Here is a 144,179-nt window from a genome sequence, read left to right as displayed (position 1 = left end):
GCGGCTTTCTGATCTATCGCAAAATTGAGAAGACGCGGGCAGCTGCATTGGGAAGGCTGCCTATCATCACTGAAGGACTGTGCCGAGCTTTGAACGCTCAGACTCATGTGATAAACGAACTCAAGAGTACGACTCTTGAACGTTTACGCGAAATTGGATCGATCTTGGAGGATATTCGAACTCGGTTGGGAAGCTAAAATCTTGCCACAATTGGAGCAGCATTGGAGACCAGAGACACTCAAGGTCGACAGATAAAGCTGAAGCGCCTGAACGAAAACAAACCTAATCTACAATTTGGACTCCCAGACACCCAGTCGCCAAGGCTCAACTCTCCTGGATGTGAGTGTGAAATGAAGTCACTTAGCCTTCCTCCCCTCCTCCCACCCTCCCTCCCCGGACATTTTGGCCCACTGGAATTTCTCCAGCACCTTTCACTGCCTTTGCTGTGCACCTTACCTTGGTGAGCATGTATATCCTGCATACAATGGCAGTGGTCCTTAAAAGTTGCATTTCTCTTGTTTACACAGAGTCGGAGCATTTTCGAAAACTTCCACCATGGGAGTCATTCACAAAAAGTTGCATTTTCCGTAGCTCTGTGCATGGTTGCTGTGTAAATGGACACCTGAACGGTAAGAAGACTCTTCTATTTACATTTGAATACATTAGCGATGCTTTAAGCACTGAAAGGACAGTTTGTCCACCTGGTAGGACAATAAATCTGATAAAATCTTCCTGTCAGTCCAATAGCATTGCATTGACCTAATTCTGGATGAATGAGGGAAACTAAATAGTCACTTGGCACAAGTGGGGTGTAAAATCTTTCAGTACAAAGAAAAGAGCATCAGTTTCTTTAGCTCGGCTGCAGAGTTTAATGCTGATGGAGCAGTTATGCAAGGTATTTCCCCTTCATAGAGAATAATCTGGGATTCTTGATGGTTCAGCACCAACACAAGCAGAGATGGGCTTAATGCCGCCAATCACTTGACTGCGGGACAACCTGCTCCACCATCTTTGTGGAGTTGAACCCCACAGTGTCATTAGATTTGAACTGCAACTTAAAAGAAAAATCAGCAAGCAAATTACAGAAATCAAAACGATGAGAAATGTATTGAAAATAGTCCACATGAAGGTTTTTCTGTTAACCAAGGAATAACAGCCCTCGTGTTAGATTTCGTGACTGGAAAACTGCTTTTGTTGTTATTCAAGTATAGCATCATCATTACTATCTTTCATTAGTACCATTTCAAACGTGGAGGGAGTTGCCTTCTGCTCACAAGGCCAGTAGTTGGTTGTGTGTCCCTATGCTTCCTATTAGCCAGAAACTGAAACCCCAAGTTTCAGCCAATGGTGTCTTGCACATTATACACCAACCTTTGCAATCTGTATGCAACTCGTTAATTCATCCATTCATAAATACATTGATGAACAGACAACATAAAGCTTGCTATGAATGTAAAAGCCAACAGTTTGCTTGTACTTGCAAACTTTTCAAATCAACCTGACGGATGTATCTAAATCTGAATAGTTGTCGAGACAGTACGGGGCTCTTGTGTGTCCTTTTGGAAAAGGCAATTGTTATGACCGCAACCATATCTGTGTGTTTTTGGATTTATGTGTGTTGTGGGTATGTATGTGTGTTTTTCTGTGTCTTATGTGTGTGTGTGTGCTTCTCTGGTCAATACGGTATGTAAATGGTGCTGTGCCGACCCGAAGATGTAATTGGCCAAACCCAGGAAGTACACAATATATAAGGAGGAAGGATGCAGTCGCCAGGTGGCAGAGTGGTTCAGAGGGGAGTGGCCAACCTTCAATGTGTGTCAACCAAGCACTGTGAGTGTTGATTTGGAGCGAGCTGTGAATGAATGATTTTCACATGTTTATGTTAGATAGGGAGGTAAGACTTTGGATATATTTTACTCTTTTGTTTGTTTGATAAGTTGGACTCCTGACAGGTTAGTTAGGGTTATTTTTGAAGTAAAGCTAACTCTCGATTTGATTTATTATTAACCCCTGATTGCTTTGTCATGATCACATGAGCATTTTGTAAATAAATGTTCACTTTTACACTTAGAACCTGTTTTGAGTGGCGGCTAGAACAATTAAACAATGGCATTTTATGTTGCACTCCAGTAGCCCCAAGGCTGGGGCGTAACATAAATCAATTTCATAAGGCATTAATATCAGACTAACTGATCATGTCATGAAAACTCATGATTGAAGGGAAAAAAAAAATTAAGCACCAGTTGCACCAACGAGTTCACAAGTTGGAGGTTATTAGAAGACAGATGGAGAACCGATTGAAATTTATCGTCCTTCAAAAACAGTGAGGTCTGATTTTACTGTGGAATAAAAATGAAAAAAAAAACAACCCTTGCAGCATTACAAGGACTATCAAGGAAGGTACCATCAGGTTGATCGCGGTAAATCTTCCAAGTGTGTACTTTGGATTTACAGAACACTGTATATTACAAAAATGCAGCTTTACAGCACTTGAGCTGTGTAGCCTGTTAAAATAAAACCGCTCTCTTAGCAAGTTTCAGAAAATGGACAATCAGGATATAATACTGGCAGATCCCATTGCAGCTTGAGTGTTCTCGTACTGAAGGGCTGTGTATTAAGCGCTTTCGGTCTCAACTGCCAGGTTTAATTCCAGTCTTAGTGTTTAGAAGCAGAATACTACAAGCATTTGCCCCCCGAAAGATGTAAGCCTCGACGGTGAAGTGGGTGCATTTTAAGTATGACTAACAATCAAATCAGCATAAGAAAAGAGGGGGAAAAATGTGATTATGTATAATAGTTACGTTTGAAGTAATTATAGCAGCATGAAAGAACATTAAATGCAATTTAGCAAGTTTTGTTGCAAAAGTTTTAAAGATTTCAGAAGTCACATCCTCCTCCATTTCTATAGGAAGCAGTTGTTGCACGAGAGGAAACAATTTCATGTGTCACTTTGCGGTTAGAACCGTTCGGGAACAAATGTGAGTGAAAAGTAATTGATCTACAGGGTTTCAATTAACACTGCATGTTTTTGAATGTGGCGGCTTCAAGTTACAGTTGATTTGTTTTCACATGTTCTGGCAAATAAGCTCAGGCAAGGCGGGGGCCTGTTAAAGTTTAGACTGATGCAAAATGCACGGGTAAAGATGCTAACAGGATGTTGATCACACCATGAAAGCGTTTGATGAGTCTCCTGTAGATCTGGCATTTGTGTTACAGTGCTGTGATTCAACAGCTTGCAGCATGCCACTTTATATTATTTCTACAACTTTAAAAGCTTGTGTGGTAGAGAAAATAAGTAGTACGCACTGACCCAGGAACAAATCAAGTAAATGTTATTTCTATATCACCAAATACAACACAGGCATTTCAAGGCACGTTTACAGAGAAAAACCAACAATTCCACATGAGCTAACAGGGGAGACGGAGGTATGGAATGCAGAGAAATATCAAAATTTTTTAAATACGTGGTGGAAACATTCGCTATTCTCTCCTGCAGAGAATGCCGGAGGCTACGGAGTGCTCTTTCTGCACATGCTCATATCTCCTGCTTCCTCCCTGTTGAAAATAGTTCCTTCTGCTCATCTGCCTGTAACCAAACATGGCGGACCTGTGGTGGCATGATTTGTGGTCCATATTCTAGTTTTCTAGTCCATTTGAGTAGTGTTATAGTTGAGACTCACCCCTGACAGCATCTGATTAGTCATCAGTCCATACGGTTGTCAGGTTCTCTCAATTTTGTTCATGTTTATAGTGCATTAACCTATGCAGACAAGTCTGTGTGATTTCATTAGAGAAATAAGCAACAGCACCATCCCATGGCCCAGCATACTAACTACATTGTTGTCATTGTGTCCGCTGCTGCAGTGTAAACGCTACCCCCCCCCCCCCCCCCCCACCCCACCCCCCTTTTTTTTAACAGATTAGGTCTTGTGACATGAAACGTTGTCATGTAAATGGGGCCTAAATGATAATGTAACTGTTTTTAAGATGATAAAATGCATTTAAGGTAAAGCACATCTTTCAGATGGAAGAAAGAAAGATTTTAACCCCCATCCACAACAAGGTGTCTAACGTATTCTGTACTACATGGCGGACTGCTAAGTTTGAGTAGGATGGAGATAAAGCTAGAGACCATGTTCAGATGGTTTGCACATGTGCTGAGGTGGATTTATTGGATAAATTATGTTGGAGATGGAATTTTCTGGAAGGAGCAGCATGGTTAATGGATCTACTGACACTTAAAGGACACGTTCAGGTAGGAGCAGCATCCCTCTACTACCCGCGGCGCTACTATTGGGCCTGGGCCCACCTATTTTAAGTCCGGGCCCACCTATTTTGAGCATGCTTTTGACCTGGGCCTATAGTGAGTAGTGAGTGATATTCATTCTCACAGTTCATCCACTAAGCAACCTGAGGAAAGCCTTGAGTGAAAGCTTCTCAGCCAATCAGCGGCTTCCACCTCACATGTGGACCCCCTTGCGTAGTGACATCAAAATCGTCATCTGCCCCTTTATGCAGGGTCCGCTGCGGCCTTACTGAGTTTGACCACAGCCCAAAATTTGATACCACACAGCCTCTGTGATGCAAACTGCACATGGCTGCTTGTGTGAGGAGATCCTCTCTCCCCGTCTGAACAACCACAAATTAAAAGCAAATAAAGATAGACACATGGCTCAGAAGTGAAACCTAAACTATTTAAGGAAGGGTGGAGAATGCCAGGCAGCAGAAGTGGAGATATTTTCGGGATCATTACATTCCGTTATGGATCGCGCACAGAAGTGATCCCAGAGTGGAGCATGAATACAATCACGTGTGCACCCGCGACCTGCGCAATGTCTCCAGACGAGCCTTGCAGAGAGCATGTGAAGCCACACAGGTACGCTACTGAGTCGCTGTCCTCAGTGCCGCAGAAAAGCGTTGAAACAGAGATGAAGGGGAACCCTTTAGTTTTTTGGGGGGCTTATTTTAACTGGCCCATCCAGTTTTCTAGAGGCCCACTCATTATCAAAATCCTGGCACCGCGACTGCCCTCTACATTGTTTCACCAGTAGAAGTTATACTACACAGGCATCTACCCATGCATGTGCAGAACTATTTCAATGGTCCTGGTGCACATGTGCATTAGCAGCGTTTCAGGAAAGTTTAATTTTAATGGAGTGGGAGCCTTTTCAAATAGTTGTGTTTACCTGTTAACATTGGAGACAGCATTGGAGCATTTCTGAATAGTTTTCACATTGGAAGCTGTTAGTAAAATTCTATATTTTCAGTGGCTCGGAGGACCTTTATCGTGTCCACGGATACACAGCTAAAATTTTACTTGTTCACTTGAAAACGGAAACAAGGGCCTTAATGAGATGGGCTCTTCTCTGTGTTTCCTTTTTGTGTTCTTCCCTCCCTCTCTGATTACCCTTGATTGTTGTCTGGTGTGTCTCATCAAGCCCGGCCTCCCAGTGTGTGTCTGCCCTCGTGTCTTGTTTTCCCACCTTGTTGCTTTAAGTTGATCTCCGTGATTTTCCCTTTGTCTGTGGCCATGTTTACACATACCCGGGTATTTGAAAAAGTGGTGATATTTCTCTGCGTTTGGGCCACGTGTTTACACATAAACGCAGCTATGACTCACCACAAACGAGGATTCCTGAAAACTCTGGACACAGTAGAGAAATGGATAAAATCTGTGTCTCCAGTTGCAGCTAAAGGCGGGTAGGTGGATATTTACGTCACAATTCCTGACCTGGTGTTTTTTTTCCAAGATTCTGATTGGCTATCATGGCTTCTTGCTTCTCGCTACACTGCCCCCTACAGGTTTGGCATGCTCATACTAGCTCTGAACTAGCTGTATATGTGGGTACATGTAAATTAAGATTTTTTTTTTTTTTTTTAACTTAGAGAGGGAAATACCTGCTTTTGTAAAAACCCAGGTACGTGTCAATGTGGTCTGGAATAAACCTTACTTCTTGACACCAACAACAAACGAGCAGCATGACAAATAATGGCATCTGCTGAGCCGGTCTGATTTCAAAGAAAAACTGTATAGAAGTAATGTGTACTCTGCAAATTTTCACAAAGTTAAGTTAAGAGCTTCATTTACATTTGCCCCAAAATATGCACAAAATATTTTTAGATCACTTTTTAAAATGCATAATAAATAAGATAATTCTTATCTAGCAAAGATACAACAAATTATAAAATGTTTAAATGGTCTTTTGCACAATTCACCCACCCACTTTATACTCTTTTTATTTGTTGTTGATATTTCGTTATTGTTGTTGGGGCTGCTTGGAAGAAAGTGTTAAAACAAGTTTCTTCTGTCAGGAGTATTTTATTGGGTCCCAATGACACAGGATCATGCAGAGTGCAGTCAGCTGTCAACAGGATAGTGTGCGCAGTCACAAGTTGCGTCTGTGTGTCTTTACCAGTGAATAGGAGAAGGAGGGGTGGAAAGCGGGCACAATAGGACTGTTGAAGTTTCAGCAACAACAAGAAGTTCACCTTGAAGTTCAGAGTTCTTATACAGATGGAAGCAGGAAGAAGGAATAAGAAAAAGGAGAAAAGGAATCTTTGCTAGTTGAAAGCCAGCAGGAAAGGGAATGAGGAAGTCTGCTAGTTTGAAACCTGAGAAATAGAGTGGTTTGCAATAACAATTTACAATGTGGCCTTCATGAGACAGTTAGGTGCACAAGGTCCATTATGAGAATATATGCACAAAATATAATGAGTATAAGGCCAAAATATAATTTTACTTTTCAAGTAACATCAATTCCACCTCCTCCTATTATGAACATTTTTTGCCAAGTGTTGGAATACTTGTACATAAAGATCTTCTGCAAAATAAAAAAAAATAGACTGATTTGCAACTTTGAATGAATGAATAGCACATATCCAGGGCGTACTTGACAAGTAGAAGAGTCTGTTTGAGCTGGGCTAAAGAAGCAATGTTGATAATCACTGACAACTGGTAAAGAAACAAGGGCCCTTACATTTTCAAGTGTACTTAAAAAACGCTCTTCATTCATTGATTGGAGAGCAAATAATAAAGAGATGTCACAGTGTAGGTAGCTGCAGCGTTATAATAGGTTACAGTTTCTGAGCAAAAAGGCAGAAGAGCAAGGCCAGAGCGCAGTTCATTCTCATATTTTAGCTCTTCACAAATCCACCATGTATATTGTTGGATTGCCAGTGATGCATGGACTCTGTCTCCTTGAATAAAATAGTCCTGGCTTAGATATATTTGCTCAGTGCTGCTTCAATGGCATTTACTGCCCTCGTAGATGGCTGCTCTCCTATAGCCTCCAGGAACATAGTCAAGTCTGAGTCTCTTTTAACTGTAACCCAAAGAGTTGGCTATCCTTGTGTTAGTATTGCAAATATCTCAGGAAGTGCAGTGTATCTATTGCACTAACAATGGCAAATACAAACAAGTCTGGACCCTAAACACTTGAAATTTTGGGCTGAAAAGAAAATGGGTGTCAGTTTCAGTTCAGTCGGTGGATGCTTTCCTTAAGTCAATAAGAACTGAGCAGTTATTTTCAGCAGTTTGGTTGCAAGCCAGATCTCTATGCTTTGCTAAAACCAGTGGAATCAGGAAGCTCAATCAAGTAGCTGCTCTCCCATTTCTCCCCCACAAGAGAGATGATGATGAGACTAATCCATGGCCATCTGATCAATTCAAACTTCTCAGTCAAGCCATTCTTCAATGTCACATTTCTTTATGTTTGATCCATGAGGTGGACTTGTCCCATTGGCACGATCTATCATCATCAACTGGGGCTCTCAGGAGATGGATGCCTCTAAGGAACATCTGTCAATCAAATGTTGGTGCTGTGCTTTGCTGCATTTCCATCTTCAATCAACCACAGAGAAGCTCATGAATCTCACACGCTGAAATTCAAGACGAGTCCAGACGCTCACGAGCACATCGGTGTTGGGTGAATGCACGCAAGGAAAACAGTCACATGCTGTGCTTGCTTTTTTTTCTTTCCCTTTTCCTTGAAGCTCATGTCTCTGACATTCCAGTTATCCACATAAAGAGTTTCACCTGCCAGTCACAGATTTGACTCCCGTGCCAACTTTAACTCCACGTCAATGTGGGCAAATAATCCTCTTGGAGGCAGGTGTCTCAAAGCCTGGAATGTAGGTAGCATTTATTCTTGTCAGCATTGGCAGCTGTTTGTGTGTTTGTGTGCAGTGACTGAAGAAAGCAAACTTCTGAGATTATTAGCTGGAAGATGGAAGCTAAACAAGACTTTTTTTTTTTTTCCTAGACCTCTGGGAATCATTTTTGTGTGGCCTTGAAGTCTAATCAATGGCAGTCACCATCTAAATATAAAGAGCTTTGATTTAAGCAGCCCAATGAGCAGAAAATACCCAAACATCCCAATGCTGCTCACCTCGATGGACTGATGGAGTCCTTGAAATATCAATGCATCGAGCAGCTGCTGATGAAGTGCTGACAGACAGACCCTGGCGAGTGAGAGAGAAAATCCTGCGGCGGAAAGAAAGAAAGAGGGGGAAAAAAAGAAAAGAAGGGATGTGTAGCAGATTTTAGGATGTTTGTGGTCTCTGAAGGTCGTGCACTGTCCAGACATGCAAGATGACAGTGCTAATTGGGGTCACTCTTCCGGGACTCCGTGTCTCCTTTTCCCACAATTTCTGTAGGACGAGATGCCAACAGGACGAGAGCCCAAACTCCACAAATGGCCCGTATTTTTCTTCACAGGCTGAGCATCAAAGTGTGAAAACTGGGATCATTTCATCAAATCATATCTGTGTTTAGACACAATATGTAACAAGCCTTCTTTGCCAATAATAATAAGTACTCGTTGCCAAGATGCAAACACCATGTCATTAATCTGCTGTGAGCTACACTCAATTACTCCATTTTCTCCAAGGAACCAGGAACAGACTGTGGCCTTAACTGCGCATTTGCAATGTCTATAATTAGACAAACAATTATTCAATTCCTTGATAATCGCAGGCGCAACACTGTAACACACAAATTACACCCTGTTGTCGTGGCTTTCTCACTGTTCTTGCTCACCTTCAAGGTTCATCTGGGGCTAATGAACACAGCTCATAAGAGCTACATACTCCCTTATGAGTACGAAAGATATTTGCTGTTTATGTTCACCATATGGCCGGTGCAAATTTCAGTGGGGACTTGGGAATGGGGTTACCTTCAAAAGAAGCCTCAGTGCACCAATGTCCTGCTTCATGTTTGCATATGTTTTGGAAAGGTGCCCTGAATATTTTCCCCACTAGCCTTTGGGTAACTTTAGATGTGCTCTCACAAACTACCCCTGTGGTTTTGTTGAAACCTTACATACCTTTTTAAATCACATATACAGTAAGTGGGATGTTATATCTAATTGTAGGGGCTACAAACAAATCTAAATTCACCTACTGTGTCCACAAGGAAATGGACAAAAGCCATATGATTAAAGCCAACTGCTCAGTGTTGTCCAAGTACCCTTACCAAACCAGCTCTGACCAACCAAAAGACTTGTGATCATGCCATGTGGTCCTTTGAAAAGTCATTTGAGTCCTTGAGGTTGCCTGTGGAGCCTCTTTGCATCCAGCAGAGGCCACAGATGCTCTGTTGGACTAAAGTGTTGGTCATTATTTAGGCTTCGTCAAACTAATCCTGAATATTTGTTTCTGAATGAGCTTATTTAGCTTCAGCTGTAGCTGGACAGACGATACATGCCACAGTAAGGCCAACAAGAGGACCAACAACCAACAGTTCCAACAGTCTCGAGCTTTTCTGGGCATTGTCAGACTGAGAGATCAATGAGAAATGTCAATTGTGATGTATATTATTATACATTATATTATATACAATTTAAAAAAATGTTATGTAATGCTATGCTATAAAAGTCCTTACTTATCCTTGTCAATGCAAAGCTCTGTAACTTTTTAGGAGACCAGATTGTCAGGGAAATGTCACAAGTGGATGGATTCAAAATGGAAACAGTATCAAGATTATGTAATAGACTCTCTTTATTAATAGTTTTATTAACACTGGGTTGAATTTATGACTTAGCCCTGACCAGGAGGACTTGTTTTCCATGTGGCCCTTCAGGAATATGACTGGTCCACCCACATTCTACAATCTTCTTCTATGGTAGTACATCCTGCCGCTGTCTGTTCCCCAGTAAACATTGTGCATGAAGGCCTCTGCTGTTAAAAAAGAATTGAAGGATTGTTCACATCTACGTACTATCATCATCCCTTGGTCATGTTGATGCTGTTACATGATCATATTAGATTTTCCAGTGTGTACACTGTAACACCATTGAAATTTCATGAGTTTTGCTTTAACTAGACAATACTGTGGTGTTAAATGGCATCTCGTCATATACATTATCCCTTGCTCTCCACACTCATCAGACCTGCTTGGGCACCCATGACCAGGTCAGGAGATTAGATTTGCTTGGTATTTACCAACTGGGTACCACAAACAATTCACACGTCGCAGTTACGTCTTCCTACTTTCAACCCTTTTTACTTCCTCCAGTATGTCAAATTCAACAATAACTTTTCACTTACTGTCTGATATAACTCATTCTTTGACAGGTGCCACTGTAATGAGACACTCGATGTTATTCGCATCACCTGCCAGTAGTTTTGAATGCTCCGACCTTCCATCTCTTGTTAGGTTCTGACAGAGCCAACCATGTCCAGATGACTGCACAGTGCTCACATTTCTTTTTCCGTTTTGTTAAAAAAAAAAAAAAAAAAGAATAAGAGGGATGGGACTCAGGCAATATAGCTAACAAGCTTAGCTGTGCCTGCAAGATCTATGAATCTTAATGATGTTGAAGAAATTGGTTGTCTCAGTAATTGCATCTTTGAGGACAACTGCTTCACAGACAGCACAAATGCCAGTCCTTGGATTGGTAATTAAAAGTGTGCAGTTGGAGCTCAGGATGGGATGATTAAGGCAGTGGAGTCTCTCTGCTGACAGAAAAAAAAGAGTGAAAGATGTATTGATAACAGTGCAGAGGAGGCGTCAGTAGGGTCCCCTCACTGTGAGGGAGCAATATTTCATTTGTCCTCTTACAGTGCAGCTGCAAGGAGCCCAGCACAGACATATTTGACTTATTATGGCCTCTTAACAAACTCAGCAGACCACTAAATGTTAGCTACAATTTAAGGAACACCCATGCGCCAAATTAAGCAAATGACTCACTAAGACTTTCTATTAAATCACCTTTCACACAGCTGGTTAATTTGAATTGCAGAGGTGTCATTACAGAACCATTTTGGAGGTCCGTGCTGAACTGTGAGCAGAAACTGGAGAGGAAAACAGGAAGAAGGGCAATTAAATTTCATCTAAAAAGCTTCAGGTTGAGGAGAGAAGCAAATATGAGAGGGGGTACCCCCCCCCCCCATAAATGGATCCAATTATCCTGCTGCCGAAAGATTTCAGTGTTGAACACTGCCTGAAAAAAGTTAGAATAACAAGCAATCTGTGAGGAAGCTGCAGAAAACATGACGAACAAAGAAGAAAGCAGCACTTCTTTAACATTATCAATAACTTCACAATTTGCTAACCTACTTCGCCGATCTGTTTATCACAACTACTCAGGGAAACTCCAGCATATATTTTTCTCCTGCCACTTCAAAAGAAGAGCACAAATTATCTTTAAAAACTAGAGATACAATCCTATTGTGGCTGAAAATAAAATTCATTTTTGCTGTTAATAAAAAGCTGAACAGCACATATACACAATGGTCACAAAGATTAATCACAAGAAGTGTAATAGTGTTTTGGGATAGAGGTGAGGTTTTGATATTGTAATGCAAATTATGGAGTTCATAGATTGACTTGTGTTCCTGGCAAGTATAAACTGGACAAAGTGAAGCTCTACATCTGCCTGTCATCATGAACAGTTGGGTTTTACGCTTTTTGTGACAAGTAGCACAAGTGTGATTCTACACAATGGATTTAATTAAGTGTAGACACTCCTGGTAACCTGACCAAACCTTCCTGTCAAAGAAGTGAACAAATCCAGAATCCCACACAGAAGCATGGATGTTTTCTTTGTCATCCACAAGGCAGTGATTTTTTTTTTTATTTGCTCCTCGTGATCAGACAGTGATTGTTAACTCCTACTCTGAAGTTTCAAGTTGTCTCAAGTGGTCTTGCAAAACATTGGCTGGATAGTATTTGGTCAGAGACCATCTCATTCATCATCGATGAAGTCTGTCCAACCTCATCCTCCTCCTGGAGATGAAGTCCTCGTTGTCATCTTGGTGCAGTGGAGGAGATCGAGCATGCCGAGCGTGGCGGGGTTACTCTGACCTGTGTGTCACAGGACTGGTGGACAATTTCAAACAAAAGTAGATTTTTTTTCCATTCTTATTGTTGCGGTCATAGCACTTGTTCATCCCATAAACGCAGCCTCAGTCTCAGTGAAGTCACTTCTTGATGATTTCTTCAGTAAGTCAATACTTCCAATCAATTGTCTTGACGATGATGGGCTTTTGTTTAGTGTAATGATGTGTGTCCACAATCATCCAATTATCATTGTATACCATTCTATTTTCATTCCCTCCATTCATACATCTTCTCTCCCGGTTATACCCTGTTGAGGGACACTGGAGGCAATACCAGTTAATGACGGGCGACACGATGGACAGGCCGCTCATCCATCACATTCCATTTCATTTTTTGACAAGTGGTAAGTGCTTATATTTGAAAGGAAATTGTCCAAAACCCTATGAAGTATTGGTCTTGTATGCCTCTGTCTATATCATCCATAGACATGCACTCATTAGTGATAACGTTATGGCTTTTTATGTCCTCTATTACCTCTACTACTAACACATCTATGACCCATCAAGGCAGAGGCTTTACTGTGGAATCTCCATATGACCATGTGCGTCAATGAGCCACTGTAGTTCAAAGCCTTCTCATTGGTTCAATGCGTATTCTTCTTTGGACCAATTTGGAAGATACCAACCATTGCAGATCACTAAAGGTCCACAAGAGCTGCAGATTGGGAATTTCTGTGACCCAATAGGTTTAGCCGTCAGGGAGGAGAAGAACATTTTATTTATATTCAACCCAATGTGACGTGGTCAGAATATTATGGCTTTGAATATAGCATCATCAGACATTGCTTCACCGGACTGACATGCCCAACTGAAACTTTCATTTAAAAATTTGTAACTCAGTGGTGAGGTTCAAAACCAAAAGGAAATCCAGCTCAAGCAGGTGAAGGCGAAAAACCAGGCAGACAACAGAAAGGTGAGTTCACAAATCTCACTTGTGTTTGGATTAAAGCAAACTAATACAATTTCTGCATTAGTGGCATGTGATTGTGGTTACCATCTGGACCTTTGTGTGAATTAAACCAAGTGTATTGAAGAAGTACATCTTGGTATGCAAGCATACTCTCATGGAATATCACTGAAATCTGAACCCATCATTGCTTCCTAACTGCATCCTATCCTAATGGATCTGCATGATGTTAATATAGGTTTGTTGACAGTCTATAAAATGTGTTGTGTTGCATTTAGCTTAGCACACCATGCTTTGGGAGGAGCTACAATACGTTATAGATTTTTTTATAGATTGTTGTCGACTATATGTCACAACAGAAGCTGTCAAGCATGTGTTTAATTTACATTAGTCATTTCCAGCCAATCTATCAAATAATATCTACAAAACACTTATCTGCAAAAGAACAAGCATTGAACTTGAACCAAATAAAAGTGGGAACATGACTGGACTTTTTGAAAAGACAACATTTTCCATAACTGTGAGACAAAGTGTGGCCTTTTCGTTTTGTACAGATTTAAGAAGCTCACGAGAACTTCCGGGGTGAAACCATTTTCAATGAATATTATTTAAACACATTGAGATGAGTTTGTGCTGAGGTGCATTCAATATCTGTTGTCTTTTTCTAAAATCCATATTCAATTGATATTCAACGGTATGTTTTTTGAGATATACACATATTGCACTTCGTCCACATTTTTTCAAACACATGAGCTCTTTTGGTTCTTTAGTGAATTTACTGGTCAAATCAAGAGAGTGATTCATTTTAATACAGCAGTTCTCCAAATGTTTCAATGCTGAGGCAATGCAGATAACATTATCTTCTAACTCGGGCTTCCTTCCCCGATAAGTCTTTCAGTCATTGTTCTCTTTAAAATCATATTGGACTTCACAACGGTTGAAATACTCATTTGAGAAGATCCCAGAAAATTGAGGGCATGAAGTGCACTTCCTATATGCAACAATGAATCCTCAATGTGTTTTATGCCGCCTTCGATTATTCACAATTTTAAGCTCCAATATGAGCCGTTAAGCTTTTGACAAGTGTGAGACTTTACCCGGACACTGCTAATAGTTTATGTTATGAAGGACATTTTGACAGGCTTGCTACTATTGGTTAGTTAATTAGTCAGTTTGTTGGTCAGTCGCTTGGTTAGTCCACAAACATACTGTGCAATAGCAAGAGCCCAATCATGACGCAGCTTCGCCAGCAGACACCATGGTGGGGCTCCTGGGTTAATTCTGCTAGAAGTGGCCATCAACAGCATGACACTCTAATCTGAAAGGAGTGAACTTTTTCTTTTAGGTTCTGTAATGTGGGCCAGAGGTTTAATGACTCGCCAGTTTGCTGAAACTACCAAGTATCCACAAACCTGTTCACTGACATCTTTTGAAGGATTTTAGAGAGATTGCGTTGTGGGAAAGTCAGTGACAGCAACAGTGACAACTCGTGAATAAACCTGTCTGATATTTAGCTGATATTGATGGCTAGCCCTGTGTGGTTGACATTGTAGTGAGGTGAATAGTTGGTATAATGAATCTCATATAGCCATAAAATATATTTCATAACCTGAATGAGTCCTCTTAGATCTTTCATCCAGACACATGCACAAAAAGAAAGCTTTGTGTAGTTGTAGGGTTCATTTTTGAAATGTTACATGTTAAAATGGGCCCATTCATCTGGAATACCAAGCTTTAGCACTGAAATAAACAATGCAGTAAAAAGAAGAAAGAAGGTCATTTAACTCGTCTCCCACAAGTCTTCATCTTAACAGTGTATTCATACCACTTTCTTCATGTGTCTATTGCCAAACTGTCCTCATTCCCACCACAACTTCTTTGTGTTTTCCCTTGTGTTTTGGGGATTCTTGTATTTTGGACCATTTCTCTTGTTCTTTGGACCTGCCTCTGGATTTGCCCTTTTGATACCACTGATTTTGGATTTATTCAATAAACTCTTGTAGCTGTGGTCCTGTTGTGAGTCCGCTTTTTTTTTGGACCACAATTCATGAAGATTTTATGGGCAAATGTTTACAAAAATAAATAAATAAATAAATGGATTTTGTCGAACATGTTCATTTTTTGGTACATTTTCACACTAAACGAAAAATTTAAACAAAAATTCATGGCTTGTAATATTCATGAGTAAACATGTAGGCTTCTGGATTTGGAAAGTCCTAATCGTCTTACAAAGAGGCCTTTAGTTGTTCTTTGTTTTAACTTCATTCTGGGAAAAAAAACCCTTTCTCTGTTCCAAACTGTGTCTTGCTGCTTTTTGCTCGCTCGCTAATAGTCTTGACATTTTGAAGAACAAATAACATTTTCTTTGACAAACAACCTTTACTTACTTCTCTATCTTTGGCACCAAATTACCCCAGAAAATGACATAGTAACTTTAACAATCATCATTTAAAAAAAGATTTACTTCAGTTGCACATGTTCAACTAAACCATACATGAAGAGTGCTGTTAAAGCCACTTTACAGCACACCTGCAGAGCCTGCTGTTGTCTTATCACAGTGCATCATCACAGTAGTGTTTCTTCCTGTTTAAAGAGGAAATCAAATGTCCTATATGTTTGTGTTTATCAGCCAAGTGTCCATTGGAGATAGTATTATCGTATCCACACATTTCCAAGATATACCCCCTGGAATCCATTTGCACAAAAAGTATCCAAGCATCTATTGTGCTGCATGCTTCTCAACGTAGAGTGGGGACGTAGTTCGTGGTGCATTTAAAACTCCCGTGCAGGCAGAATGACATGCAGGCAACACACAATGGGAAATAAACTCGTGTTTTACTGATCAATAATTTACAGAGCTCTGATCAGCTCAGCAGCATGCAGATCCCAGGGGACCGCCAAGGTTAATGGCATACATACATTAATGGGCTTGAAATGCTGAAGGTCACTAATCACAGATAAGATGTTATTGTAGTGTGGGTGTGGTGAGCTGCAGACAAAGCGGTGGTTCTCAGGAGGCGGCCGAGGTCAAGGGAAGAGACAAAACCTTCACAAGAGGAACACACGTCAAGTCAACCCTTTTGGAGGAAATGGTGTTGAGAATCCACAGTAGGGAATGAATGATGGAGGGACGACTCGCTCTGCGAGGAACATACTTCCCAGGATTTCGGAAACAGTGGAGTCAAGATGTGCTGTACTATATGACAGCAGATTAGACGCAGAAGAATACATTACAAACTGGAGAATCATATCAGCAGTGTTGTTGTGTAAAGTAGGCCACATTCACAGGGCACGCCTTCAATACCGAGCCTGGAATTGCTGCTTATATCTGACTTCTTCTCTCTTTTTTTTTTTTTTTTTTTTTTATGTTTTCCTCATATCTATTCTAGGATGTAACCAATATGTGACACCGATGTGAACTGACAGGCACGCTGAAAAGACCTGTGTGAAAAGTGACAGTAACAAAAAATGTCACATTTCTGAGGCTCGTTTTGAACATGTTCTAGTTTTGGGTGTCTGCCCTCTATTTTTGACTTGAATTGTGTTTTTTTTCCTCAGATAGCAGTCATTTCCACTCCGTTGCAAAGTTTTTCCTGTAAACACTTTCTATGTTGTCTTCCGGGCCGGAGGAAAATTTGCAGAACTGATATTAAAAACAGTAGAAATTAACACTTGACTTTGTGTGTACGTTTGCATTCATTCTTCTCACCCATTCAAGAAGACTGATGAAATAAAGAAAATGTCAGTTCATTTGGACCTTAATTGCAAAATCTAACAAACACATTTGTAATTATTATGACTTTATATGCAGTGTTGTGAGCAACACTCTTTTTGGTACTGTATCACTGTAATGTCGCTACGGTTTGCAGCAGTCATGACCAATATGAAATTAATAGCCCAGTTTAAATTACTGAAGTTGAAGTGCTCTTATTTCTCGTGATGAGTTGAGTTAAGGACTTGGTTAGTTCAGTATGGTATCCATCCAGCCATCCAAAGGAAAACAAATATCAATTCACACATACACACGCCCTTTGTATGACAATCTATATAAATATCTATTTCTTTTGAAAATACACATACAAAACATGATTAAATCGATACCAATATACACACATGTATATCGGTACCAGTATTACAGCTGTGTTGAAGCAGGGAGACATGGGAAACATGCAGGCCGTTGGCCATCCAGGACCAGAGTTTTACACTCCTGCTCTAAAGTCTTGTTTTTGCTGCACAGAATTTGCCAGTATGGTACGGTTCTGGTTTTCATGCGTCCCCTCTGCGAAAGTTGTGGATGGCACCAAAAGAACGCTGCTAAAGGGTTAAAATTTTTCGTCACCCTTCCAGTAGGGTACCCAGCACTATGGAACGGGTCTGAGGAGGAGGAGGAGAAGGAGGAGCTACAGCGCAGCCGTCTGCTAATTGGTAGTGACGATCGTCACTCTGGACAAGCAGCAATATTTTAACAGCCCATTGTTCATATAAAACCTCCTGTTGTTTACATACTACACTTTGTACACACTGGTTGTTTCGTTAACTGGGTTTATTGAAATGTTGACGCTATACTGCACCTGTTACGTGTTGGTCCGACGATGACGTTACATGCCTGCGTCATTACATAGCTATTCATAACACTGCCTACATTTTAAATGTACTTTCTGCGGCGCGACCGCGCAGTAGAGTCGAGTCTGGGTCGCTTTGCCGTCCCGTACTGACACATAATGCATAGTGGGAAAGCGGCTTATGTTTACTTTAAGATGCCTTTACATTTTAAAATATTCAAACTATAACTCCACAAAATTAAACCATTTCATAACCAAATTCACCTTTTTCAGTGATTTTTCAACCTGATTTAATATGTCTAAATTAAGAACTTCAGCTTTCGAATAAATTATGGGTGAAATAATGCTTCTGTGTAGAAAAAAATCTGAAACAGAATGGTGGCTATTGTCTCAAACATTATTAGAAAAAAAAAAAACATTCTGAATGGTTGGTATGTTTTAGTTTATCCAGCTTTAATGACAGATTCCTCACTGTATTTGTATTTTTATGGAAACAATAAAACAGCCTCACAAACACAATTCTTTAACAAAATCATATTTAAACTTAAACCAGTAAATTAGGTATTTTTCTCTTCAGTTTTGAAAGCACAATTTCCGCATTTTGCGGGGCTATTGAATTCAATTTTGCTTTCATTTGCTTTGCCAGATATTATCTTTGACTATTTGTAAGTAAAGCAGCTTCCTATGATTGCATGATCTCATTTCACTGGAGCACAAAAAAAAGACAAAAACAATAAAAAAAATCCTGCAGATCACAGAAACTAATGCTGAGAAATAGGATAGCAACCCACACAGACAAAATAACAACCAGAACGCACAGAAAACACCCAATATATAGCGCCACCACCAGTTGCAGACAATCATACACAGGCACAGGCACTGAGCAGGGAGCAGCGATGAGACACATTGAGGGGAAGTCCAGGAGCTGAAATGAGAGACAGAGGCCAAGTTTACACGTACCCAGGTAATTAAAAAAAAACAAACAAACAAAAAACTCTGCATTTCGGCCACGCATTTACATAGAAACACAGCTACGATTCACCACATACAATGATTCTGACCACAGTGAAGATTTGGAAAAGTTCTGTGTATCTGGTTGCATCTAAAGGGAAGTAGGTGGACATTTCCATCACAATTCGAATGTAGGGTGCTTTCAAATAGTCACTTCTAACGCCTTTCCTATCCACTATTCCTTACCTGGATTATGTCACCGGGTTAAGGAAAGGTGCTAGGAGACTTCCTAAAGGAGTTTAGGATCACATTGTTTTTTGACAATCTGACCGCACTTCCACTTGTTGACATAATGATAACCCAATGGTGGTGAAGGTTAGTGACGTCTGCTATGGTGTAAAAACTACAAGTTTCAGAAAACGGACGACAAAAACCCCATTTCTAACGCTTTCCCCTGTGCCTCTAAACACTGATATAATCTCAAATATCACAAGGTTTGAATGGAAATCAAAGGAAAAAAGGAACTGAAGTGAAACTGCTGCCAGGTGAATAAAGAACCAATCAAACTGAGAATAGGCTGCACAAAAGCTTTACTTTACTGTGTTCGTTTTACAACATCCGCATAACATTCATAGTTTGGATCTGAGTTTTAGATTATTTAAAGTTGTTCAAGGCATATTATTGCTTTGTTAACTTAACATGATCTGCTTCTCTTTTTCAGTTATCATGAGTTTCCCTGAATGCTCAGATGAGCGAGTCCCTTTAAATGTTGTTGCCACAAAGAATTGTGGGCCAGCATGATCCCATTTGTTCTCTGCACACATGTGTGCTTTCATTACAAAAACAACCAATAGCGCCCACTCATGGCTTGGCATGCTAACTACATCATTTTAAGAAGTTTCTGCGGTTTGTCTAAAACTTGATTGATATTGATATTAAAATGTTTTGAAATGAAAAAGCAAAAATGATGCATTTTCACCTGAAAAGCTGCCGTGTAAAAGGGTGGGCCCCTGCTTGCAGTAAATAGATAATCAACAACACTTTTGTTTGAATTACTTCCAGTTCAAAATTTTCAATTTTTAGAATCACAAGCCTGTGTAAACACTGAAAACATTCAGCGGAATTAGTGTAAATGTTAGTTGCCAATTTTCTTGAGGCATGACCTAAAAATGTTTTGATTGTTCAGTGAGAAAAATGTGAGATTTGTTGTATTCAACTGGAAAAAAAAAAGTAAATCATAATACAATTCTGAGAATATTGCAGCCAATAGCTCAACCAATTGCTTCAGGAATTGTTGGATACCAAACAGAAGAGCCTGTTGTTTCATCATATCAGTTTATTGTGGTGAAAACATGTTTCTAAAGTGTCTCAGAATTCTGCTGCCTTCAAACACCGAACACAACAACATTGCAAAAAACATATACAGTCGAAGCCTGAGGTGACGTTAATTTGGAAAAGACACTAAAGGTGAACAGTGAAAACCCAAAGCAAAACTGTCCACTGTAATCATCCATCGCAGTTTACAAAGCAGCTTCATGTGTAACTTTGATCCCCCTGTCCTCTCTGTATTCGTACATCTGTGCAATGAGGGATTATTACTGACATTCTGGCAGCTTTCAACACAGCTCGAAAAAAACCCCACAGTGCCTGTGGAGAGACCGCTGACTCGTTCACAAGCTGTCCAATTGTCTGATCAACTTGATGCAGGTCTGCTTTTCTGGAAGAATCTCCAATTATCCCTGCGAGACCTTCCATCTCCGGTATTACTGCAGTCAGGATTCAGGATTATCTCGTGATGCCCAACAACAGCATCAGCAACCTGTGTAGCAGCGAGGCTCTGCAAAGACACGCTGGCCTCGACAGACCACCGTGAGGTTTGAAAGAGAGCAGTGCAGCGGTTGTCAGTCCAATCCTTCAGCAGCGGTCTTCCTCAGTGGAGGATTTTCCCCGTGAACCCATGAGGAAAACAGTACAGGCTGCCTGTCAGCTGTCCCACTGTGCTTGGAGAAGGGCTCACAGTCTTTTTAATTCCCAGCCAATATTCTGTCCATCACACCACCTTATCCCTACTTTGGAGCTCAGCTCAGGTCCGCACACTGTCACTGCTTTGACATACCTCACAGTCTACACCTCGCCAACACCGAGAAAGTATCCCCCCCCCCCCCCCCCCCCAACTCGCTTTCAGTCTGAACAACAAATCATATATCCAAACTGTATGTAGAACAGGCTTCCCCCGCCTACTTCAAATCCGCTTCATGTTTGACTTTACCTTGGCAGCACATGTGCATGTGATGCGGATGTTTTTTTTAAAGAAAAAAAAAAGCTTAATAAAATAAGAGCTCTGGGCTTTATTCTTGTGGCAGATCACCCTCATCCTTATCAGGTGACCCAAGCACTTTCCCGGGATTGTCCCACAGGAGGCGTCGCGTAGAGATAATGACGAGCAGAGGTGGATTCAAAGCGATGCGATGTGCAGAGCCCAGCAAAGGTAAAGGAAGCCAATCCTTGAACGCTGCCATTCTCAGGAGATTGCCATGAATAAAGGATTAGCCACAAGCTGTGAGTCAAGCTCTGGTTCTTCCAGTTGCTTTACATATTTAAGGCAGAATTTTGCAGCGGCAGAACAGGCGGCTTAAAGTCAAAGATTGTGCAGACGTTCTTGCAATGTGGAGGAGTAGTTTAGGGATGGCAGTGGTTGAAAGTGTTGACATACAGTATGTGGCATGTCAGACTGTGTGCCTAATGGGTACAATTTGTTTTCTTTAACTTTAGCATAGTATTTGGTTAAAAAAAACAAAAAAAAAACAACCTATCATATTTGTGTCTGTTTGCTGGTTGTTCTCTGTCTCAGTCTATATCCGTTTTTCTCCCCGACTTCTTAGCCCCAACAACAACAACAACAACAACAGAAAGTCTCCACCCTTCCTCCCCCCAGTCATTAAATAAAAGTTGGGAAAAGTATTGTTATGTTCGGTATGGTAGCTTTAAATTACAGAATTCATCATTTTTCATCATTTGGATTTATCTCATGTCATAGCAGTGACAACAGTCTTTAATCATGGTAAACATTGACGGCTGTGTTTCCAAAAACAAATAAGCCGCAATATAAAAATGCCTCTTCATAGATCACAGCTGTGAGTGATGCAATCAGGTCAGCTCGTTAAACTGTCGGAAGGCCGACAATCCACATGTTAACAAGGGGCACGGCTCATACGGACCCACTGTGATTTTCAACTGTGTCTTAACCCTTTGTGTGCAACAATACTTTACTATTCATCCTAAGTCATTGAAAGGTTGTAAATAATTAACTGATTATAATAAGTCCTATCTGGGTATCTTCTATCTGGGATGAAACCTATACCCCTGACATCGGGTGGGGAAACTCTCTTTCATTGAACTTGTGCGCACTTACAACATGCAAGTGAGTAAGGACGACCTCCATAGGATAACGTGGCAATCGCACGGAGATCGTACGTTGTGATACGTACAACTCACTTGCCATATGTGCAACGCACATACACGCAACTGCTCACGGCCAGGTGTGGCGTACGGGCCATGTATTTACACCTTGCATTGACGTACTCGTTCCCTGCTCTTGCCACTCCCTCCCAACGTTTTCAGAAAATCGTACTAAAACGACTAAAAACATGCAGGGTGAGTTGGGACTGTTGCTTTTAAGGCAGTTGTAATCCAGTTATGTTTGAAACCACCACAACAACAAGAATTACTGTTGGTAAAGCAGTATTAAAAAAAACAAAAAAAAACAAACAAGATGAACAAAAACCAATTACAGATAAAAATGCATAAATAAAAGGAAATGGAAGGCTTCTCTGTAGTAGAGACGAGACATTACCAGGTCATGGACACAACACAATGGAGACAATAAACCATCAGAAACACTCCGCAACTGGAGAACTGTACAGTTATATTGTATGTGCAGTTTGATCAATTTATCCACCACAATCTGTTTGAATTGAAAAAAAAACCCAAAAAACAATGGTGCTTCTCGTATGAAATACAAATGTAATTAATGCAATTACTTACTGAGCTCCTAGCAGATTGAATTTTTTTTAATTCCACAACTAATACAGATCTAATTCTCATTAAAGACATACAAATAAAAAAACCTAAAACAAATGCATAAATCAAACCTATTCAAACATATTTATTTGGCTTCAAGGATGCGAGTACAAAACTATTTATAGTTAATCAATTTCATCATGACACAGATTATGAGCGGGCATCAGAAAGTTTCCAGAAAGTGCTGATTTTATCTTTTGAGACTAAGATTCCTAAGATTAGCAGATAAACTGCTTAATCCATCACAGATTTAATTGGTTCAACCGGGATCTTTGCAGCTGATATCTACATTCTGAATGTAAAGATTCTATTCTCAGAACACTCATTGTGAGTCAGACTGTATCTGGGAGGAAAGATGTACACTTACTGTTGTAATACGAGGGTTTTCTTGTTTTGAGTAATCTTTTATTTCTTCAGATGTTCAGCATCTGACACAACACCAGCAATAATTAAGCCGAATCATGACGACTCGCGAGGCTATACAGACACAAGACTTCTTTAACTCCTGTGTCAAACCTGGTTTAATGCAGCGCAGACAGTATGTGGCTCATCACCGCTTTAACCCCGATTTAACAGACTCATTTTACAGTCAGCTGTGTTTCCGCTACAACCACAGGTCACAGTAACTGTTTAATTGCCTCATTAAGTGATCACTGACCTGGCTTATAAGAACATGGATTTCTGCAGTGGTGGAAATGTTGCTTGGTATCCTCCCAGTTTGAAAAGGTCTGAAATCTGACTTCCCATGTGGCCTGTTCCAGGTAAGCATTATTGAAACTATATTTTAGACAATCACTGAGCACGAGTTGTAACCCAGAGTGCGTAATGTCAGAACAGGAGCATATACTGCACTATGCAATATTGCCACATTTTTCTCGATAATATATTGATATTTATTAAAAATTAATACATTTTTAAACTGCCAAATGAGAAATTTAGTAGCCCGTAGCAAAACGGGAAGAACGTAACAAAACGTGGCAGCATGTAATAGGTCGTAATAGAACTTGGAGGTGATCTGCAGTGGGACAGGAAGCTTGTGTATTTCCCGGCATTTTAATTTTCTGTCACGTTCTTTTTTACGTTCAGTGCACGTTCTGTCACGGTTGTTTCACGGTTACTTCGCATTTTATCACGTCGCGCCGTACTTCATCACGGTCTTCATGGCAAGCTATGGTGTATGGTAGCCGTTTCATCACATTCAATGCCCCGGCGTGTGGCGGTTTGTGGACCCGACGTGTTGCGTTCTACTACGGTCTGCCACGGCGTGCACAGTCTGGGAGGAAGTATATAAAAGCTAGGGGGAGATTCATTCGAGTCTGAGCAATCAAAGACAGAACACCTTCTACAAGCCATGCCACCGAAAAAGAAATCAAGAGGTTGAAGAAGGAGGAGGGCAGCCCCCAGGGTTGTCACCTCCTTTTCAGAGGATGAGAAAGAGTTCGTCATTGAATTCCTCCAACAGACTCTGACGCTGTACTGGAATGAATCAATCATCACTTGTGTTGGCAAGCAGGTGACACTAAAAACAAGTAGTGTTTTAGTCACTAAAAGATTGATGCTGAACCTATATTTCAGCACCAGGGACAGTTCCTGTGCATTTTTCTTTCTGGCTGTTGTGGATCTCGTGGCAGAGCTCTGGAGGCATCCTCAGATAGTTAGTGAAGGATTTAACATCTTCGGTGCGGAGCTCCCTTGTAAGAAATGTCGAGTTGTGCCCCAGATTTTGTGTTCTGTCTTCTGATTTGGACACACGGACACTTCACACATAGATCGTGCCCTTCTCACCCGCTTTGTTCCACCCGGTCTCCACTTTGCAGGATCACCTGCTGGTGTCAAAGAGAAGAAGTCTACTTCTTCTGCTCTAATTTAATGGTGCGGTAGAAGTGTGGCTGCGATGCACTGCCCCCTGTAGTTTGGGAGCGAGAGCCGGTTGTTGTATAAATGGCACACACAGTCTCTCATGCTGATTCCACACATCTAATTTCCGCATGGCTCACGCGTCAAGTATAAAACTGTTGGAAGAAGGAGATTGAGGAGGCAAGTCACCTGGCCCAGACGGCTTGCCGAGTGAGTTTTACGCAGCTTTTTCGAAGCAATTAACACCTGTTTTTGCTGCAGTATGCGTAGACTCTCTAAATAGGGGGACACTTCCTGACACTTTGAAACAGGCTTGTATAACACTACTCCCGAAAAAAGATAAAAACCCTTTAGAGTGTGCGTCATACAGGCCAATCTCACTTTTAAACTGTGATTATAAAATTCTGGCGAAAATATTAGCACGTCGTCGAGAAATGGTTTTGCCCCATAATATATCATCAGACCAGACTGGTTTTGTGAAAGACAGGCGCTCCTTTTTCAGTGTACGTCGTTTGTTTAATATCATGTACACTTCGTGCCAGACTGACTCTGAATGCCTTCTTTCCATGGATGCAGAGAAGGCATTTGACAGAGTGGAGTGGGGCTATTTGTTTGAAACTTTGCGTAGGTTTGGGTTTGGTGATACATTCATATCATGGGTTAGACTATTGTACGCTTGTCCTTCTGCAATGGTATTAACAAATAGCCATTATTCAAAGTTGTTCAGGTTACATCGTGGCACCCGTCAGGGATGTCCTCTTAGCCCCCTTCTTTTTGTGCTAGCTATTGAGCCTCTAGCCATAGCGATAAGAAACAGCCATTCTATACATGGCATTACAAGATTTGGCACTGAACATAAATTATCATTGTATGCTGATGATTTGTTACTATTTGTATCCAAGGCTGAGACTACCATTCCCCTCATTCTGGAGCTTCTCGCGTGAGTTGGAGAACTCTCAGGGTATAAACTGAATCTACATAAGAGTGAATTATTACCACTGAACCTGACTAACGCAGCATTACAAAATATTGCAGTGCCCTTTAAGATAGCTGTTGACACCTTTGTCTATCTTGGGGTCATTGTAACAAGAATTTTTTGTGATCTCTTTAAACATCATTTTGATGCTCTGCAAAACAAAGTTCAACAGGACTTATCCAACTGGTCACTCCTTCCACTCTCGTTGGTTGGGAGAGTAAATGTCGTCAAAATGTCTGTGCTACCAAAATATTTATATTTATTTCAGAGCCTCCCAGTGTTCATCTCCATTGCTCATTTTAAGAAACTTGACTCAGTAATGTTATCTTTTATTTGGAACAATAAGAAACCCTGTCTGCGTAAAGAACACCTGCAGAAGTCAAAGCAGGATGGCGGCCTAGCACTTCCAAATTTTCGACATTACTACTGGGCTGCTAATCTTTGTGGTTTGTCCTTTTGGACACATTCTTACTCTGGTAATAATGAGCCAAAGTGGGTGCAGATGGAGAAGCTCTCCTGTAGCTCCCTGTCCTTACCAGCTGTAATTGGTGCATCAATCCCATTACCTGCAAACATAACATTTAATAATCCTGTGGTTCATAACTCTGTTAAAATCTACTTACAATTTAGAAAACATTTTGATATCCAAGGTATGAGTCTCTCCAGCCCAATAGCATCAAACATAGTTTTCCCACCTTCAATGCTAGATGCCACTTTCCATGCATGGCAAAGGCAGGGGCTGAAAATGCTTAAAGATCTTTATACCGAAAACTCATTTGCTTCCTTTCAACAACTATCTGTTAAATATAACTTACCCCCTTCTCATTTTTTTAGATACTTGCAAGTAAGGCACTTTGTTTTGACCTCCATCCCAGGGTTCCCAGACAAGCCACCCGATAACGTTATTGACGAGGTGATATCATTCAACCCAACAAAGAAAAAAGCCATCTCTCTAATGTTGTGCTTGATTTCTGGTTTGCGGTCTCCTTCCATGTCTGCCATCAAAGAAGCTTGGGAGCAAGACCTTGAAGCTGCTATCAGTGAAGCAGACTGGACTAAATCTTTAAAGAAAATGAATTCATCCTCAATGTCTGCGAGACACTCTCGAATTCAATTTAAAGTGGTACACCGAGCTCATATTCCCAAATCTAAACTGGCAAGAATTTACCCTCACATCGACCCAACGTGTGATGGGTGTAAATCCAAGGAAGCCACTTTAATACACATGTTTTGGCTTTGTCCCAAAATACAACAGTATTGGGAGGGTATTTGTGAAGCACTTTCTTGTGTTCTCGGTGTTAAGGTAACAATGAATCCCCTCCTGCTCCTTTTCGGGGTTACTAGTGAAGGGTTAGGACTACCTGTCAGGGGTCGGAAGCTCATTGCTTTTTCAACTCTGTTGGCACGCCGCTTGATCTTCTTGAAATGGAAAGATGCTGCCCCGCCTACCGTTTCACATTGGGTGAGAGATGTATTGGATCATTTAAAACTGGAGAAAATTAGATTTGTGTTGAGGGGTTCTGAAAAGAAGTTCTATCAGGTGTGGGGGCCTTTTCTAACTTTTTTTAACAATCCATCGACAAAGGTACAGGAGTGATTCTTTACTCAGTATTCTGGCTGTATGACTCACTGAACGTCTATAATATTGGTGTTTTACAGGTTGTTTTTTGGTATAAGTAACAGTAGGGGCAAGGAGTTTGTTGTTTGTGTGGGGTGGAGTTTTTTGTCTTTGTCTTTTCATGTATAACTCTGAAAATGTGTAATTGTTGTTTCTATATTTCTGTACAAAAGTTAATAAAACATATTAAACACTAAAACTGTTGGAAGAGCATGGCTGAACTTGTAGGTACTGCCTGGTGAGAATGTTCTTGTTAATAAATACTTGTGTAAACTTTAACTATCTCAGGTCCGTTCTCTTTAGCCCACCAGTTTTTTGGAACATGCAGGATACTTAAAATATTTAACATTATTGTTCATCTAGTTTCAAAAAGTTGCATTTTCAAGGTCTCAGAGAATGGTTGTTGTGTATAAACAGACACACAAAATGAAAAAAATAATAATTGTGTTTTCACTTGAGAACATTGCCATGTAATAGCCTCAGAGTTCAATTAGAAGTTTGCATGTTCTTATTGGGTCCGTGTGGGTTTTCTTTCCTCACGTACTTCCTCATACAACCTGTGTGAAACTGAATTAATTTTCGACACTAAAGTACCTGTATGTGTGAGTGTGTCTTTTCACCAGGGTGAGCCTCTGCCAATTACCCAGACCCAACTCAGATTGGCCATGGATGATTGTAATGCCTGGCTGCACTGGAATTCAATATACTCAATTTAATCACACCTGAGACCAACAACCACAGATTTACAGTTTTATCTCGAGATCAAATCAATGCTACAAAAAAGAAAAAAATGTTGATGTTTTTTTTCTGTTTGTAGTGAAGTTTCCATCTCTTTAAAGTCTAATATCTATGTTCCTTAGAGATCAGCTGACCTTAGTTGCTTTGGTGAATATAATTACAAGTATTGTTTTACAGCTTCATTCATGATCTGGTGGAAAATGACACAAACAGCTTTTTTGGACATAAAGGTTGCAGACCCCTGGACTAGACACCGGGCTTTCATCAGGAAACAATTACTCATATAAAAACCAAAATTACTCACACTATTTTCTCATTGACAACGTGCAAATGACAGAAGTAGCTGAACTACACCCTCAGAAAATAAATTTTTGAAGACCTTACACATGTATTAATAGTGTGTTTTTGCAACAGAGGAGGACATGCCAGTGCTTCGGTACATTTGACAAGCAATGCATCATTTCCGTGAACTGATGCACAGTAGTTTCATCTGCATGCAGCTCAGACCTGTTCTCTTTAAATGGGCACTCCACTCTGGTTGAGCTGAACCTCCGACCACCATGGAAACTAAAGTTGTATGATGGTGAACCAGAAAGTACTGGTGCAAAATTGGAAGTCTACCAATTGTATGACTGTCAAACATACACACCCCCCCCCAACAAAAAGTGAGAGACCGATCATTTAAATTCGTTGTGAACAGATTGAATAATTTGACAGTGCACCTGCATTCTTGGCACTAAAACTAATGGATTTGAAGTTGCTGGTCTTTATTACGTCATCAATTTACAACTGCTCAAATGAGAGGAAATGTGGCTCCGAAGTTTTACGCTTCTGCCTTAGCTAGCAGACTTTCAGTGTAAATTCCATGTTGTCAATATGTCCCAATTTATGTTAAAGTATTTCTTTAAAGTGAAAGTAAAGGAGCCTAAGTATCAAGTTGTTCTGGGAGACTATTAATGACACTTTCATATTGGTACTTGGAAAAAGAGGTGGACAGGCACCAATCACATAATATGTCACAAAGAGCAAAAACAACACAAGTTTTCCATTTCCAGATGCAACTTCACTGACCTGGAAAGTGACCAGATGTAACTGAAATGTTTTTTTCTTTCTTTCTTGAGGATGCTTTTTTTAATGCAACTTTCAGTCCAGACAATAAAGTAAATTGTTCAGACAATATGGCAAATACATATGGGAATAAACAAATAGGAATAACATTTTACTTATTCAGATCCAAATATATATCTATATGTAAAACTGGAAGACTAACTGTAGTGAGAGATATGTGAGTGATGACAGAAAAAACTTTGGAACTCGTGCGCTCTTTCATTCCACTCTCCCGTATGTAAATGAAAAGAAAAAATGTTCAACAGAAGAGACATAGTTTGTATGAGCTCAGCTTCGCCCTTGATAATGGACGGCTGGCAGTCTTGCTTTGCGTAGATAATTTAAATACATTTATTTGATGTGTGCTGCCCAGTCTGATCAAGCGAGCTTCAACCACTGTGATAGATTTTATCCTGAACTGTAGTGTAATTAATTTAGAAGAAAAGTGAGGAATTTGCAGACCAAAGAAGGGATATATATAACTCACATCCCTCACACAAAGCTAAAAATAACTGCAGACCTCAACTATACCTTTGATGGATGAGGATGTGTTGAGTAAATATTGGCGAAACAAACCAAAGCTAAAGCACCTGAGAGTGAATCATCACCCTCGGTAAATATATGGTAAGACATAAGTTTGTTTTCGGATTTCGCAGTCTGCATTAAGAGTAATGGCTTTTTTTTTTTTTTTGAGTGATCCCATATTCCCGCGGAATAAAGAGCTGCCACTTCAGTGATGGAAATTCACTATAAAATTGTCAAGTGCAGAAATCAAGCCTGAACCGAGGTGCCTCCTGCAAAACTAATCTCTTGGTAATTTGTCTGCAGGTCCTGGGGGAAACGTTGCTCTGTCTCTCAGCCTATTGTTTCCTGCCGTTTGCACAAGAATGAGGTAGAACCCCCCCCCATCTCCCATCTGCTAAAAAAAAATCAAGAAAATCCTTGTAAGATGTGCGATCGGAATGAGACAAAGCCACTGATTAAAGGGTTTCAACATGAAACTTTATTGAGTTATTTCATCATCTCACAGAGATACGTCATCACATTAATACAATGGTATTACATTTCTGAACTAACAAATAGCAGATTCAGTTGGAGAAAACAGTGATCAATCAAATTACATAAAGACGGCCACTTATTGAACGTTTTTGTTTTTGTTGCTGTGTGTCAAACGACCGAAGGTGCAGCCCCCCGCTGAGCCACACAGGAACGAGTGAAAACGAGGACACTTTGCTCAAGAACTGGAAATTATGCATAAGTGCCTCCAACGGCCCCAAAAATCAAATTTTTGGAAAGGTTATGGCTGAAGGCTAAAATTCCATGAAACTTTTTGGAGGGAAAAAAAAAAAACTTCTGCCGAGGACACCAAAAGTTTCCAAAATGTTTGTTAATACCAAATCTATATTGAGAAAACCTCCTGATATTAGTCAACTTCAGTGTTAAGCTCTGCTGCAATACAGATATTACCGTTTCAATGGTAATATCTGTACCTACTACTAGGTAGGTACAGATATACCTATACCTACTGTATCTACTAGTACCACCAAGAAAGTTCCAATTATTTCACATGTGGTCAAACCTTCACCCTCAACTCTGGTTTGTGGGACCTTCGGGACAAAAGGTTATCAAAAACCTGGGTATCATAAATCAAAATCCTCCCAAAGGAGACAGGGTCAGGCAAGAAACTACTCCGAAAGTCGGGTCATAGTAGATAAGAGAGTACATTCACATCCACTTACAGTGAGACAAAATACAGATTCAATATCTTTTCCGCAGCGTCAAACTCACCACTGTGACTTCAATTGTTCCTGCTCACAACTTCAGTTTATGATCACATCAATAGTTTTAAAATGGAACAGAGTGAATATCCACCGAGAAATGTCATAAAAGAAGAATGCACTGACCGTGATGCGGGGCCAGCTAGTCTACATTTTTAATACACTTGTTTAGTTTTTTTCTTTAAGACATAATATATAAGACAAAATATATTTATGCTACTTTATAGCACAACACATATAAATAAAGAGATCATACAGCTTTTGTCATGTGGAGAACTTTCTTGTGACACTGACTTGAAGTACAAACATAAAGACGTTGAGTTGTGTGAAATAGGTGTAATTGCAGGACATTTGTAATGCCACGTTTACATGACAACGTTTGAGGTGAAAACACATATTTTTTCTAGTTTTGTTTCGGAAATGTTTCGTGATTACATATCAACACTTGAAAATTATGTCCTTTTACATGCTTGGCCACTTGTGGCTGCTGTTTGTTCTTGGAGTGAAATCACAAACACAATATAACCCAACCATTTACTACAGCCGTGGTGTTCATGAGGAGTAGCAGCGTGTCAGAAAAGTTGCATTTCCATGGAGACTGAACTGGAGCAGTTCAGAAAAGTTGCATTTTGGGAGCCGTTTTTAAAAAGTGGCATTTTCAGTGGCTCCAAGCACCCAACGGACTCCCAAGAAGCAACAAACGTTTTGCGTTTTCACTTGAAAACGTTGTCGTGTAGACGGCCTTAAAGATTAAAATCACAAATGTCATCTTCTCTCATTTCACGACTGCAGCAACATCATCCTCTATTTCTTTTACATATTGCTCTGAACTGATCAGAAATGGATTTAAAGGAAATGTTGCTACAAATGGTGTTGTTCAGCTGTAAAATGGAACAATATCTTTGCTACGAAGGCAATGTGTTTTTAAGTATCCGCATAAATTTCCAGGTTTCAGCTAACAACATATAGTAAATATAATGCTTTTAACTTGTTGCATTGTGTGGATTTGATTAATGTTCCTATTGCGTCATAAAAAGTCAAAATAAATATATAAAACATTTACCCTGCTAAACACAATTTGCTAATGTTTTAGTTGCACTTGTACAATTTACACAAGTGACATTTCCATCTCGAAGATGCCTTGTTCTGCCACCAATACAACTGAACTAATTTTGAAATGTACAACAAAACAGAATAACATACATTCATCATCACTGTTAACCCTTTGACTAAATTAGTACAATCAGCTTGTTATACACTGGAGAACAATACATTTTGAAAAAATGATAACTAAATAAGGCAAAGTAGCTCCATTAAACATGATATTCAACCAGGGTTTGCATGTTTGTGCAGCGCGTCTTGATATGTGTTCACAAAGGCTGAATCAGGCTTCACATCAACACAGCAGCTTATTCAACTTGGTACAAATGCAGAAGTCAGATTAAATAGTGATGCACATCGTGTAGCCCGGACTGTACCACGTAAAAAGACTCATGAAATGTTCAAATCAGAAAAAATGTTTTTGAAGCATTTGCGTACATATAAGCTGAAATAATGCAGAGTTTACATCCAGAGAGATACAATATGCAAGATGCAAGCCAGTCAAAGCATTTCCCTGCATTGGATGGTGATTGTGAGTCACTCTGGCAACAGGTTTGCGTCCCCGTGACGTTCACTTGGATGGTTTCGCCATCCAAGTGAAAGTCAGCCTAAACCACTCAGAAGAAGTAAAGTATGTTACTGAAATGTTAATGCGCTTATCTTGGAATTTTTTTTCGGTTTTGTTATTTTGGGTCACCAGCAAAAACATATTTGTGTCACTCGCATGACCTACATTGTTGAAGTTCCAACTCGTGTTAACAGTCAATACAGTCCAGCGTGTGTGTAGACCACAGTTGGGCACTGGACCATAGTTTGAACAGCTGTTGATTGGGATATTGTTTATCAAGTGTTGGATTGTGAGGCTCAAAAAGTTCACTACAATCTCACTAATATTCAACCTGTTTACTTACAACTCGCTTAACATTAACAAGATAATGCTATCTGAAGCCTTTTGTCATGATGGGTTCTGATTGGCTAAACAATCGCATGCTTTGTCTCCTACATAAAATGGTTTCTGCAGTGTCAAGTTAAAAGGCTTCAAATGCAACACCTGGAACTCAGATGATCTGCATGTGAACCAAAATAGTGACAAATATATTTATGCCCTGTTTAATTAAAATGTTTCCAAGTGGAAATTACAAACTTTTGCTTGCGTTTTGGGTGTCTGTTAACATGAAGACGGCACTCAGAGCCACTGAAAACGCAACTTCTTTTAAACGGCTCTGAGGGTGGAACTTTTAAGGGGGGCAAAACGCTACATTTGGAAATCGCTCTGAACTGGTCACCAGATTTTTCTGCTACTTCGCATACACACCATGGCGGTAGTGAAAAGTTCTTCTGCACATGTGTGAGTGCAGTGTCGTGACTTCCCGTCCATATTCTCCTGGGACTTGGTAGTTTTATAGTTGACACTCAACGTAATAGCAATACAACTTCAACATACAACATCTCTCCAAAAGAAATGCCAGTGTACTTGCCATTATTAATATTTTTTTTTCATATTGTTCACTGCACATGTGTGATTTCATTAGAAAAACAACAAATAGCTCCAAGTACAACGTTTTCAATGTTTCTGCCAATACCATGTCAGCCGACATTGTTTCCAAAACATTGCCATGTCGATGGAAAATAGTTTTTAAAACGACAATGCAAAAATGATGCGTTGTCACTTTAAACATTGTTGCGTAAACGGGGCTCTACTATCTGCTAACTGTTGCTAATGCTATGCTGTATGCTGCGTCCACAAACTAATAAAACATGGTGATTTTATCAGGCTGCTGTTTTCTTCACAGTACAGAAGAAGCATTACAGACCTTCTCCACTCGTAATCATTTTAAGGTGAAGGAAGCTTCGCCAACATTAAGCTGAGTCTATTCCCATCACTACTCTCTCTTGAAAACAACTTTGTTTCTTACAAACAGCAAGCCCAGGTGTTGTGTTTACCATCAAATCCTTCAACCTCTCAGCAGAATAATAATTGAAGTGACTCAGTGTTCCACCTTGTGCTGGATAGTGGTATTACAATTAGGCAACCCATTGGCTAGCTTGCTAGTTTCAGGTAACATAAACATCTTTGAAAACATGTAAAAAGGCTTTATTTCTCTTATTCAGACAACATATTTGTGCTAGTTAATATAACATTTTAGGGTTGATTATAAAGCATTAAGTACTCAATGATTTAAATTTTTCACTAAATACCAAAGCTTGAGCCATGTTCAGACATGTGTCGACCAGAAGGGATGATTTTCTGCCGACTCAGCAGCTTTTCTCACAGCAGACAGTTTGACATGTCATAGCAGCAAAAGCACAAGAATAATTAATAAGAATAATTGTCTCGTCTCGTGTGTGTGTGTGTGTGTGTGTGTGTGTGTGTGTGTGTGTGTGTGTGTGTGTGTGTGTGTGTGTGTGTGTGTGTGTGAGAACAAGTGGATAAAATGCAGACAATATGATGTATTGTGTGACTAAGCATTTACACCTTTTAAGATGTTTTGATAAACCAAGGCTTTTTTGTGTTGGAAGGGGACTAAAATCAACCTTTTCTGTATAGAAAAGGTCTAAAAGGTTTACGTAGCTTAGGGAGCTCTGCCATGTGCGTGAAAGCAGGTGTATGAAGGTCGGTGTTGGTCCAGCCAGAAAAATCGCATACATTCAAGTGAAGTCCCTTGAATTAATGCTGATTAACTTAGAACTAAATGAACTTGCAAAACTGTTGAAGCTTCTCATCTCCTGGCTATCAACTGAAGTCTATGGTGGTCTCGCAAAGAGCTACGGGCCTCTTCACCTCACAGAGAACGTCTCTCCATTGAACGATTTGTAAGAAAATGACGATGTTGGATTTCTTCACTCTGACGGTGTGCCCTTGGTGAAATGCTCATCTCGAGAGATAATTCCTACAAAGAGCTGTTCCAGTGTTTAGGATCCTTTGAAATTCCTCCAAAGGACATGCATTATGTGGATGCTTTGACATCCATGAAAGATGTACAGCATGATGTACAGGGGCAACATCTTTTCAAAATCACACTAAAGATTGACCATGTGGTTTCAGGATGCTGACAGAAATCTCTTGGAAACATTTGAGATTGTAAGTCTTCTTGTGAAGATGACAGATATTATAGAAGTGTGACACGAGCACCCAATCAACAACAAGTTTTGTTTGCAGGTTAGCTTGAGTAGCTACATTTATAAAAAGTAATACGGGATTCCCAAAGTGTGGCAGGATGGATGCTTTCCATTACAAATCTTCAACAGGATTACTCCCCTCAATATTGGTATTTTCTAATGTTGTTGACATTATGAGACGTCTGAGAACCGTTTTCAATCAAGTCAAATCAATCAATAAAATTTAAGGGAAAAATATTGCTTGGAAAAGGCATTGCCTTGACAGCCCTACCCCCCCCCCACCTGAAGCTGTCTGGCACCCCCACTGGTCTGCCCATGCCACGCTTTGAGAACCAAATCCAGTAAAAATGATGTGGTTATAGATTGAACAGCTTTAGCAATGCACAAACACAAAAATCAAATCCTGTAGTGGCCAGGAAACCAAAGTACGGATTATTTTTTACCCAAGCTTGCTTGTGGGATGTTCTTCTCGCTCACATGCACAATGATGCTCGGACACTTTGTACCTGCACGTGACATTTTGGAAAAATCAATAGCAATATCATATCTGTTGGTTATCTTTGCTCAGCGTAAAGACTGAATGCACACATCCAGAAACCAGGCGCGTACTTTCTAAAAGGACACATGGAGTTGAGAGTACTTCTTCACAGAAAAATGTCAAGGATTAACACTGTCTCACAAAGTGAGCCCACACAGTAAAGAACATTTAAGAGTTTAAGTTTTCATTGTGAACTTGCACTGAAAGAAAACTTGAAATTCGAGGCGAAACAGACAGCTTGAATGGGGAAAGAGGGCGAGAAACCTGTGCGCAGGTTGACTCCTCAAGAAAAAGATAAGAAATCTGTATTACCATGTTTATCAAACGCTTGTATCGTGAAGGGTTGCAGTGGTCCTGAAAATAGATGGATGAAAACGTTTTCTAACCAAGATGCAGCTTGTGAGTACCAGTCCAGGCACACATCTGAGGACAGGTGAGATTCCAGGGCGTTTGACAGCCTGTCAGAACTTTTCCGTCTTTCAATCGCTCGCTGCTGTTGCTGCGTCGTCTTCCTCCCAAAAAACTGACATGTAAGGACAGACCGTGAAGTAGATCCATTCTAACGTCCCGAGCTGTTTTTAAAGGCATCAAAAGAAGCTACAAAATGAAGGTAGAAAATATAAAAACCATCAAAAAGCTGCGAATGGAAAGCAGGAATGGGCAGAGGCACCCTTTTGAGTTAAGACCTGGAAGGAAAAGAACACACACAGAAGTTAGCGATGAAATGAAGCGCAAACGCATTGTGTATCTTTTTAAGAGCCTGACAATCAGTTTTGGAGGCTCCGTTGAGAAATAATACACATTCAATCGTGCATAAACTGCTCCGAATATCCAGTTAAGTGTGCCTCATTACCACAGAGTCATAGTTAGTGGATGGAGCAATTGGAAGTTAAAAAATCCATCCCAGTGTGAAATGTGTGCAAGAATTGAGGTAATTCATGTGTAAGGACATATTCAAATATTATGAGGTTGGAGATTTTGGTAGTGGAGAACAAAAGAAGGCAAGTCGAGAAAACTTTGAAAAGTGTAGACTCCGAAGATGAAGAACAGGATGAATACGGGACGGACAATTTTCTTTGCCATCGTCAGCATTTAAGTCACGATTTAGACACGTTATCAACCATTTTTTAAGCTGGTTTGAGAAACATCTCGCTCTAAGGTGCAGAATATAGAGCTATTAAATATTAGCTATATTCACTGTGGATTTAGCTTCATCCCAAGTAAAGTGGCTACCATTGGTCAGTTAGCATTTACTATAGCTTTACTTGATCGTTCATACAACAATGTTTCAAGTGAAAATGCAAATGTTTTCTTGGTATTTTTTTGGTTCAGAAAAGTGTTGCGTGTACAAAGCAATTTTTCAAAAACATTATCAACTCTAAAACTAGCAAATCCCAGGAGAATATGGACTCAGAGTCATGACACCCTGGAGGCGGCCATTTTTATTAATGTCCACCTATTCGCACAAGTGCTGAAGGAAAGATTTACATGGTGTGCATGTGCAAAATGTTTTGTTGTGTGTAAATGGACACCCAAGCGCATCGATGTTTTCCTCGCAGCACGAGGGCTGACGAGCCAATCAGAGGAAGAGCAGGGCGGGTCATGATGAGGCAAATATTATGATAAATTATAGCGAAACGGTGACAATGAGCAAACATTGCGAACAAATTTTCACTAAATAGTGTCATCTTGCATGACACTCTTTCCCAAAAATGTGATTTGTGGGCTTATTTAAAAGAAGGCACAAATCGAGAGTATTTACACTTCTCAGCAGACCGCACCACTGGTAACATCAGCACATCTCCATTGTTGGAGTGGTGGTTCCCATCAACGCTCTGAGTGATCTTTCTGTATTTTCAGCTACATTACTAAAAAGCTGACCCGCTTCAAAAGTTACAAACTCCCTTTTACAGACTTGCGTTAGGTTAATGACTCCTCCTAAAACACCTGCTTTTAATTCTCCCTCTTTTCATCCTGAAAATGCCATTATAAACTTATTTTTGTCTTCCGTCACAGCACTTTGTAAAATGCAGTTTTTAAGAGGCGCTGTGTGAATGAAGTTGATGAGGATTGTGTTTGTGCTCTCCGCTGTGCTGTTTTATGTTCAAGGTACAAAGAAATCCACAATAACATTTTACATTGCTCTGATAGAAAGTGCTCTGTCGTTCATTTGCGCTACCTTTAGAGAGAGGAACCAGGAGGGAATTATTGATGCCTTCAGGACTTCTGATGCAACTTGCTGCAAAACATGCTGTATTCAGTGGATAACTTCAGTATCCATCCATACAACACATTGATTGTATTTCGTTTAAATTGTATTATTTGTATTATTCTTTTACTCAAAACTACACAGGGCAGATTTTTCTTTGTCCAGCAATTCTGAAACAACTCGAAAAATGTTGACATTTTGGTGCAAAGTACAGTGAAATGTCTTGACAAGCAAACAAGGGGTGTTTGATACTCCAAAATGTCCGACATTTCTTTTAAAAATTCACTTGTTTTCTTTAAAAATGTTTACTATTCGCTTGGTGGTTTGGCTGGATTGGAGCCTCTTGTGAGCATGTTTTGGCCCACGGCCCCTATGTTTCAAACTCCTGTCTTAATGATTATTTACTTAATTAACGATCCCAAAAAAAAGAATCAATGACAAATCTCGTGATTGGTAGTGTTTCTGGAGAATAAATCTTATCGGCTGTTCTGCTATCATGAGCGTAGCTTCTGGGCCACTAAACTCTTGTACACATTAAAATGACATTCCAGGGCTGAATTTATACTTTCAGTTTTGCTTTACGTCTTTATAAACCCTCGAGATCTGAGAGCCTGAAGAAAATGTCAACCTTTTATAGAACCTCTGAAAAGATGTGTGTGATCTGATTCTTCTACATTTTAAGATGTTCTCAGAAAATTAGAGGGGACGAGCCCTCGATTTGATTTGCAATTTGAGTAGCAATTCAAGCTGAATTCAGAAGAAATATAACAACCAGTGAAGCCAATGCCAGATACTGGTGTTGCAGTTGGTGCAGATGAGACACTGTGACAATAGTAAAGGGGGTGACCATTCAAACGTTTTATTTATTTATTTATTTTTGGGGGGGGACGACGACAAATAGGAATCACTCCCCAAAGCATGAAGACTCATCAGACATCTAACCTCATATAATATAAGGTACAAAGATATATTTTTGATATAGTAACCATTTTTTTTTTTTTTTGCCATTTTAAACGTATTAAAGCCCTTAGTGCAACAATTTCCCTGCCCCCTGCCCGAACCCAGGCCTGTATCCCTACCCCAATCTGTCTATCCTTTCCTTTCCTCTCCTCTGTCCTCTCACTTCAACCGACCAGCAGAATGCCGCCACCTCTGAGTCTGGTTCTGTAAAGGTTTCTTCATGTTAGATGGAGTGTTTCCTTTCCACAGTTGCTCACGCTTGCTCATGAGGATTTATTGGGTTTCTCTCTGTTAAAAACACCTAGAAATTACTGTTGTATGTGGTGCTGTATAAATAAAGTTGAATTGAACATATGAATGGATGAATAGAGCTGCATTTAATGGGGGGGGGGGGGGTGGTTGCAGGTTTTGGCAGTTTACTGACCAAAAGTAACTGTAATCGTCATCTTTGCACAATGAACATACAAAATATGCAGCACTCGCAATTGTGATTTTGAAAAATCGTTTACCATCTTAGTACATTATTGAACACAATTATTAAATTAGTTGCAGTTATCACATATTTGTCTGTTCCAGGGATCAAGATAGATTCAAATTGGCATTTTCAAGAAAACCAAAAAAAAATAAACGAACATGAAAAATAATGCTCCTATAGTGATTTATGTATAACATGATTGGTGTTAAACAAATAATATTGTAGTTATGAATAAATGACAATATCTTAAACTGCTTTCTGATTTTTGGAGATCAGTTTGGAGAACCACAGTTTTCCATGTATATTCTGTCTGCCTTGTTGAAGTTACAGCAAAGCTGATAAACATTATCATCACACAGGGGTTTAGTTACCCACAGTGCACCCGTCCCACTGATGCTCTGCCTAATTCCAGCTGTAATCATTTGCATGCTGCCGAGTGTGTGAAACTTACTGGACATCTTTGGTATGCGGATGGGACCGCTGCTGCTGCCATCACCCCCTTCGGTGAGAGCTTTGATCTCGATGAGGTAGTCTTCGCCGGAAGGTATTTGCAGCTCTATGCTGGTCTTATTGGTTTCCAGTACAGCGGTCCTGCCCTGCCAGTTCTGGCGATAAACCACCTGTAGGCGAACATGACAAATTAAACCACTTCAACCTCAGAGCAGATGGATTTATGTCTTAATTCAATGTATTTCGTCAATGGTGGAGGAATACAGTAGAGGAAAGGAGGAAGCAGCCAAGATTTGGGGTATATAGTAGGGCTTAGGGTTATCGTGCATCAGTTCCAATACTGCATGGACTACTCGCACTCGTGAAAGTTCTCAAATACAGTACAACCTGCAGAATTTTACCAGTGGTACCAGCAACGCCGCCCGCAGGTAGATAAGAGAGGATGAGCAATGTGAGTGAGTTAAAGATTATTTGATATTAATTAGAATGATAAAAGTAAGACAGACTGTAAATCAAGTTCTGCCAGAATATCAAGAGGAGGCGGAAACTAGTTTGTACACCAGCAACTTCATCACCAGAGACATTTAAACCAGCAAGAGTTAGCACTATGTCACTCTTGAGGGATATCTGCTCAGCACATAACTCCAAACCGTGCTACATGCTACATGCTAAAGCGTTTCAGGGTTTACACATCAATGATGCTACATGCTAATGTGTTTCAGGGCTCACACGTGTGGCCCATCTCAATCCAAGCTGTGCTACATGATGCTAAAGAGTTTCACGGCTCACACATCAGCAACGCTACATGCTACAAATTATGAAAGTATGACACTCATAAACAGTGCGCTGAAGCATGTGGTGGCACGTAGTTAACTCTGTCTACGGTCTCCAGTACATATAGCGTAGTGCGGAGCTCGATGCAGTTTCTTTTAACGCATTCTAAAATGGTTTGAAAGATGAATTGATGTGTTGTTTGAAAATATACCTGATATACCTTTTGGTTATTATGACTTAACGTAGAGGAACGCAAGCATTTCAAAACAGAACATCCCCACCCCCCCCACACCCCCACCCCCGAGGTTTTAGTGTAATTTCAGGTACATCAAACCGCGGTCAAATATTTGTATTGTGTACTTCAGATGAAACAGGCGAAGCACAGAAATCTGAACCGTGCAAAATCAGTTTCGTAACTTGGAAGAACATATTTGTGAAACGTTCACTCTTAATTCAGTGTCGCCTTTGCCAAATTAATAAACCAGTCATGTCTACATGCGCCGCATGCTCTCATTCCAGCGGCCCGCTACAAAAGACTTATCATTAAATGAGCAGGTCCGCATACCCCTGGAGAATAAAAATATACTTATATATATTTGTAGAAAGCACTATCAAAAACCAGCCTTTCTTTCTTTCCGCACAAAGTATGCAAAGTGGATCAAATATGATTCATGGTTGTAGCGGTTAGAAAAAACAGAATCCCCTCTGTGCCGTGGCGCCTTTCATTTTATCACCTGGAACAGATCTTTTAATTTTGAGAGGCCAGACAGGGCCAATCCATAATGTAACACTGGCATGCTGAGGTCTATCGCTCCACTGCAATGAGAAAGTCATTTATTGGGATGACAGCTGCTGAGGCTGTGTTTGTTTTCTTCAAGTTGTGGACATTCTTGCTATTACGCTGGCAAACTCACCTTGTATCCTGTCACCTCCGACTCATTCTCCATCGCCTTGACGTGTTCCCAATTTAGAAAGATCTTGGAGTTAGTGAGGTTCCATTCGATACTCCCCGGCGGCTGGCTGGGTGCTGCAACATATATAATTATACAGACACAAAAGTTCTCAAATGAGTGCGTGAGCCGGCGTGGTCGAGGGGGCTCTCCGAACCTCCTCGGCCTCAATTTAATCACCCCATGCTTGCATTTTATATGATGTAGTCTTTAACCTTCGGAAACTCGCCGCGCAGATGCGGAGGTCAAGAAAAATAGAGGATGCACGCTCTTTGATTACCCTTTCATTTATGGCTGTGAAAACACTGCTAATAAGGATGAAATGAAAAGTTCACCCTGAAGCAGCAGGAGCAGAAGGCTCCGACGCATAATTGTCCCATGAATCGTTCTGAGTCAGGTATCAAGGCTTTGGCATTCGGCAATGTGAAACGCAAGACCAATGCTAAAAGATGTGCAATTTGGATAAAAATACAACCGCTAGCAGAGAGAGTACCAATAATGATGATGAAGAAAATTATACAGCTGTTATCCGCTCATTTATTCTAAGGCACATCTAGCTTTTATCTCCGTCGAGCCTAAATACATCAGCTTTCATGCTGTCTTAATGACTACATCGCCCGACACTTTTTATGACCTTTTCACAGTTTGTCCTGTACCTGTGGTGAGTATTTCAATATGTAATAGCCACACCAAAAACACATCACATGTGGCCAATTCTTTCAGGCAAAGGAAAAACTAGGGTAATCTAGATCATACAGGAAATAGAGTCATTTTGTCAATTTCTCTGCACAAACATTGTTGTTCCTCTTGTTTTACAACCAAAAAGCAAAAGTGTGCATGCACTTATCAGCAGGAGGCTGTAATTGTTTGTATTGTGAGGTTTGTTACATTAGCTTGAAGAAAGCCCAGAGCAGGAAGTAATGAAAATGGGAAATAATGTCAGCGTTGCGTGGGAATTCGTCACAGTGAGAGGAAAGTGTGTGTCAACCTTTCAAAAGTTCCTGTGATTCAGCCGCAGTCTGTGATTAAATCCATAGTAATCACAAGAGCTTAACCAGGGATTTGACAACCAATCAAAGCATCTTGTTTGGGTTTACATTTTGACAACAACAATGCTGGGAGAAAGTGATAATGCAACCTTTTGAAAAAGGCTCCCAACATGGAACTTTTGGAAAACACTCGGCCTCCGTGGAAATGGGGGAAAATACAATTTTCTGAAAATAATCAGCCCATCACCGTGAGTTTACTTGCCATTGTTAATGTTTATAGCCTATTTTGTTTTGCCTACACGCATGTGTGTGTGATTTCATTACAAAAACAAATAACGGCGTCAAGTTGTGGCCCAGCCTGTACACTTAATCGTTTTCAGCTTTTCTGCCGTTTTGATGGAAACTGACATTGTTTTCAAAATGTTGCCTTGTAAAACACAAAACTTTTCTGAAATGAAAATGCAAAAATGTTGCATTTCCACTTGAAACGCTGCTTTAATCTCCTCTCCTTCTCACCCTCTTTAATGTCTCTGTGTTGTGAACAGCAACTTAGATTCAGATAAAAATCACAGATTGAGAACGATTCACACAGAGATCTAGTGCATTCACATACTGTATGTAGACATATTCCAACTCATAAAAAGACTTTATTTCATACAGTGCACCTTGTCCTTGACACTCTTCAAGAGCTTTATCATTCAATCATTTCCCTCTTTACAGATCCACGGTAAGAGAAGTGCAATGCAAGGTGCGCTGAGCTTTGGCTTCCTGTGTCCTTGCAAGAGAAGCCCTCTGCCATACCGGGAGGAACTCAGTATGAATATCTCATGTTATAGTGACAAAACGTGTTTTATAATAGCATGCATCAGGTTTGTGAAAGCTTTAGCTGTAGCAGGATTCTTCAACAGTCAAAGGTCATTTCATTGTTCACAAAAAAGAATGGAAAACTTTCCAAGAGATTCATGTCAGCAGGATTGGAGGTTCTTAACTTCACAGCATCCAGCTTTCCTGAGATTTCATTGGTTTGCCCACTTGACAGCCCATATAAGATTCTGCACACTGACTTCATTTCTTACATCTCTTACATGAAATACATGTGCTTTCTCTACTGTGGTTGTAATAATCTCAGACAAGAGGCCTTTACAAGGTTCATTCTCTTTGATTTGAAACATTTCTGTTAAGAATTTGAATTGTGGACCCTAACTAATCAGATTAAACACATATCTAAATATTGCAGGGGTGTCAAACACATTTAATTTCAGTAGCCACAAACAGCCCAAGTTCATCTTGAGTGGGCCGGGCCGGTAAAATACTGCCATAATACCTTTGAAAGTAAAACTTTCAACTTTTTCATAGTTGTGGCACCAAGTATACATCATGAAAATGTCTATATTTTGACAACACGAAACAATTATGACTGAAATTCATAGGCAAAGGACATGGCTCTCACAGGACACCACTGGATGAAAACTACCTGGGCGTCGCAGGACAATTTGAGGATAAAGGCTGGACTCTGCAGTCATTTGCACTAATTGTAAGTAAAACTGAGGAGCGATAGTATGCTGAGGCATGTGCTGACCATTTTCTGGATATTGCCAACAATTGGCAAATAAAGGAAAAGCTAACCACACTTGGCACTGACAGTGCTCGTGATATAGTTGCAGCTGTGCGACTCCTTCCATGTATTGAACACCTGCCCTGCTCCGCCCACAGTCTGTAGAGAACAGTAACTGAGTCACTTAGCGACAGTGGATTTGAAAGTGTTCTGGCCAAATGTCACAAGATTGTTGGGCACTTTAAGCATAGTCCATCAAATGCTCCGGAATTAAAGGAGCAGCAAGTTGCACACGGACGAAAGCAAGAATCGCTCGCTCAGGACGTAGCAACAAGGTGGAACTCAATGCTGGAAATGGTGACGCGTATCCGGACAAACAAAGCTCCACTGACCATGACCCTGGTCCAGCAAAACCCCAAGGGTTGTCATGTTAACTGACCAGGAGCTCACCAAATGTCAAAAACCAGAGGAACTGCTTGAACTTTACAGGTAAATTATTTCTTTGCAATCTTTCTCTCAGTTCACCTCGCCGTGTCCCAGGTGTGTGTGCACCAAAGGTGAAGGGAGAGAGGTGTGTGCTTCACTACGTGACGTGATGATGGGAGAGTCACTTGTACAACCACCACTTGCCGAGTCAAGAGAGGAGCCTTCACTAAAGAAGCTAAGGGTGTCCATCTTGCTGGGTTCTTCCGATATAGACTCAGATTCAGAGTAGGAGTCTGTAGAGCACTGCATGGATCGCGACAAAGCAGAGCTGAAAATGGACAAAGACGGGTATCCATTACAGTGGTGGTCGAAGAGAGAAGCAGCACATGCCAGGCTGGCACTCATCGCATGAAAGTACCTGTCAACCCCTGCAACGACATTACCTTGTGTGAGATTGTTCTCACTCTCAGGCCATATCCTTCAAAAGAAGCGAGCTTCTATGTCCCCTAAAAATGTAAACAAACTGATCTGCCTTAGTAACTGGCTGAGTGCAAAAAAAAAAAGCCTCAGCCAACGTGTCTCTTTGGAGTCAAAAACCTTCAATGTTCTGAACTTTCAGCTGCGTCTTTCCTTGTTTTTTGATGTTTGTATTGACTCCTGTACAGTTTTTTGGAAATTCAACAGGCAAAAAGATGGGACCGATTTTTGTTGTACAATGTTGTACCCATTGTTCATTTAAGAAATAATTGCCTTTCAAGCGGATATATGAAAGATTTTTTTTCTTTTTGAGAAGAGAGAAACTGTTCCCCTAAAGTTGAAAGAATGTTAACAAAATGGTATTTGGATTTAAATATACTGTGTGTTGATTCTATCATAGTTCCATGATTTTCCATAAATATATATTGATGACAAGCTTCAGTCATGAGTTGAAAAAAAATGGAATTAATCACAATTAACTACTGACAATTGTGCAATTAATTAGTTAATTTATTTAAATAAATTGACAGCTAATTCATTTTTCTAATTCATCCATATTTCCCTCAAGACTGACGCCAAATATGACAAAACCTTTACAAGTATTGGTTGGCACACCGAACAATTACTTCTGGAAATGACTATCATCTCAAGATGAAGCCAATTTTAATGAAACCTTCTGGTGCAGAATATAGTGAAATGTCCAAAAGCCTTCTTCTATTGCTGTTACATTATGCATGTTTTTTTCAGACTCAACCTGCCAGTAGGGCTTTGAGGCTAGTTTAATAGCAATGAAGTACCTAGCTTTCATGGTAGCATCACCAATGTCTCAGTGTTGTGTTATGCCTGCTACTCTTAAGAAATGTGTTTAAATAATTCAATGGAGCTTCTTTCTCCGCTTTTGGCCCATGGGTCTTGTGTTTGACACCCATGGATTATTGTGTGATGTAAACCTTGCATTCTGATCAGCTTGACCTGATCTGATTGGAATTAAGCTGAGGGGAGGTGGTGTAAACCGGTTCAGGATTAAATCAGAATCTATTTCAATGACAAATGAGATTGCAAATGTCCGTCATACAACATTTCTGAAGACTATGCTGCCACAACAAACAAACAAACAAACCAAAAAAAAAAATGCTGTGTCTTCATCTCTTCTAATTCATCTCTTCTGGTTCCAAAAGACACACAAGTCAATCAGCTACTTTAACAAATTCAAACAAAGTGTAGTGCAAAGCATTATGGGATTAACCCACTGAGGATAGGGATGACATTTTCTGTGCAGACTACCCGCGCACATCGATTTGATCACTTTATTCAGTACACATGTAAAAAAGATGATCTGCTCTCTCAATTGCATTGAATTGACTGAAATTCAAGTGAAAATTTGGCTGCTGAATTATAACAAGCTTGATAGAATCGACATCATCTGAGAGTGGAATCAGGTTTTTTTTTCCTTTTTAAAAAAACTGTGCTCTGAAAGTGCATATAAAGCTCAACAATGGTTTGTGACCTTTCCTGTTGTCACTGCTTGTTGAATGGTTCGGAATATTTTTAAGTCTGGCGGACAAAATACTTCCAAGTTTGACATTTTATGTGAAAAAGGCGGCAGGTATAAAAGGTTCACCCTGATGTTACATTCACATTTGGAAAACGACAGAGTTTCTGGGTCGCTCCGACCTGCTGCTTCTTTGACAGGCTTCAAACATTTCCCTACTTGTTTTGTTTTAAAATGGCAAATCCTCACTACTTGTCCAAAGAGGGAATTTAACACAAATTTGATGTCTAAAGTTGAGTGATTTCTCCACCCACCAGAATACTTATATTTATTTAGTTAGTTATTTTGTATTTGTTTCTGTCATGTTTTACTTAAGAAGTGGCTTCATAAGTTTGAAGAAATCAAGAAAGCGATTTAAGAGCTCAGAATAAATGTATCTATTTTAATTTTGATGTCAAATGACCATTTGAATATCTTAAAGAGCTGCTGCTATAAGACATTGGAGTGGTTAATGTTTATTAAATAACTCATCCTGTGTTGGACTGGCGACTTGTCCAGGGTGTACCTGGGATGGATGGTTGAATGGATGGATGGATGGCTGGTTTTGCCAGTTATGTCACTTATCTTTAACTTTCTTTTAAATAAGTGATTAAACTCTTCAGAAGCTAATAAGACTATATGTCTAAACATTGCAACACTGATGCTGTGGGCAGTAAATGATGAATGATGAAGGTTCTTCTAGGCGTCTCCAAAATGTAGTGGTAGCCTTCTCACCTCACAGCCAAAGTATCCCACAAAATTCAGCTCACTACCATCCGAATTAAATGATTTCTGAACAAATAAGATTCAGAGAAAGTGTTTATTTCCAACAGTCTGGATTATTGTGACAGTGTGTTTACAGGTTTCAATGAAAAATGTGTCAGTCAGTCGCAGCTCACCCAGAGTCCTCACCAACACAAAGAAGGTGGCGCATTACACCTGACCTTCAATCTGCACTATCTGCCTGCGTGTCAAAGGATCCACTTCCAACATCTGACTTCTGCTCAATAGAGCTTGGAAAGGTCTCAGGCCCGAAAACATCTAAGATTTACTCATAGAATATGAAACCTCCAGACTCCTGAGGTCCTCAGGAAGATGCTTACCGAGTGTTTCAGTGTCAGAAGAAACAACGTAAAGCAGCTTTTAGTTCCTCCTCCTCACCTGTGGAACAACAGTCCTGCTGACACAGTTACTTGTTTTAAATCAGGATATTAAAGGTCCCATATTATACTAAATCGACTTTTCTGTGCTTTAAATATCATAAAAGTGCTGTTTGGGGTTCATATGCATCCCCAAAGTGGCTTTTTCATTGATTCCCTCAAGCTTGAGTTCACAGCGATCTTCCTCTGTTCTACCTGGTGGGGGAGCTCAACACCTTGATTCAATTTGATGACGCGGCACCACCTTGCTGATGCGGCACAGAGCTGGAGAAGCCCGCCTCCAGGCAGATTGGCATGTGGAGAAACCAAAACAAGACACGCCCATGAATGTGCCAAGGAGCTCTTCTCTGCGCGCTATCTCAGTCTCTGCTCGCTTCACATTGAATGCTGCTGTTTTTGTTGCTGTCGAAAACTGTTTTCGCCATCATGTCCACTTGGAGAAAATGTGTTTTCGGGTGCAAGTATGTGTCCACACTATTTGGCTTGCCGAAAGAAGAAGCACAGCGGCAAATGTGGCTGGACTTTTTTTCTTTTCCGCAAAGAATGTGTTTGTTTGCGAGCGACACTTCACCAAAGGCTGCTTCCAGAACTACGGTACTTAAACTGGACTTACTCAGAAGCTCATCTTGAAACCTGGTGTTATTCCCACAATAAAAGATGCTAACGAGGCATCAAGATCTGTAAGTACATTGCTACCAAGCGAGCGTGAGCTGCTGGCTATGTCACCGAGGGGGTGGGAGGAGGCGGCTGTGGTCTGGACTGCAGTCTCTGTGTGTGGTGATGTCAGCTCAATCCAAGAAATTTTACAAGTTTTGAGTGCTGTATACTATATCACCCAAATTATTTTCCCACATGTGCATAGGATGGACTGTGAAACATGAAATTTAGCGAAATATGGGTCCTGGGACTTTCCAATAAACAATATATTTCACTTATTTTATCACCTTTATATTAATCAACTAAAAAAAAAGTTTTTACTTTATTTCCTCGTAAAGCACCTTGAATTACCTTGTCTGAATGGTGCTATGTAAATATTGTGTGTGCATGTGTGTGCATGTATTTTCTTCAGGTACTCCACTTTTCTCCAACAGGTCCAAAAACATGCATCAAGGTTCTTAATTGCCTGTCGGTACAGTCGAAGAGGAAACAAGACATTTCTCCTTTGAAGTATACAAACTATACCAAGAATTGGTTCCAAATAAGTTCTTGTTTTCTTATCTTCAACAAGTAGGTAAAAAAAGTTGCTGATTTATAAAAATGAGCAAAAGTTAAACAAAAGTCTCCCTCCAAACTTGTCTTTGAACAAACCTTGAAAAATAGACTTTGTCCTCTATCTGTAAAAAGTCTGCCTGAACAGAAGCATTCATTACAGAGAGAAGCTTGTGTCTCTGCCCACACAACATTGTTTCAGACAGGCATGAAAAATGATGGATCTACTCTTTATTGATTTCTCATTCATCTCATTTGTTTCCAATCAACTATTACAAAGCCAATGTGGTCTGCACCTCCTGTGGCAAAATCAGTCTCCTGCTTTCCGATATTCCAGCTCGGTATACCGGGCGGAAGTGCAAAACCTTGAGCTCTTCAGTCCTCGTGAAGCCAGAAGTGAACTGGTGTTTCTTAAGAGAGGAGGCGGAAGCAGCTGTAAAGTAGGATGACGTGCAGATGTTTCTGTGAGGTGAGAAAAACAGCTGGAGCTGCTTTGATCAGACTTCAGTGAGACTGGTCAAGGGTTTCAAGAGGACTGCAGGAGGCTTGTTACAACAATCACATGGGATTGTGAGCATTTGAAAGCGAATGCATAAATATGTAATATTCACATTTAGTAGAAGGTATCATTATAACTCGCAGTCCCTTCAAAGTGAGCTCCGCTCACCTGGACTTCAAATATTTTCCATCAATTGAAAAAGGCCAAGTCTTCCTCAGAAAGCGAAAGAAACCTTGTCTCCTTCATCCCCTGCTGACTAATTTCCAAGAGTCGATCATAATGAGCCTCCTGACCTACTATGGGAAACAAGAAGGACCTGCAGCATGTGGTGAGGGTCAAAGAGCACATCCTGAGCAAGCCCCGACCCCCTATCACACACATATATGGCTTCATCCAATACAAAAGAAGGCAGGCTTTATTTTAAGACCCGAAACCATCCTGTGCATCGCCCATTCTCTTCACTGCCCCCTGGAAGGAGTGAATAGAGATAGGGAGATCCTTCCCTTTCAGAAAAGTTTTGTGTTTAGCAATGGCAACATTTAGAAAATGGTGTCTGTTTCCATGGAAATGACAGAAACGCTGAAAATGATATAGTTGGCATGTTGGTCAGGAAGTTCTGCTGTTTTTGTAATTAAGTCACTCACTCACACGCACGCACGCACGCACGCACGCACGCACACACACACACACACACACACTTGCAGCGACCAAAATGCTTAAAGATTAAACTGGATTGTTATAGAACTAAAAGGTCCCAGGAGAATATGGACTGGTCGTCATGACACAAAAGAGCTTAAACATGTGCCATGTGCTCATGCCATTATCGTATGAAAGTGATTACAAGGCACAGTTTGGTGACAGTGCATTTGCACCTTAAATTTGTGATAATTTGTCCATATTTCCTGCAAGACGGGCAGAAAATTTGACAATAATTGGTTGGTAAACTGAATTTATTGACTATAATAATGACAAACCGGCCTGAAACATTCTTTGAGAAGAAGGACGTATCCCTTTTTCAGACATGGTAATTGGATATAGGATGTATGTATGAATATGTGTGTAACCTTGAGTATAGATTATCTATATTTTCTTAATGTATTTTCATAAAGTTTAACTTAAATCATTTATATTATCACTAAAGAGTTTATATATGGATTTACAAATAAATAACATTAATAAATATAAAATAAATAAATAAATGCCAAGAAAGAAAAGCACATGAAGTTATGGGCACAATTATGTTGTGGCAGGCACCAGCTATTGGAACCACCACATTAGTGAATTGCACAAGTGAACGTGTTTGGAAATCAACCACGACAGGGATTACGAGAACTCGTATATCACTGAAAATCTGTGAGTGAGAGAGCTCTTGTAATAATGTGCTCAATAAATAAACTGATCCCCCCCCCACTGGTTACTGAATGAAAGCACACCTGTTTATATCGCCTATTGTTAAAATGCTTTGTTACAACACCTCAGAGTGCATCGATAAACACTGCCAATGGGTTGAAGTGCCTTAAATGTTTTGAGTCATACAGGGGAAATATGAGTCACTGAGGCATTGAGTTACATCAAAGCATTTGGTGAATGTGCATGTCAAGTTATTCACCGAAGCTGAATTGGAGTTTATGTGGAAGAGCACAAACTGACAGTTTCATTCAATTATGTCAATCAAATGCTGTACAAGTATTTCGACAGAATTTTGAGAAAAGTTTCAGTAACTTGCTGCACCTTGATTATAACAGCGTGTTATCTCATTAATAAACTCCATGTAAGTGTACCACAGCCTGTATACGGAGCATCCAATGACAGCTGTTTACGCAGCACCAACTCGTAGCATGCTAACAACATAATTTTCAGCATTTCCATGTAAACTGACATCATTTTGAGCAACAGTGGTGGCTTCAAACAGACTTGGGTTTGGGATTTTTGCAGGTTCGAATCCCACAGCTGACAGGTCCCAGGACCCCCCCCCCCCCCCACCCAGTAATGTGGCTGCACCTCCTCATCCAACAGATATGATGGGTACATGCAGAAAAGAGGAATTTCACCAAGCATGATCAGTTTTTTTCAAAACTTCCCTGAGACAAAAACGAGAAAATCATGTTTTCACTTGAAAGGTTGTCATATAAAATGGGGACCAAATCAGACATTTCCAGCCTTGAAAATTGTTCCAAAGAAAATCTCACATGCAACATAGTCAAACAGCTAAATTGATTCTAAAAACCTGTTTAAAAAAAAAGAAAGAAAGAACAATATGACTTTGAAGAATTATGACCCAGTGGATATTTCATTTAGGTGATGGTTTTCTTTAACGTGCAAATTTGACTTCCATATGTTTCACACCCATCGCCTGAGATATGTGTATGGATCCCAGGTTAGGAAGCAGAGGTTGGATTGTTGCATCGTGGTGTGTTCACTCACGTGGTTTCTTGGTGGTGACGTTGAACGGCGGGCTGCAGGGTCCGAGACCGGCGCTGTTCTGGGCTCTGACTGAGATGAGATACAACCTGCTGGCCTTCAGACCGGAGAGCAGAGCCGAGCTGTTGACAACCCTCACCCTGTCCGCGTCACTCTGCTGAGATCCTTCCTCCCAGAACAGAACCTGGAGCAAAGAGACCAGGGTTTACCGCAAACAGCCTTTTATTTTGTGATTCTCAAAGCAATGGAATCAGGTGCTTCTTAAGAACACCGCATTCCAGTGATATACAATGATCGCTGCAGGATGTACAACATTGTCTTGAGTATATAACAAAATGCTCATTCAGGAATATGTTCCTGACATCATTTGTACATTTGCAAGTGAAAGTTGATGCATGTAAACGTGTATATCTATAACAGGCGCTTCAAGGTTGAGGCAACATGTCTCATTTTCTCGGCTGTCAAAGTAAACACTCCCTCAAAGACAAAGTACCCATTCCTTCTCATATTGGCTTGAGGCTACATTTGCATGTAAACTTTAATGAGTGTTTGTGCTTTTTCCTTTTAGCACTGGGTCTAGGTAATTTCCTTTGCTCACCGATCTCTTCAGCTGTCTTTTCATTGGACACAGGCCTTTGAAATGCGTCGTCTAAAAATGTATCCTGCTCGAGAAAGAGATTTGCATGCACAACGTACCAGGTCACAATGTTGTACATTGCTGAAAAAGAACAAAAATACACTGATCGGCCACATCTTTATGACCACCGAGGGCGACCTTGTCCTGACTCATAAACAATAAAGTGATGCGCTGTGTTGAGTAATACAGTGATTCATCTGTTGGATTTAACTGACCAGCTGTAAAAGTGGAAAACTCCGTATTAAAGTGTAGGTATGTGAATACCTTGTCAATACAGTTCTTGTTGAGAATAGAATAGAATACTACTTTATTAATCTTTTACCTAAGTATGGCTCAAACACAGAGAACTGGGGTAGTGATGGACGAGAGGTTAGCGAAGCAGACTTGGGATTGGACGTTTGCAGGTTTGATTCCCATGACAATCCTTGGGCATGACCGTCGACCCCCTATCAGCTCCCCGCAGAACCATTTACCCATTTCTTGGATCCTAGCTCTCGAAATAGGATGGGCAACTGTAAAAAAAAAAGCAACTTCCCCAAAGGAATTAATAAAATATGATGAGTTTAGTTTTAGACTTGTTCATTAATATGTCTCTTTTCTAGTTTCAAAGCGTTTCTTCATACGAGAGTTTGAGTCAAGCAAGTTGAGATCTCCAACACACTACAGGTGTAGGATCTGTGATCAGCTTTAGAAACTGTATATCCCCAGGCAGTCCAAGAAACATTTCAAAACCAGCGAATTGATACAGTATCAAATAAATCAGCAACAGCAAAGGCAGCAGCAGCAGCGGGGGGGGGGGGGGGGGGGGGGGGGCTTAAGGATAAGGGGCTTGTCAGAATCTTCATTCACCCCGAGATCATTTGTGACCCGAACATGAGAGAGGGGGAAACCAGACAGGTGAATGTCAAACAGATGGTGTGAGAGTGGATACTTATTCAATTGACTGCACACAGATTTTCATCTTTCTTGGGAAAGGAAGATTAGCAACATGGCCTGAAAGTGCTGATAACAGATGCATGTAGGGTATTTTTTTTTTTCCACCAGGAGTTTAATTATAGCAGTTTTTCCAGGCACTGGGGGGAAATACCCCAAATACCTGAGCAGATGAGGTTTACAGTTTTTTTTTTTTTTTTTTTACAGCACCTCTGCTAAGAACCTAAACACATGCTAAAAGCAGCAGGGATGAGGGAGAAGGATCAGTGGAGACTCAAGCTGTCGCGTTGCATCTTAAAGTCTTATGATGGCACTGGCAAACAGAGTGCGTCATTCTTCATCTATGAAACAGCAATACTTTTTGCCAGTAAAATACAGTACTGGATGCTGATTTCAAGTGTTTTGTTTTTGTGTGGATTTTTTATTTATTCATATGTTTTCCTACACATATTAAATTGTAGTTTACTGCTTCTTTGCATCTGATAATTAACATTTCAGTCAATAAAGTTGTATCTAATCTAATATGTTTATAGAAAATACATTGTAGTTTATATCCTCATTCATAGTGGACAACATGTATCTATTTTTTCCTGGAATAATCCATTTTTAATGTTATTTTTAGCAAGTCATTTGGGCAACTTGTTATCTGATCAATTAAAGACAGTGGCTAAAAACAATGGCACATCTTTTGTAAGTGCATGTAAACCACTGATGGGGGGGGGGGCTTAGGAAAATCTGGCTTAGGATGCCACAATGGGTCAGACCAGCTCTGCTCTCAAGGGACTTTATGGAGAAAAACCCAACCTCCAGGTTCAAACCCCTCTAAGGGGAATTGACAATGCATAGTCCCATCCAATATTATGTAATTTATGCATTATTATCATTACCTTTGCATGTGCAAATCTAATATTGATGCCTTCATGGCATGCAAAGTATGACCCTCCCATTGATAACCAGCCAGAACCCCAACTGGGAACCACTGAGCTAAATCGAGAACCATATGTGGCGTATTTCCAGTTGTCAATCATCCCAAGCAGCAGCACTCAAATGCTTTCCTACAGAACAAACAAAGTGGCTTGTTCTCCTTTGTGTCAAGTGGCCATAACATGGTTTTGGTGCAACTGTAGTGTGTAAAAGCCTGCAAGTGTCTTTGTTCCATGTGCAAGCCTGAACAATGATCAAGGTTTTATGGAGGATTACTGAGAGATCAGGTTTACACCCTCGATTGCTGTGTCTTCAAACTTCCTGTATCACTGTCACACCTTCAAATGTGGAAAAAAAACAAGCCGTTTCACATCTTTGTTTTGTTGTGTGCAGTCAACGGTAGCATGTTTTTCCAAGCTGGACTTTATATTAATTCTTTGTTCATCATGAAATTCTGTTTGAGGATAATAGATAATTTCTGACTTCCAAGATCTGCTGTTTGTTTTTTTTTTCTTTGTTTAATTTAGCTTTTCTCCATTCTTTCACATTAATTTTCACGTCACTTATTTGTCCTATTTATAATGGCACCTCATTATTGGAATTACTTTTCTTGTATATAATGGAATATGCTAGAAAAAAAATACATGTTCCATATGTCCATTGTCCACATTTAAATAATTCATAACATAATAGCCTCAGTCCACATATTATATTAGCCTGGAAATGTTGTGCTATTCCCAAATCTCGTCTTTGAAGGCTACATTACTTACTTTAGATTCCTGAAGATGTACCATCTGTCATCCGAAAGGCTTCAATGCATTAAACGTCTCAGATAAGAAGTGAAATGTCTTTTTCTAAGAGAAAATTCAGTGCAACTATATCTCGAATGACTCCCGACATGTTGAAGTATTGTTTTATCTTTTCAATGTCACTATTATTTTGCTTATATTGTTTGTTTACTTTTTTATGTTTGACTGATTTGAGGAGGAGAAAAAGGGTTAACCTTAAATAAGGCCCCGTTGACATGACAAAGTTTTCAAGTAAAAACTGAAAACTTTCGCGGCAGTTTGGGTGTCACATAATGGTGCTCAGAGCCACTGGATACACAATTTTTTGAAAATGCTTCCAAAAAGCAACGGTCACAACCCGCCGCACTTGCAAGTGCATGCTGTCTCCGTGTAAAAATGTCGGCAAAATTTGGGGAGCCATACAAGGTGAGTACCGCCTCCATCTGGATTTGAAGCATACAGACACGCCGTAGCACTTTTCGTGCATCAGGAACTTTCGCTGTGTTCGGGCTACGGATTCACTCGCGTGCGCCTTCTACAGCCAATAAGTGTACAACACATGGACTCCATGCTGGTTGAAGCTGCTCTTGCAGCCAGGGTTGCCAGATATGGCAGGTCTCCCCCAATTATGGACCCAAATTCTCTTACCTTTTAACAGCTTATTTTATGCATTTGTGTGTTCTTAAACATATAGTTTGACGGTTTAACATGATTTCTACACAGGTTGAAATTTGGGCTGGTTTGTATTGAAGTGTTGTTTTTACATTGTTTGGGCTGGAAACATCAAGTCATATCTGGCAACCCTGCTTGCAGCATCAGAACCCAGAGTCTCTGCGGTGGAATGGGCGGCATCTGGAGGCAGCAGCAACTGGGACGTTGGGCAGAAAAAGTCACGTTCATCGCACTTGCACGCACTTACAACATGTAAGTGGGTAAAGACACTGTACGTGAGCAGTACGTACAAGTACAGCCTCCATAGTATGGAGATTGTACATTGTAAGCACCTACAACTCACTTACCACATGTGCAACGTACGATACACGCAACCACTCGCAGCCAGGCGTGGCTTACGGGCCACGTACTTACACCTTGCGTTGATGTACTCCCTCCCTGCTCTTGCCACCCCCTCCCCATGTTTTCAGATAAACGTGGCGGCCATGGCCTCCCCCAAAAAACATACAGATTAAAAACACGCAGGGTGGGTTGTGGTTGTGACCGTCGCTAAAGTGGGGATCTCTGAAAACGCTCCAAACGCTGCCACTACACGTTTTCTAGTCACCGTATAAAGAATCCAATTTTGTCACCTGTCCATACGATTCCATTCCATTGTTAATGTTTATAGTGTATGTATAGTGTTCTCTGCCCACATGTGTGTGGTTTTGTTTGTGCAGTTTCTGTGTAAATGATCATCTTTTTCAAAACATTGGAAACAAGAAACTTTACTGAAACGAAAACACACAAAAAAAGGGTTTGCAATTGAAACATCCTAAAGAGTCAGAGTCACTCAAAAGTGAAGATGGACGGATGCTCTGTCATCTCCCCCCGCAAAAAAACTATCCTTAAAAAAAGAGCTTGATGGTCTTATCTGTCTGCAGTTTTGGACATTTAAGCAGCACGATGCAAAGGAAAGACTGAATTTGGGGCTCAAACCTACTGCATGGACTCAGGAACATTTGCAGTAATGATTGTAAACACAGTTCATTATGCAACCCGCACATCCAACTCAATTGAAATAATTCAAATCAGATTCAAAAACATCGCTGTGTTCTTTGTGTCAAAGCTGCGTTTAAAAAGGTCTATGAAGTTCAACTGAACTGTTCTTTTCGGAAACCACTGAGAATGCTCAGTCCAAAACCAGAATTGGATGATATGATAATATATTTGTAACTATTATGTGGGTAACTTAAATATTAAAGAAGGCAACGCCAATGCTGAAAACTCGTTGAAGGTTTCTTTTTGGGAACAGTGCTTCATCACAAATCAGAAAAAAAGTGATTTTCAACGGTAAATATGTTGTAAACATACTTTCAGATTAAAAATAACCTTTGAGAAAATGTCTCACGATAAACATTTGATTTGTTTAATATTTTACTGGAAATAACAGAAGTTAAGGGTATCTTTTTATCCACACACCCCAACCTTTTTGGAAGGTGGAGTTAAAAAGAGAATGAATATACAGCATTTATCTTTCTTTTTGCAACTTCCCTGAAGACATACAAGTGTGTTTGTTTGGCTCTGAAGCTGCAGATTTGTGATCTGCAGCTGAACCAACCTGCCCAGTGCTTATTGTTGCTGTTCTTTGCTCTCTCTTCACCCTCACGGATTGAGGCAGATGTTGCCTCACCTTTGAGTCTGCCTCCGTCTCAGCTTCCTCTCCCTTTAAAAAGGAATTTCTACTCTTCCCCTCTGCCCATGAGATAATGGTTGATGAGTTGTATTTCTCTTCATGCTGAGGTCTCAGGGAATCAGCACAACAAACAATGAAAAAGTATGTGTATGTTTTAAATGAAGATTTGTATCAAATAAATACCTTCAGTATAACCACAGTGTCACTCACTATGGCCCCAATGAATTGAGACTTTTGTTATTTGAGCCAATTGTTCATTGAAAAACGTGATGCACCTGAACACATCACGGATGTATAAGCGGCATTAAGCTCTTTAACCCGTAAAAATCCATAAATTCGCTGCATCCTTGTTTAAGCTGCAGGGTTCCAAGCGTGTGAAAAAATCAGCAGCTTATAGTCAGGAAATTACAGTAGTTTTCAAAACGCTGATGTGTAAACACAAACATTTCCTGAAACAAAAAATACCAAAACGATGCATTTTCACTGGAAACGTTCTAAACGGGGCATGTCGAGTCAGTTAAGGCAATCTTCACCTCCCCTCAATCTAACTTACCTTGTAAAATAACAATAAATGACATATTGAAAGCTTCCAGTCAGAGCAGTTAATAATAAGCTGCTCTGGGCCAACAATCTTTTTGAAGTTTCCATGTTTAAAACCCCTGGAGGGGAACAAAAAGTGGATATTCAATGCTTGGTCATGAGTCCTGTGTTTTAATTCGACTTGTCATGAAAATTCTCTGGATTTGTGCTGTCAGAGAATTATCTGAATTATCTGAAGGCCAAAGCAGTTCCTCTTGCTCTCACGGCTTGGAAGGTGGAAAAAGGCCACAACAATCCACAGAGAGTTAAACTCCTCGTTTGAAAGTAGACACTGAGCTGCATCTGCGTCTGGCTGACTCAGCCTGAGTAGACATATCGCAGTGCTCCTGCTGTTACGGTTCATATAAGTGAGGCAGTGCGATGAGCGGCAGGGTTAGCGAAGTGGGACATCAAGTGAAGGCTGCTATGACAACTCACTATCCTCTCAGCTGGCCATGCTGCCTCCTCCCCCCCAAAAAAATTAATCTTTGAAACTGCTGTTCTAATCAGGGAAACACACCAAACACATACCACGAATGAGACACTACTTCATCAGTGGCTCAGATCGTCTGGGGTGGGACACGTGACTGAAAGGCAACTCGAGTCTGCCACTTTCATGTTGTTTTTTTTTCTTGAAGTCTAACTTTACATTTTAGTGTGTGCTAATTGGCGCAGTTTATTCAGCAGTTGCCTATCGAGTTAAAAGACATCGACATCATTGACACTGCTACCACTGTCCAAATGGTATTTGCTGGCCAGCATGCATGAAGAGCCCTCTGGGGGCCGACATCCTGCTGAGACAGATTGCTGAAGCGATACAAAAGCTTTCTAAGGTCCACGTTCCACAGATGGCCGTTCAGCCTGCAGACATGGGTGGCAAAACTTCAGTTGTACATGAAAACATCCACAGAAATCGGCAGGGTCTCTGAAAATCTACTTCAAAACTTTAAGTCAGAGTTTTTACGAAATGTGTGACATTTCTTTTGGTGTCCAGCCTCACAAAGATTTCCCTGGAGTAATGTGACACTGCTTCTGTTTAGGAAACCACAGTTTCTCATTATGAAAAAGACACTTTGGTTAAAGCACTATGTTCTGGCTGGATCTTGTGAATGGGTGAGGCTTTCAGTTGTTTTGGGGAACCTCTTTAGGATCATTCAACAGAAACTCTCAATCTGAATTTTCCCATTAGCAGCAAGCTGGAACGTGTGGCGCCACACAGCGAGCCCACTTCCTCATCTACAATCTCCAGTGCGCATAGGGCAATGCGCACATAGACACTACGCACTGCTCCCTGCATATCGGAGATGTAGAAATATACTGGGGCCTTCAAGACTAATTAATGTCCAAAGTTTGCATGTTCTCCCTTCACAGGCATCTTTCGATACACAAGTCCAAATATATTGGCTTGATGACTTGATTTCCTGCACGTCTGAATGATTGTGTATGTTTTCTCTGTGATAGAATGAAGACATTTTTCTTGGTGAACCGTGCCTCCACTCAAAGAGAGCTGGTTCAATCGAAAGATTTTTTTAGGGAAGATTGCAGGCAGGCCACATTCTTTCATTATGGAAATATTCTGCGGGAATAAATTCTGAATGAATTTTAACTGCATCTTAAGCAAATACACGAGTTGAGTGAGAACGATAACCTCGAAGGAAAACATTAGGAATCCAGTGTTGATGCAATGTGTTTTAGAAAAATGGCACAGGGACATATTTATCAGTTCGGTTCTGAAAGCTTTTTGAAGCTAAGGTCACCAACTAACAACTAGCAACTAACAACTAAATACATGTGTTTAGGTTCCCAATCATTCCAAGGATTTGACCATCAAAATGACCAAACCTGTTTATTTCTTGGTCCGGCAGCGAATTGGCTTGCTGCGAGAGAGGCTGAGCCTCCCATCAGACTGCACGATACTGTATAAACGGTGCTGGGCTTTATCTTTCACTTTCTCAATGTTTGTCACTACTTCAATTTTTGCACACTATTTCATTAGAGTTAAAATAAACAAGCAATGTATTTAGGGGATATTGACTACTTTGGCAGTCCTGAGCACACAGGGGTTTCTTCATTTGCAAGCCGTGTTTGCACATTGTCGCTATGCTTTTAGGTTCGGAAAGGTTTTACGTTTACACAGCGTTCCCATGGAAACAGCAAAAGTGATGTGGTTGGTGAGCCTGGCCACAAGTTGACATTGTTGGTTGTTTTGGTAATGAAAGCACACGCACTTTTGTGCAGAGAACTCCATGCTATAAACATTAACAATAGGCGTACATGGACATTTGCATGGACAGACAACCAAGTTGGGCTTCTATGATCCTCAACTACAAAACAATCACGCCTCAGGAGAATGTGGACTGGGAGTCATGACACTGTGGTGGTAAGCATTGTTGTTATTGTCCATCTACCCTTGCATGTGCAGAACTATTTACTGCAACCGTGGCGCACATGCACAGTAGCAGTGCTTCAGATGAGTTGCGTTCTCCCCCATTTCCATTGAGATGGAGCACTTTTGAAAGGTTCCACCCCTGGAGCCATTTTCAAAAAGTAGTTTTCTGACCATGTCGTGCAAACTGACACACAAAACGCAATGAAAATTTTGTGATTTCAATTGAAAAAGTTGTATGTGTATATATAAATATATATATTTGTGTGTGTGTGTGACTGTGTGTGTGTGTGTGTGTGTGTGTGTGTGTGTGTGTGTGTGTGTGTGTGTGTGTGTGTGTGTGTGTGTGTGTGTGTGTGTGTGTGTGTGTGTGTGTGTGTGTGTGTGTGTGTGTGTGTGTGTGTGTGTGTGTGTGCGTGTGCTGGACAAGTGACCTGCTCTAAATCATCTGATTGGCCCCCGTGACCTTTCATTGGATCAATGGTAAGGCACTGCAGTTTATAATCTTATGTGCCACTGACTGTGTCGAATGTGACAAATTCATAGATTCCATTCAATAAAATGGATGGAAACAAAACATATATCTCTTAAAGTGGCCACTTCTTGCTCTATAAGAATCCACTATCAACCTCCCAGCATGGCACTGATACGGCGTCAACCCAGGATATATCGTAAAACCATCAGCAGAAGATGTAACATGACTGGATGCAGTCTAAATGTCTTAGCAGAGCACTTTAGCCCAGCACGGATCTCCACCGGTGTTTACAAAATGCAAGGAGCTGAATTTGAAGTGTAAAGAAAACGTGCTGAAAAACACAGTTTTCAGTCTCCTGTGTGGAGCAACATTGAGACGGAGTGATGCCTTCAAAGGTAACACGAGGCTAATGCAGTGATACTGTGGACCAGCGGAGGAATAACAAACCCTGTCTCGAGCAGGGGTGTCAAACATAAGGCCCATGGGTCAAAATCAAGCAAGAGGTTTTGTCACAGTGAGTTTATAAAAACATAGATAATGCAACAGCATTCGGAGAAGTTTTTTGGACTTTTCACTGTATTTTGCACCAGAAGGTTTCATGAAAATTGCTTTTATGCTGAGATTGCAGTCATTTTGGGTCAAAACTGGTTTTGTGAAAATATAAAGTAAAACTAATCATACATTATTAATCCCCTCAGGGGTCAAACGTCATGCTCAGGGAGCCACAGTGGTGACATGTCCACTGTGGGAATCGGACTTGCATTATCTCATGTCTGCTTCTCTGACCTGGAGGCCACCACAGCCCACAGTCCCACAGGAAGAATGTGCAAACATGGCTTGCAAATGAAGAAACCCCCTGTGTGCTCAGGACTGCCAAAGTAGTCAATATCCCCTAAATACATTGCTTGTGGCTGCCATGCGAGGTGCCCTGTCTGTCCACTGGGAACACTTTCGGGTTCAGTGTCTTGCTCAAGGGCACTTCTACATGTGGAGAAGGGGAGATGGGGAATGGAACCTGCTGCTATTTCTATGGATTCATATGTGAAAAGAAGTTACTTACGAAAACTTATAGGAACTCTGCAAAATCCTCTCACTCTGGATTTTTGCACGTTGCTGCTGTTCAACAGTTCAACTGTGCTGCTTCACTTTGACTGTCAGATGAAAAACATTAATGAAAAGAAAAAAAAAACACCTCCGTCTACATCCTGCTCAGTGGAAAACCAGAGACGGGCTCAGTAAATGGTTCGCTGGTGAACACAGCAGAAAGTGTCGCCACTGAAAAACCAGATATTTCCCCCGAGGAGGTGGTGGAGAGGAAGATGGAGCTAAAAACAGAATGAACATAGCACTTACTTTTTGTTCAGTTTGCCATGAACTTACACTGAGCTGCCAGCTCGTCTAACAGCTGCTTAGAGAACCATCACGGCGCACATATCTCCAAAGTTTAACTTCGACAGAAAGAAAGTGACCATTCTAACCTTCACACAGCAGGGATTTATTGCAAATCTGCTGTGCAGGACTGAGCTCAACCTTCCTGAAGTCTGCATAACACCTCACAGAAGCTTTTTCTGGTTGTTTTATGTGGAGAAATGCTCATCTTCCAGATGTCTTGGACCATTTCCAAACATTGTACGATGGGTTTTGAGGTTGTTTTGCTTTCAAATTGTTTTATACATCTTTTGCTTGTTTTCTGTGTATCACATATTCTATGTTGTATTGGTGTCGTTTTGAGCTATTCATAACAAGTTGTTTTGTCTTTTATAGTAACTTTTGAATTTCCTTTGAGCCAATTTCAGATTTCTTATGACTTCTTTTACAGAGCTTTAGCTTCTTCTTTTTTTTTTCTCAATTCACTTTTAATTTAATTGTCAGATCTGTGTGTCGGCCCCGTGTGTATCACCTCGTGTTTCCTATTAACCAATGGCCTTCTCACTCTGTGTCAACCCGTTCAGTTCCACCTGTGTGCTTCCCTTACCTGTGTATTTAAACCGATGTCTCAGTTGTCTTTGTCAGTTCGTCTTGTCAACATGTCTCTTCCCTTGTCACCACGTTACTCGTCTCGTCGCCCTTGTGTCTCCTGCATTTCCTCGTGTTCCCCGGTCTTCAATAAACCTGTTTTTTATGGAACTCTGTGAGACTGCGCTTGGGTCCATCTGCACACCACCTGCTATCCCTGACATTAATATATATCTGTCCAATAACTGTATATCTCTAAGTGGTGTTTTTGACTTCGATTATAAAGCGCTCAATCAAACTTGAATTATTCATGATTTTGTTCTTTTGATAATCTCACTTTGATTATTTCATGTTTCTTTGGAGTCTTTTGATGTATTTTTCAGATGATTCCGGCATCCAGTGTCATTTTTAAGACATTAGTTTTCATTTCTTAAATCTGAAGGTTTGTGCTCCTTTATCTGTTTTTGAGTCCAAGCTTTTTTTTCTTCTCTTTTTTGAATCCAAGTTTTTTTTGTCTCACATTGGTTATAGACTGTGTTTTTGGTGTTTGCTTTTATATTGAATCACTCAAAAAACTTCATTCATTGATCACTTATGAAACTCTCTATGTACTTTACGTCTTGTTTTGGGAGTTTTATTTTTTACCCATGCAAAAAAAGTGTACTTATTATGTATGTATGTATTTTACCAATTTTTCGCAAAAACTAAAACCCACAACCCAAAAACCCAAACTGCATGAAATGTTTCTTCATCCAAGGACCAATCAGTTAGAGTCTGGAACATTGACCGCAAACCATTTCTGAATAAATCCCAAAAAAACTGTGACAACACGTCCCATAGAATGTCGCATGAGGCACCTCATGGAGGAGATCAAAATAGATCAGCGCCCGTTGCCATGGAGATGCACCGGAGGGCTGCAGCTTCCTTTAGCCATCAGCTAGCACACTGCTATCCCCGCCCCCCTTCTCCACTCTCAACCAATCACATGCCAACTTGGTTCGACGGTGCATTCAAGTAACACAACAGTAACACCTAGTTTTTTCTAGTTCGTTTTTTTTTTTTTTATTTCTTTCTTCTCATATGATGGGCTTTCATGTTCTTCCACAGTGGTAACTATTCGTCGTCTGTCCAAAACACTGTCCATGTACTCGCCGTTATTAATGTTTGTGATGTTTATGGTGTCATTACAAAAACATGCTAACTACATAATTTCTGTTGGCGTTTAAATGGACATCGTTTTCAAAAGGATGCCATATAAATATAAAACTTTACTGAAATGAAAACACATTAAACTATGCATTTTCAAAAATGTGCATCTTCCTCCATTTCCAAGGAGATGGACTGGGACCATTGTCAAAACGTTGCATTTTCAATGGCTCCCAGCAAGGTTGTTGTGGACTTCAGACGACGACACTCCCAGCATGCTCCACTAACCATCGACGGTGCTGCAGTGGAGCGGGTAAGCAGCACCAAGTTCCTGGGAGTGCACATCTCTGAAGACCTGTCCTGGAACAACAACACAGCATCACTGGCCAAGAAAGCACACCAGCGCCTGTACTTCCTCCGCAAACTAAGGAGAGCAAGAGCCCCGACCCCCATCATGCCCCACCTTCTACAGAGGCACCATCGAGAGCATCCTCTCCAGCTGCATCACCGTGTGGTACGGCGCCTGCACCGCATCCTGCCGCAAGACTCTGCAGCGCATCGTGAGGGCAGCCGAGAGGATCATTGGTGTCTCTCCCCCCCCCCACTGCAGGACATATACAACACCCGCCTCACTCGCAGAGCCATCAGGATCGCAGGTGACCCCACCCACCCCTCCCACAGCCTCTTCAGCCTGCTGCCGTCGGGGAGGAGACTTCAGAGTCTCCGAGCCAAAACCAGCAGGCTCAAAGACAGTTTCTGCCACCAGGCAGTCAGGAGACTCACCTCCCTCCCTGCTCTGCCCCCTGCCACAGCCACCCTTACACCCCCCCCCCCCCCCCGCCATCTGACATTATGCCCACCCCCCACTCAAAAATGAACATTCTCTACCTCAAAAGAGACATTGTGTACATGCCACTTTACTGTTTATAGGGTGTATAGATTTTTATATCTTTATATTGTTTTTCTTAATATATTATTACATGCCTTTGCACTGTGGGTCTGAGAGGACTGTAATTTCATCTGTGCTGTATGTCATGCATATCAGCACATTTGACAATAAAGCTGACTTTTGACTTTGACTTGTTGTGTAGACGGACAGCCAAAATGCAAGAAAAAAGTTACACATAACATTTGATTATCACTGGTTGGATGAGGGGTGTGACAAATCCTAAAATATATTACACCTGAATACCAAAATATTATTTTTGAGGATAGTGTTAGAGTTTCTTAAAATGATTTTCTGGATATCGGATAAAAAGCTGTATTTTGTTTTTCATAAATTAACGTTATTTCTTAATTAAATTATTTTTTTTCTATTTGTACTTTTGCACAATTTGGCTTGACTTGCTGTTTTCGTGGCTTCTTCTCTCAAAGGAATGTGGTTAAAAAGCAGCATGTGTATTTACCTTCTATAAAATCAGGTTTACTTTGTTCGAGCTACATTAAATAAAGAAATGTCTTGCTGTTCTCATTGCATAAATATTTAGCAAGTGGCATTTGTTCTGTAAGATTTTAATTGAGTTATGTTCACTGTATCAGAGATTTAATTATAATTATAATTTTTTCCAATACAGGAGTAATATTCTGTTCTTTAATGCATAAAGTGTGGTATGTAACTTTTAAAGGACATTAATATTGTTTCTTCAAGTACAACATTGTAAATCGCACAAGACCAACGTAACTAATCATTAATCATCTGCAAAATCCCATCATTGTTATCCAAAACAGCAAATAGTAGGATTAGTCCTCTCATTAATTCATGGGAGAGTTTACATTATGGAGGGTTATTTTCTGCGGCTGGGTGGGCCAGCTTCATCTGACAAGTGTCACAAACACACGGGTGCATATTTATTGAAATTCTCACAATGACAAACTTCTCCTAAAGAGGTCCCACAGGATTTTCTGACATACATTATAATTAATCTAATTTAGCGCCTATCAAATCCAGTTTGAGTGGATCATTAGAACAAAAGAGGCCGGGCAGCGCGCCAGCCGGCGCCGCTATGTGAGGTCGCCGCAGCATCAGGACCAGACAGTAATGTTTCCCTCTGCTCTGCTCAAACCGTAGTGGAACACAATTAAGAACTACCATGCTTTAAAGGACACATAAAAAATGCACTTTGTCTGGATAAATACATAATCATAACTAAAGTTAAAACCTGGGCTGTCAAACGATTAAGCTTTTTAATCAGATTAATCACAGGGTTGCTGTGAGTTAATTTTGATTAATAATGATTAAATATCATTCATTTTTAATCTATAATAATTGCGTTTCCCTTTGCATGAGCAAACAGATGAAAAAAGAAAGGAATAATTATGCACACAATGCGTTTCTTAAACATCTTTAACATTTCATGTTTATCAAAAAAAAAACCTGCTTTTATAAACAAACATTTATCCACATTAATGTTCCTGTTACTCCTTTTTCAGCAGCTAGTAAAAACAAACTAACTTGTTGACATTGTCCGAGAGGAGAGCTGACTGATTCTTATTTACAATGTTGCTGCAACTGAGACCAGTCAGCGGAATTTCCGACTATGTACGCTTTGTGATAATGTGGTATTTTAAAGTTAATTTACCAGAACGGATCTTGAGAATACACTTTCCATAAAATGTATCAGTTCTACACATAGAATAAAACAATACATGAAAAAAAGTACATGCCACAACTTTGCAACCTGCTTGACAAACAAATCAGAATTTGTAGCCATCATACTGCGCTTGTTTATTGCGAACTGACGTTGTCTTCAGAAACCTGCCGCATGGGTTTCTGGGATATCAAAGAAGGTGTTGTGGCAGATCCGGCAATAAATATCAACATTTGACCGATTCAGAGTCTTCAAGGCACGAGAATAGTCTTAAATGGTGTGAAAATGATCGTCAATCATTTTTCCAGTGTGAATCAAAATCTGGCAAGATCGAGTGTACAAAGGGGATCTTGTCACACAATGCCTTGGGAAAGTTCAGGAGTTTCCATAAATTCAGTTAGTTGCGTTAAAATGTTTCATCAGATTAATCATGATGATGGTTTAATCACGTTAATCCATCAATTTAGTAAACCCAAGCAAAAGCATTTAGAAGAAACGTAATTTTCCTTGCCGTTTCTGGCTTTTGATTTGACACATCTGACCGTCCGCCATACATCTGCTTGTGTTGCCGTCGTACTCTTCTCACCAAAAACATACACTTTAGGATAAAACTCCCTTTGGAATGTGATCACGCTGCCCTTCATCCAGAGAACTCTATCAGGAAGATTGTCATTAGTCACTTCATACGGGTTCAGACTGGGAGCATTTCAATAAGGTGGCAGCTGTGAGATATGACTACTAGTACTATTCTACTGGATCCTTCCACCTGGCCGTTGCTTGGCCTCGGTTCGACCAAGGCCTGTTTGAAAGAAAACTCTGCTACGTGCTGTCGTTTTTTTCCACAAAACACACCTGGGCTGTGACTACGTTTGTCCTGGATTTTACATTATTTAGGCTCTATCTTCAATCGATTCATTCTCACAGACAATCTTACAACATAACAGACACTGTTTGTCAACTCATGGCCTGGCATGCCAAATGTATCGTTTTTAACGGTTCTGCTGTTACCGTGGAAACGGACGTCGTTTTGAAAACATTTTTTAAGAAAAATTCTGAATTGAAAATGCAAAAATTAGAGGGTTGCGGTGCAATAATTCTCAAAGTGAAATCAATGCGGCAGATCTTCCATCGTGTGTGTGTTTTTCCCTGTGCTCAGCGCGTAAAGTCCAAGCTCAGCGGTTTGTGTGCTTTAACTGGGGTCCTATAACGATGCATGTAACAAACGCTGCAAACAATTCTCCCAGCTTCTGCACCGAGGTCATGCCACTCGGGCTTTTCCACGCAGGTAACCTACTCAAGGTTTACTGAGGAACAATGTTTTCAGCTGCCTTTTTCCCCCCACAACCTCGTCCCCCAGAGAGGGTTTGTTGTGGAGGATAGTGATGAATGATGTTCACACTTCCTATTATTTATATATAAAGAGAGATATATTTTTAATAACAGCTGTTGAGTTTAGAGCTGTTTTGAAACAGCTACCAGAAGACCTCTTCATTTCCCATTAAAAAAGTGTTTTAATGTTTGAAAACTATTAGTAATGTTCAATATTTGAATATTCCTTGAAAGAAATTCCTTGAAAGTACAGTGTCTTAAAGAAAATATAAGCTCTGTACTATTTAGCATTGCGCATTAAAATAAAAGCAAACACATGTGAGTCAAATAATGTGTTTGCTCATGTGTTGTGAGCAGTGACTCTAGTATTTTGTTATTTTCAGACCAACAAATGAAGAAGGAACACATCCTCATGTGATTTAGACCCCATTTACGTTGACTTTTCACGCGAAAACTAAAAGGCTTTGTTGCGTTTTTGGTGTCAGTTTACACATCAAGGGTGCTTGGAGGCTCTGAAGTAACTTTTTGATAAAAGTTCACAAGGTGGAACTTTTGGTAAAAGCCCCGACTCAATGTCCGTGGAAACAAGGGAAAACACAATTTTTCTGAAACCCTGCAACCATGCGTGCGCACCACAGTGACAGTTTTTTGTCTGCGTAGACACTATTACATGTTTAGTTTGTGGTTTATTGGTGGTAAATGTTGCAGACCACTGCTGTATTTGGATCTCATTTTGTTATTTTTATACATCACAAACACATTCAAGATGAAGGCCGGTTTGTTAGCATCCACATTTAACCACATGTAGTAGAATATACATTTCTCCATCTTTGCCCTACTTCTGCATTTTCACTTCAGAAAAGTTTTGCATTTACACGGAAATGCTTTCAAAGCTTTTACACAAAAATGGAAATAATGTTGAAACCGATGTGGTTTGCCGCTGTGGTTTGTTTTTGTGATGAAAACCACACACATGCGTGCAGAGAACAATACATTATGATCATTAACAGTGGCAAATACACGGACATTCATATCGGCAATGTTATTGGCACATATTGTTATTATTACTATTGCACATGCGCAGAAGAACTATTTACCAGCCATGTAGCAAAAGCACAGGAGCAACGTTTCAGAAAAAACAATGCATTTTCAACCATTTACACAGAGACGAAGCATTTCCAAACAGTTTCAGATGCCAAAAATGCAATAAAGGTTTTTAGTTTTCACTTGAAAACGTAGTTATGTAAAGAGAGTCTCTATTTATGTTTTTTTGGGGGGAAATGTTTTAAAATGTTTCAAGCTACAAATATGATATAGTCCTCCTTTAAATTTTCCCACCTCATATGCGATGATCTTCTCCCGGCTGGACTTTGAGGGCATCGGTTCCCAGAACACCTCCACCTCTGAGGCGGACACTGCACGGGCCCACACTCGAGACGGAGCTTCAGACGGCTCTGTACACATGACAAGTTAAAGACAGCTGCAATATTCGTTCAAACAATTGGAACAATGTGGGAATTTCAAAAAGCAAAACACAATAATGTGTGAGCCACTGGAGCTCGTTGTTTAACTGATTCTAAGATTACAAACGGGATATACAAAGTGGAAACAAGAACATTTCAAATCACATTTGGCAAAAAATAAAAAGCAATAACTCCTGCAATATATTCATGCAAACATATTCAGCACTTTGTGGCTTATTTTGAATAAAATCTGGAAATCTTTGCTCTGGAATAAATAACCAGTTTTTAAGGTTGGACTCTGTATGGGAAAAGTAAGAGTGTGGTCACTTCCACCTTTGCTTTTTAAGTGAATAATAATTACAGAACCCATATTTATTTCATAAAACCTTGTTTTTCACAGGACACTAGCATAATGTGCTGATTCCCAAAAAAAGAATTTCTAAAGTTTTTTAAAGACCATAAGCTGTGAAATCGGATTTCACTATTAGAGTGTGGGTGCAGTTATTCCATCACATATTACTTTTTTCACATTATTAATGACCATAAAATAATGTAATAAGCTATTATATACTAAGGCCCGAATGTTATTTTGTCACACTTTTGTTATTACATTGATTGCTCCATTAAATTAAAAATGGATAAAAATGTCCATCCTTTTTTTCTCTCTCACTGAATACCAAATCATTTGGCAGATTTTTTTCTTTTTTGGCAGCAAATATCCCCCCAATAAAGCTTAGAATATTCTAAAATATTCTCCAATTACCAAGCATTTCAATCATTGTCTTAGAGGGGTGAATTTTTAAAGATATTATAACTTTTTTTAAACTCATGTGCAACTTCGAGTCCAGAAAATATGGTACCTCTAACGTTCAGCCCAGTTTATATGACAATGTTTTCAAGTAAAGACAGACAACTTTCATTGTGATTTGAGTGTGCTGAGTGAATGTTTTACACAATAACAGTGTTCTGAGCAACTGAAAATGCAACTTTTTGAAAATGCTGTGACAGTCTCCATGGAAACCACTGAAAACACAACTTTTTAAATACGCTTGTGGGCTGGTATGCTAATTAAATTAATTGCAGCAGTTCTGCTGTTACCTTGGAAACTGACAGTGTTTTTAAAATGTTGCCGTGTAAATGCAAAAATAATCTGAAGCACAAATACAAAAACCATGTGTTTTTACTTGAAATGTCATTGTGTAAAGGTGAAAGTTTTGTAAAGAAAAAAAAATGCAAAAAATTATGTGTTTTCACTTGAAAATGTCATGTAAACAGGGCCTTATAGTCTGAAAAATAACTGAGTTCATATTTCACTGACTAGATTTGAAGCTCAACTGCTTGATTATAATTTTGAGGGAAGAAACTAAATAAAAAAAAAAAAAAAAGTTTTTTTAAACTTTCTGAGGGAGATTCATTCGGCTTTGCTCACCTTCCTCTGCAGAAAACACTTGGACCACCCGGCTGAACGGTCCCTCTCCCACACTGTTGTACACTCCCACCGTCACTTCAAACTGGGACAACGGCGCGATGCTGTCATTGCGGTAAACATATCTGGACGCGTCCGCTGAAGCCAGAACCGTCTGGATCCAGGTGCTGCTGCCGAGTGGGCGGAAAGCCACCACGTAGCCGAATTCCTCTCCGCTCTGCTGTTCCTCTGGAACCGGCTGAGATGAAGACAGAGAGAGTTGCGTCTTTGGCCCGAGTGTTCGTGAGCAGAAATTCAATTTGAGAGGGAAAATAAAAGGGGAAAAGAAGGGATGTACTAGTATCAGCTCCAATAATGCATGGAAGTATTTGTGGTATTTGTGGCATAGCCTTTGCACGTCATTGGCATAGAGAGTATGAATTACGCTTTATTGCAATCAATAAGTATTCAAATCGGTACTCGGTATCGGCATGTACTCATTCGTTAATAAAGCGGTGTCAGCGCAAAGACAAAATATGGGAAAGCGTTAACCCGATACGGAAGCTCCCTGCTCTGAACCGCATCCAATGAATGTAAAGTTGTCACCAGGTATCCAGATTTACACACGTGAAATTTGCTCAGTATCTGTTTTGATTTGGGCGACAAAGGGGGTCAATCAACAGACAGCAAATCAGACGGGAGCTCTGCCTTTAATTAAAAGCTCGGCCGCCGCCGACTTGGCCGCAACTTCATTCTCATCAGATTAGAGAAATTAAAAAAAAATCCCCCGTCACAATGAATGCCCACTGCAAAAAAAACGCCCATGATCCTCTTACCTCCCACATAATAACAAGTTCTCCTCGAGCTCCGCCGCCGCCGCTCACGTTGACTGGTGCGACCTTGGGAGCTGCGCACACAACAAAGGAGACTCATTCATGCCTCAGTGTTTCCACTGTTGTGTCTAATGCAGCACGAGACAACGCTTTAGAAAACACTCGCGCACCCACACACACACACACACACACACACACACACACACACACACACACACACACACACACACACACACACACACACACACACACACACACACACACACACACACACACACACACACACACACACACACACACACACACACAGCTCTCAGTGAGGTGATCACAGCCACTATGTTGAGCTTCTTCATTTACACAAAAGGGGTTAATCACTTAGTTGACAGCGGCATTACCATTATTAGCCGAGTGCCGCATGTCGGCCCCATGTGTGAGGCGCGGCGGGAAACTTGTTCCCCCGTGAATCAACCAGCGGGATCAAATTACTCCGCTCAAAAGCTCCAAAGAGAGAGAAGAAGAAGGAGAAGAAAAAAAAAAAAAAAAACACTTGTGGCACGTGAGAACATTTTCCGTTGATGCTACCGGTAATTAATCCTGACACACATGAGCTTAACGCCACTCGCTTCGCGGGGCCAATCCCAACGTTTGGCAGGAAAGCCAATGACAGATTTAACATGAGTCACAAACGTGAATATAAATCAAACAGTTAAATGACATTTTCCGAGTGACGAGGATACCTGCGGCTTGGGTTCGAATCTGTTTGGACGGCGTGCTGGGTTCGCCAACGCCAACACTGTTGATTGCCACGGCCCTGAATTCATAATCCACCCAGGGGTTTAAATCTGTCACCGTTGCATACATCATCTGTCCAGGCACAGAATCAGGAACTAGGATTAAAAGAATTTAGAATTGAAATGTGTTTTGTTGCTTCTTGTTCTTTTTTTTTTTTCCCTACTCAGGCACATTTCATATCTTGTCTGTAAGAAATATTAAAGAAAAAAAAAAAAAAGATACAAAACATTTCGAAAAACCAGTGAAGTACATCGCACCCAAATGATGACATTTGTAAATCTTTTATTGCTATTCCTATTACAGTTTGTCACTGCTCCAGCAGCCCTAAATTGTCCGCAACTGTAATGGATATAGCGCAGCAACGTCTCCAGTCTCCCAATGCAATTTTAAACACAACAGCAATTAAATAAATCGAATGAATGAGCTGTCAGGCGGTGGGTTCGCTTGACGGGGTTGACACGTCGGAGCTGAGCATCTTTCTTAGAGACTAAACTGGTCTTAAACAAATCAGGTCTGCAGGAGGAAGGAATTCATTTCAGTCTGAAGGGGGCGAAAAAAACTGAAGCTATATTCTGAAGCATGAAGGATGTCAACTAGGAATGCACCGATACCACTTTTTTAAAAGACGAGTACAAATATGAGGACGGACCTTGAGATTGTTGCCGATGCGGAGTACCGATGCCAGTACCTATTAAACGCCATTTAGCCAAATTAATAGTGCATAAACGATTAGTGAAGGCTATGCGCCACCACGAATGGCCTCTGCAAAGCCTCCTTGTCGACGCTACACGCATCTCCAAAGCTCCAGTACGCACGGGGCGGCGCGTAGCGTCTATCTACACACTGTCCTATGTGTGCTGGAGACTGTTGACCGAGGGACGTCATATGTTAATCATGTTGAGCATGTAGTGTTGCTAGTTGTATCATCGAAAGTCTTTAGCATGTAGCATGAGCAACATCGGGCTAATGCTGCTGGTCCCTGATTAAGTTGCTGGTGTTGTACGAACTAGCTTTTGTCCCTCAGTGTGTCTTACTTTTGTCATTGTCATTGACATTAAAGAATCTCTAAAACGCTGAAATCCCTCGTCCTCTTGTCTACCCATTGGCGATGTTGCTGATGGATCGGATGACGTCACGTTAAACTCGCCGGGTAGTATTGAAGAAAAAAGTAAACGTACCCCGTAGGGCAGGGGTGGGGAACCCTGGTCCTCGAGAGCCGCAGTGCTGCATGTTTTAGATGTTTCCCTGCTCAAACACACCTGAGTTCTCATGATGAGGCTCTGCAGAAGGCTTGATAACGAGCCACTAATTGCTGTCAGCTGTGTCGGTGTGAGGACACACAGAAAACGTGCAGGACTGCGGCTCTCGGGGACCAGGGTTCCCCACCCCTGACGTAGGGTGTCGGACCTGATACTCCTTGCTGGTATCGGTGCATCCCTGATTCACACCAGGTGCTTTGTATGTGCAAAGCTGGATTCCAGGTACATTTATGAAGATAATTAACATTTGAAGTCTAAAACACAAGTTTGATGGACTCTAACCTGGAGTGTTGACTACTAAAGTCTCGAGTTGGGCTGCACAATAGCAGGTAATAATGTTAATGTTGCATTTGCGATATAATCTGTGACCCACACAAATGGTGACGTTAATGTCTATGCTATGAAATTTCTTCTTCCATGTAATAGTTTTATCACCTTCTTCTACATTGTATGGCAGCCTGTTCATATATGACATCACTTTAACAGAGTTGGGATTTATAAATTATTGATTAGGGGTGTATTGGACTTGAAATTAACAGTTGCAATAAAAACATTAAATATATGATATTGATCTTAAAAAAAAAGTCTCTTCTTAGATGTAATTTTAATTAGACGTTGTTTATTTTCCTTTTTTTTTAAAGTAATTTTGTGTGTGTGCAGTTTCCAGCAGCAGTGTCTCAGGAGCAACTGTTGACTTTGTTGTTCTAAGTCTTTTTATCTTGATTTTTGGGCCTTTTTTTTCTTTGCTTGTGGCTTGTGCCTTCTTGCCACCAGGTATGATGTAATAACGAATAACTGAAATAACGAAGTGAAATATGATCTGTTGTCAACACAATCTAATGTAGTCGGGCTCCATTTTCTAAATACATTTCCATACAGTGAGTGAATGGCACACTGTCTGAAAATATATTATTAATTTGTTCACATTGCATTTTAAATACTTTTATTCGATGACAAGTAAATGTACGCGTAAAGAGGGCTTTGTTTTGGAACTCAATCCTGGGAGATTGAAATTATACATCAAAGTTATATATTAATTGGCTGCAATTCTCTCAGTCCATATATTTCTTGCAAATTTCCGTTTAAAGAGACATTTCCAGAGTCACATATTCCCCTGGAGCAGCAGAGTTGTCTCAAACGCATTAAAGATTCACATTTTTCACAGCCTTGTACTCGTAATAAAAAGAGTAATAATCACTAAGATTCTGTAAAGTAGGATGTAGTATTTTGTCAGTCCTCTTTCATAATTAAACAGCTGAATATCTGAACGTCATTTTTAAATGACCACTGTATTAAAATGTGTCTTCACATCTTGTGTGCGCTAAGACTGAATCAGCTCATGCATTGCATCTATAAACTGTAAATCATCATGACATTTTAGTGGCTTATAGCTTGACAGTAGTAAAGATTTTATTACTGGTTCTTTTTTTTTCTGAAGATTTATATCAGGATATGTGAAAAGCGGTGGCTGTGACTCGTATTACAATTGCAAAGTTGAAGGGGGGTTGATAGCATGTCGAGCAGCGGTTACTCTGTGTCCAAAGGTGCTCAGATGGATCATGGAAAACGTTTTCGTTTGAGGCTGCTGAAGTGACAATATTAAGGAACAATGCAGGGATGCACCGACACCACTTTTTTTAAAGGATGATAAAAAAAGGAAGGTCGGAGTTATGTGATGCACCCGAACGCATCACCCATATATCGCCTGCATGAAGCTCCTAAACTTGTAAAGTTTCATGAATTAGTTGCATCATTGTTTAAGCAGTACGGTTCAAATCCAGTGAAAAAAAAGTAGCCACTTATAGTCTGGAAATTACAGTACTTACAATGCCATGACGTTTATTTCCTATCCATAAGCAAACGATGAGTGAAGGCGATGGGTTGCGTCTCTTTAGCATGCAGCATGACTGTGCGCTACTGATCCACTGAGAGTTAATCTAATGAGTGACATCAGGCTAACTCAGGCTAACTTGATATTTTGACAGAATATAAATTTGTAGTCTGACTTTTGTCATTCTCATTTATATTAAAGAATCTCCAAATCGCGGACATGGCTCGTCCTCTCTTGTCTACTCATTGCTGATCGGTGACGTCACGTAATAATTGCTGGGCTGTATCGGAGATCACTATATATACCACACAGTATTGGACCTAATATATCCAATATTATTGGTGTCGGTGCATCCTTAAAAGAAAAATGCAATATTTTGACTAATGACACAATTTTATAGAACAAAAAAGGTGATAAATGTTGGGTTGGTTGTCACCTGTCCTCACGGTCTGCCAGCCAATAGAGAAGGGGGTCCGAGCCTGCACCATGTACCTGGTAACAGGACTGTGGTTGTCATGTCCAGAGCCCCAGGATAGTTGCACAGTGGCGTCAGTAACGTCAGTCACCACCAGGCCCTCCGGGGCTCCTGGAGGTCCTGTAACGAGCCCAGAGAAAGGAAGAGACACCAGGATCAGCGGTGAAGCTCAATGTACGCTGAAGCAAAATGAGATTGTTTCAGGTTGATGAGGGATGTTATCTATACTGTATCAAAATGACCAACTGTAATCTGTCAACCAATCTGACATCTGTCAAACATTAGTGCCCTGATGAGTGAAAAGAGAAAAGGAAGAGACCAAAGGCTAAAAGCTTACTCCGGTAAAACAATTGTTTTGTTAAATTTAGAAACACTTATCACAGGTTTCATGATTAGGAGCTTCTGGCAACACCAACTTAAACATAAAAGCCCATAAGCCCCGAGACTCTGTGCAAATGGTGATTACCATGTAGCCCAAGTTGCCTCTATTTGGCTCAAGGATGCAATTGTCCTTGATTGGATATCCTCGATGTCATGATTGTTTAATGTATATCGTGAAGCTTTTACCCACATAGATTCTCTCTTTGAACCCAATGACACCCTCAGTGTCATCTACGTTCGTCTCTCCTTACAGCCTGATGCCACGCGAGCATGTTTGGGTAATGCCATCACTTTTTGAGACATGTGGCTGATGAAACGCACCGCAAATAGCTGAAATACTCAAAGGGCAAGACAAAGTCACGGAGCTGTAAGAGAGAAGGCACCCAAATGTAGCAACGTGTGCCGTGAAGGAATATGAGCAAAATTACAACTTGGGTGTTAATCAGTTACACTTTGTTTTTCTCAAAGATTACAAAATGAGAAGGAGAAAAACAACCTCCCCAGCCATTAACACAACAAATGAAACTATGCTTCAATTACTATCAAATAAACAAATGTTGGCAGGGATTAATGATGACATGGTGTGCTTTAGGAAAAAGTTCTTAAAATGATCTAGTACCTTTAAAGAATGTTTTGACACTAAAGCCAAAAAAGCTTCAATAATTAAATTTTTAGAAATTATTTCAAGGAGAGTCATATTTCCTGGTTTTATACTGATGTCTTAGGACTAGATCAGGTTTTTATTCAGCAATATTCACTTGCAAGATGAAGGTCAAAAGGTACATTTTGATGTACTGTCATAGGTCACAGGCCTTACGATCCTTTATGTTTTGGCTTAAAGAATAGCCACTCCACCAGCATATCTCTTATCGGCCATTGATAACATGTATTAAAGCTGCCTGAGGCTTATTTTGCTCAGTAAGCATTTTGTGATGTTGTGAATTTATTCCCCTGTCCAGGAGGATTGCAATGCCGTCACGGTTCAGGGGTTTGCACGTCCTGAAGAACTCTGCTGGCGGGACCATTGAACTCTTGTTGAGGGTCAACCAAGGCAGACAGGTCAGGGGATACAGACCAGACCAAGCATGAGCCACAACAATAGAAGTCAACTAATCTGTCATGACTGGTAATTCATCGATGGCAGGAGTGTCAAACACCCAGCCCATGAGCCAAAACGGAGTCCAATCCAGCCTGCGGGAAGACACTGCCATGTGTAAAACTTACAAAGATTCCAATTTTTCTGTGAAAGTAACTGCAATTTGTAATCTACACAGTATGAACTGGCTTAGGAGCACTATTAGCATCCAAGCCAGCAATGAAGGTGAATTTGTAAAAACATGCATGCCGAAGGCTGGTAAATACCGTAAATGTATTTGTTCCTATTTGCATCAAAACACTGAAAATACATAGAAATGTTTCGATTCAAAGAATATTGTTTATATATTTCAGAACATATTGTTCCACTCAACTCTCCATGGATGAAAAACTGACTTGGGGAATAAAAAAGAAAAGACCTTTTCACAAATATAGGATGCCCTTGTTCCAACAGGACTTCCACTCAGAACAATCACACGTCAGGAGCTCCAATAGAGAGGCTACTTGTGCCAGCTGGAGGTGGACAGAATGAAGTGGCAGTTCTCGAAGGAATTTTGACAAAGACTTAAGCTACATTTACACACAGTATATAGTATTTCCCCGTCTACATTTTCAAAAAAAGTACACTGTTCACACCAGACTGTTTTCAAAATAATGTTCACTTGTTCACTGCATAAAAACCTTGTTAAGAGCAACAATGAGCATGCCAAAACTATAGGCGGCAGTGTAATGAGAAGCATAAAGCAACTGCTCCTTGACGTATGGAGCGTTTGTTAATTGTAAGTGCAAACAAGTGTTTGAATAAACGTAAGGACAAGCGCTGCTTTAACAGCAGCCATTGTCATCACAGTAGGCAAATTGGAAACACAGGTCATTTTCAGAGCATGTTCGGTGTTTGCTTACACGACAGCGGCACTCAGAGCCAATGAAAATGCACGTTTTTGAAAATGGCTTCCAAGTTGGAACTTTTTCAAAATGCTCCAACTCTATCTCTATGTAAACAGTAGAAAATGCAATTTTTATGAAATGCTGCTCCTACATATGCACACCACTCCCATAGTAAATATTTTTTTTCTGCACATGCTCAGTAGATGGACAACGGTTGCCTCCAGTGTCATGACTCCCAGTCAATATTATCCTGGGACTTGGTGGTTTTATTGTCACCAGAGTAACCAGTCACCATATAAACAATCCATCGTATCTGTCTGTCCATATAAATGTCTGCGTAGTCCCATTGTTAATGTTTATAGTATATTGTTTTCTACATGCATGTGTGTGGTTTCATTACAAAAACAACCAAAAACCAACAGCACCCACTAGTGGCCTTACATGAAAACTACATCGTTTTCAGTTTTTACTGTGTAAGCAACCATGGTTTTCACAACATTACCATGGAAATGTGAAACTTTTCTGAAACAAAAAGGCAAAAATGCTGTTTATTTACTTCCAATGTTGTGTAAATGCAGCCTTAGACTCTTTACTGAGAGTTTATTTCAAGGCTCTAAATCTGAAGGTTGCAAGTTCATTCCCATCGATAAGTCAAAGTGTCTTTGAGCAAGACACTGAACTACAACACAATCCCAATGGATGAATTTGCCTTGGAACTGGGTCAATGTGTCTAATAATTGCCCTTCTGTTTATTCCCCTTTCAGAAGGATTGTTATGTTATATTGATGCCGGAGCTTGTGATGAGTAAAAGAGTAAAGATAAACAGGAGGTAATTTACGTAAGATATTGTGACATTAAAATGGTTCGTGAACGCCAACTAATCTGTCTGACCATCAGTATATCTCACAGAAGGAAAACTGACCACAAACTTAACATTGTTATCAGACTAAACACACAATCCAGGCTTTTGAGAAGTTTCAAGAGGCTTCTTGTTGCCAATGGCAATATAAGCATTAGAGATTTACAAATCTCAAAGGTTTAACTACAAAAGTAGCCCACTTATGAGTGTAGTTTATTGTTTTTTGCTTTGTTGTTTGTTATAAAGCTAAAAGAGGAGTTTTAGGAATGTGCCCATGTAATTTAATCATGTGGACTATACTGTCCCACAGGAGCTGCAAAGTAGCGTGAAAAGAAAGAGAAAAGAAGTACTCCTCCTGAAGGATTCTGGTTAATAAACCTCAACAAGTGGAAGAAAAGGAAGTAATATAAACCACACCACGTTAATGATCGGGGATTTGGAAACACAAGGCAGGATTTTCAATTAGCATCTCTATAAAATTAGCGAGAGCAGTAACATGAGATCAAACAAACAGGCTGGGATTGGATAACTGACATGAGATTTCCTGCTAAGCCCTTGCAAATCTGCAGGAGCACCACCGCGCCCTCAGCGGGGACTACCAACGAGGGGGAAAAAAGATCACTGAACATCAACAAAGCTTGGTTTTACAATAAGCATAGAAACATAAAAAAACATCTTATGTAAAAGCTGCACAGCCGAGACGAGCTGCAGATTATTGTTGTACTCTGTGAGCGCGGTCTGAATTTTTCCTCTGGGTTCATGATGAAGGGCCATTGTGTAAGTAAGTGGATGTAACTGACTTTCTTTTAATGAAACCACACACGCTATAGACATTAACAATGGTGAGTACACAGACATTAGACTGGACAGATTGGTAGTTTGAGTTGGTGTTTCATGAATATAAGAAAATCTATCTGGATGGAACTCATATCTTTGCTAAAATCCAGATTGTAGAAAGACCTACATGAACTCGATTCAAAAGATTGTTTGGATAGAGATGGAGGCGAGATTCTCCCAGGAGGAAGGACTTGACTGGATCAAATAGTTGTGGCTGTGACTTGCAAGTCCATTGAATAGAGGAATGGAGGTTTGGTGTGTATATGAATAAGACCCTTGGTTATCATACCGAGGTCATTGGTTTCTCCTTCGCCCCATCCTCTGGTGTGGTCTTGGAGGGGCAACAGTCATCTCTTTGCCATATTTTGTTAATTTTCATGTCTTTTTGCGATGTGGTAAACTAGAATCAATGAATAAAAACACTTGACGACCAAGTTTGATTTGCTAATACAGTGATTGTCAAATATAAAACTATCAAGTCCCAGGAGAATCTGGACTAAGAGTTCATGACACTCTGGAGGCAAGAATTTTTCTTATGGTACATCGAGTCCCACATGGCCATAACTATTTACCATGGCCTTGGGGCGCATGCCCGGTTGCAGCATTTAAGAAAAGTTACGCTATCCCGCATTCAAGCAGAATGTTGGTGCGTCTTCAAAAAGTTGCATTTTCTCCCGTTTCCATGAAGTCAGAGCATTTTCGAAAAGCTGTCATGAAAACAGGGCCTCAGTCATTTCACCTTGACCACTGGTAAAATGAGCACGACCAGATTTTACAGTCTGTATTGGAGTTAGGTGGATGGATATGATATGGTGAGTGAACGTCTTCTTTCACCTACAAGTCTTGATCAGGATGTGTATTTCTTGAAGAATAAATTCATAAGAATCTAGAGTTGTTATTGTTTTTCAATGGCCTGTTAAACATCTATTTAAATTCACTGGTGTGAACAAGACAACACTGTTTTTCATGGCACAAGTTAGGACAATGGGATTTTATTCAGCACAAAAGGCCTCGTTTGCTTTTCTGAAAAAAGTTTGCTGGTTTGCTTGTATGTTAAATGTGTGGAGGCAAAATAAAAAGCTATATTAAAATAGCTAAATAGAAAAAAAAGGCCTATATGACTAGACAAAGACAAACCAAAAACATCTTTCAAAATGGTTAAAAGTACTAAAACAGAAGAAAATGGGGGCTTTTTACCAATAAAGAATCCAGACCCCCTATAAAGATAACATCACAGTTGTTCACAACTAACAACCGAGTCAGGGAGCATTGCAACCTACTTCAAATCACAGCAGTGGTTCTATATATTCCACCTGGGAGCCCCCCCACCACCCCCATGCTCTCAGGGGAGACGATCACTAACACACAGAAGCAGGAGGCTTCAAATATAAGCAAAGGCAGTTTCTGTTTTAGACCCATGACAAGGTTTTCAAGTGAAAATGAAAAAGCTTTTGTCGTGTTTTGGATGGCCATTTACATTCCTACTGGGTTTTGGTAGTCTTCTGTCCGTACAAATGTCAGGTTGCATCGTTAATCTTTATAGCATATTGTTCTTTGTGTGCATGTGTGTTGTCTCATCCCATGAAAAAACCCCAACAACAGAACCTACTCGTGGCTGAAAACGAAAACTACTGTATGTCATTTTCAGTGTTTCTGCCATCTCCATCACATCGTTTTCAAAATGGTGCTGCATTAACCCAAAACTTTTCTGAAACGAAAGCGCAAATGCAATTCAGTTCACTCGACACTTTGCCTTGTAAATGGGGCCCATTGCAAAGGTAACAATTTAATTAACTACAATCATGTTACTTCCAAACTCTGACCCCGAGGGGAGGAGCCAGGCACCACTGAGCCAAAGACCCAGAATGTATCGCTTGTGACCCAATAGTATCGTCGACTGAACATAGTCATAACGACGATGAGATAAAAGGCTTAGAATCTTGGAAAAGACAGTGCAAAAGAGAGTGCAACACAATGACAGGCAGTTTAGGTAAGGAGGAAACGGCCATACCTCTGACGATAAGGTCTGCTGCTGCTGAAACTGTGTCCACCTCAGTGTGAACCATACACACGTATTTCCCAGAATGCTTCAGCTGAATGTTCCTCACCATCAGGTCACCTGCAAACCCCTAATAACACAAACAGGCAAATAACAATGTTGCGGGGAAGGAAAACACCAAAAGACGCAAAGCCAAGGCTAAAAAGAATAAAACTCAGAAGTATGAATGTGTTAAATGTCTTTCTCAGTTATGTGGTGGAAAACTTCCAAAAAAGAAAAATTCACCACAGGAAATGAATAAAAATTACTCGACAGTCTAGCAAAACAAATTAATTCAGCTTTACGATGCAGGGAGGGCTACACAAAAGCGACATGTTTTGAAGCAGGTTTTTTTTTTTGCCTCTTTTTTGGATCAGTGTTTGTTGTGTTTACACTTTACCCTTACAGCTCGGATGAATGGCTGCAGCACCCACACAGACGCTGCTTTTTCAGAAGATTTTTTTCCTCTTTCTTTCTTCTCCTTTTCCCAGAAAAATAGAGCTATTCTCTTTGTTCAAAAGAGGAAGTTAAACAGCTGTTGTGATTATGCTCACTGTGGAAATGTCAGCGTTGTAAAGCAGCTTCAGAGGGCCTGGTGCGCTCAACCAGAGGGAGCATGAATCTCGTAATCACAAAAAATTTGGAGTCCCTTTGTTCGGGGAGAAATTGATTGATTGGCTCATGCGGATGAGATCAGCTCCAGGCAGCAGAAATGTCATCCCTGTTTACGGGCTCTCCCCTCACACACATGGCACACAGCAACATCTGCCGGCACCGCGAAATTAAGTGTGCACATCTTCCCACTTGCAAGCTTCCAAACCCACCGAAAAGACCAACAACTAATCTGCTTCTGCGGCTCATGTTCCCGTTCAATATGCCGGGGTCCCGTTTACACAACTATGTTTCAAATCAAAACATATAGCTTTTGTTTTCTCTTTCAGAAAAGTTTCACGTTCACAAGGCGGAGTTTTAAAAACAAATCCCGTTTAGATCAAAATGGCAGAAACACTGAAAGTGATGTTGTTAGCATGCCAGGCCAAAGAACAATGTGATTAAACATTACGAAATGGAAGAACACAGACACCCGTATGGACAGACAATGAAGGTGGATTGTTATCACGGTGACTCTCAACTATAAAACTGCCAAATCCAAGAAGAATGTAGACTGGGAGTCCTGACACTCTGGAGGCAAACGGCTCCCAATGTGTTGTGTTCAGTGGGAAAAAGAGGACAAATGGCTCTTTGAGTGTTGCAGGTTGCTGACCCTTGACCTGGACCAATAATATAATGAACAATATCAGACATTACAATCTGTAATGGAGTGAGACGGAAGGATATAGGCAGAAGAACTAGTTATAATACAGCGCAATGGTGCGCCTTCTCTTGGGTTTTGTCCCATTCACATGGAGACGGAGTCAGAGCAATTTCAAAACATTGTATCTTGGGAGGCATTTTCGAAAAGTAGCTTGTTCAGTTGGCTCCAAGCACCGTTGTCTTTTTCCCGAAAACCCAAAATGCAACAAAAGGTTTCTGTTTTCACTAGAAAACGTTCCTGCTTAAACGGGACCTTATTCTATCAAGAATGATTTATTGAGAAATACAACTGTGTGAGAAAATTAACCTAACTCATCCACACAAGGGCTACTGCTCAGATTATGCTAACCTAGTTTAGCATGAAATCTTTGAGAGAAAATTAAGAAGTAGTAGCCACTATCCCCTCTTCCTGGGCAGTGCGTAGCATTTACGCAGTCCCTTTACCCCCTGGAAGCTCACCGCCATAACGCTAGGTGCATCAAAGAATGGATTCAAACCGCTCATTGGTCATGTTTATCTTCCGGTCATTATGAGCAGTCTGGCACAAAGATGGGTCATGACGTTGTGAATTTTACCTTCGGGTACAAGTCAGCAGACTATGGCAGCGAGCTACATGCTAGCGTCTTGCACGGTGTCATTCAGCTTATCGGAGGTGTGCAAAGCGTTCAGAAGTGTTGTTGTTTAAATGGGGCACAAGTCAGTCGTTCACAAGAAAGTAGAACAGCTTGTTTCGCACTTTTTTTTTTCTTTAACTGGAATACATTAAATGTTCCTCAAAGGGAATTTGTATAGGCTTGTAAAGAAATCGCAGTTAGGTCAAATATACACAAATGGCAGGTTTCCCAAAATGATGAACTATTTTTTTTTTCCATGCTGGATCATGTTTAAGTGGTCCAGTATTTATTGCACTTACATATGGCCTGCTCTCAGTTCCAAGCTTTCAAAACATAATTTGTATCAGGCTGGAGAATACAGCACTACTGATAGGTTGCTTTCATTTCTTTTTTTCTTTTATAGCAGTACTCTGCGATCTATTTGTAGTCAGTGTGTAGTCCCAATACCAATCATTTCAGCCGGATTTGTTTTGTTTTTTTTCTTCGCTTGACTGGATGTTAACAGTCTGTGAAGAGGGGAAGAAAGGCAGAGCAGTTGGTTAAAGTCTCTGAACCCAACAGCTATTATCTAGCTTTATAAGAATTTTTCTCCCAACTTGAATTTACTCATATGCAGGAATCTGTGAAGATTAACTGAGAGGTCACCTGGAACACAAACACCTAAGCTCGGCAACCTCGATTAACAGACTCCATACAACAACTGGTAAACATTAGAGAAGGTCTTGGCCTGATCGTTTGTTATCCGAACAACCCCTGTCTACACCACAATAACGGCCATTACCCCCTGAGGCCAAATTGTCATCAGACCAGTAGCTGCTGGGTTCATGAGTAACTGTTCCAGCTTTCCAGATGGCCGTACTATTTGTTCACCAGCTAGAATACTGATGGGTAAATTACTGTTTGTCACAGCCTTTTTAATTGCTGCATGCCGTGTTGTATTGTTGCGTGTCATCTGACACATCTGTTGATAGCTGGGAGTGTGCACACCCACAGAAATACACACTAAAAAGTCAAGATACAGTCACTGCTCAACACACAGTTTTGTAAAGTAACAGCTTTTGTGGGGAGCTGATGAATGCCAGTGCTGGATAGTAACCATGCAATAACACGTCTAAACAAAAACTCTTGCTATTGGTTTTACATGCGAAGCTCCCCGTGAAGTCACATATTCATACTCCTACAGTTCTTTTTTGTACTTATGAAAAGATAAAGAGCATACTTTGGAATTGTGCAACTTTCCAGGTTTGTCGTTTTGGCTGTTCTGCTTTCAATCTTAGTGCTAAAGATAGCATAACTTACATCTGGCTTTAAGGCCCTGTTTGTGTTGTTTTCAAGTAAAAGTGTGAAACTTTTGTACTGTTTACGTAACAACAGTGATCAGAGCCCCTGAAAATGCAACTTTTTCAAAATGGCTTCCAGGGTGGAACTTTTTGAACATGTTCATGCTCTTTGGCTCCATGTAGATGACAGAATTTGATCAATTCTACTGAAACACTGCTACAGTGCATGTGCACCACAGCCGCAGTAAATAGTTCTTGTGCATATGCTCAGTAGATGCTCTCTCTCGCTCTCTCTCTCGCTCTCTCTCTTTCTCTATCCCTCCCTCCAGGATCTTTGACAGTGGAACTGGAAGTTCCTGATCTGTGCCATCTGCTCCCACGTCTGCAGTGTGTGGAGTAGCTCCATGTCTGATGTCAACTTGTTTGTTTGCTGCTCTCTGTTTCTGTCCTATCCTTTTCTCTCTCACTGGTCTCGATGCAAGCAGAAATCCACCTCCTCTGAGTGTGGGTCTGCAGAGGCTTCTTCCTGGTTAAATGATTTTTATTTTTTCCTTTTCACTGTCAACAATGCTTGCTCAAGTGGGATTGTTGGGTTTTCTCTGTATTTTAATAGATGTAAAACCATTATGAAATGGTTTTGTTGTAATTTACTTTTTTGCTTTTAACTACAAGTTTTCCAACAGAAAATCTCTGGTGAGCAATTCAAATCCTACAATTTACATATAATGTGGTATTGTAAGATGTTTTCTCCCAAAATGAAAAGCAAAAACAATGTATATGCAAGTGTGACTTTAATCGAGTTAAGGAAAGTGCCCGGGGCTGATGTTGCTAATGATCTAACTCGGCAGCCTGACACAAACCAGAAAAATCTCATATTGACAACTAGTCTGAACCTCTGCTTCTGAGGTTAGGCATGTTGTCTTTGTTAGTTTTTCACAAGTTACTTACAGATACAATTGACCTCTTTAAGAAGTTCTTTTTTTTTCAGTCACGGTAAATAAAAATGAACTAACCAGATGAGTAATTCATTACTTGAATTCTCTTTTTTAAGCGAAGCCTGTTACAATCAAGTTGTTGTAGCTGGATTATGATTGGACAATGATTAACATTATTTAAATGATAAAATATAATTCCATAGTATATTTACTGTCTGAGGCTCGGCCTCTCACAAAAAGTTCCTTCGCTTCCCAGGTGTCCCATTTCACATGAATATCCTTATTATTTCTTTAGAATCAGCTTTGTAACCGATATGTGAATAAAAATGGCCATCACCATTAATGATTGAAAAATGTTCTAATAACTTTGATCGCTTTACTATTCTTGATAACATAGGGAAGGTTCAACGTCTTGCATGTCGTTATGGTATTTAAAAAAAAAAAAAAAGTTCCCTTTAAATCTGCCCAAGTCTTGCAGCGTATCGGGCACATACCCCTCCAATCATCTCGAAGTGTTCCTGCCTGCTGAAATCAATGGCTTTCCCATTGAAGAACCATTTGAAGACGGGGCTCAGTGTGGAGTCGCTGGACACCTCGCAGGGCAGCACCAGACTCTGTCCCACAGTGGCATCCAGACTCAAGGGCGGCACGGTGATCCTGGTGGGCTCTGCGATAGCAGCCCCCCCCCCCCAAAAAAAGGAAAAGATTCATTAGTTACAGTATCGGAACGACACAAAGTGAAATGAGGACGGTCGTAAAGCTTCATCTGCCCGGTGTAGTCAGACAGATCGCGGTCTCTCAGTGTAATTAAGCGCCTTTAAATAACTTCACTTAGGAAGCGTGTGCTCGCCATAACTCAGCGATGAATAATTGAACAGACTGCAATCACAATGTCAAGCTGGAAGAAATACAAAAAGGCCTCTCTGTAAAATCATTGTCATCTAAAAACCCAAATCTGAAACTGCTAGAGGAGCGGTTGCTTTCACCCCTCCAAATTTAATGAAAATATTCTTGGCTCACAGCTGTGGATGGCTGTGGTGTGCCCCTCTCCACCACAGCGACAATAACTCACAGCTGACAAAAGCATGGATGACTTATATGTCTGTCAAAGCGGCGGGAACATAAAACCGCCATATATATCATTATCAATTTCATGGTTGAGCGCCTGTTTTTTCCCCCTTAACAAAAACTTTAAACCCTCGGCTTAGGAGCTATGCTAGTGTGACCAAAAAGAGAAGGAAGAAGGACTACCTTTCACCACCAGCGTTCCGGCGCTGCTTGATGTTCCAAACTGGTTCCTGGCCACGCACGTGTACCTGCCAGCGTCGGATTTGGAGATGTTGGCGATCCGCAGCGTCCCGTCGCCCATGATGATCCGTCTGCGGAGGAACCACAAAGTAACAGTGTTCCATCACTGGTTTGCTTATCAGCTGCTGATTGAATAAAACTGAGGATGGGGATCAAATGAACTTCATTTCGACAAGCCATTCGAACCTCCTTCATCCTCCTCCACCCCGTTTATTTCTTTTTGAAATGGATGCTTCAGAATCTATTCTAAAAATCTATTTGCACGCTTCAGAAGACAACAATTATCTTAGTTGAAGTGGAACAGATTTGCTGTAAGGTCAGCGTTGTATCGACAACACAATGGCTTAAATGCACATATCAATTGGACACACAACAGGCTGGCAGGACCGGGTAGGGCCGAAAATGATCGGGGGTGGGACGACGGTCTGAAAGGGATCCTCACCTGTAGCCTTATCGCACCACAGCACAGGGAGATGGTATCAGTGTGTGAAAAGTCATAACATGGAGATATGCATATAGAGGAAGTATACTCGGGGGAGAAAATATCAGGCCGGCAGGGGAAATATTGTGACTCAAAACAACAGTCGCACAGAGGGAAGATGACCTTGTAGTACGTGTGCTACCGCTGGAGACTCATGTTGTTGAAAGACCTCAGAGTTTTCCCGGTGGAAGAGGAAGAAACCCAATCATTAAGCTGGGACCAACGAACTCACGCCAACCAACCACCGACTCTCACACTAAATACTAAAGTATGAATCAATGTCCAAACTCCTGTTGTTTTTCAGATTATACTCTATTGTTGTTAATGATTGTTTGCATTCATTAGCAATACAAATGAAGTCATATTTTTTAAAGTGGAAATATTTAGTAAGATTAAAATACACTTAACCCTTTATGTCAGGGGTCTCAAACTCAATTCAGCTGGAAGCCACTGGAGGCAGAGTCTGGGTGAGGCTGGGCCGTATCAGGGGTTCGACAAAAGAAGTTGTACAAAAAAATCCTCAAACGTTAATATTAACAGTTTTCCTTCAAAAGATTAAAGTGATCAGCTCCGTGAAGCTACATTATATAGCAATCATGAGTTGATGGTTGCAGTGCATTATGGGAATTTATGTCCATTGTGTTTTAGATGTAATTATTGGGGGTTATATTAGGTTTGTAGTGTTGGTAATGGTTGTTTTGTGTGGGGTGTAGTCCTGTTATGGTGTTACTGTGGTTCAGTGTCAAAATAAAAGCCATTGATGTCTTCAACAGGTATAAATATAAGATATAAGCGAAGATAAACTTGTCACATTTTTTTTTACTTTCATGTTTCACTATGTACTTGATTGATGCATTTCACAACAACCAACATCATAACACATCTTTCATGTCAATGTGAGGGCCACAAAATATCGTTCTGTGGGCTGCACTTGGGCGCTGGCCGCAAGTTTGAGACCACTGCTTTATGTGTTGTCACTTCAGGTCTTTTCTAGCTTCTATAAAATTAATGGACTGGATAACTTTTCTGAAAAAAACTTTTTTTTTTGCACGTCAATATGACCATGTTGTGCTGGGATGTCAAACACATTTCAGTTCAGGGGCCCAATTTCATCTTGAATGGGTAGACTGGTAATTTTCCATTTGTTGTGGCACAGACCATACTTCATGAAAATGTCAATATTTTCACAAAACCAAGCAATTACTCTGGGAAATTACAACAATCTCAACATAGTCAATTTTACCAACACAAAATACAGTGAAATGTCACCAAAACTTCTCTTACAGCTCTTGCATTATAGGTGTTTTCCAAAACTCACCCTGGCAGCATTGCTTTGGGGCGAATTTACAAGCAAAGAGGTAGTTAGCGCTCATGGCAGCGTTACTGATATCTCAGTGTTGTGTTGTGTTTTTTTTTTTCCTTATTGTGAGACACATGTACATTTAGTCCATTTCAAACATTCTAACAGAAGTTTTTTTTTTTTTATATGTCAATATTGAATTGTGTTTCCCATGAATAACAGTAATAAGTCCCAAATATAAAAATTAAGAGTTTTAAAGCCGTTTTCATAACGTGTAATGTTATTTATTCTCATCCTAATGTTGGATGGATGGATGGAAGGATGATTCTTCAAAGAACAATCTAAAATGGAGGCTTTGCAAGCATTTGTGGTATTATAAACGTTATGTATTTCTACACTTCAGTTGAAATCTTTATATCTTTGCAAGCTGGAAAGCATTTTGTAACTACATGAGGTCAGAATTGGCAATAACAATAAGAACCCATTATTATCAGGAAGAAGCTGAACCCACACAGCATCGTTTAGGGGTTTTATAGCAATAATTGGGATCAATGGAGCAGTGGTAGTCTTTACTGCAGATTTGATGACCCAGCCATTATAATTACAGGAAAACACATGATATAATTTTTAAGACATAATGATCATGCATTTCTTTCAACAATATGACCCAAATTTAAAACACTGCTGCACAGAGTAGTGTAGTGTAAAATATACGCATCTCAAACTGTTGTGAATTTTTTAATTGGGAGGCAAACTTAAAGTAATATATGTGAATGCTACATATTCAGATGAAATCATAGGCAACAAGAGAAAAGTGCAATGAGCTGCTCTAAAGGGAGCGGACTTTAATGAAGAAAACTGGATTTCATTACGTCTTTCCCATTCGAGCCTGCGAAAGAGATTTTGGCTCTTCGGCTGTGAACAGGCAAGTCAGTAAGCGTGTAAACACATGCATAAACCAGGCCGATAATGCTATCCTGTTGTGACCTTTGGATTTACTAAATCAAACAATAAAGCTGTGAGCAGCCAGCTCCCAAAATCAAACAATTTCATATCGGCTCCCCAAGAATAAATATGTATTCACTCGGGCCAAGCTGAGGCGCAGAGAGCATGTCTGACACAGGGTGCTTTGCGCTGATTTATTGACAAAAATCTCAAACGCTGAGTGATGGAGGCACGCTGAGAACATGACCTGAGGGGCAATGAGCTGCAAAACAAATAGAAACGTAAAGAACTATCTGCTTTGTAGCCCAACTCCGTTCCAAACAGTGAGTTTCTATTCTCGTCCGAATGTGCTGCCTGGGTAATGCCTCTGCATTTTCTTTTTTCAATCTTTCTTTTCTCAAAAACTGAGCCTCAAGGAAAAATATGATACAGAATCAATCCTATTGATCACATGTTGAGTCTCTGGTGAGAAAGTCTATGGGAATGTGACTGGGTTATCGATCAGAGCCAAAATGCAGGAGAGAAGGGAAAAGTCAACGCAGGTTCCCAGCATGACAATCAAAGGTACATTCTGTAATGTTTTGAACTTAAGCCATCTAATCAATAACCTACGACATTTTGATTAAATACTCCGCATCTAGTGGATCAGGAAAGAGAGCTTACAGAGTCCATTGCTGTCAGACCAAATGGGTGCGGCCCCAGCAAACTTTAACAATGGTGGAACATCTTAAAGTGGGAGTAGGACTCTACAGTAGTTGTATATATATCAGCGGGGGTGATTAGACTGAGTACAAGGCGACTGTCTGCTATTTGGTGTGAGCAGAAATATCTGCAGCTCAATGTGACAAAGACCAAGGAGATGGTGATGGACAGGAGGAACAGGGTGCTTGTGTCCCATTTCCATTCAGGAGGACATTGTAGATAAACTAAGACTCAGTAAGCAACACTGAAGTCCTCTACAAGCTCTGTCTATTCATTGAGGCGGATGACGTCCTTCAAGGTCTGCCGATGAGGTTCTACAAATCCTAGATCTGTATTCCAGAGTGTAAGAAGAGCAGAGGAACAACAACTGAGAGGGACTAGAAGATGATACACAACCACTATGGTGGTGTTCATCTCGTCCAGTTGATGAACCATTCAAGGTTCAACATCACATCATCAGGCCAGGACTTCCCCAAGATCTTTGAGGATCCAGCTTTCTTTTTCTTTTGACCTTCCTGCAGGATGCCTGACAGTGGAGTTTGTGTGTATGAATCCAGTATCTCACTGTCCTCAACATGACATGATCTTTTGGCAGCAAGCTAACAGCTACTTTACTGTTAAAACCCCAAACTGGAAAAGACAGACTTAAACACTACATTGGCTTGCTGGTTATAAATACAGGAAGTTCTAAACTCGTATTTTAATGTAGACTTTTGTTGTGGTCAAATAAAAGAAAGCAGATTGAAAATCACTTCTTGGCTTTCCACAGTGAATGGACGCCTCTTTCAATATTTTTACTGGATTAAGGCTTTATTGAAAAAGAACAGACTTTTCTTATTTGCTATTATAGTAGAGACTTAAGTGAAGTTCCCTCTCAATACACAAGTGCCTCGCTGCTTTCATGCATTAAATTCCAGGACTTACAATCCTTGAAGATTCTTCATTTGTGCATGAAGAAAAAGCTACAGCCATGACGGTTAAGAATTTAAAATGAATCTTCAATAGATTCCCACTTTCAATTTCATTTCAGTCATGATAGGTTGAGGAAGGTCACAGTGGCACATGTGACGGCTATGTGATTGGCATTCACCAAAGTAGAGCAACAAAGATAATTATGGTGTTTCATTTAGGATTGAGTGATTCATTTGGAGCAATCTCCAAAGAATCTCCCCCAAAAAACGGCATCATCGATGTGTTTTCATTTTAGAAAATGTTTGCATTTGCACAGCAACGTTTTAAAAATAATGTCCTTTTACACAGAATAAGCAGAAACAATTAAAACTATGTCGTTTTCATGTAGCACCACTAGTGGGTGGCGTTTGTTTTTGGAATGAAACCACACACTTGTGCTCAGACATCAATATGCTATAAGCATTAACAATGGCAGAACACGTATCTTCGTATGGAAATATGGTGGGAGTTGGATTGCCATTACAGGCCACTGAACTCTAACCCCCAAATTCCATTGGCTGCGTTTCTACAATGTTGCACTGCAGAGCGCCGGTGACTGAGCAGGGTTCGCGAGATTACAAGATCACGGAGGAATCACACCAAAGCAGATACAGACACAGACAAAACACAATAAAGTTCAATTTCTTGGCATTCTTCAATGACTTCAGTGACTTCTGCCCTTGGTAACGTGCAAATGGCATAATGCTGACATGCTGGTAGAATGGGGGTGAATCTGAACGCGGTGCAGCCGAAACGCAGCCGGTGGAATTTAGGGGTAAAACTACCAAGTAAGGAGGCCACCAAGGCAAATATGAACTGGGAGTCATTACAGTCTGGAGGAAACATTGTCGTTGTTGTCCATCGACTCACGCATGAACAGAAGAACAATTTACTAAGGCTGTGGTGCACATGTGCAGTAGCAGTGTTTTCACTCTCAATTCTGTATTTTCAGTTGATAACTTTGTGTAAACGGGGCTTAAGAAGATGAATCAGGGATGTTTCAAATCAAGTGCACATCTTCTGGGGTAAAAGTGTCTGAAAAAGATACCATCCTGCATGTTTTCAGTAATAGTCCGTTCCAGCAAACCTGAATCAAACATATATGCCACTGCCATGCTCCATTTAAAGTTTAATAGCAAGAGACTGATGATGAATGATTAAAATCAGGTGTGTTGGTGCAGTGTAGTATAAAGGAGATATAAAAGCAGCGACTTCTTCTCAGCCTGTAATTTTTCCCTAATTGACCAACTTTGAGGTCTTGGATAAGAGACATTTAGAAGAATTTTGAAATACAACTTTCCTTGTCGTTATCACCAAGCCAGAGTGACATTTCAACATGCTGACATTTTTACCTCTACCTAATCACAAGTTAGAGTAAATGACAGCCTCATTAAAAAAAAAAAGAAAGCCTGTAAAAACCAACATTGTTGAACTGCTCTAAATGTTCTTGAGTGCAACTCCACCGAATCTGATGTGACAGAAATGAAGCATAACAATTACTGGGCCCATTGTAATCACGGCGGGACTGGGTGGCCTTTTGAGGGAAGGCGCCACACTCCACAACCTTTTAAAAAAATGGCAGCAGGCTGCACCTTAATAACAAATACAGCCGGGGCCCGTTACAAAGCCACTGGAGTGGAAAGGGTCAATGAGCCATGCTAAATTACATAGAAACAGCATGGTTTGAGCACCATTGTAGTTCGGAGTTGAGATTTCATATATGGGAAAAGCACATCAGAGCATCATACTTTAGCTCACATAATGGGGCCATGATGATATTACAGCTTTAAAGCTGTAATATGATAGTTGTCTGGAAAAAAAACAAAAAAAACCTCAATATCTTTTGTTTAAGAGGGAACACAAAGCTGGAGGATAACATTTGTTTTGTATGTTTTTTGCTTGAGACAGATAACTTACCCTCCTATATACCATATTTCTGAATATGAAAAAAGGTTTTCTTCTGTGAAAGATGTCTGAAAAAGTGAGGTGATCTTATATTTGGGGTATAAGGAAAAAGTGATATATGTCCTTCAGTTTATCTTTTAAATGTCAATAAACATCATTTGAAACTGTTTATATTCCATGAGGAGGTAGAAGTAAGCCTAACATCCAGATAACAGTAACCTAAAACTAACTGTGCTGCAATAGACGGTGATTTGAACCGTAACTTCAATTTGATGGTGATCAGTGCAATTCAGACTTGAATAACTGTCAACCTGCTACAATATATGGAGTCATTGAGAATAATCTAAGAAGATGGAGAGCGCAAAAAGAGTCTGAAAAACAGATTCAGAGAAAATATCGTTACACGGTTGTCAAAGTGGTTTTCAGACAGAGACCGGAGAGGGGATGATTACTGAGCGACAAAACCGTCAAGACAGAATGAAGGAAAGCAGAGCTGTTATTCAGCTGAAGGCATGGGAAGTCTCCAAAGAGCTCAACATCCCTGATACTGAGCTTAAAGCCAGTCTGGGCTGGTGGAGGAGATTCACGTGGTGTAATGCGCTTTCTGTATGGAGAAGTAGAACTGTGGTCCAGCCTGAAGTCTGACGACACTGATTTCTTTTGAGCATTATGTCATCGGTCCGAAGAAAAAAAAAAAGACTCAGACCAAGTGAATCAGAAACACCCAGACTCTCTGATTCAGAGAGACAGAAACACCCAGACTCCATGAATCAGAGAAAAAAAAAGACCCCGAATCACAAATCACAAAGAAAAAAGACCCAGGCTCATGACTCAAAGAGAGAAAAATAAAAGACCTAGAACTGCTGAATCGGAGAAGAAATGCTGATAAATCTGTTTTTTCATACCACAATCCTAACTTCAAACACGAATGTTAACTCTGGTTTACATTTCTATGCTTAATCTATTTATTTTGTCTACCCTTGCTTGCACAAGAAATAGTTTCTGTGATTTATTGACTCTTCTCTTGAAGAAGCCCTCGTCTACGATTGTGTGTGCTGTGCATGTACATACATGACCTGGGTACACTGGGTGTGACATGGTCAAGTGAGGTTGAAGATGACCGTTTGTTGCAACATTGCAGGGGAACAAAATGCCCTTGCTATGATTCGACCAGCGCCTGTATGGTTTTGACCGCCTGGTATTAAAACGGCGTCAACGCATGACTCCTTTTGACAACCCTGTAACGATATTTAGCAGTGCCAGTCGTCGAGTGTTGCTTCATTTATTTTACTGCTGCAGAAGTGCAACCTCTAGTTATTAGTGTTATAAACGACTCCCCTTTGGATGAAGAGGCAGAGGAGAACATCTGCTCTTTGACTAAATGCTCACCACCGAAGCAGAACCCCATTGAGAATTAAGGCCGATGACTTTGCACAGGCATCTTTTACATAGTGCCGTTCTTTATTTTTGCAGAGAGCAGACATTTACAGCCCCGTCACAGCCTGAACAGCAGCGCTCCTGCATGGAGATCATGTTAGTCTGCCTTTGATTTCAGATATTATCAATTGCTTTGACCCACGGAGCTGAAGGTAATTTAGAAAAAAAGGTACATTGAACTTGCCGTTAACCTTTCACAATTGTATAACTGCACTATAGACATTTTAAATTGCCCATTTTGAAGAAGCTAATTATTAGGTACAGGTTTAAGACACGGGGACAAATTGGCCAGTTGTGCTGTCTTTATTAAAAGTTCCCTCTTTGTTAAGGTGTTTTAAAGTCACTAAAGCTGCTGGTTGAACTGAATAAGAGTGGTAACGCTCTGGGCAGAAAATTGTAGCTATTAAGATAATTATACGGCTTGAGACTGACAAGTCTTCCTGACGGCACTCTACAGAACAGACAGGCTTGATTTGAGGTGATATAGGGATATGCCAATAGTGGCTGTTTCCTCCTGCACGACATCCCCCAAAACACTTTGATTCAGCTCATATGAGGATAGCAGCAGTGGGACGGCCTCTAATGTGGGTCAGGACCCTCTTCTGGTCCTGTGGTGCCGCCAGTGGATTCATGCTTGAAAAGTGATTTGTTGACGGTCGTTAAACTGCTCCTTTTGACCCACAAGTGATTTGTTACAGTTGTCGCACGTGCTCACATTTGTTACTGAGCTAAATATACAGATTTTTAATAGTTGAAGTATTGGTTTTGTTTCAATTGTATTCATGTAGCGCCAAAATACAGGACAGTCATTTGAACACTTTTAAACCAACAATTCCACTTGAACAAGCATAGGCGATAGCAGAATGGCAAAATGCCCTTTTTAACAGGAAGAAATCTGCAGAAACAGTAAGGGGTAAAGATTTTCTGGTTGGTTGGGGTAAGGGATCTCTAGTAAAATCCTTTACTCAAGTAAAAATAGGAAAGTGAAGATTCTGAAATGATACTTTTTTTTAATTATTATTATTTTGAGGCATCTGAAACTCATCTAAGTCAAATTTTCCGCTCTGCGGGAATCTTTCGAAAACGTATCCAGCCAGTTCAGTGTTTGGTGGATAATAGCCTGATATTTAAGAAGAATACATTGATTTAAATTCCACAGAGGAGGGGACAAATTAATTATGTACAATTTAGCAAGCCTCTTTCCTTGTATTGTTGAGGAAACCATAATAAAGATCGTGAGAAAAGTTAGCAGGGATAACTGGCTAGTGTCGGCCAAGTCTTCATAGCAATGTCAATGCAATGTTTTTTCATATTTCAATGTCGGCTCTTGTTATCGTTGTGAAGCAGAATTCACCAAGCGTTGGATTGCTCACCCACTAATAGGGAACGTGAGCTGGGATTAGGCGGCCGCGAGACAGGTTAGTTTAACCCTGCTGATGATGTGTTGTTGCAGTAGTAATTACTCTCCTGGGACTTGGTAGTTTTACAGTTGAGAGTCGCTGCTAACAGCAATCCAACTCCATCATCTGTCCATACGGATGTCTGTGTATTCTGCAATTCTGTTTGTGGGGCATTATTCCCTGCCTGCATTCAAAAGCAACCAACAGCTATGGGGCCTAAATCTGATTATTTACAGACAAAAAAATAAACCTCACGTATATCAATTGTCTTTCTCTTCATTCTATAAACATTATGTGAAGACTGGTAGCAACATGCCATAAATATAAAGGAACAAAAGCACAGTCTGAAGGTGTGGTTATGTTTCCGTAAGGGATGTCATATTTGAGAAACATACTGTGAAATAATGTTGAAATGTTAAAATAATCCAAAGAATGGCAATAATGATCTTAAGTACAGAGTACTCATACTTAGTGGTGTCACTACATCCTTCCTTGTAACCATCATCCAGGACCTTTAAATCACGACAGTGATTCCTGCCTCGCAGCCTGAGGTAGCGTTTCACTGCAGGATGTAGTCAGATTGGTTTTCCCCTCGGAGAGCTCATCTCTACGGGATTTCTCTTCTCCAGCCAGCACTTTTACTGCCTTGGAGAGCTGTGAAACTGCCAGACGCTGCATCGCTTTGAAGTCTCAAACAGCCAAATCGTAATTAGCGCTTTATCTTTATTTTGCATTACGAAACTGATAAAACTCAAAGCTTCATTCTTATGCCAAAGACAGTAACATTGAGCGGAAAGCTAACATCCATATCTAATGCTGCATTTAAACATTTCAAGTGAAATTTTTTTTTTTTTTTTTTGCATTTTCAGTTTAGAAAAGCTTTCCGTTGACACCGGAACCTTCTGAAAGGAACGTCCATCTCCACAGCAATGACAGAAACAGTGAATATTGTGCAGTTTTCATGTATGAGCCACTAGTCAGCAATGTTTGTTTTTGTAATGAAACCACACACATGCACGCAGAGAGAACAACACACTATAAACATTAACAATGCCGAGCACACGGGCATTTGTCCGGACTGCAGACCAAGTTGGATTCTCATTACAGTGACTGTCCACCATAAAACTATCAAGTCCCAACAGAATATAGACTTGTAGTCATGACCCTCTGGAGAAAACATTGTCGCTATTGTCATTCTACTGAGCATGTGCAGTTGCACTGTACTACGGCCCTGGTGCACATGTGCAGTGAAGCTGCGTTTTCCACCCTTTCTAAAAGAGTTGTGTTTTCCCCTGTTTCCAGAGACGGAATCAGAGCATTTTTAAAAAGTTGCATTCTCAGTGGCTCCACAGGCCGTCATTGTGCCAATTGTGCATTTTCGCTTGAAAGCATTAACAAGTAACAGGTGTAAACAGGGCCTAAGTAACAAATAAATAAGGCTTCATTTTCAACACGTTCCTCAACCAAACAAGGCTGTTTTATGCAACACTGCCTCTCAAAGTCCCCTTGAGCGAAAGCATAAATAAGAAGGGAGTCCTCGACTTTAATGCCATCGGTGGCATGTGCAGCGGTGCCTGCAATGCCCTACCGCATGTTGTCCTTCAGGAGTTCACCACCTCTCCACCAGGAGACTGTAGCCCTGGGGGAGGCATGGGGGCGGCACTCCAACACCACCTCGCCCCCACGCTGGATCACCGTGGACTTCTTCACGGGCCGGCGGGTGAAGTCGGGCGGTGAGGCTGAGGAAGAGAGAGGCAAGTTAAGGCCTTTTGTCATGCTTCACAGAACGGGGAGTGGGGAAGCTGTGCATCAGCCAAAATGTCAAGTGCATCACCAGCAATTATAGAAACGATATTTCCCCAGCTACACTGGCCTATTGTATGCAACAATTATGGAAATGAACGAGCCAGGCCACGGCTCAGCCATGGGTTGCCTCAGCCAGTTATTACTTGTTTACGTAGAGCCAGGAAGCGCCTTCTATCCAGACTACACAATTTACAGGCAGCACGTCTATTCCTCCCCTCTGGTTACCATCATTGTAAATGATACAGGACAAACAAAACTGCTTACCCACAACCTTGAGCTCGGCGCTGGCGTAGATAGATCCGTGTTCATTCTCTGCCACGCACTGATACATGCCTGAGTCCGACAGACTGATCCTGGATATAGTCAGTCGACCAGCCTCTACATGGATCTTCCCCTGAAAAATCACACAGCGCTCAGGCAGCGTCCCTTGAGAGCAGTGTACACTTTCTGGATGTGAAAATGCATTTCACATCTCTGTATGAAAAGGACCTGAAACGACTGGATTTAATCGTGTAGAAATCTGTACAGGTGTTTTAACCAACTCGCTCAAGCACATTCAGTTTAAAAATACCATTTTGTGCAACAAGATGGTGCACTGACTCAATCCTATACTCTGTCTCATATCCAGCAAGAGAAGGAAAAATGCATATGGGAGCTGACAGTGGTAATAGCAAAACAGTAATGGGAAAAAAAAAAATCTTGAACAACTAACTCTGAGAAACAGAGTGAGGGCCGACCGGACACTACATATGCAGAAATCAGAGGGGGTGAACAGGTGGAGCTAGAAACCAGATAAATATACCCCAATGAATAATTTCACAAAAGTAAATGGATTAAAAAAAATATTGAAAAAATACTGATGGAGAAAATTATGTGGAAAACTACATGTAAAGTAAAGTTGAGCTTTCATAGTAATGTATTAACAGAGCCCATTCCCCAAATGTTATGAGGTTATTGAGAAATCTTTCTGTTTATAGTTACCACAAACAATTACAACTACTCTTAGGGTCTGTTTACAAAATGTCTTCAAGTGGAAACGGAAAACTTCCATTGTGTTTCTGTTTACACGACAATGGTAAACGGGGCTTTAAACTAAAAACCTACACATACATATACAAGCTATTACTAAAACATATATTATGTATCTTTAATGCATCTTACCTCTGCCATAACCGGTTGACCATTCTTCAGCCATCTGTACGAAGGTCTGGGCTTCCCAGCGGCTTTACATTCCCACTGCAGGTTAGCGTCAATTGCCATATGGGCATCTTTTAGTGTCTGCGCCCAGTGCAGATGCTCGACATCTACAGAGAAGATCAATACAAGTTAATATCTTATATTTGTGACTTCAAATTTACTTTTAAATGCATGTATTAGGAAAAGGTAAGATAAGAAACATTGAAGTAACGATTCTCTGGAAAGGTCTTAACGCCAGTCCGAGACCAGTACATATTTGCCAGTCCGTGGGAAATAGAAATTTCCGATCCAACTTGCGGAGATTTCAGATCCATGAAGCCTCGTCTGCTTTACTGTTAGCTGCCAACTGCTCTGCGAGCGAAGTTAGCATTGCAGCTAACCAACTTTTTATGACATGTCCGCTGTGTCTTTTTATTGGTGTACTCTGCTCACTGAAGAATATCATTTAATCTACAGTAATTTTTTTGTCTAAAACTAGTCATTAATTCTCTAGTATTCTCTATTACATACAAATATTGTAACAACTGGAGAACGTCAAGCTGTTGTTGCATGATGTGCAGAAGCCATTGCCTAAGCAAAAGTGCAAAAGCCAATGCAACCCCCTAGCAGCAGGCAGGTGTTGAGGGAGACAGGGGGTGACTAAATCCTGCACCAGAAGGGAAAAAATCAATTGTTATTTCTCTGATCGTAATTTTAATATAACATGACACTGTTTTTGTTTAACAATATATGTGGGAGAAAAAAATTAAGATCTATCCCTGGTCTTGATAATTTTTTTCTATCACTGACCTATTGTAACCATACAACACACACCGGAGAATAGTGTGATTTGGTTTTCCTGCTATGTAAGACTGCATTGGTTAATCTCTCAATTGCATATCATAATGAACCTGGAGCTTGAGGTATTTGACTGATTGCACAGTAACTACTCCATCGGCGGGCATTAGTGACTTCACATGAGCAGGGACAGGCAGGAATTGTACAATAATAAAACAGTTGAGTGACACAAGCTGTCTTTAGAGCGGATTGCAGACCAGACGCGCTGCCACAGTTTGGACCATTCTAGTGCCTTTTTTGGGCTGGCAGCCATGTCATTAAGAGCATAATGGCCTCCAGACGACGGTGCGTCTGAACAAGGAGCTGAACAGCACTCTGTGTCTGATAGAAGCTGACCTTTCTGATGTTGTCGCGTTTTAAGTGGATTGGCTAAGTGACGGAGTCCAAGTGAGAGGTAGCTGGTTGTCAATCACCATTCCCTGATTTTGAAAAGAGCTTTGCTTGGTGCCATTATGTTGACATACTTTTACTAGGAATATGCAGACCGGAAAAATGTAACGCAGTAAAAATGGACTGTAGGTTTTATCCAACCCAGAGTATAAGTCTCACAGATAACAGTTTTGTCAAGTGCATCCATTCAGTGGAATCAGCACCACAAGAACCACTGTGAATTTGATCTTAATAGGAGGAGTCCATCATAGTTCATCACATATTTTTTTTACTCACAAAAGGAATTTGCTTTATAGGAACATGACTGTGGTTGTATCGGGGGATCTTTTACGATCCCTAGATTAAAACTACACTCGGTAGAGGGCAGACCTTCGCCGACCCCACATTTGTTTGTGGAACCGAGTTAGCTTATATCAATGCTAACTTGCATGTCTGGTAGCTACATCACCGTGTGAAACACCGAGCCGGGGCATTTCCATGGCAACAGTTGCTGATCTCCTTTGAGTTCCTCCATGAGGTTCTTCTCCCATCTGCTTTGTATGGGACACTATTTTCAAAGGTTTTGGGGGGGATTTATGCTGAAGCGGTTAGCCGCTAACATCACGAAATTTAATAGATTAGGCCTTGGATGATGACCTTAGTAAAGATTTCCATTTAGTCAGTTAAATTGTTATTTTCAAAAATATACATACAAAAAAAACCTATAAACCAAAAAAACAAAGAGACAAGGAAAAAAACATAACCTTCAACTTCCGTTGGCGAAGGTAATTAGACTACACTTCATTTGCCACAGCAGCAATGACCCTTGTTCTTGCATGACAGTTTCACTGCTTTTTATCCCCTGGACAATTTCTGAAAGACACTGACCAATTTATAGACTCAGAACAACTAAAAAAAGCTGATGATTCATAGATGCTCTGACTCAGTGGTCAAGCGACCACAGTCTCCTTGTTAAACTCACTCCAATGCCTAGAAGTATATTATTCGCTATTGTATTTATATATTTGTATTGTAACATATAGAAGTTCAGAATGGAAATCTTCACATGATTAATGAGCAATGAAGCTGGCTTTCTATCACAGCGCGGTGTGAAGATTCCTACTTGGGACATGGCACAGCCTCTATTTCCAGCAGGCCATGTCATGCCTCCACAGCAATTGTATCATTAACACTATGTCCGGAGCCTATGTCCACATGCCATTTTTCTTTTTTCAGGGGGCAAGAAAAATGCTGGCAGGGTCCTACGCAGAGTCCGATTGAAGCAGTTGTGCCGTGGGAGTATAAAATGTTTTAGGTTCAATGCTGATTTGATTCTTTGAGAGCCACATATACAGCATAGGGAAATAAGAAAAGCACACAACAAAGCAAACCATCGGTTAGCAAAACATTAAAGTTTAAACCCCACAGACAGAAAAATTCACAGTCCAGCCAATGTTCCCATCTTGTGATCATTTCTGTTAAACATTTATATCTTACATAAACTGATGCTTTTTCTGGCCCCATATCATTGTTTTCAGCAGAGGAGTCAAATGTACAGCCTGCAGGCCAAATTCAGCCTGCGAGAATGTGACAAATCTTCTCATGTTCCAGATGGGTTTTCTTTTCAAACTATGTTTTGTACTGGTAGCACAGAATGCTCTTCAGCTCACCTCTCATTTCATTGTGTAGCCCTGCCTGTACACCTTACACTACCACGACTACAGGTTCTTTCTTTTCTTGAGGTGGCAAAGAACACAGTATCATCATTTAACAAAATATAACGTGCAATCCAAAAAAAGTGACGATGATCAGTTATGATGACATGGTCCAGCTGAATTTCATCTTGAGTGGGCCGAACTGGTAAAATAGTACGAAATAATCTTTAAATTTAAACTTTAAAGTTCTTTTTATTTTTGTAGTGCAGAATATATCTTGTGAAAATGTCTATATTTTCACAAAACCAAACAATTACTGCAGAAAATGACTAACATCTCAACAAATAGCCAATTTCAATTAAACCCTGTAGTGCAAAATAAAGTGAAATGTCAAAAAAACAAACAAGGATTCTTCTATAGCTATTGCATCATCGAGGTAGCTCGCTTTCATGGCAGCATCACTGGTATCTCCCGCTACTCTGAAGAAATGTGTTTAAAAAAAGTTTTCTTTGGAAGTTCAACTATTTGCTTAATAGTTTGGCGGACCAGACTGGAGCCTCATTTGATATTGTTTTGACCCATGGGCTTTATCTTCGATACTCTCAGTCTCGCACAAAAATAAAGCGAAAGACAAAAATGGTTCAACGCCAATTTGGGGAACTGATTTAACAACACCTCATCTAGCAAAGCCATGCCAATCAAACAACACAGCAGACTTTTCTGTGGCTTTAATGCCGTCTCCACATTTTCATGTAAAAGCACAAGCACACGAAAGCCAGAAATCTCACAACTTAGAAAATGAAACAATCCAAATTTTGGCTGAATGTAACATTTGCCAGAAAGCTGCAAAGTATTTGAAACCAGAATGAGAACTGTGCTATGATGTATCCTGACAACAAAATCCAGGCTTTATGGTAGAGAACAGGGATTTCCAACCAGGGGGGCCCGAAAGATGATGAGGCACAAAAGATTAACAATAGAAATGTGGGTCCCTTAACAAGAAAAGTTGGGAAAAACTGGTGTACATTATTGCAAGAGACTCAATACAGATGAAAATGTAGATATAAAATATACACTAAAGTACTTTTCAGATTTGAGGTTGCGCTTTTCGGGGAGTGGTTCCCCTCTCAATGATCTGTTTGGCGCTTCGACCTCCTCTGGATTAACAAAATGGTTGTTGAGAGCATCTTGAACATCAATCCATCTTCAATAACCACTTTATCTAGAATAAGGTCAGAAATGTTGCTCGGGCTAAAAGCCTTGACAAACTTGACAGAAATGTTTTTCTCTCTGTGACATTGAAAAAAAAAAAAATGAAAACGAAGAAGAAAAAAGTTGGTTTTGTTCCTGGCTTTTCATACTTCATAAGAATTAGTTTAACTGCAAGCCGAATGCTGACATCAACACAAAATTCTGACCAATGAGACACAGCTCTCAAACCTTGTATGAGAAAAAAGTTCTAACAGGACGATTCTGCGAGAGGCATGTTTTTTTTGTTGGTTTTCTTTTTTTATTATTTTGCTCTGGCAGGCCCCAGAGAAAGAAAAAGTTTTTTGCTTCTTGTGGAGTATACCGATGCCTTAATGCAGAATGACTCACCCACCCACCCACAACTCAGGGTTAACAGAAAAACAAGCATGTGTTTGGATGGTATGAAGAACCTTTACTACCTGCACAGAAGGTGTATAGAAAACCAGAGAATTGCAAAGGATAGTACTCAGCGTCCACACAAAATCAATGTTCACATATAAAACATACCCTGTTTGAACATCCTGCTACGCTCTCTTCTTATTGAGAATAAATGAAAAAATAAGATGAAGAAGTCCTCAGGAAGACAGCAGCAGCAGCAGCAATAACTGCCCTGTATGTCTACACAAAAGAAACATTCAGGTACTTTCTTGAGTGAGTCATTCTGGAGGAGCTCACTGACGGAGGGAAAATAGACTTGACAATTTAAGATTATGCTTCGGGCAAGGTGTTGCTTTTAACGTAACCATTATATCAGCTCACATTGATTAAAGAAGAAATTGTCCTGACAGGCGTGAGACAGACAACTCAGGAACATGTCTGAATCAGGTTTCGTGCAGCTTGGTCAGCTTTAGCTCAACCTGAGTGCTGCTGCTTCCACTGGGCCAGTAAAGACACGGTTTTTTTTTTTACATTTGCTTACAAATTTGTCATTGGCTGAGGATGAAGACGCAACTCAATGAACCCTCTGAGGTAATTAAACACTATGAAATGCCATTTAGTTACATGGAATTAAAGATCTGCAGCAAATGCATTACATTGCTAAAAGAATTAGCTCCCATATGAACTTGAGCGACCCCATATTGTTAAACCATCGGTTTGAACATGATGTTGGTCCACCCATTGCAGCGAGAACAACTTCAACTCTTCTCGAAGGGCTTTCCACAAGGTTGAGCAATGTGTTTATGGGAATCTTTGACCATTTGTGAGGTCAGACACTAATGTCCTGGCTCACAGTCTCCGCTCTAACTCACGCCAAAGGTGTTCTGTCAGGATGAGGTCTGGACTCTGTGCAGGCCAGTCGAACTGGATCATCCACATCTTCATAAATCCTGTTTTGTGCACTGATGTGTAGCCATGGCGGAACAGAAGGTAGCCACCTTCAAACTCTTCCCACAAAGTTGGGAGCATGAATTAACGCAAAATGTTTTGGTTTTTTGAAGCTTTCATTGTTTCTTTCACTGGACCTAAAGGGGCCGAGCCTGACTCCCCAGAAACAAGCCTGCTTTGTTATTATACTGCTAACAGCCGATTGTGAGGAAATTTCACTAATGTTTTTTAGAAAGTCTCCGCATGCTGACTTGCTTGATTTTATACACCTGTGGCCAAATAAGTGACTTGAATAGCTGAGCAAATACTTTTGGCAATATAGTGTATAAAGAAGACATAACTTAAGAGGGACAGCAACTCAACTTTAAATACTACATCATTTTGGAACATATTCTTGCTGTTTTTCTTTCCACCGCATTTTGGTTTAATGGCTTCATCTTTTTAATTAGTTTTTTTAAATGCCTTTCCTTTGAAGCACATTCTATAAAACACCCTTGAATTCCATTTATGTATGAAATTTGCCTCACTAAAAAGCTTGCTGTTCGTTACCACAGGGATGTGTCATTCATTATTGAATGTTTAGAACCAACTATGTTAAACCAGAGGCCTCAGAATTCACCCAGCAGGTGAACAAGGTCTACAATGAAAGCAAAATCTACAAAAAAACAGGCCTTAATTTAGAGAGTGATATTCATATTTTCCCTTTTCGTTGATCAGGTACCACAAAAAAAGACAAAATGACTCATTTCATTTCTTCATCTGTGAATATTCACAGTTGACAGCAAATTTAAGAAGTGAGACTTGTTTCAAAGTTTTTCGTTTTAAAGACACCTTCCCCATTGGAGGAACTCTCCTGACATACAAGAACCATTCTTCTCTTTGACATTATCTCCAGAGCAGATGGGAAGTTTAGTAAAATTTAAATCACTTGAGACAATTAAGACAACAGCCCAAGTGTGAGACCGAGGAAGTCTGATGAGGGGTGAAGACCCTTCAGCTCCAGGAGTGAACTGTGTCCCTTCACCCTGTCCACTAAAAGCTTGCTTATACAGTATATGTGCAACAAAAGTGCTTCTTTAAAACCTTCTGGGACTCATACTCATCATACTTGACATCATCTTCTAACAGGTTTAAATGACTTCCTTCCACCACCCTGGCCTCACTTTGCCTGAGTGCTTCAGCATTTATCCAATGCAATGTGTTCCTGATTCCCAGGATGTATTTATGTCCGTTTTTAAAACACTCAAGGGCCTGAAGATGCCTCTGTCACTCTAGGCTTTAATGGAATATGTTGCTGGAGTAGAAGGAACTTTATGCAAATACGTGCACGTACATGTTGACATAAGTCATTCTGAGAAGCTTTCTGGTTCGAATCCTATTAGCCACTGCTCCCTGAGCAAGGCCCTTAAAACTGATAAAGCTGCATTGAGAAAAACTCTGAGCATATAACTTGAATTAAAACACATGGATGAACTGCTTCAGGAAGCTATGAAGACATTAGCAAGGAAGATTTAGTGAATGTAAAATGAGCTAAAACTCAAACCATTCTGGCTGGGAATTAAACAAGCTTATATTATCATATGAATAGTAAGATATATTGGCAAGAAGCATGGTGACATATAAATAATGAGCCAAATATTTTCTTAATTTTTGTTAAGAATTGAGTTCAAATGGATTTCATAATGTAAAATCTCTTTTTGTTTTTATTATCACTTTGTTGGATTTCATGAATTTTGTTCTATTAGCTCCGCAGCTCAGTTTAGGTATGGTGGGCAACGTCTTCAATGTTATCTCACAAAACAAAAGATGCTTAAGTGAAATTAAATCCAGATAATCCAGATTAGTTTGGATTAATATCACAATTTCCTCCTGATAAAATAGTTATGCAAATCTGAATATAGAGTAATTATGAAAGACCGTGCTGGAAGGGGGAAAAAAATGTTTTCCAGTCATTTTCATGAAGCAGAGAAACATCTAACATCTTTCTTACTGTGGAACACAAGTTGCCCCCTGGCAGAATTCCGTCCTCTGCTGTTTTCAGCCATGCACTCGTACATGCCGGCATCCTCTGGGCGAAAATATGGAATTTCCAGAACCCCACTGGAGTGGTTGATTTTAATCTTGCCGGGGAGTGGATTTCCATCGGCTCTTCTCCATGAAATGGAAGGCACGGGGCTGCAGAGGTCACGCACGCACACACACACACACACAGAAAAGGTCACGTGACCACACGGTCCCACTCGCACCGACAAGAGAAGCCTCCCGTCGTGCTGACGACTCAGCCACAAAATTCTGATGGAGCATTGTGTTGTGTGTGTGTGTGAGTGATACTTACTTTCCCAACGCGAAGCATTCCAGCTTCACCGATGAGCCTTTAGCGATGTGAAGCGTGTCAGGAAACTGGACCTCGATCTTCGGTTCGTACTCGCCCATCACCACTGAGTGAGGGATAAATAGTAAATGACAGCAGTCAAAACACAAACACACACACACACACACACACACAAAGAGCAGAGCTTGTGTATAATTCACACTGCATGTGAGAAGCGTGACAACATTAGCAGGAAGCGAGCCTGCGTGGTGATGCCGTCTATGACGGCGTGTGGCTTAGCGGATGGATGAGTTTGGATTACATATCTGCCTCGGCTCCAATCTGAGGCACAACACATAAACAGCCCTGATGAGGGTTAGGATGGGAAGCAAGCTTCTTACTGTGTGTGTGTGTGTGTGTGTGTGTGTGTGTGTGTGTGTGTGTGTGTGTGTGTGTGTGTGTGTGTGTGTGTGTGTGTGTGTGTGTGTGTGTGTGTACATTTCTTATGTAAATATGTGCTGTCATGCAGATGCAAACTGTTGCCCACAAATATAACCCTGTAGAGAGGCTTGATCGGGGGTGGGAGGGGGGGCGGGGGGGGGGGGGGGGGGGGGGGGGGGGGCGCATGCCTCGCTCGGAAGTAAAAGCAAAAACAGTGTCACGCTCGAGACAAGCCATTTATCACAAAGTCTTGCCCTCCCTGCAGCGGAGCGTGTCAGTACGATCCACAAGATAAGCGAAAGGCGGACTGAGGGTGCTCACCGTCCCGGCGCACCACCACGGGGGTTTGAGAGCTGAGCACAGTGGCGTTGGTCATCATGTTTCTCACTGCACACGTGTAGTTCCCCGCGTCCGAGGCTTCCACTTTGGCGATGTACAAGTTGCCCGTTTTCTGCGAGATGAAACGACGGGCGTCCTGTTGCAGGAAGCTGCGCTGTCCATTGAAAACCCAGGAGTACTTGATCTCTGGAATTGGAAGAAAGCGCAAGGGAATAATTGTCAACACTTACATGACAAAACATCCTCAGATGCACTTTTCAAGGCTTCATCTTGCCTCTGACCTCTCTGGGATGGGCGACTCTACCAGGAGATAAACTTCCAGCATAGCTCTGGGGGTAAATGAGACACAGGACCCCGCCAATCTCTGCAAGACGGAGATCCTTGAGCCTGCCCGGAACAGACAGGAGTGGCATTCCCTACTTGCCTGATGGCAACCGTGGGCATGACTGATTCAAAAGCTTGATTTCATCAGCATCAGATAAGGGCAGTAATATCTTTCTTCTTTGCAATAAATTCACCGTTGTAGGAGAAATGGTGTTTAATTCAAAGTTGTGAGCATCGCAAACACTCGAAGCGTAAAGTGAAGTAAAGTCATTTTGGACAGAAGTGATTAACATAATAGATCAAATCTTGTCAAAAAATTACCTCTGGAGCCCAAACTTTGTATCCTGGGTCTATTACCGAAAGACCCCTGCCTTGAATAAGGAAGAGATTGAAATCTCTGGATATGTGTAGATTACAAGTAAAATGAACAATTGCTAAAAGTTGGAAAAATATACATGGTCCACGAATCGGCATGTGGTTTAAAGAGACGTCCTCGATAATATCTATGGAAAAACTGACCGACATAATCAGATTCAAACCACATGTCTTTGATATCTTACTCACTTTTGTCTTGTTTTCTTTTGTTCACACTTTTTTCCTGTTTGTCTGTCTCTTGAGTTTTGTTGGGTGTCGTGTAACGATTTGTGAAGGTGGGAGAGCGCGTGTCGTTTAGGTAATATGTTTCATTTAGTTTAATTTGTTTATTTGGATGGGACAGTGCATATCAATGAATAAGTCATCTCTTCACGGGGTTACCGTGAATATGCCGGATTGACCAGAAGTCTAATTTCCATCCGTTGTCCCACAGAAAACCATACAAAGTTCCAAAATATAAAACAATATAAACATTAAAAAAAATGGCAAAAAAAAAGATAAAGATAATAAAATAATTCTTGCTAAAAACCTACCATAAAGTGAAAATATTAAAGTGCTTACTCAGCAGTCGCACACATGTAAAGTTTCATTTTTTTTTTTTTATGTATTTTAATGTGCATGATTTCCTAGTGATCACAAGTCTGGTTGTTAATCAGCCATGTCTTCGACTGGTTTTCTTTTTTTCTTTAAACTAAAACTAAACAAAAAATCAAAAAGATACGGTTTAAAATAAACACTCAAAGAAGGAGACAGAGCTGTGATTTACTAATGCTTTGTAAAATAAAAAAAACTGTGAAAACACAAGTTCACTATTTTCACTTAAAACAGCTTGTAAATAGGGACATTCATCAGACAAACCCACAACACACCACAATAATACACGGATAAGCATATTATTAAGACAGGCCTTTCCAAGAAGGAGACGAGTTGTTTTTGATATCTTGCTAGTAGTATTGTCCTATTTTTACAGTTGTAACAACTTCTGTAACACAGAGTAAATTGGCTCTCGTACCAAGGATCAGATAAAATATTAACTTAAATGACCAAATAAAACAATCCATTACAACATGTAAAGCCCTTCTCCAGAATGTGAATTATATTACAGACATGGCTTGTGTTGATTTACTCTCACTTCTTCCTTGATTCTTGCAAAATCAGTTTATTTCTGAGCCAGTCTGAAGATACACAGAAATTGTTTTACAGTTTTAAAGGGTTGAACTAGTGAACAAATCTCTGAGTCAGAGTCTAAAATTAAAGGAGAAATTGAGTATCTTCATGAAAATAAACACAAAACATTATGTCCATGTATCATTTGTGACAAATTAATGAGCCATATTACATCCATTACACCTTCAAATCAATTATATTAATAATTTGGGTGCAAGGGACTAAAACCAAGATGGAAGCCAAACTGGTGGCGAACAAGTAGGAAAATATTGGGGCATTTTGCGGTTATGTGCTCTAAGCAGACCAATCAAAGGTGGACATGTTTGGCCGCAGTCGCAGCAGACATGTTTGGCCCTGAACAAAAACAGCTTTTTCAGGAGAAGGAGCTCAAACGGGCTGAAGCAACGCTGGAGGAAATGTCCTGGTTTGGGGTTGCCTCACTGCCTCGGGGCTCAGGCATGCTCGCAGTCATTGATTCGACTATGAACTCCACATCATAGTAAAGAGTTGCTTGAAGTGAAACGTGAGGCCATCTGTGAAGAATCTGAAGAAGCTGAAGAAGGAGTGGCTTTTCAAAAACAAGCGTGACTTTCTGAACACAAAGAAATCCACCAGAAAAGGTTTCAATAGTGGAAAATCTAGAATTAAGAAATGTCCTATTCAAAATCTAGGAGAGAAAGACATTGACATTTTATAGATGGATTTAAACTTGGCAGTATCTGCAAGGAAAGCCTTCAAAAATTAGAACATTTTAATTATTTTATGCACAAAAATCTGAGTTGTGCAAAATAATGAGGTAATTTCGGCTAAAGAGGCGAACACTCGAACCCAATGCCAAGGATGTGCCTAATTACTTTAAAGAAGATCTCATCTTTTTCCTGTTATTAGGTATAACTCAGTTGCTTCTTGAGCTATGCAAGAAACTACAGGCATTTCAATGAAGTGCCATTCACTCGGATTGTTTCTCACAGTCCCGAGGTGTTTCCTCCGATTTTTTATTTGACTCAATCACTTTGCGGTCTAATTATCCAATTTAAAGCTGTTTGAAGGCTTTGGACTGAATACCACAGAGGGGAGCTGGGAAGCAAGAAAAGAGGTTTCGCGGAAACGTATGACAAATAATTAGACTTGGACTGATTTAATGCCAAGAGGAGATGACAACACATCATCAACCTACACGAAGGCTGGACCTTGACAGAATCCACTGCATAGTGTGCAACAATGCAGGTCAACCTCTTCCTTCTTAGTACGAGCTAATATATCCATGGTCGATTTCTGGCTGGACTTTGTAAGACCAAGTTGTCTTGATTATTTGAGGTGGTTTCAGTCTGACGGTATTAGTTATGACCCACTTGTTTGTGACACGTTGCTGCACGTAATTGTTCAGCCTATAAATGCACCGATTTCACTTTTTAAAAGGATGAGTACAAGTACAAGTACAAGTACAAGTACTAAACTTACACCACTTGCTGATACCGAATAAAGATATGAGTACATATTAAATTAAGCCTAATTCATACTCGCAATGTAAACAGTATGTTAAGGCCATGCATTGCCGAAACTCTTTAGCATGTAGCATGTAGCATGTAGGAAGACCCGCAGTAAAATCCTCCTCTTCGACCTCCCCTGCCCTACATGAGGGGCAAATACTCAGCCAGCTGAAGCGCTGAAGCTCTACAAAACAGAAACTCGCTCCTCTTACCCATAGTAATATTTATACCTTACAAAACGTTCCTTTAAATGTAATATTTCTATTATTGTAAATATGTGTGGGTAGCATAGTTTATAGAACACAAATCAACAGTGTGAGAAAACAATAAAGATGGTTACACGCAGGGAGGAGAAAAAGACAGGAGCGAGAAAAGCCTGCATTGACTCCAGAATGAACTTGACTGTATTAGACACATGACATTCTGCAGTCAACCTCTTTGACTGGGCAGACGGTAAAAAGTCCCACTCCTTTCCTTGAGGGATAACAGTGAATTAAAATCATTACAAGGGAAGTCAGGGCAGAAACTGACAGACCTTTCATGATTAGGGACTATCAGAGTGGGTCTGTTGAAGAGCTGCAGTCTCACAGCAACAGAGGACTTACAGGCACACAATCTTATGTGTTCTGACAGAGTTTAATGCTCAGCACTGCTCCCCGCATTAGGCCAGCTACCTATTGATTCCTGGGAGAAGCTTCAGATGAGTCCTTTTCTACAGGGCGTAACAATGCGTTTCTCAAGTGGCTCATCAACAAGCGGTTAAGTTATGACGTCTTTTAAACCTTGTGGTAGTCAAGAAATAAAAAAGCAACATATTCTGCCATTTTTCAATCCTAAAACACCTCAAGCCAGCATTATCGTGCTTCACAAATCCCATCAACTGTGTGACTATGCTTAAGAGGAAATAAAGAGATGGTGGATTGTAAAAAGGGGGAGGGGGGGGGGGTGCGGGGGGGGCGGGGGGCAAATTGCTAAAGTGCAGTGTCCCACGTGGCCAGCGGATCCAGCTGGAGACAGAAGAAAAGTGGAGAGCGGCTAGCGTGCTGGCGTGAAATTGTGCTGGTGGGCACCGAACGGCAGCGGGAGCGCGGACCACTTTGAGGGTCCGCTAATCAGTAGCACACAGACACATGAGCCGACTCGCAGCTGTGCCACAGGATAAACGCTCCCGCGGCCACAGCAGCCACCAGCAGCCTTTATTACCCAAACTGATAACCTGGCCACATCCACTAGAGAGGCCGGGGAGGGGCGGGGCGGGCGGGGGGGGGGGGGGGTTGAGGAAGTGAAGTGAAGCACAGAAGACTTCAGCAGAAGATGACAGCATGGTCACAGATCATATGGGCGAGAAAAGTGAGCTCAAGGTTAAGAAGCGTGAGCCTATGACTATAGATGAAGGCATTGGTCTGGCGAGGTACAGTTGTGGCTGAGCATTAACAAAAAAGTTCTCTGACAGATAAATGGGAAGTGAGACAGTGTTGTCAGTTTGAAAATGAGAAGCATTAGAGAGAGAGAGAGAGAGAGAGAGAGAGAGGGGGGGAGGGAAAGAGAGAGTGAGAAGAGGTGGGGAGCTACAAAAACAAAAGAGACACCGCGGTGTAACAGGGAGATAATAAGCAGCCGAGTGAGGAACAATAAAGATTGCTGAGGCAAGCAGGAGTGTGAGACTACAGCAGACAATGCAGGAGAGTTAGGACAGAGCGGCATACCTCCATAATGGGGCGGCGGGCCACAGAGCAGAACCACGGCCTGACCCTCTCTCACCGACACCGTGTTCCTCGGCTTTTTGCTGAAGTTCTGCAGAACTATTGAAAGAGGAAATAAAGCATCCGAGTTCTCAGTGTTTGACAGCAGTGACAACTTTTACCTGGAGGTGACATCTAGGGAAGGGCTTTTCATCCTGTAGAGTACTTCCCTGACACTGCCTTCACAAGCCAGAACCAACATACTACCCCCTTAGTCTCCTAAATTACCACCCCCACTCTGGGTAATATTGCAAGGCACCGCGACGGATCAGGCAAAGGAGAGTGCACCAAAAACACCCCCCTCGCCAATTGAGCTTTAGAGATTACTTTCACCTTTAATTAAATGCCGCTGAGCTGCATGAGAGAATAAACAGCAGGAAGACATATCAATCCCAACGTCTGAGAAATACCACCAAGTCACAGGAGGGGATCAAGCAAATATCAGCAGTGGTGAAATCAGTGCTCAACTGATTAAAAAATGTCTCTCAACTTGCCCCATGGTGAAACTGAGACATGCAGGCTTCATTCCTTTATGCATTATGTTACAGCTGGGGACTTGTGTAAGACAGCTAATACATTTTCAGTCACAGACAAAATCAAGCAAAATACCTGCCGAGGTTTGAATATCGGAGTTTTGTGTTGAACGTTTGATTAAATTCTGGACGGTAAAACTCCCCTGCTTCAGCATTTGAAGGCATCGAGATGAATGAGAGAATTATGGACCAATCAGAGGCCGCCTTTCAAAAGTTATTTCCATGTGGTATAAATTGACCAATCAAATTGGAAGTCTGTTGCCTGTTGTGTACTCAAGCCCATAATTTAAACAAAATTCGACAGTGACAAGTAGTGATGGCCATGGTCACCAACATGGTCAGAAATGTGTGTGTAATGCACACACATTTTTGACACCTTTGAACAACCCGTCCGCTATTTTTGGGTGGGCTGTCTTTACTGAAAATTGACTGTCAAAGTGACGGCTGGACGGCTGGATGGCTCGCTGCCTCAAACCATGCTGTCAACGATAAAACTACCCAGTCCCAGGAGAATATAAACTGTGGGTCATGACACTCTGGAGGCAAACATTGTTGTTATCTTCCATTTACTTGTATATATGCAGAAGAACCAAATTTCAGAATAGTTCTGTTTTCCCTGTTTCTACAGAGATGGAGCGTTTTCAAAAACGTTCACCTTGGAAGCCGTTTTCAAAAAGGTCTGTGTTTTCAGTGTCTCCATTTTCACTTAAATTGTTCTTGTCTAAATGGGGCTCCAGTCTTAAAGTGACTATGAACATGTACCCGGAAAATGAATAAAGTCCAGCAAGTGGTTCTTCAGGTATCAAGTCAATAAGAAATTGTGAGGTTGTTCTGATAATCCTTCAACTCGTGGTTTTAGGCAGCGAGCTGTCCAGCCGTCATTTGGACAGTCAATTTTCAGAAAAGATGGCCAAATAAATAGAGGACGTGTTGCTCAAAGACATCTAAAATATGTATATAATGGCCATCGCCATTTGTCACCTTGTAATTTTGCCTGAATTAATCTTTTTTGGCAAAATATAGCGAATTATTGGCTGGTGTGCACAACCACAACTGACTTCCGGTTTGTATTACGTCCAGTAACGAACAACGTGATTGGTCAATTGATACCATGTGGGATATACCTTTTAAAAGGTATATCCCAATCCCAATCTCTGATTGGTTTGTAATTCTCTGACTCATCCTGATGCCTTCAAATGTTAAAGCAGAGAGGAGGATTTTCCTTTCCAAGATACTGAGGAAATATATATGCATAATCCACACGGGTAGTATTCATTATATGGACCTATGATCAATCACATTTTTCACTTCAGAAATTAAATGAGAAAAGTTTGCTGTTTTGTTGCCAAGAGAGTCATTTAAAACTCTGATGAAGTCTTTTACATTGTTTTTTAAAAGAATGTTTATCACTTGAATGGGGCAGGCGATGCCCTCTGTTGGCCATATCAGTTTTGACAGGAACAGCTGAGAAATGAATCCACATTACACGATTGGTTACAGTGGGTGTGACAGGTTTAGATCAACTATTGTGGCATGGAAGCTGTACATATTTCTGCATCCCTGGCTTGAAAGGTTGTAATCAAAGCAGCCATTCATAATATCAGGACAAGTCAAGGGTGCAAACAATTGAATCTGTAACAATACATTGGAACAAGACAGCGTGAACATTTACTCACATGCAAACTGGACTTTGGCCTCTCTGCTCACCACCGTCCCGAATGTGTTGGCAGCGATACACTGATACACTCCTCCATGATGGATGACGTGAGGGTTGCTGATCAACAGGTTTCCCTCCACCAGACTGTAGTTCACATCTGAGTCTGTATTCATGTCCTTCCCATCCACTTTCCACCTACAGCGAAGCAAATAAAAGTCCCCATTTTTACCACAGGGTCAATTTACAATAATGGGCAGATGTACAAGCTGCATTTAAATTAAGAATGCTACATGTGATCAAAGTATGACTGATACATTTATTAAGAGCGAGCCGGAGCCTGTGGCGACACACAGTGAGATCGAGAGTTTGGTCCTGCAGTCTACCGTCTAAAATACACACACCGCACTGCGTAGATAGACGCTACATACTGATCTATGCATACTGTTTACGCAGTAGTATCCCAGAGCCTTCATGGCTCTTGGTGGTGTTGCGTAGCATCGATGCAGAGGCTATGTGGAGGTGGTTTGTGGCCTAATTCATACTCCATATTGTCTGCATATGGAGTAAGAATTGGGCTTTATGGAATTTAATAAGTGTTTGTATCAGTACTCGCTATCAGTCGCTAAAGGTTAGTACTCTGACTTGAACTTGTCTATTAAAAAAGTGGTGTACATGCATCTGTATGGTTAAATAGTTCAACAATCAGAATAAGTGAAAAATATATATTTTTTTAAAGATATGAATCTTAGCTTCATTAGATGCATGCAGTGTTATGTGATATTTGCACCGTTTCATGCTATGCACTGTCATCTTAAGATATAAAACAGCAGCAGCTACTTACCTATAATGTGGAGGTGGATTCCCCTTCGCTTTGCAATTAATAAACACCTGCTTGTCACCGGTGCTCATAGGGAAAATGCTGTCACTGGGTTCCTGGGTGAAGACAGGGCCATGGCGTGTATTCTCTGTTTTAAAACAATCAAAACAAAAATCACTGTAGCAGGTGATAGTAAAGTAATTTGAAACAAAAGCACTCAAAGCTAAAATGTAGGTAAACTCTACACTCACTATAATTAGCTGTCAACACAGCTCTCCAAGTAGATTGTGCATTTAATGAAGCCTCTTGTGCACGTCATGAGGCGGATAATACATTATGATGATAGAGCAATTAACAAACGCCAACCCTGTAGCATGCTGGCAAACCAGCTTATTTCATGCGATCTAGGCCAAAGCAATCTGGCAATGACTGTGACCAATTTCCCCCACATTTTGGGAATGTAGGATGGAATGTAAGTGAGTACGAACACTGCAAATACAAGTAAGGTTTGCATGGTTTAAAATGAACTTTTGTAAACTTATATAGAGTTCTAAAGAAAAGTATTGCTTGCTGTTGGCTTTGATGATATGTTGTCCCATTATTTATTATAGTCATCTGTTACTTTACTGTTGCTTAAAATGGTACAGATTAAATGCAAAACCCTTTCTGGAACAAAAATGCCAAAACGATACAAATTCATTGAAATGTCTGCTTCATGTAAATGGGGCCTAATTTAAACCCCATTTATAGAAAATATACAAAACTGGTACAAAACTGTTGAGATCCTTTTAGTGCTACAACATCAACCTAAGGTCATTCAGCTTGGATTCCACTTGAGGTTGGTCAAGAGCATGATTAGAGTTTGGACAGGCATACATCTCTTTATATGGCATCTTGTAATTCAAACTGTGTGTCAGGACAAAAACCAATCTGAGAAGTCCAAGAAAGCCTCAGTAGGCGATAAAACTGTGGACGCTGGGCATAGATCATGACGAGGGTATAAAACCATGTCTAAAGCTCTGAGGGTTCCCTGAGGCTCAGTGGCCTCAATAAAGTGAAGTTGAGTTTCAAACTACCAGGAGCCCACTGACACTCAGGTGTCTAGACAACGTCAGAAAGTGATCAATTTGTAGGATCATGTTTTCAATCAGCGCTTAATTTTCTTGACTTCACAATAAAGAAACGAGACAGGACTTCCTTGTAAAGAAAGTTAAATAATGCTTTTTTCAAATTTAACTTCAGTGGCTCTGAGCATCAGAGTTGTGTAAACAGAAACCCCAAAAAACAATGAAAGTTTTACATTTTCACTTGAGATCGTTGCCGTCTAAACCTTACTCTACACTGTAAGCAAATGCTGCAAATGTACAGCCATTTTCCAGCAGTAATAGACTGTATTAATTTAATACAGTTTTGTACCATAGTTTGCAATGCATTGTGGGCTGTTCAATGTGAAACAACAGCTCACAGGCCTTCAACATTATGTTAATGTGATAAATTACAGTAAACTGCAGTATTTCTTAATTGGTGTGTGCCCAACTCACAGCAATATGTTGATGTGTGGTTTATTTTTATTTCACCTTTTTATGGTTGATTTAACACTGCTGTTCCTTTAAAGGAGTGAGTGAGTTCACTTGTCACATTGTCACAACCAAGTAAGGCAGAAGAGATTCAGAACTGTGGTCAAGAGCAGAGTCAAGCTCTCGGTTTTCAAAATAAAGCACATTTTGAAATGATAGGGTTTCCGTTTAGTTTTTCGAACATGGACTGATTAGAAACTCGTGTTATGGGAAACATGATTCAACACGGATATGGAATCTGGAAACCGGGAGTTATTAAGCTTAAATAAATTATTTTCTTTCATAAATATGTGAATATTATTAAAAACAACCAATACAAGTTTATGGAAGCAGTTTTATTGTTGACACTGGCCGTTTAAATTAACATTTGTGTGATTCCTTTGTGAATTGTATCTTGATTATTTATTATTATTTATTTCTCTGTAGCCGACAGAACACTGTTAATTTTGAAAGTTGAGATTTTAAATAATGCTGAGTCACTGTATTATGCCAGTCGATAGCAAACTGTGGAATTTTAAAGTAACCCCAGAATGTTTCTGGAAATTAATAAGCTGTAGTCAAATCAAAATCACTGTATATTGGTGGCGTCTCTGCTGCCAGCACTTTACCGTTATTTTAAAGAGAAATTCTTTACAATGTATGATAACCATGGAAAGGCTTCAGGGGAGGTCTCTGGATTCACGTACATATTCAACCACGATCAGACTTGTAGTTTGCTACTAAAAAAAAAGTTGGCATGTGTGGTTTAAAACAACTTCTGCTATTAAAAATGAGCTGGAGAACAGATAAGCAACTCAAGAAACCTTTGAAAAGAAAGCTGTGAAGTGGCTCCACCAAAGTAAAAACACAGCACCGACCCAAAACATCTGAACCAAGCAACCGCCACGATGTGACAGGCCTCAGAACTGCTGTCTCAACCACTAACCCGAGACATACCTGCAGCAGTCTAAATCTTTAAAAATACTCCTGGTGATGTCTGAACCAGTAGAATACTTCATACAGCTCACCCCACAAGGTTGTTACGGAAGAAATGCCACTTGTATTTCATAATATATGAGTTACATATCAAAAATAGATGTCCAATACCTTTAAGGTTAATAATAAAATGCTGGAGTTGATTCAAAGCAGAATAAAATCAGGCAACTGCTTCTTCCTACTTTGGTCTCAACCAAGAGAACTCCCCTCCAAGCATGAAACTGCTCCAAACCATATACCGCGTTTATAGACACGGTTGATAGACAGTTTCCCCATTTCATCCTGCGAAGCTTGACAAGATCTGTCAAGCAGACAGAGATAAACTGCCCAAATCTTAGTGTGCAATGCCTGCACAGACAACCCCCCCCCCCAAAAAAAAAAAAAAATTAAATTTTATATATATATATATATATATATATATATATATATGTGTGTGTGTGTGTGTGTGTGTGTGTGTGTGTGTGTGTGTGTGTGTGTGACAATGGAAATACTGCCAGTAGAGTGTATCCATATTACTCATTTATTGAAGTATTCCGATCCATATTACTGTTATGCGGATCGGAATACTTTAATAAATGAGATTATTTGATTAACTTGATTAACTAACTCTTTTTAGATTATTTATATTTTGCCTTTATAATGATGATCGAACATGTTAGTTTCACAGATTTTTATATATATTCAGATCTAAATATAATATCTGGAACTTGCCAAAGTTCATGTTTGATATTTTAATAGTAAGTTCACTGGTGTGTGCTTTAAAGAGGTTGTACTTAATTCACTCAGTCATAGGTGTACTTTAAGCGTAACAAAAGGACCAAATCAGAGTGTAGTTTCTATTTTCCCTTTAAGAGCCAGGTGCAACTGCACTTTGGTGCATTGTTATTATTATGAGGGCCATTTAGCCAAGCAGTAGAAATTTTACTGAAAATGGCTTTAAGGCAAAATATTAGCAAATACACAGAGCTGGGGTCTTTGATGTAATAGAATAGTAAAAATGGCTACTGAGGTAGGTAGGTGCATTCTATAAAAAAAAAAAAAAAACGGCACTTATTTCTCTAAAATCTAAATTCAAGCAGATGTAAAAGGATTTTTCTTTTATTGAACCACTTAGAGAATTTTTTTCTTTGCATTGGTCCCATCGGGTTCATTGTGAACATTACGTCCACATGGTGGAGCAGTGCCGAGGGAGCTGCTGGGATCAAGTGCCTTACTCAGAGGCCTACAGTGGGAGTTAAACATGCAAACCCCTGAAGACATTCGAGACAATTTTGACCCAATCTGGACTCAATTGCTTGTTGTAATCAGAAGCCTGAATTTATCTTAGTCAACAACAATCTGTTTTTGTCATCGGCCAATGATTATAGTCTCAAACTATCACAAAATCACAGTTGCCTTTGAAAAGTAAGGCCAAAATGTAAAAAGTAAAAAAAAATAAAAAAAATGGATGTCACTACTTCCTGAAGCAGTTAACTATAATGTGAACCGTCCAAAGCTGTGTTGCATGTCAAAAGTGATTAGAAAGATTAACAAGTAGCCTCAGCGAGATGATTGAGTTATGTCTTCATTTCCTCATTATTCCAACACGAGTGAGATAATCTGGTTAAGGTGTTTCTGTGAGAGGACAGATGACCTGCTCTGGTTTGAATGTAATTAGTAGACAGGCGAGAAAGCCTGCTGTCCGTGTGTGTGTGTGTGTGTGTGTGTGTGTGTGTGTGTGTGTGTGTGTGTGTGTGTGTGTGTCTGCTCTGTCAAGCTTGTTGTTTTGCTTTGCAGCCAAACTATCAATACACGGGAGTAATTAACCAATGTTGCACTAATTACTCCTGTGAAATCCTACGTTTCTTCAATAGATGCACACTCACACACACTCACACACACTCACACACACGCTCACACATGCCCCACCCCGCTCCCCCGTCCTCCAACACCTCCGCATGCTCTTGAAAAATGGTTCATTTTTCTTCTACCTTCTGCACACTTGAGAGGATGAAATGTGTATTATTCTTTTTCCTGGGTGTCTCTAACCTTGACTAGGACAAAGCGAGTACTCCCTCCCACCACATCATCATCACCATCACCATCATCGTCATCATCATCACTATCCTAATGAGAGTGGGAGTCTTTGCCTCAGGTAAGGGCCTTGTTTTCCCCAGCCTCCAAGGGAGGGGCTTCATTTTTTTTTTCTCACCCTGGTTGTGGTGTCCTTTAAATTAAACAAATTAATGAACCTTTAATAGCCGCGCTGTTTCACCTGGGAACTGATGGAGGGAAGAGAAGGCCTGCCCTGTAAACACACCGACCGGACTGACCACTAGCCCACGCAAACACACACGTACACAAATTCCGTTTAATTACGTTTCACAGGACTAAGCTAACATGCGGTGAGTCCTCCTGCTCTACTGCACGATAAACCCCAGTAGAAAATGCTGACTGCAGACGAGATGCTAAATCAATGAAAATGGACACATAAAAAAACTAAACAAAACAATACAACAGACCCCACTCCATATGCTGTATAAATTTAAATATATTTGTTTGATGACTTGTAAACGCTTGGCTTGAGTCGAGTACATAATACATCTCTCAGTTGTGACCGAGGACATTAAATCTTCTATGCTGCACAGGAATATAAACCTGAAGCCAGGGAGTGTTTTTTTGTTGTTGTTGTTTTTTTTTTTAAATGTCCTTGGCTGTAACTCAGGCAGGTATTTGGGAAATTCCAAAGTATGATGTTATTCTGCTTCACCTCAGCACTCCTGGGACTACATTGTCCAGCACAGAGAGGAGAATGAGTGTGGATTTTTTTTTTTTTTCCACTCCTTCCTTTACAGTGCTTGGACACATTTCATCTTAGTGGCAGCAGCTGAACATAAAGCAAGTAAATTGCATAATAAAACAGGCAAGGCATGAAAAACAAGTGGCAGTGAGGACTCTTCGATAAGCTCGTCCTTTCTTGGGTGGAACAGTGTGTCGTGGTTGGAGTCAAGAGGTTGCAGATTACAAGAGTCGATCCAGACACGGACTACTTTAGCTTGAACGATTTCAAGTGAAAATGACAAACTTCTGTTGCGTTTTGGGAGTCGGTTTACACGACAGGGCTTAGAGCCACAGAAAAAGCACATTTTTGTAAACAGCTTCCAAGATGAAACTTGAAGAAAATGCTCTAACATTTCTACAAAGATACAAAAATAGAAAATACAGCGCTATACATCACAAAAATATCTTTATAATCATTTGAATATATCTATCTATCTATCTATCTATCTATCTATCTATCTATCTATCTATCTATCATCTATCTATCTATCTATCTATCCTGTACACACACACACACACACACACACACACACACACACACACACACACACACACACACACACACACACATATATATATTTATATATACACATACATGTATATGAAAATATATACACAAAAAGTTAATAATTTATATTCAGGTTTCTGCCTAAGTCGACATATATATAGTTGTATGCATATCTACATAAACACATATATCCAGTTGAACAAGTCTGAATGGGGGTAGAAAATGTTACTGCTGCGCAGTGCGGCTGTAATAAATCCATCTTTTGCACAGATGTGCACGAAGACACAGCGATAGGATGTGGTGACAACAACAGTGTGGCTTCTACACTTAATCATAATGTAATAATCCCCTTGGAGAAAAAACATTTTTTCCACATTGATCCATCATATTGCAGTGCTTTGGGGCCCTGATGGGGGTCAAGGGTCATGCTCAGGGATCCACGGTAGTGGCCTGTCTGCAGTGAGAATCACTGTTGTCCAAATAAATGTTTGTGTGCTCGCCACTGTTAAAGTGTAAAGTGTATTGCTCTCTACGCTGTGTGGTTTCATGACAAAAACAAACAACACTCACGAGTGGCCCAAAACGACATTGTTTTCAGTGTTTCTGCCGTTGTTGTCAGAGCGGACATTTTCAGAACGTTGCCAAGTGAACTTGAAACGCACAAACGATGTATTTTCACTTGAAACACTGACGAGGCCATGAGATGACTCCTTTTAACTAGTAGAAGCTGCACAGCTAAACTCAAAGTCTTCATATTTGACTGCCTCTTATACATTTTGTGTGAGCCAAACATGCATGAGCCACAGCGTCCCCGTGAGCCATGTATCAGGTGTCAGGGAAAGGCGACTTTGGCTTGGCATCTCACCGGCGAGGCACGCTTTGAGTGACAGGAGGGTTAACAGTTCCCATGGCAACAACATCTTCATTTCCCAAGGTCAAAGAGTGTGCTTCTTCTCATCCACTTGCACGGGGAGCAGCGGGTATTTTCACAGGCTCCTTCGCGTGGCTCTGGAAAAGGGAAGAAAAAAAGGAGGGCAAGTCAGAAGCGTGGAGATGAGAGGATATGGCATGAACCCTTCGCTGGGGAGCGGGAACTTTTCTTTTGAAATTGAAAGGGGGGGAAAAACGGCAAGTCAATGAGAAGTGGCGAGCCGATAATTAATTCAACCGAATAAGCAGAGCCAAAGTGCCATGCCAAAGGGCCAGCTGATATTTACTGTATGCATATTGTTGCTACATAATCTCCCAGATGCAAGTCGAAGTAAAAAAGCAACAGAATAAAAGAAGAAAAACTGTCTCTGCAGCAGCGACAGATGTGTGGAGCATCTTGCCAAAGTTAATGTTTGTAAACGAAATGTACATATTGATTCACAAAATGTGTGATGTGTTAAGAGTGTATGAAAAGGAGCACAGAATGAATGAAGATCGATGATGTTTACTTTAGAAGGAGAAGAGAAGAAGCTCTCAACATTTGGCCAGACCCTGCCAATTAATACTACAATGAATTCTACTGTGACAATGAGTGAGGGAGCTTTTGCTTTGGCAGGCGTTGCTAAATTCAAGGGGTATTTCAAGGGACTTTTAGGCACTGTAGGACTTTTTTTTGGCACTGTATGTTAGCAGTCAGCTTCATTTTTACATCAAAACATCTCATTTATATGAGATTTGCAAGCTGACAGATTTACATTAGCCCACTACATGAACACCTGATATCTATCTGAAGTCTGAAATGAACTGACAGATGCCTGTTTCATACACACATCTGGATTGGGAAAAATCTGCGCCATTGTTTCGCAAATGTTGTAATGGCATTTAGAATTGAAACAATTACTTCTGATTTCAACTGCATGTTTATCAGAAAGCAGATTCACATGAGATCTTTTTTCACGATCGCAGCAATGGAAGATATCTGAAACAAAAATGGAATAACAACACATGTTCACTTGAAAAGCTGCCGTGTCAATGGAGTCTTAAAATGACTTAATGGTATTAGACTTCCTAACATGTCAGACTTGCTTTTGACCAATGAACCTTCAAGAACCCTGAGATCCTCCAGCTTCTTTGAGTTATTCCAAAGAGTGAGACAAAACCCAATGATCAGCCACCTTTCAAACATTATGCACCTTTTTTGTAGGAGAAGTTGAGGACCTATTTAAACAAAGGCGGAAGACCCACTCTCTTACTTGAAAATTCCTTTTTATGTTGTTAATTTTTCTGAAGTAGTTTTGATGTTAAGTGTTATAGAGAGTTGTCAGGTGATCTGGCTTCTGCCCTCAATGAAACCCCAACAATGAAAAACTTCAAAGTCACCGATTTAAAGTAGGAAGTGGTTCGAACAGTCGACATTACAGAATGCAAACAGAAACAAAAACAAGCTTCAAGATAAACTACACGATTTTTAGCAAGTTATAGAAGGAAATACTGTCATTTATGCTAAATTAGCCATATTGTAATTTAACCCTAAACGCTTTATTCTAGTCTTTTCTTTAAACAGACCCAATTATGTTTTCATTCTCAAATATGAAATGTGATTTGGAAATTGTATTTGATCTCTACAACCAATAATATGGTAGCAATAAGCTCAGGCTTTGTCTTACACCTTTTTGGATATGATGGGGGGTCATTATTTTATTTGTATTCTTACTTATTTTTACATATTTTCTTCCCAATTTGTTTTGCTCTGATATTTCTGTCTGTTTTGTTGTTATTCCCACATGTCCAACTTAAAGGTTCTCATTCTTTTTCCTTCGATCCACTTTTGGGTCATGACCCATTGGATGTTAATGGCTATAATTGGTACTATTATTTGGTTAGTTGTTTGGCACTTGCCTAGATTCTTTTTCACTTCTTGAACTCTCAAAGAAGAAAATTCCTTAATGGTTAAATTCAAGTTAGAGTTTTAACTACTCTTATGGATTTATATGTGGCGTTCTTGGGGTTGCTTTGTGTTAAACTAACCCAAAGATATCCATAGGCCCAATTTCGCAGGACCTCCTAAAACAATCGGCAATATGTCTTTGACCACTGCTTCTGTTTTCCTTCATTCCGATGTCCTCTTTATAGCTCAGCGTCAGTGACATCACACAAACCAACTTCAACACTCAAATGGGGAAAGAAAAGTGCTTTGAGATAGTTTCCTTCCCACAATTTTCTTTTAAAAAAAAGGTGGTCAAAAATGTTTGTGTGTATACACTACCTTCAGCTAAATGTCTTCATTTTGATGATTTGTGAAAGTGTAACATTTTGGATTGAACACGTTAAAGAGGCAGAAATAACTTGTACCTCCAGCATGAGTCTGTACTACTCACGGTCAAGCCCCCCCCCCCCCCCCCCCCCCCCCCCCCACAAAGCCCTTCTCTCTTGGACTCTGGGGGACGGCCTTCAGTGGTGGGAATCACCATGGCAACGACTCCCTGCATGTGATTGGCAGATTGGAGAGCTTCCTTTTCAGTCTAATATCCGTCCATGGGGACATCGCTAATGTCTGCTATTGTTAAAAGAACGGTTCAAATGGTGGCAGCTGCAGAAGCATTCAGAATATATTTGCTCATGAGTTTGCTAACCTGCTAAACCCAAAAATATTCATAACGAGAACCTAAATAGATGTAAAATGTAAAAAAAACCCAAAAAGAAGCGCACACAAACCAAGGCTGTGAAAAATCATGCTTGACATTTCAGTGACATGCTGTTACCTCATGTGTTGAATAAATCCAGACAGATATATCGGTCTGGAAGAAGCATGTATTTATTCAGCTAGTACAGGGTGTTCTGTTCCAGGACTTTCCTGGGTTTGGTACCCAATCAAATAATTACTCATGAATTAGCCGAGGATGTTTTAATTAAAGCTACGACTCAGAACATGCAAACCATAAACTCTTTTAATGCAGCATAAAGACAGTAGAGTAATAATGATGTTGATGGGCTCTACAACGTCCAGATCCACTTTGACCTTGACTGATTATAAGGTTTTCTCAACTTTGGTGGATAGTTTGGGGAGACCAGCTGAAGAATATTATAGTCATAGATGCTGCTGTGAGGGATAGAAATTGGGGGACACAAACACTTTTTATACAAAGGAAATCATTCACCTAAGTCGAATGACCTTTTAAAGCTTTTAAGACTGCACCAGAGGATATTCGTTTACCTTGGTACAGGAAAATTATTCTACTTTGAACATCTTTTCAGTCATTTTTAATGTGAGGATGTTTTTTTCCTGAAGGACACAGAGAAAGAATAACCCCTAAACCAGCTTTAAATGTTACAACTTCAACTGCCGTAGCTTCAGAGGAGCATTTTAAGTCTTCTAACTGCACTTACTGGAGGTAGCCACGATGATTTCTAGCGGCATCTTATGGATGAAGTATATTTAGGAGCAATGACGGAAGACTGGACAGAAGGTGCAATGAAGGACTAAAGTGGACAGTGTTGTAGTACGAGCAGGACTTCCACAGAGAAGTCCAGTGTGCTGATATTGTTCACATAAATTAACTCAACATGTAATCACAGTAATTTAATAAGCACAATGTTTTCCAAAACTTAGGCCCCATTTATATGAAGTTTCATGTGAAAACACATTTTTGCATTTTCGTTTCAGAAAACCTTTGCATTTACATGACAACGTTTCCAAACCATGCGCCATTTACACAGTAGGAGCTGTTTTCAAATAGTTGTGTTTTCTACGGCTCCGAGCAATGTTGTAAACCCATCACACATCCAAAACACAACATCCTATCATTGTAAAGCCGGAATCACCAAGCATTGGATTATTTGGGCTTGGTTAGTGGAGCAGTCGTATCTCAATTGGAGGATTGCGGCTTCAGTTACCATACTGATGATGTGTTGTTGCTATCGTAATCATTGTTGCAATAGCAAAAGTAAACAGGGCCTTAAACAAGTATTTATGGCTTCTAAAGAAAGTATTTCCACTTCCTTAAGATAAACAGGAAATGAATGACAATGATTATCAGTTTGCCAATACTAGCAACTATGTCAAAACATGCGCCTTGTTTCCATGGCAATGAAAAGCCGTGTACAGTTGGCAGTTTCCCTGTGATCATATATGACACTGATATCAGCCAACTCAGACCATGGCAGTCCATACTACATTATTTTAAAAGGAAAGTGGAGAGCCAATAATGGCCACTGAGATTTTCCATCACCTGTAAGTGAGTTAATAATATTCTTGGAAAGTGTAAGTTACACTGATCGACTTGTTTGGCCTCATGTGTCATCTACCTTCACATGGATCTTTAATTTTAAGATTAAGGGTGTGGCTCTTTCTGCAAGCACATCTACAAGTTAATATAGTCACCAGCCCACGGGGGGGCGATCAAGATGTTTTGGCTTTACTTACGGGCAACTTCCATTGTGCCCATATATAAGTGCAGTGCAAGGTTGCGCTGAATGTGAATAAGGGTGCCTCATGGCCTCAACATTTAGGATTTGACTGAATCATGACTCGAGAGCAGAGTGCAGTCAGTGATGCAAATTGCAGTAATCAAGCTCAAACGCTTTTAAAGTAGCTCATTTGCCTCCATGAACTGCATGTGACAGTCAGTGATGCAGGTGTGACTGCAGACGGTGTTGATAAGCAGTCAAATTAGCAGGTCTGACTACATCAACACACTTCATGATGTTTTCAGGACATCAGCCTGTACCTGATCCAATATTTGCCTCTCTATTCTCGTATGAAAAGCAAACATAGCTCATATAAAACCTCTCTCATGATATTTCTGAATCAAATGTTAGTGAAACCTTGTGTTTCATCAAACCAAACACACTGACCACAAACACTGACCCCATGTCATTCATTAAATCAGCCTAAACTGCAATGAGGATAGTCTAAAGTACCCTTGGAGAAACCTGAAAATCTAAATATTGTGGACAATTCAAGTCTTTAATTTTTGGGGATAATTTCATAGTAATTTTGAAAAGAAAGCTCAAATCAAATTCAGGCCACTTTCATATGTGGAACTACATTAATTTGGGTCCAATAATTTTTTAATGTGATCCTCAGTCTGAATTGCCATGTCGAATTCCATCCGACTTTTACTCGGAGTGATCAATTAAAGTAACATGATTACAAGGAGCCTGAGCATCCACAGATTGTTCCCATAGCAGCCACTGCTTTCACACCAGCTTTGGAGCAATACATCCAGCGCATGATAATGTTTAATGATAAAACATTGTGCCTCATTAACTTTCAAAATAGGACTTTAACGTTTGTATTTACTACAGAAAATGACTACAATCTCACCATTCAGCCAATATTAATGGAACCAAAATATAATGAAATGTGCCAAAAGCTTCTCCTGTCGCTGTTGCTTAATGCATGATTTAACAAACTCACCCTGACATGCTGTCAAATGGCTTTGAGGCTGGTCTGATAGCAACAAGGTAGTGTCCTCTACCCTCAAGAAATGTGTTTTTTTAACCATTTGATTGGTGGCTTGGCAGGCCGGATTGTAGCCACTTGTGGGCCAGCTTTGACAAATGGGCCTTATGTTTGATACACCTGGTTTTCTTTTTTCTCTGTACCCATCTCTCCAGTTTCTTTCCACAGTCCAAAAACACACATTTGATGTTAATTAGTGGCTCTCGAACGGCTCTTATGTCCGTGACTGTTTGTTTCTCTGGTGTCCTGTCCAGGGTGTATTCTGTCTACGCCCATATTAAACTACTATTGGTGGTAACAGTCAAATCTCACCAGTTATTACAACTTGTAGTGTGTTATTTGGATATTATTTGTTTGTGCTTGTCAGCTACATAATGATTGGATTTACTATAGGAAATAAAGCGTAAAAAAAAATGTGTTTCGTGATTGAGATAGCCCTTTTTTTCCCCTGACAGTCGGCATGGGCAGGCAGGCATATGAGCTCATGAGCTGTCATAAAACACATAATGATCACAGGCAGCATTTTTCTAACAGCTTTCCTTTGTCCTTCTCTGTCTCGACTCCTCCTGGTAAATGGGTCCAGACAGATGGATGTAACAAAACGAAACAAATCACTAATCATGAGGAGAAGAGGAGGGAAAAGCATGAGCTCGGCAGAAATGGAAGGAGATGATTCATCCGGCTCTCTATTACTTATTCTAGGAGGACTCCATGCTGATCATTCAAGCTCCATGCTGTCACTCAACTTTATTGATTTGGTATTGGTTATTTTAACCTTTTGGCTTTTTGTTTGTCAACCTGTCCTCAGTCTTGTCATGAGTCTATCAGATAGAGGGAATTTAATCAATAATGGCCATTTTGCTTGATGTCGTTCCTTATGAGATTGACTGGGTTGATCTATTTTTTGCCATTATGGAGAAACTTGATCTATGTTAATGATGTCGCATCGGTTCAGCCTGCTTGGACCTTTTGCAATGTGAAGTGCTCCTTTTCTTTCAATAAGCTGCTTTGCCTTCTGCTATTCTCTGCTCGGTCTACGGTAATTACATGTTGATTAAAGCGTTGAGGATTCAAAATGACTGACACAAAGCCATGTATGATAATTACAGTAAGATGTGAGGCTTTTATTTGGTGGGTTTGAGAAACCTTAAATCGATGTGAAATATTTTGCACACATTTCATCAAATCACCGATCTGCGATCAATACGACCTGATCAATATGTGTTTGAATTCAGACGCGCTTGCTAAGCATTATGAAGAACTCTGAACAAGTACAATTGCAATCATGTGAAAGTATTTGAGAAAAATAAAACATTTTGGAAGTATTTTCAAGGCTCTGATGGACCGTTCCAGCTCACCGTCATAGATCCTTACATATAGAAAGTGAAATTCTTCATACTGATGAAACTGATTGGGTCATTATGCTTCATTGATTTCGAAGCTTGACAACACAGCGGGATCTGTGCGTCTACTTCTTGACACCCAACTTCTCGACGGCTCAGTCTTGTCTACGTAATTCATTCATGCACATAAATCGAAGAACAATCATCTGCTCATTCAAGAACGCTAAATTAGGAATTAGGACCACTGGCATTTAGCATTGTTGCTTGAAGTATTACAGGTTTTAAATCAAGACCCCCTGTAGCATTGAGTCATTAGCACAAGTGCCCCGGCCTCAGTGATCAATGTTAATTTACGCTCTTTGTAGTCAGCTGTCCACTTCCAAGCAGATCAACTTTTTTTATTTCCTCCCCATTCATTTTGCAATCCCAGTTCGTTTGGCATTTAAAGTCGAGCCCCAGAGGAACCTGATTGCACTTACACAGACAGTAGCTATTAATACACGGCACAGAAATGCAAGAGACCACAATCCCACAAGGTGTGCGAGTGAGGGAGTGGGCACTGTCCTCCCCCCTCTGTCAGAGAGCACAACTCCGTTTTAATGATGCAGAGGTGCTGAGCGTCCTCGGGGAGGATGTGTTTCTTGGTCACAGTCCAGAAATTTAAAGTAGTTGCTTGTGATCCCCGTGATTAATTTATATACCCTCGAAAAATACAATGGTAATAATTCTTGTGCCCGGCGGATGGTGGTCGCAGGTGTTGGAAATACCAAACGGGATGAGGCCAAGCTAATGGTGCCTGCAAGGGAAACTATCCGTCAAGGATAATCCCCAATACTTTAACACCCCAGCATAGATAATGTGCAGCCCCACCCCCTGCGCCGCCCGTCCCCTGCGTCTCTACCAAGCCCATGATATTGAGATAGCTGTGGAGAAATGATTAAATGAGGGATAGATATTGACAAGGATAAATGTATGTATCCAGAGCAAAGTGCTTCCCGGTTTAGTGGAGATTATCTTCCAGCTTTGGCACCGCCATATTGGGCTAATAATGAAAATTCAATGGGGGGTTGGGAGGGTGTATAGAGACTGTCCTGTGAATGAACTCGGATGAGCCATGTTCCGCTTCATTAAACTCCCAGTAATTGGTAAAACATCTGACGACAGAAATTAACTTCACGAGTCTTGTGAAAGGTAATTAAATCCCCATTCCCGGTTTTTGTTTGTTTTTACTTTTTTTTTTTTAAACGTAGGAACTCATGAAGGCATCAGCTGTTATCGTGGATCAGAACACTAATAACTGGTAATCATATATTCATCTTCAAATTGTAAATCTTTTGCATTATCAAAGAAATTAATGCCTTCAAGAACGTGCCTGTTAAGACGTCTGCCATTGGATTAATAATATTTCCCCTCATATATTAAAACGTACTCATCAATAAGGTATTGTTTACCTTTGTTCAACGGGCGTCCCCTCTTGTTTCTTTATCAGTATTTTGCACTGTGTTGGAAACCTTACTGTCATGATATGAAGATCTATACTCATACCATTTAATTTATAAAATATTTATGTTGCATATAAATGTAGTATTACTATATTATATTACAGTATACATTATACAAAAATATTTCATTTTAGTTGAGAGTTAGTTTAGCCAAGTTGATCCCAGCTGATTATGAGTGACGCCAGGTGACATACTGAACATATTGATAGACTCTGTACATACACACATCTATACATGTCCACAGCAAAAATCACTGAGTTGAATTCACTTCCACAGTGTTCATTTCAGTGTGGTGGACTCAAATAAACACTGTGGGAATTAATTCAACTCTGGGCTTTTTGCTATGTGGGGATCATGAAAAAAACAACAACAACAAAAAAACAGGTGTATGTTAATCAATACAAATTTATAATTTAACATTTCATGTATCATCATGACCAAAAGCCGTCATCAAAGAGCATAAAATATTTGATGGCCGACAAAACACACATTTCCTTCGGGTGTGCTTGTATTAGCACACAAGTGTGTTTGCGCTCCCTGTTGTCGTTCAAAAAACAGCTAATGCTCATTTTAAAGTGAGTCCTCACTGTGGAGCTGTCACTTCACAGCCTTGTTTCATCACGGTGAGCACTGAGCCGTAAATATCCACAAAAAAGCCCCCTAACTGATCTCAGATTACAGTCCATCTTACACCCTGTCAGCCACAAGGGAGCGTGAGCGCCAGCCACAGCTCAGGTGGTGGACTGTCACTCATTGTGCAAAGTGCATATTACACATCCAGTAAGAGAAGGAAGAGAATATTGAAAGCTAACATCCTGTCAGTTCAATACAGACTTGGGCAAACAGAGCCGTGCGTGAAGTTTGAGTGTGGAACAAAAGCAAGGCAGACCTCAAGATGTGAGCTGAATCCATAACGGCCTTCAAGGAAAGGAGATTCAGAATAGTGTGGCTGGGTTTGTCAGCTTTACATGAGCAGTAGCTCTGCCTGAATTTATGATCACGAGGTGTACGTTTTATGATCAGCTTGCAGACACTGAGGGTGACAAATTTTCTACAGGGCAGATCCATTCTTCAACTCAAGTCGAAGATGTTGGAGAAACCAGTTACTGCTGTGCATGTCATTGGTTTCAGCCAGCAGCCAGGGTGAAGATCATGAAAAAAAATGTAAACAACAATGACAACGTTTCCAAATTGCAGTTTACATTTGACCAAGAAAACATTTTTAACTTCTCTGGTTCAAATATAGACTATTCTCAAGCCGCAACAATTTACTTGCATGGTAATTTATTGTTTTATGTTTTTTTGGCTGGCCCACTGGCAAAGGTGCATTAATCATGATATTGATGCATAGGTAGGGGATCCAGAAAGCAAAGGAAGAGGATACATACAGTACACCAGAAAGACGGGATACATCGACCACAAAGAAAATGAAGCATGGAATTAAAAAAAGGGGGATGCGTTCGTCAGAATCAAAATGGGGGGAGGCCAAACATGAAAGAAAGAAAGAACATTTAACAGATACAAAGATACAACAAATAAAAAAACAGGGGATTGCACATGTCAGAAAAGGGTATATTGAAACAAGAAGTACAGTTATATCCTGTTATACAGTGTTAGTGTGGTATTCACATTACCTATTGTGAGAAACAGCCCTTGTTAAAAACTGAATATGCCTCGTTCAGACAACCTTTTCAAACCAGCAAATGGATTCCGGGGTCAAAGGTTGAGGAAATATACCAGGGTCATCGTCAACACTTTTGTCTGTGCTGACAACCATTCAAGTCCTTAAATAACCACGTGTAACTGCCGAGCCTTGTATCCTTAAAAAACATAACCGTCCAATGTTATTAAAGGTTATTTGCGTAACTGTACTTGAATTACACAGCGTGCTATTTCTTGAGAAAATGAATTATCACAGCTGTCTTAAGAACTATCAAGCCTCGGTTTCCACTTCTATTTCAGTTTGTTCTTTAGCGACTGTGACAATGGCATATAAGACCCAAACAAGGGAATTGCATGTTGCAAAATGAGCTTGAATGAATAAAAGTTTGATGATCCAAAAAGAAAACACATTGTCCTCTGGAGTCCAAAAATTAACTGGGTTGATCATTTATTCTAAATTTAACTAATAGTGCATGTTGTCAATGTCTTGGAGGCTTACAAGCATTCATCCATTCAGCTCACTTACTGCTTTTGTCCTAATCATGGTGGGGGGAGGCTAAAGCCAATCCCAGTAGAGCATGGCTGGAGGAGGGGTACAACGTGGACAGGTTCCTAGTCCATCACAGGACAAACACACCTACCGGCACTTCAGAGTCCCTATTAAATCATAAATGCCTGTCTTTCACTATCCACCCTAACATGAAACCATGCAGAAGGTTTTTAATGGTCCAGGTCCAAGAAGGACAATGCTACTGAAACAAAGGCATCGCAAGTCAAAGAGTGTCCGAGATGCACCATTCTTTCTGGGATCATATTCTAATGACCCATCAAATCAAGGCAGATGTTTGGGAATGCAGTTTAACAATGTCTGTTGACACACAAACAGTTTTCATGGCTGCAGGTTGGCACTGTTTGTTTGTTTGTTTGTTTGTTTGTTTGTTTGTTTAATGAAACCCACACAAGAGAATAATACGCTATAGGCATTATAACAATCGTGGGTACACGGACATTCATGTGGACTGATGTCAAAGTTAGATTGCGATTATGGATGACTCAAGTCCCAGGAGAATATGGACTGGCAGTTGTGACACTATGGAAGCCGCCATTGTTGTTATCTCACCGCACATGTGCAGAAGAACTGTTTACTATGCCCGTGGTGCTCCAATCTGGTCCCACCAAGTAAAGAGGTTATAGAGGATTTATACAAGTTTTATTTTGATATTTCATTGCATTTTGCACCAGAATGTTTCATTAAAATAGACTTTATGTTGAGATTGTAATCGTTTTCAGTATATGGTTGATCTTGTAAAAATATAGACAATTTCATTACAGACACTGTGACCACAACAAAGAAAAACTTTGAAGTGTAAATTTAAAGGTTATTACAGCAATAGTTTACCAGTCTGGTCACTCAGGATGAAACTGGACTGTATGTGGTCCCTGAAGTAAATTAAATCTTATTTAATAATTATATTGTATGTGTGTGTCTGTGTGTGTATTTTCATTCAATATCAACTCATCCTACAATTTGTCCTCGTGACCTGTCCCTCTGAAGAGAAGACACCTGTCTTCAGGTGACACTTGTCCGTGGATTTTAGTGTCCTTACATCATATATTTTAGTTATGGATGCACGATCCAGGATTTTTGACTTCTGATCCGATGCCGATACCAAAATCGGAATATTGATTTTATATGAAACAGTAATAAACTCCTCTCTACCGTAAAGTATGAAATGTACCAATGTATGCATGTATTCTCTCGAAAGACAACTTGAGGTTAGTAGAAGGTCAGAAAAGGAGGCAGAACAAACTATTTTGTTCACTTTGGACAACGTGGGGATCTGCGTGACGTCATCATCTCATAATAAACTAGTTCTATCTTTAAAACCTCAGAATCCCTTTATTAATTCCTGAAGAAATTCTTTAGCAACGCAGCACAAACTGCAATTTTTACAGCTCGAACACAGCACAAGTGATTGACGATGTTTTTCTTTCAATTTGTTGATGATATAACTCTGCAGAAAAGAAACAGTGAAAATTTTGAGCATTCCCAATATTGTTTTAATCCAATGTTCTGTCATAGCCAGTATTGCTACACGAGGGAGCTCAATAACATGGGAAATGATCAGATATGCACATAAATACATCCACAGCGAGGGGACATTATTCCTCCACCTGGAGAGAGAGAAAAAAAACCCATCCATGGTCGTGTTCATTTTTAGCAAGTAATAAATCACAAAGGCCAAAGACAAGCATGTTTCCCACTGATTGAGTGCTCGCAGAGGAAGTGGAGGCTGCTCGCTCTTTCCTCCGAAGCCAACACGCAATCAGTACTGTGGCCAGCAGAGAGATTCACCGCGAAATAAAAGAAGGAGACGAGCGGAAAGATGGAGGAATGGAAAACAAAGGAAACCGTGCGAAGTGCCTGTAATCCCAGTGTAAAGACGAGCGTCGAGACATGATTTGGGTTAGCCCGGAGCAGAAAGGACGCAGCCAGGAAGACTGCACGGCGGCACGGCACGTCGTGGAGCTGTTCCTAGAAGCCGCTTGGATGCAGCTGGAGAAAAACGCACCGTCCAGATTTTCGATGGCAAATATTGAAGCGCGAGGGAATAATCTTCAAGTAAACAAGGGCTGCAGGAACCTCTGGGTAAATGTTTCCTCCCTGAATGGTGTACAGCAGGTTTGATGATTGTATTTCATTAGACTGACAATTTCACCACTGGCAGCAGCGCCGTTAAGCCAACAATTTATCCCTCAACCAACCGCTGTGTTTGTATTTGTTCTCATTCAATCAGCATTAAAAAGATCAAACAGACTCGCAGCTCGTTTATTTAAACAGACATGACAGATGCAAAAAAAAAGACAACAAAACAAAAACGTTTTGTCTTATTTATATAAATTTAATATAAAATGGACTCCATCCAATTGGTTTTTCATTGTTTGCATTAGTTCGTCCTCATGTGCCAGGTCAAAGGACTGATATGAGAAAGATGATAGGCAGAAAATGTAGGAAATGGTGGTTACATGCTTTTCCTTTAATGTACAAGAACACTAAGTGCCTTACATAAGCCACATTATATTTGCAGGCTCGCCAAACACTCTGTCCATAAAAGTCTGCATGAAAGGATTTATTTTTGTTTATTTGCTTGTCTCTCCAATTAATGTTTTCATTATAGAGAGAGTGAAACTTCATGTATCTGAAATATAGTTAGGTCATCCAGTTCATAACAGAGAGAATGGGGTGCCTGCAAAAGCAGTGCAGCTTGCTATCAGTTCTACCTTCTCTACCTTACTTCTTTTTCCCCCTTTGACACTTTCTCCATGTTTGCTTCCCATATTTGTTCCATGTTGATGCCAGACAGCATTCAAACATTTGAACAAACATTTTTTAATTTGATTTGTGAGCCATAGTGTCACATACTAGTCGACTATGGAACTGCCTACGATATATACAGAGCATTTCCAAACATCTGTGATGACAACTATCATGATGTTGAATTTAGTTTCAGCAACAATTACATTTGGAGAGCAGCTTGAACAGGAGTACCTGAGGCCCAGTTAACGAAACAATGTTTTCAAGTGAATGACGGACAGCTTTCGTTGAGTTTTGGGTGTCCATTTACACAATAACAATGGGCTGAGGAAGAACGTTCCTGTTTTTTACTGGAACACACCGTGGCATACAGTATTTCTTCCTTCTATGAACAAAAAATGAAAAGTTAAAGCCTCCCTATGAGTGAAGGAGCCCCCCTTTCCAACTGCGACAGCCCGTACAGAGAATTAACCACAGCATTATGTAGGACATGTGCTCGTGGTAACAAACATTCTGAATATCTATGAGCACTTCCCCAAGAAAGGGCATTTCTTAGGTTGAAAAGAAGTCAAATTTCCCAAGCATGTGCTCCCGAACCCAGAGCAAAACTAATCATAATGACCTGAATGTCTGCACCGGCACCCTTAGAGGCCATTTACTCACTGTAATCGGGTTTCTAGCAAGACAGACTCCAGCAGAGCCATGACAAAAGACTGATTGATTCTGCAGGTGGATGGAGCCGTGCTTACACAGACCATGAGAGCAACACGAGCTCCACATTCAGTCGAGTTCTCTGTAAACATCAGACGAAAAAGTGATTCTTTGGCAAACATTTTTATGCAAAGGATTGTATTTATTTATTTATTTTTAAAATAGGTAACATATTATGTAAGAGTCGTACTTGAGGAAAACATAGCCCTCCCTTTGCTGTAAACTGCTTCCTTTGGGAACTTGTTTGGGGGAGTGTAAACTTTTCAAGGAGTGAAATGCATTAAAATTCAGCTCTTGTCAAAGGAAACTTGTTCACCTGGCTTCCGAAATGTTCCGCATGGGGAAAAAAAAAACCATCCAATTGTTGATGCTTGCATTGTGAAATTGAATTACTCTGGCAGATCAGGGTCTTGCTGGGGAAAGATTAAGTCGATCGTTGATGAGTTTCCATGGAACAGCAAATTTAATCATGGAAGCCCCTTTAGTACTTTGTAGGAGGTTCTAAAACTGAACATTTTTCTTGCACCAATACAGCAAGTAGGTTTTAAAGGCCTTATCGGGTAAGTATCTGCTTGTTTCATTTAGTAGTAGTAGTGGTGGTAGAAGCAAGTTGATAAGTTCAATAACATCGATCACAGGTGCAGATTCAATAACATTTGGTCAAACTTTAAACTTTGATCGCGCCAAACCGAAGTTGAAGAAATGATGTGTCAGCATTTCCAAAATTAGAGAAGAAAAACAGGAGCTTACTGAACCTCACTTTTGACCTTTTGGACACCAAAATCATTGGTGCCAAGTGTGAAAGAAAAGTTCATGGATAAAGTTTTTGTCGAGAATAGATTACTGAGATAAAGACAGACGATGAGATGCATGGACAACCCGGGGCGAGCCATTCAAATGATCTCTGTGGCTACAGCACGGATAAGGAAATGATGGATGATCTCAATTAAATGAACCGAACACAGAGCTTATGTGAAGACTAAACTGAAATGTTTAACCTCATGGGTCTGTGGTAAGCAAAAGATACTTCAAGAACATGCTAATAGGACAAGCGAGCCCTGAATTCCACTACACCTCTGCTTCTTCACTGCTGTAGTAAAACAAATCTGAAACAGTCTCTTCATTCATCTTTATATTTACTAAACTACCTTCACATCCAAACAGTCTCTTGGCTAACTAAAACAACCGGGCCAGTTCATTTATTCCTGTGATAGGCGGGAAAAGCTAGTTAGCCTCTACCACCTGGGGAAAGAATCGTATCGACCTCTCACATGTTTCATCACATTTCATCTCTGCAGGTACAATTTTCTCCTCTGCCTCCCTGCCTGTCTCCAAGTCAGAACTCGGTGGTGGCTATCGCCCCTGATCTTTGATAAGTTCAGCTCCACATCCCACGGTCACCCCGAACTTTCTCGACAGAAACTTTTGGCTCCACAGAGCCGGCGGACAGAAAAGTAGAAACCATGACACATTTCTTTCTTTCGAGAAATGCTGACAATTACTATATTTACCACAGCTGAATTCTGATTTTATATCATACTTTATATTTCCCAAAATGATGCTTGCAATGCATAACGTAGCTTGCCTAATCGGTTCCCTGGCACGGAAGACTTTTAAGATAAGATTTGTATTCATCCTGTTTTTTTCCCCCCCAAATCCACTGCAAATCTGACCAGATCTTACTGCAGTGGACTGCAGTAAGATACCTGAAGCTGTTTGCCAATTTGCCAGTGAAACGCCATAAGCATAAATTGTGCACTTAAGCAGTTGAATTAAAACCATGGACATGATAAGAAACAACATCTGATTAGCAACTTTGGTTTTTTTTTTCCTTTTACCCCGGATAATTTTGAATTTATAAAACCTTCTTGAGCTAATGAATCTTTCATGAAAAGGATCTCACAAGTGTGCAAGAACTATCTCGCACACAATAGTCTATACTTGTGTACCAGCTTTGAGTTATACGTCCAGATTTTCCTAAATTTGTGGTGGCGCCATGGTCTTTAAAGCCTCTCAGCACTTTCCCTCTTGTGCTTGAAGACAATAAAGGTGACAAATCTGCAGGTTTTCAAACTGTCCGTTGTTAAAATTACACTAAGAAACAAGGGGTATAATCCAACGGAGGAGACAGAGTTGAAAAAAACACATCTGAAAATGTTACAGGCACTGCAGTTCATAATCTAAAACCCGATTTTATAACCCGCCACAACTTAACAGGTAACAGCTATTTCACATTGTATTACCTTGTTCCCTGGGTTAACAGAAAATAAAAAATAAGTGCTTTGTTTGTCATGAGTTTTTGTTTTCGTCTCTCAATTCATGTTTTTCCCAGACTGAGGCAGCTTTAATTCAAGATAAATAAAAACCCAAAAAAGACGATGTAGTAAGGGGTGGAAATCGGTCATCCTTTAACTTGAAGATCAACCAAATCTCGGATTATTGAGGTCCTATTTCAATGCTCCACATTAAACTGCAAAAAGTGCAGGCTGCTTTGGGAAAACAAAGTTCCACTTTTGTTATTTTAACACTGTGTAACGGACGCAATGTTAAATGGGGTAAAGAGGTTGTACATATTCTCTATTGTTAATTCCTGTCAATGAATTTTGTTCCATCTATGATCCCCTTTTAAAACCTACGTGTAGTTGCCGTGTATCAAACTGTTCACGTGTAACGACTCACTCATTTCATAATAAGTACAAGACATTACCAGCTGTCAGACCGAGGCTATTCTGTCCTCACATAAACTAATACCCCGTTTACACAACTAAGTTTTAGGCGAAAATGCATCATTTGTGAGATTTCGTTTTAGAAAAGTGTGGCGTTTACACATCATTGTTTTGAAAACTACGTCATTTTACATGGAAAGGGCAGGAATGCTGAAAATGAAGTTTCCAAGTTGTGCCATCATTTGACACCTGTTGATTTTTGCAATGAAAGCACACACACACACACACACACACACACACACACACACACACACACACACACACACACACACACACACACACACACACACACACACACACACACACACACACACACACACACACACACACACACACCTGCAGCAGAGAATAATATGAACAAATAAATGAATAAACACTAACACTAGCGAGTACACTGACATTTGTATGTACATGCAACAAAGTTGGATTGTTATTAAAGGTGACTCCCAACTATAAAACCACCAAGTCTCAGGAAAATTTAGACTGGGAGTCATGACACTGTTGTCCAGTTACTGACATGTGAGGAAGAACTATTGACTACGGCCATTGTGGGCATGGGCAGTAGCAGCTTTTTCAAAAAAACTGCATTTTCGTCCAGTGATACAGAGTCGGGAGCGTTTATGAAATGCGGTGCTTTCCCCTGTTTTCACAAAGATAGAGTCAGCGTATTTTGATAAAGATGTTTTCCCCGTTCACACAGAGACACAGCATTTTCAAAAAGTTCCACCTATGGGAGTCATTTTCAAAGAGTTGCATTTCCAGTTGCAGTTTTGTCATGTAAACTGACTGATGCAACTAAAATTTTCTGTTTTCACTTTGAAATGTTGATGTGTAAATGGTACGTTCGTCTCTGTGGCGACGTGGATGGTTGACACGTCAGTGTGTGACAGAAGAATTCAGAGTGCAATTAACCAATCATAGGCACTTTAAGATCAAGACTGCAATTAATGAAGTCCATCCTATAGAAATTGAAAAACAGCATATCCTCCAGCTGTAACTTTATATATGAGAGATATTGGGAGTATATGGCCCTTATGAAACATACAACAGCAATGGGACTATGTATCGACTATTTCAAGGTAGAGTTCAGGTTGGCAAGAAGTTTCCTTCTGGCTGTCCAGGCGAGTACTTCAGGCTTCATGTTTGGGGAAAACCTGAAGAAAATAATGTAACACTATACAAGAATGTATGAAAAAAATCAAGGACAATTCAGATTACATTTCCAATGATTCAACTGAAAATATATCCACCATCTGTAGCAGCTGGTCGCCACGCTTAAAAGAAACATTACAATTTATCATCAGGATATTACTCTTGATGCATTGCTCCATCTCTTCCATATTATTCCACATGCCCAGCAGGTAATTATTTCTGTATTTGAAGCTGTACATTGCCTTAGAAATATGTGTATGCACTGTATGTATACCATCCCCCTGTAGCTGAGCTCCCAGACAATGTGCAGTATGTCGTCTTTTTCTGAAGGCTTCTGATGTATTACTCATATTTTGGATACTTTGATGAAATCTTAATAACACGATGACTTTTATTGCCGACAGTGTCATTTTCACCTAGAAAGATATGTTGCAAAAGTTCTGGGATTTTCTCCCCATATCTCTCTGCATGTGCAGGACATTTATTTCAACGCGCTCCTCTCAGTGCTCAGGTATCGCGCGGCCTGCTGGAAACCCCACTAAGTGCCCACAGCGACAGAGTCGCATTACAGCGGCTGTACAGATTATGAATGATAAGGGAAACTATTTTCACATTCATTAAAGTACCACAGATGAATAATTCATAGTTTGGAATTTCAGGCCTCCAAAAGCTTCCACGGGGTTGCGTCTGGGTTTTCCTCCTCCAACGCCTCTCGCAGGCCAACTTGTGGCGTATGACAATGAAACGTCTCATTTCTCAGCAGACATTAGGAAGCAGATAAAGAGAAACAAATTAGTCACCAGAGGCCATGAAATCAGTCTTTGGGAAAGGTTTTTTTTTTTTTTTTTTTTTGAACAGTGTATATTGCATGAAAATAAATATCTGCAACACATATTAACAGATTGACTTAGACCTGCTATTTGTCAGGATGAGTCTGTGGATTCACATTGAGAAGTTATTGTTTATGCCGCCTGCCTTTAAGGGGAGCAAATCGTCATGTTTAGCATTTTATCTAGCTTAGGGTCTTGGGAGTCAGTATTGTGGATAACAGTACACAGAGACAGACAACTTCATCCACAGCTTTGAGAGCAATTCATCACTCATAGAGCTTGTTGACAAGACAAGGGTGCTGGGAGTGAAGGAAACCGGAAACTTTTTGAAAAATGCCTTCCAAAATGTAACTTTTTGAAAATGCTCCACCTCCAAGTAAATAGTGAAAATAGAACTTTTCTAAAATGCTGCTACTGTAAATGAGCACTACGATCCCAGTAAATATTTTTGCACGTGAGCAAAAACACAGTGATTATGAAAGTAATATGGTGCTGCTCACTCTTTCTAATTTAACATCAGTTCTCCAATAAAGTGTATACCATCATCTGCATACACAGATTCACTTCTTAACCCCAATCCACACACACACACACACACACACACACACACACACACACACACACACACACACACACACACACACACACACACACACACACACACACACACACACACACACACACACACACACACACACACACACTTTAGCCTCCTTGCTAATGTATATTTCTGCTTGAAAGTCATGTTACTGTCTAGATAGAGCTGCTCAGGCTGGTTTAACCTCAAAACAGTTGGAAAATATTTGGATACTCTCAATCATATCATATTGTCTACCCAAGCTGCCGAACAGTACCAGGAAAAAAAACAAAAAACAAGACAGTTTAAGATTTCAAATGTTTCCAGCATGCTGTTCAGTGTGTAGTCCTAGTTGGTTTGATCACAGAAACACAGCACCTGCCAGTGGCCCTACATAAGGCTTGTATAAGGCTGTTTGAATACACTTTTCTGAATTGAAAACACAAAACCGTTGTCGTTTTCAGTCAATCGAAACAAGGCCAAAACTCGTTGAAATACCTGGAGATAAAAGTATGCACAAAGCCACCCCGACCTCAAGATCAACACATCTTTTTTGAAGCACTAAGTACTGTGCTCTAAAAATGAATAGAAGATATTAAACTGACTAAAACCTGGTTTAAGTTGGTCATTTTCCATTATTCTACATCAGAAATGCACCACCGATGTGCCTGATCAGCACTCCAATAGATCATTTACAATTGCAGGACCGGCATTGTGCGAGCATGAAAATCACAACAGCATTAGTTTGAGACAAGCAGATACAGCCACACTTGCTCTTGAGATAATTATTTATCACACAGCAATTATTTTCACTAATCACCTTGATTCACCAATTGTTTTTATCAATAATTTTACACTTTTTACTGCCATTTTGTGCAACACATATTGAACATTAAACATGAATTTCAAATATGCTGTATTAATATTATATGCATGCCGCAGACATTGGCTTTTAGTGGGTATGCACTCCTACGAGATATTTGATGATTCACAGAAAGCCGTATGCTTTGAACAACACTTCAAAAACCCTTCACATTACCTCAAAGCTGATATCTGGCGAGAAGCGTATTGATGGACATGCCACTAAAAACCATTTCCAGACATTTCAGAAGGGAAGAAACACACGATGAGTGCATTTGATTTAAACTTAACTTCCACAAAGGTGGTTGTGATTCTGCATAGACATGAGTATGGTTCAGGCAGAGTCAGAATGAAGCTAAATAATCCAAGAAGTCTTATTCAACTGGCTGAAAAACACTCATCAATTCATCCATGAAAGCAACAACCGCCTTTTGTTCTGAATAAGAAAATAAGTCGTTACGATGGGGAAAAGGCATCAGTGAACACAAACCCACAAGAGACATGCAATGTATAAAGAAACCAAGAGCCATTCACATTATCTTTTCAATTGCCTAATGGCTTGAAGCAGCTATTTACTGACCTCTAAAGAAATCTTACAACAAGAAGGCACTTTAGCATTTGAACAGCACTCGTATTAACATATGAAAATATTGCAGTGATTACAAAATGGACCAAATCAAAACAGTCTCCTACTTTCTTTAAAGGAGTGTGGTTAAAATTATGCATACATTCTTCGAGCGTCAGAGGAAGTCAGAATGCAATTAAATAATCAAAGAAGCAATCACTTCCAAACAGCAACACAATCAGGCTAGCAAAGACACTTGTGTTGCGCTTTGCACCAGTGGGCACGAGATAGGCTTCATAATGATTTGAGGGTAGTAATTATGTCTGTTCATCAACACGGCATCCGAGCCTTTTCTCTTTAATACGATGTCTCTGGCATGCCTTTAGGTAACCTCTTTACATCTGGCACACTCCCGTCATGTTCACTCAGAACATAGAATTAATACATCTT

The 144,179-nt window shown here is 40.4% G+C and overlaps 1 protein-coding gene across 1 annotated transcript; it reads right to left on the bottom strand.

Moving 5' to 3' along the window:
* Positions 1-39,588: 39,588 nt before the first annotated feature.
* cntn6 (contactin 6) lies at positions 39,589-123,016 on the bottom strand (the record flags this gene model as incomplete). The annotated part of the gene is made up of 21 exons (XM_080494425.1): positions 39,589-39,936; positions 41,455-41,567; positions 51,761-51,941; positions 69,184-69,299; positions 70,738-70,972; positions 71,550-71,620; positions 72,284-72,433; positions 75,865-76,023; positions 81,975-82,092; positions 86,639-86,811; positions 87,396-87,523; positions 98,162-98,312; positions 98,644-98,773; positions 99,541-99,683; positions 107,005-107,189; positions 107,350-107,452; positions 108,088-108,291; positions 113,168-113,263; positions 115,413-115,588; positions 116,235-116,358; positions 122,956-123,016. 21 exons carry the CDS (start codon positions 123,014-123,016, stop codon positions 39,589-39,591), a joined length of 3,165 nt encoding a protein of 1,054 aa, XP_080350551.1.
* Positions 123,017-144,179: the final 21,163 nt, after the last annotated feature.

The sequence above is a fragment of the Blennius ocellaris genome, assembly GCF_963422515.1.
Source record: "Blennius ocellaris genome assembly, chromosome: 4".
NCBI lineage: Eukaryota > Metazoa > Chordata > Actinopteri > Blenniiformes > Blenniidae > Blennius > Blennius ocellaris.
This window is presented reverse-complemented; position numbering and strand designations above follow the sequence as displayed.